This window comes from Cyclospora cayetanensis, unplaced genomic scaffold (genome assembly GCF_002999335.1).
Source record: "Cyclospora cayetanensis isolate NF1_C8 unplaced genomic scaffold, CcayRef3 CcayRef3_contig_50, whole genome shotgun sequence".
In the NCBI taxonomy this organism is placed as follows: domain Eukaryota; phylum Apicomplexa; class Conoidasida; order Eucoccidiorida; family Eimeriidae; genus Cyclospora; species Cyclospora cayetanensis.
Window position 1 is genome coordinate 58,964 of NW_020312481.1, and position 127,360 is coordinate 186,323.

General features: G+C 54.5%; 20 protein-coding genes and 1 non-coding gene across 21 annotated transcripts; 12 read left to right on the plus strand and 9 right to left on the minus strand.

Moving 5' to 3' along the window:
* Positions 1-2,896: 2,896 nt before the first annotated feature.
* LOC34619580 lies at positions 2,897-15,459 on the plus strand. Its single transcript, XM_026334813.1, is given in 12 exon segments — positions 2,897-5,826; positions 6,139-6,408; positions 6,639-7,572; positions 7,764-7,923; positions 7,966-9,006; positions 9,100-10,567; positions 10,569-10,648; positions 10,651-10,852; positions 10,907-13,307; positions 14,320-14,729; positions 15,173-15,214; positions 15,333-15,459. Coding segments are annotated over 12 exon segments (10,065 nt in total).
* A 650-nt stretch (positions 15,460-16,109) lies between these two features.
* LOC113146691 lies at positions 16,110-22,987 on the minus strand. Its single transcript, XM_026334814.1, is given in 9 exon segments — positions 16,110-16,122; positions 16,456-16,571; positions 16,696-17,001; positions 18,601-18,922; positions 19,125-19,660; positions 20,066-20,213; positions 20,490-22,305; positions 22,352-22,783; positions 22,939-22,987. Coding segments are annotated over 9 exon segments (3,738 nt in total).
* Positions 22,988-31,696: 8,709 nt separating this feature from the next.
* On the plus strand, positions 31,697-33,658 carry LOC34619897 (polyglutamine-repeat protein pqn-41). Its single transcript, XM_026334815.1, has 4 exons — positions 31,697-32,941; positions 32,999-33,029; positions 33,096-33,227; positions 33,441-33,658. The coding sequence occupies exons 1-4, from the start codon at positions 31,697-31,699 to the stop codon at positions 33,656-33,658; spliced, it is 1,626 nt and encodes a 541-aa protein (XP_026190600.1).
* A 3,136-nt stretch (positions 33,659-36,794) lies between these two features.
* Positions 36,795-38,592, minus strand: LOC34619899 (serine/threonine-protein kinase PAK 4). The gene is made up of 3 exons (XM_026334817.1): positions 38,315-38,592; positions 38,060-38,166; positions 36,795-37,753 (listed from the first exon to the last, which is right to left on the minus strand). The coding sequence occupies exons 1-3, from the start codon at positions 38,590-38,592 to the stop codon at positions 36,795-36,797; spliced, it is 1,344 nt and encodes a 447-aa protein (XP_026190602.1).
* Positions 38,593-41,188: 2,596 nt separating this feature from the next.
* Positions 41,189-42,222, minus strand: LOC34619901 (low molecular weight protein-tyrosine-phosphatase YfkJ). The gene is made up of 3 exons (XM_026334818.1): positions 41,943-42,222; positions 41,526-41,673; positions 41,189-41,276 (listed from the first exon to the last, which is right to left on the minus strand). Exons 1-3 carry the CDS (start codon positions 42,220-42,222, stop codon positions 41,189-41,191), a joined length of 516 nt encoding a protein of 171 aa, XP_026190603.1.
* A 427-nt stretch (positions 42,223-42,649) lies between these two features.
* LOC34619902 (phenylalanine--tRNA ligase alpha subunit) lies at positions 42,650-47,249 on the plus strand. The gene is made up of 13 exons (XM_026334819.1): positions 42,650-42,964; positions 43,208-43,552; positions 43,720-43,864; positions 44,047-44,162; positions 44,476-44,583; positions 44,895-45,001; positions 45,173-45,266; positions 45,456-45,548; positions 45,723-45,817; positions 45,932-46,003; positions 46,147-46,251; positions 46,742-46,809; positions 47,125-47,249. The coding sequence occupies exons 1-13, from the start codon at positions 42,650-42,652 to the stop codon at positions 47,247-47,249; spliced, it is 1,788 nt and encodes a 595-aa protein (XP_026190604.1).
* Positions 47,250-47,401: 152 nt separating this feature from the next.
* On the minus strand, positions 47,402-48,220 carry LOC34619903 (COP9 signalosome complex subunit 7). Its single transcript, XM_022733177.1, has one exon. It carries the CDS (start codon positions 48,218-48,220, stop codon positions 47,402-47,404), a length of 819 nt encoding a protein of 272 aa, XP_022593244.1.
* Positions 48,221-48,962: 742 nt separating this feature from the next.
* Positions 48,963-53,649, plus strand: LOC34619904 (alcohol dehydrogenase class-3). Its single transcript, XM_026334820.1, has 8 exons — positions 48,963-49,025; positions 49,459-49,542; positions 49,869-50,003; positions 51,289-51,380; positions 52,050-52,234; positions 52,540-52,639; positions 53,206-53,353; positions 53,467-53,649. The coding sequence occupies exons 1-8, from the start codon at positions 48,963-48,965 to the stop codon at positions 53,647-53,649; spliced, it is 990 nt and encodes a 329-aa protein (XP_026190605.1).
* Positions 53,650-54,311: 662 nt separating this feature from the next.
* LOC34619905 lies at positions 54,312-59,591 on the minus strand. The gene is made up of 2 exons (XM_026334821.1): positions 55,649-59,591; positions 54,312-55,336 (listed from the first exon to the last, which is right to left on the minus strand). The coding sequence occupies exons 1-2, from the start codon at positions 59,589-59,591 to the stop codon at positions 54,312-54,314; spliced, it is 4,968 nt and encodes a 1,655-aa protein (XP_026190606.1).
* Positions 59,592-61,916: 2,325 nt separating this feature from the next.
* On the minus strand, positions 61,917-68,759 carry LOC34619906. Its single transcript, XM_026334822.1, has 7 exons — positions 68,574-68,759; positions 65,256-65,312; positions 64,427-65,134; positions 63,863-64,240; positions 63,283-63,533; positions 62,979-63,175; positions 61,917-62,842 (listed from the first exon to the last, which is right to left on the minus strand). The coding sequence occupies exons 1-7, from the start codon at positions 68,757-68,759 to the stop codon at positions 61,917-61,919; spliced, it is 2,703 nt and encodes a 900-aa protein (XP_026190607.1).
* Positions 68,760-73,007: 4,248 nt separating this feature from the next.
* LOC113146695 lies at positions 73,008-73,112 on the minus strand. The gene has a single exon (XR_003297355.1). It is a non-coding gene; the product is annotated as a U6 spliceosomal RNA (small nuclear RNA).
* A 1,429-nt stretch (positions 73,113-74,541) lies between these two features.
* Positions 74,542-76,235, plus strand: LOC34623514 (U3 small nucleolar RNA-associated protein 18 homolog). The gene is made up of 4 exons (XM_026334823.1): positions 74,542-75,182; positions 75,376-75,558; positions 75,712-75,796; positions 76,080-76,235. The coding sequence occupies exons 1-4, from the start codon at positions 74,542-74,544 to the stop codon at positions 76,233-76,235; spliced, it is 1,065 nt and encodes a 354-aa protein (XP_026190608.1).
* A 3,358-nt stretch (positions 76,236-79,593) lies between these two features.
* Positions 79,594-83,138, plus strand: LOC113146692 (histone-lysine N-methyltransferase 2D-like). The gene is given in 7 exon segments (XM_026334824.1): positions 79,594-79,922; positions 80,113-80,191; positions 80,320-80,673; positions 80,857-81,595; positions 81,842-82,472; positions 82,536-82,788; positions 82,962-83,138. Coding segments are annotated over 7 exon segments (2,562 nt in total).
* A 636-nt stretch (positions 83,139-83,774) lies between these two features.
* Positions 83,775-84,618, minus strand: LOC34623516 (40S ribosomal protein S16). Its single transcript, XM_022736635.2, has 3 exons — positions 84,444-84,618; positions 84,092-84,211; positions 83,775-83,920 (listed from the first exon to the last, which is right to left on the minus strand). Exons 1-3 carry the CDS (start codon positions 84,616-84,618, stop codon positions 83,775-83,777), a joined length of 441 nt encoding a protein of 146 aa, XP_022587857.1.
* Positions 84,619-84,642: 24 nt separating this feature from the next.
* On the minus strand, positions 84,643-85,789 carry LOC113146693. The gene is made up of 3 exons (XM_026334825.1): positions 85,714-85,789; positions 85,242-85,635; positions 84,643-84,712 (listed from the first exon to the last, which is right to left on the minus strand). Exons 1-3 carry the CDS (start codon positions 85,787-85,789, stop codon positions 84,643-84,645), a joined length of 540 nt encoding a protein of 179 aa, XP_026190610.1.
* Positions 85,790-86,278: 489 nt separating this feature from the next.
* LOC34623517 (60S ribosomal protein L13) lies at positions 86,279-88,166 on the plus strand. Its single transcript, XM_026334827.1, has 6 exons — positions 86,279-86,421; positions 86,612-86,708; positions 86,885-87,022; positions 87,359-87,487; positions 87,889-87,966; positions 88,107-88,166. Exons 1-6 carry the CDS (start codon positions 86,279-86,281, stop codon positions 88,164-88,166), a joined length of 645 nt encoding a protein of 214 aa, XP_026190612.1.
* Positions 88,167-89,411: 1,245 nt separating this feature from the next.
* LOC113146694 lies at positions 89,412-91,958 on the plus strand. The gene is made up of 4 exons (XM_026334828.1): positions 89,412-90,434; positions 90,488-90,546; positions 91,047-91,128; positions 91,275-91,958. The coding sequence occupies exons 1-4, from the start codon at positions 89,412-89,414 to the stop codon at positions 91,956-91,958; spliced, it is 1,848 nt and encodes a 615-aa protein (XP_026190613.1).
* A 1,709-nt stretch (positions 91,959-93,667) lies between these two features.
* LOC34623518 lies at positions 93,668-96,193 on the plus strand. The gene is made up of 6 exons (XM_026334829.1): positions 93,668-94,177; positions 94,329-94,430; positions 94,568-94,746; positions 94,943-95,003; positions 95,222-95,798; positions 95,916-96,193. The coding sequence occupies exons 1-6, from the start codon at positions 93,668-93,670 to the stop codon at positions 96,191-96,193; spliced, it is 1,707 nt and encodes a 568-aa protein (XP_026190614.1).
* A 2,072-nt stretch (positions 96,194-98,265) lies between these two features.
* Positions 98,266-102,827, plus strand: LOC34623520 (triadin). Its single transcript, XM_026334830.1, has 7 exons — positions 98,266-98,415; positions 98,868-99,026; positions 99,969-100,937; positions 101,046-101,204; positions 101,301-101,354; positions 101,495-101,568; positions 102,026-102,827. The coding sequence occupies exons 1-7, from the start codon at positions 98,266-98,268 to the stop codon at positions 102,825-102,827; spliced, it is 2,367 nt and encodes a 788-aa protein (XP_026190615.1).
* Positions 102,828-105,936: 3,109 nt separating this feature from the next.
* On the plus strand, positions 105,937-108,647 carry LOC34623522. Its single transcript, XM_026334831.1, has 5 exons — positions 105,937-106,034; positions 106,198-106,441; positions 106,616-106,742; positions 106,901-107,934; positions 108,054-108,647. Exons 1-5 carry the CDS (start codon positions 105,937-105,939, stop codon positions 108,645-108,647), a joined length of 2,097 nt encoding a protein of 698 aa, XP_026190616.1.
* Positions 108,648-111,546: 2,899 nt separating this feature from the next.
* Positions 111,547-119,495, plus strand: LOC34623523. The gene is made up of 11 exons (XM_026334832.1): positions 111,547-112,128; positions 112,857-113,106; positions 113,255-114,130; positions 114,302-114,833; positions 114,914-116,237; positions 116,391-116,486; positions 116,566-116,676; positions 116,822-117,943; positions 118,119-118,248; positions 118,716-118,837; positions 118,923-119,495. Exons 1-11 carry the CDS (start codon positions 111,547-111,549, stop codon positions 119,493-119,495), a joined length of 5,718 nt encoding a protein of 1,905 aa, XP_026190617.1.
* Positions 119,496-127,360: the final 7,865 nt, after the last annotated feature.

Sequence of the window (127,360 nt, forward strand, 5' to 3'; positions counted from 1 at the left end):
TATGCGGCAGGTGGAACGCCCATTCGGTACCTTATGATACACTCGTTATCTAAATCCAAGAATTGATGAGAAAATGATTATTCAGGCTCTCTGTGGGTTCTCTACCTCTCGCCTCTATCAGAGAACGCTCTTTTATCGATAATAGAACACACGATGCTATTTATATATCATGTGCTCTTGATGCAGGGTTCATATGGCATTGAGTGCTCAAAGTGCGTTGAGGGAGCAACTAGACGTATCCCAGCTGTGCCTTTTGCCCTAATCTCGGGAACGCTCAGAGGGTGGGCTTTTTTTTTTGAGAAACACGCAGCAAGTTACTGGAAAGTTTGTGTTTGGAATGTGGAATGCAATGTGTCACTGCAGAGGCCTTGGAAGCAGCGTCACACGGCCTGCCACACGGCTCCTCTCTCGTGAGAATTTAGTCTTTTAGGGCTTGAAGCGATAAGGATATATATGCATATATTTGTACGCACATTGGTGGCCCAGCGTAGCACCGTGGGTAGAAGTCATTCCTAGTTCGTGTACGAGTCGGCCTCCACAGCTCGAGAGTGTATCAAGGCCAAGAGAGGTTCACAGGTGCAGGGGCGCTACGTATCATCCAAATAAGAAGTCAGTCACTTTGTTTTGGGAAACTTCCTGGGGGTCTCGCCTACTTAGATGGCAACATCCAGACAGTCGCTGCCGACTTTATGCACATAAGGAGATCGGGCAAAAGGATCGACCAATGAAACTAGGCTGTAATGTGCCTCGGGTGCAGCCTGCCATCAGTCACGTTTCGCCTTGGCAGGTGCCCCGGCCGTTCGCAGGCGTACCCAAGACTCTATTAAGCTCTCATTCTAGCTCGGCATGACCACGGCTTTCCTCTGGAGCCGATCTAGAATACGTAACCTACTTTAAAGCCTAAAAATGAGGGCTATACGCCGATGCAACACAGCACTGCCGGCGGACTTGAGCGACCGACGTTTAGTGCAGTGCTCCATCATACGCCTCTGCAGTGCGGGACGTGACATTTCACATCGCAATCCATAGTAGTGGAAAGCCAATGAGTGCCTTCCAAACGAAATTTTCCCTCCTCTGTATTCGCCGCCCAAAGGGAGTTCTCGACATGAGGGGAAAGGGGAAGCAGGTTGAGTCTAAAGCTGCACTCTTGGTAAAGGACAGTGAGCATTCATAGCTAGTTGCTCGTGACATCTAGAGCACACACATACACATCGATGGTTGTTGTATCAACACATCGATTGCGCATGAATTCTTAGTTTTATATAACTAGCGTGTTGTAGGAAGTTTCGAAGTGGTGCTTGTATGCCACATGTAAATTGTGTAGTATGCACGCCTAGGGAAGCCTCTAGCCCCTCAGGTGGCCCGAAGCCTGTCACGCAAAGGCAGTCAGAATTACTGCCGATTGTGGGTAGGCCAACAACCTCCCTCGAAGGTGTGATTCTCCTTTTTAGAGGCTACGGATTCATGAAGGGCAAAGGCAGTGCTTCCTATTCTAGGGAGTACACTCTGTTCCCAAACTAAGCACAAAAATTGATTATTGGCAATGAAATGTATGCGCCTCCAGGCTGCATATTTCTGTACCTATCATGCTCTCCGAGCCTTCGAAACCAGTTGCACCCTCTATGGTCCCCGTAGAAAGACACTTAACTCCAGACTGAAGATAATCTTCAAGCAGCTACAGGGTGTTTTCCGGAAGAATTTCCGCCTTTTTTCTTCCGTGCCACTCGAAGTTCCAGACATGCGGAGAGAGAGACAGCTAGTTTGCGCGTTGCTGCAACTGCTCTCCTTGCTCACTTCTCACAAGGTCTCGGCAGAAGGACAGAGAGCGACTGCAAAAGCGCATTGAAATTCTTGCGCCCTCTATACGGACTTCGAGGTTTTCTTCATACACAGTTGCCCGACGCACTCTATAGCGTACAGGTGCATACCGTTGATGCATATAGGACTGAAAAAATACAGGAATGAAGAGCGGTTTAAGTGCACTCGGCAGCAAAAACCATACATGCACAACCAAAATAATCATCGGTCAAGTCGTCCTGCTACTCGAACGAATACGCTTAGGGCAGGAGAAGGTATGTTAGTGCAGCTATTCGCCGGCGACATTCAAGGCCGCTGACTGGCTTGCGTGGATGGTAAGCTTAGAGGATTTACGCTGGCCTTTTCACGCAGCTCGCACGACAGCACGATGCAGTGCATTGGAATCTACAGCCAACTAGGCAAAGGCGCTGAACTCCAGCGTTTGCGTGACCTCAAGACACTAGAGGTTCTCCCTCAAGCACAGCAATGAGCCTGCGGGCCCCCTGCGATTAAGCCTCCGAGTGGCACCGTCACCTGTTCGAACCTCCACTGCAGCAAGCAGGGGATATTCGCTGCGCGTTTTCTGTTGTTGCTAAGTCCTGCACGTAGCCCATTGCATCCCTTCGAAACACACATGCATTTGTCGGGGCTGTGGCGGAGCCCCAACAGGCCCTGCATGCACGGCGCCCCCTCCACCAGAGCTTCTACCAGAAAAGGTATGAAGGTGAATTTCGCTAAATCATTGAGCTACAGCATCGCCTGTATGTCGAGCCATACGGGCTCGTCTTCTGTGCTTGTTGCCGAGGGGTTTACCCAGCAGCAGTTGGGGGGTCCAGGGCCAGATCGCTGGTATTAGCCGCTGCGAAAGGTAGAGCAGCACGCGGCGACTGCCGGTGCCTGACTCTCCCTGGGTGCAGCAAATTCTTCGGCGCCTCGAGGTGGTGCTCGCGTAGCGGCGGCAACTTTTCGCTAACAGCGATTTCCTGCTCCCTCGTTGACAGGCAGTCTCTGGGGCGCCTCCCTCCCCTCCCCTGCTGCCTCGGGGGTGTTGCTCCTCGACAGTCCACAGGGACAGAGGCATGCAGCAGTGGTTGCAGCGATGAGTCAGCAGGAGCTGCACGGGCCTGTCCATGCGGGTGTTGCAGCAGGGGCGACTCCCTCCTGTGCAGGACGAGTGGAGGTGTCTGCTGAGCTTCGGAAGTGCCTCGCGTCCTTTCGCCATCTGAAGCAGCTGCTGCTGTCCCCCTCAACGAGTCCGTTGCTGCTGCAGCAGCTGCTGCAGCAGCAAGCGCTGCAACAGCGGATCATCGCCCTCCGTTCTTCTTTTCTCTCTTGCGTTGACAGGGCCCTTCCCCCCTCCGTGTCAGCGGATACATGCAGAGCTCTGCAGCTGCTGCAGCAACAATGGGCAAGGGGCGCTCGCTTGGCGGTTTGGGGAGGCGTTGAACCCGCAGCCGAAGCGGATGGCGACAGCAGTAGTGGCAACAACAGCAGCAGCAGCAGTAGCAGCAGCACAGGCGTCCCGTGCTGTTGCTGCTCAGTGCCTTCAGAAGCCGTTCTCTACGAGTTGTTGTCGGCCTATGTCTTGCGGCACCACAGCGGGCAGCAGCAGCTCTTACTACCCGCCTTCGAGGCCTCCCAGTTACGCGAGACTGTGGATCCTAGCAATCCTCAGGTTCTCAGGGAGCTAAGAGACGTGCTGCAGGATGAGCAGCTCTGCATGTTTTGGTGTCTTCAGTTCATTTGCATGCAAGCTGCACAGAACAGCAGCAGCAGCAGCAGCAGCAGCAGCACGCGGGGGGGGCTGACAGTGCAGCAGGTCTGCAAGGACTTTGCCGCCATGCTCCTGCAGCAGCAGCAGCTGGAGGCGAAGCTGCTTCAGGTGTATACGCAGCTGAACAAGCAGCCGGATCCCTCCACGTGCTATGCACGGCAGCACCTGCAACAGGCCGGCAGCAGTAATTCCAAAAAGAGCGGCCGAAAGGGAGGCGAGGATGCCGAGGCTGCCGCTTTCGAGCTGCACGAGTTGCTGCAACTGAGAGACACGCTACAACTGCAGGAGGCCGTTGTTCTCTGCCTCTCCGCCGCTAGGAGTGCTGCAAGGAATTTGGATGTTTGCAACACGAGCCCAAGCATCAGCACGCCCAACAGGCGCTGGTGCAGCGAGAGTCTTTACGGCACCTGCTCTCTGTTTTACGATGACAGGTTTTGTGGAGCTTTGGCCGCCCGCAGTGGTGAGAGACGGTCCTTGCTGCACAGTCGCCAGCTGCTGCGGCAGGCGCAGCAGCTCGGAGGATCCTGTGCTGTTGCCGCTATTTCCAGCATTCCTCTGCAGCCGCTGCTCGAGAGTTGCGAAGGCCATGGCAGCAGCGCTGCGGCAGCGGACGCTGCTGCTGCAGTGTGTGTCTTCGTCGAAAGCCCTAGCTTCGCCTCGCTGCACAGAGACGTGATGAGCAGCTGCTTGCAGGATATCAAAGAGGCGCTTCAGCGGCAGAAGGACCAGCAGCAGGAGGCGCACAGAGGAGCGTCCTCCCCTGCGGCGTTTCCGCAGGGAGGGGGTGAAGTGTACGCAGACTTTCTGTATAGCTGCTACATCGATCACCCTGCAGCGGCTGTGCTGCTCTTAGCTGCACACGCTGCAGTGCTCGCTGGATACAAGCGCCTGCGAGGCAGCAGCACGGGTGGAAACGGGCTGCAGGATGAGGAAATCGACCTCTTTACATCCAACACTGCCGAGTTCGTGATGCCGCTGCTGCCGCATGCTCTCCAGCAGCTCCTGCTGCAGCACGACCTGCTGCAGCAGCAGAAACAGCAGCAGCAGGATCCGCTGCGGGAGGCGTTCGCTGCCCAGCTGCTGCTTCTCCTGGATGCGTCTTTGATGGCTTATCCGTTGAATCAACTGCAGGGCCTAGAGCTGATGGTGCACTCCGCGTGTGAACTCCTCGCGCAACTGCCGCAGCAGCGAAACAGACTTTTCCATCTCCTGCAGCAGACGTGTCTCCAGCGGCTGCAAACACACGGGAGTCGAGACAGCGGCAGCGGCCTTTTGCGGCTCTTGGGGAGCTATCTGTCGCTGTTTCCATACGGAGGGCATCTTACGCTGCAGTTGCTGGCGGCTCTCATCCCCCAGCCTCAGCAACTGCAGCTGCTGCCGGCAGATGAAGAGACGGACTGCGATGCAGCGGATGTCGGTCCTGCGCTGCAGTTCTTGCTGCTTCTTTCCCAGCCGCTCGCCTCGGTGCTGTTACCCCCCACGGACGGCTTGGTTTTCGCCTCCAGTCCGAGCAGTGCAGAGAAGCCGCAACAAGAGCAGCGCGCGCTTGCCAGCAGCCTTGCAGCCGAAGGAACTGCTTCCTACACTGCTGCTGCACCCATACCTATAGAACCCTGCTTGGCACTGCTTCTCCAGCTGGACGCGCCTCAGGGGCAGCTCCTCAGACGACAGGGATTCGACGCTTCTACCGCGAATGGCGGCGTCAAATGCTGGTCTTTTGTTCCCCCTGATGCGCGAGGACGCGTCGTTTCGGTGCCTCTGTGGCGCTACCTCCAGAGTGCAGCAGCCGCCGAAGTGCTGCTGCTGCAGCAGCTGCGCGCAGATTTCGCCGCAGAGGTCCCTCTGAAGCAGCAGGGAGGTGAGGAGGAGGACGACAACGCCTTCTGGCTAAATAGTGAGCCCTCCCCCCCCCCGCTCCCTCCGGTGCATCGGCAGCAGCAAGCAGAGATTCAGCGCGAGCAGCAGCCGCTGCAACAACAGGCCTTCTGGTCGCTACAGACTGATGGGTGCCGCCTAGAGCTCGCCAGTCTCAAATTCCCAGTAGGGGAAGGCATCCACAGCGTCAGCAACATCGCCTCTACCCCCTGCAGCGACAGCCGAACCTTTTCAGTGTGGTGGGCATTAGAGAGTCGAGGTCGCAGCGGGAATAACCAGGGATGCTTCTCTCTACTTAAGGCGGCATGGCTCCTGCTTGATCTGGGGTTGCAACATCAAGAAAATGAAGAGTGCGGACCGCTTCCAGATCCTGCCTTCAGGTGAGATGAAAGGCCCTTCAAGAGATCCTCTAGGAGGGCGAATATGAGTCGCATGCTGCATGCGGCAGACAACAGATGTGAGCTGTTTTTGCGCTAAACATGCGGCAGACAACACATGTGAGCTGTCGCTGCGCTAAACATGCGGCAGACAACACATGTGAGCTGTTTTTGCGCTACACATGCGGCAGACAACACATGTGAGCTGTCGCTGCGCTACACATGCGGCAGACAACACATGTGAGCTGTTTTTGCGCTAAACATGCGGCAGACAACACATGTGAGCTGTTGCTTATATTCACGGCGTGTCTGCAGAGCCTTTGTTGCTGCCAGCGCTCTTTGGACCCGTGTAGCTGCGTGGCCTTCTGCTGCTCGCATGGCAGCAGAGGCGTTGATCGCAAAGGAAGTGTATGGCTGTTCCTTGGAGGATGCAGCAGCAGCTGCAGCGGATGCGTTGCGTGGAGATTCCTCGGAAACATCATCGCCCTCCTTTCTGCTGATGCCTCGCATGTACAAACTTACCTGCATCGCTGCAAGGCGAAATCAGCTGCGGCTGCTGCTGCCAGAGGCGCTCAGCGCACTGCGGTGAGGCTGATGCTCGAGCCAGCGGCTGCCTCTTCCTTCCCCTCGAGTCCTCTCGATAGGCAGCCGTATCGGCGATTTTTTTCTATGCTTCTGACAGACCACCCAACTGCTACGTTTACTGCCGCGCTGGTGCGGCTGCTTTTGCGAGGCCTTACTCTGGGGATATATGGTGCCTGCTGTGTGTCTGTGTGTCTATGTGTGTCTGTTGTGTCTGTGTCTGTGTGTTACAGGGCGTGTTTGCTGCCATGCTACGTTACGGATGTGGACCGCTGTCTCCTGTTTGTACAGCAGCAGCAGCAGCAGCAGCAGCAGCGGGTCGCGTGCAAGTGCTTGGTAGAGCTGCCAGTGCAGCATCACGAGCTGTTGCTTTCGCCGGAGTTGCTGCATGCAGGCTGGCGTATGTTGCGTTGTTGCTGCGCTGTGAGCGAGCATCAGGGAGGGTGTCTGCCACTGCCCCAGCTGTTGGAGCTCCTTGCTGCGGTAGGCCTAGAAGAGCGACAGCTGCGAACTTTCAGAGTTATGCAGGGAACGCTGCTGTTTTTGATGCAGCTGCTTCTGGTGGTGCCTCCCGTCCTTTGGACAGTCCCCTGGCAGCAGCAGCGCTTGATTGCAGCTGCGGCAGTGGCAGAGGGTCTGGAGCAGCTGCAGCAGAGCAGGCGTCGCCGCAGCAGTTTTGCAAGCGCTGCGGCAGAGGCGGGAGGGGGGGGCCAGCCTGCTGCTGCCGTTTCTTTAGCCCACACGTATCTCTTGCCGCAGGTGCAGCAGCAGCAGCACCAAAGCGATCTTCCGATTGAGCAACTGGAGGCAGCAGCGCAGCAGCAAGGTCGGGCTTTCGCTGCAATCTGTGAATTCACCCTGTGTGGCGTCTTTGCCCGCATGTGTGCGTGGGGCTTTCTGCATGCGGAAGACCGCTGTGAGGTTGCACAGCTCGTGATGCTCGTCTTGCTGCAGCTGCTGCCTTTGCTGCACTGGAGAGCTCAGCCAAGGGAGGCGGGGTCTCTCAAACTCGCGGCAAAGGAGACTGTGGCTCCTTCGCCGTGGGGGCGTAAAGACGGCGCTGGAAGCCTCGAGCACCTCGAATCTACGACAGCCTCGTACGAGCTGCAACGCGACGCTCTTGCTGTGAAGGCGGCTGCGTTGAAGGGTTCTCAAAGACAGCTCGAGGTGGGTTCGTCGTGATCTTTGCTGCTGCGTGTGGGGCCCTGCAAGTCGGGGTTGGGCCGTGGCTGCTGCTGCTGTGTGTTTGCGGGAAAAGTAAAGCCACATGTTGTCGTGCTTCTTTCTTTCCAAAGGGTCTCTTTTCCCTCTAGCGAGCGAACTTTAGGCCCCCCCCCGCTTGTGCCTTTATGACGCAGCTTTTGGAGGCGCTGCTGACGTCTTTGGCAGCGGCGAACGTCCCCGAGTCGCTAGCCGCAGTTCTGCGCTGCAACATCGTGGCTATGAGAGGCAGAGGAGCCGTGCAGTCCGCTGTTCCCTGGGAAAGTAGCGGTAAGGGAGGTAGGGGTAGGGGCGGTAGTGGTGGTGATGCAGGCGGCAGCCGTGGCATCGGCGACACAGGCGTCAGTTCCAGTCCCAGCAGCAGCCGTGCAACGAGTGATGGACAAATTCTACTCAGTTTTTCCTCTCCAGTCCTGCGATTCTACGGATCTCTGGACGTTGCAACCTTTGCTGCAACGTCGCGGCTGTCGGCTGCCGCTGCCGCTCTCCTAGCGACACCTCCGCTGCAGCAACTGCCGCAGCTCTGCTCTTTCGCGGAGAGTCCAGGCTTTTTCTATAAGCTCCAGCATTCGCAGCGAGATGAGGAGGGCGAGGCTCAGCAGCAGCAGCAGCAGCTCGCCTTTTGCGAATTTCCAATTTCGCTCTTGCCGGATGCCGTCTTCTTGGACCCTTACACCACGGCAGGCCGCTGGACGGGGCAGTGGAGCAAGTCTCTCCTGCATCAGCAGCTGCCTTTCGCTGCAGCTGCTGCTACAGCAGGAGGTGCAGCAGCGGCTGCAGCCGCTGCTGCATCCTCCGGTGCAGCGGCGGTAGCTCCCTGCAGGGAAATCTCGCAGTGCGTAATTCTTGGGGCTTTCGAGGCGCTGCATCACCTGCTGCTGGCTGCATGCAGTCCGAATGCAGCTTTGCGTCTGCAGCGGTTAGCTGCTGAGTTACTGCGGCTCTCCTTACAGCAGCCCCCACAGCCGCAGTGCCAGAGTCTTGTGTCACCTTCAGCTGCGGATGGCCTCCCTGTACATCCCCACGATCTCCTCGCATGGCAGCAACAGCAGCACTTTGCCTTCCTTCTCGCGTCCAGCGGCGAAGACGCCAACACAGCTGATGAGGGTGGCAGTAGCGTGAGTGCAGCTTCTTCTGCGAAGACGGGAAGAGCCGTCCAGCCGCCTCCTCCAGACAGGCTGCTATACCCAGCCACCTTCCCTCAGTGCGTCTTGGCATTCACGGACTCGCGCGTCAAAGTTACAGCAGTCTCGGTGCTCAACCTGTTGTGCGTCCTGTGGAAGCAGCAACAGCAACACCTGCAGCAACAGCAGCAACACCTGCAGCAGCTTCAGCAGCAACAGCAACAGCAGCAACACCCGCAGCACCTGCAGCTGCTTCGTCTGCCTGAGAGCTCCTGTGTGCCATACGATCCAAACCAGAGCTTGCTGCAGCTTTTGCCGCCGTGCGAAAACATGGACAGCACCAACGGAGGCGGAGGCAGGGGTAGAAGCTGCACGGGCAGTGGCAAGAGCAGTGCTGTCTTCTGCCTAGCTGCTGCCCTCGCATTCGAGCCAGATGACTTGCAAGCTCTGCTTCAAGAAACACAGAAAATGCAAACGCCATGCGGCGTGGCGAGGCCTAACGGCAGCACCCGCCGTTGGTTGCGGACGCTGTACACAGACCGCTTTGTTGAGCGCCTACTGCGGCATTTATATGCGAAGGAGCAGCAGCTGCTCGAGTTCAGGCTGCTGCTACTGCAGTTGCTACTCCTCGCCCTCGACAGTCAGCAGCAGCTGCTGCTCACCGGCGAGGAGTCCGCGTTTGCAGCAACTGTGCAGTTTTCGCAACAGGTGCTGCTTGACGTGCTGCAACAGCAGCAGCAAAAACAACAACAGCAAAGCCAACAGCCAGAGCAGAAGTCTGCAGGCATTTTGCTGGGGGAACTCAAAGTCTTGCGGCTAGCTCTGCTGCTGCTGCAGCAGACGATCTGCGTTCACAGGCCTCGTGACGGACTGCAGCAGTTGCTGCAGCAAAGCAGCAAAGCGGCACTCACACCCCTCCGCAGCACCAGCAGCGGGGTATCAGGGGGCTGCCTGGAGGCTACGCCGCTCTGTCCAGGTGGATGGGTGCTCTTGTTGCAGATCGCGCAACTTTTGCTGCAGCAATGGGAACACATTGGATGGGGATACGGCGCAGAGTGGCTAGCTGCAGCGGCAGAGCATGCAAAAGACAGCAGTCCGCAGCACTCGCTGCAGCCGGAGAACCTTGAGGGGATGTATTCGTGGAATGGAGAATGGGGGCAGCCTCCACAGCAGCAACTCGGGGGGCAGGCGCTGTACCAGCGGCGCATGCAGCCGCTGAATTCAACTGTTGCCTCTGCAAGCAGGCTGCTCTCTGCCGCTGCTGTTGACCTCCCGCTGTATGCAAACGCTAGTGGCAGCAGCAGCGCTAATAACAGCAGCAGCGGAGCCAGCACCAGTAACACAAACAGTGGCAGCGGTAGCAGATCCAGCGATCAGCATCAGCAGCAGCATGAAGACATGGAGGATTACGACGCATGCACTCCACTGCTTGCAGCAGTCGAGATATGTGGGGCCTTAGCATCCATCTGCAGCATTGCTGCAACGCAGTTGCGTCACCTCCCGGTGGCATTGCGCAGCAGCAGCAGTGGCGGCAACAAGAGCAGCAGCAGCGGGGGGGGTCCCCCCCACAGCGACATCGCTGCGTATGCGCCGTTTTTCGCATGCTTGGAGTTTCTTGCCTTCGATCAAGAACTGCTCAGTGCGCTGTTTCCATTGCAATCGTTACAGCCTTCGCAGCAGCAGGAGAGGGGGTTGGCAGCCGCCAATCCTGGTGTCGTGCCGCTGCGCTCTGCAATGGACTGTTGGATGGAATTACTTCGGGCAGCACCTCCGGTGTATTTCGAGTTCGACGGCTGTGCGGCTTTGCTCGCTGCACATCGCCGCGTGCAGAAACAGCAACAGCAGCAGCAACAGCAGCAGCAACAGCAGCAGTTGCCTGCTCTTCACGAAGAAAGAGTCCTTGCAGTTCTGCCGCAAGATACAGAAAGGGCAAGCCTCTGCCTCGCCGGTACGGGTCAGTACGGTGCCTCGTTTTGCGTCGAAGGCAGACTGCTTCTCTTCCTCTCCCTGCATTGCAGCCTGCAGCGCCATCGGCTGCTGCAACAGCACCCTCAGCTTCCACACGCGTCGCTGTTGAAGGACCAGAAGCAGCAGCAGCAACAGCAGCACAGAACGGGCAGCAATGAGGCAGCAGTCCTCCTTGAGGGAGGAGACAGACTGAAGCAGCAGGCGCTATTTCAGTCCGTCTTCGCGCCGTGGATACTTGCTGGGCTAGCTGCCCGAGTGTCGGTGGGAGCGTCTCTTGCTGAGTCGCAGCAGCAGCTACTGCAGCGGTATACGGCGTTGTTTCTTGCGTGCCGAGATGCAGCTGTCTATCCGCTGTACATTCCTAGGCCTATTGTTGGCAGCAGTAAAGCTGCAGAGAGCCTCGCAACCTGCGAACAAGCGCCTTTCGCTCCTATGCTGCTGCCAGTCCTCTCAGTCCTTGCGACAGCTGCCTGCTACAGACAGGATCTCCTCTACCGCCGTGGCTTCTTTGAGGCTGCCGCATTCGCTGCTATCCAACTTTTGACTGCCAATTGGTGCACGGACCTTCGAGCGAGCAAGAAGCTCTCCCCGTCGAGCGGCAGCAGTTCTACAGACGATCCCACCAGCAGTACTGCCTCCACAGCAACCGCGCAGCAGCACCAGCAGCAGGGGGCTTCTCTTGCTCTGGAAATGCTACTCGGCTCCGGAGGAGTGACGTGCTTGGCGCACACGGTGCAGCCCGCACTGCTAGCGCCTCCCCAGCAGCAGCAGCAGCAGCAGCAGCAGCAATCGCTTCAGGCAGGTGCTGCTCTGCAGCAACCCCTTTTCGACGGCGCTGTCTTCATTCCCTCCACAGACGTGCTGCAGTGCCTCACCAGCCTCAGTGCCGCCGGAGCGGAGAAAGAGAAGCTCCGGCCGGAGGGAGTCTTATACGCTGCACTGCAGGGTGTACTGGCAGTCATAGACTTAGTGCAGCACGCGCTTGGCACAGGAGGGGCCGAGCCGCAGCAGGTGATGCAGCAGGTGCTGGTGGAAGGGCTGTCTTTGCGGCAGCTCGATCCTCCAGAACTTTTGAGCATCTGCAATGCAGCCATAGACTTCTTTGCCGTTGCATCGAGCGTTTGGCCACACTTCTCGCTGCAGCAGAGACAGCAGCAGGTGGGGTTGCAGGGAGCAGTTGGACCGAAGAAGAAACAACAGCGCTGCGACACAGAGGAGCTTCTGTGGTTCCACTGGCGCAACGGCGTCGGCGAGCTGCTGTGCAGCGTGCTGCACAGTGCATGGAGAAGCAGCAGCCTCCAGCCGCATGCAACGGCAGCAGCAGGAGACGCAACGGGGTGTACAGGGCATGCCATGTCAGCCTCCTGCGTGCCAGCGGAAGAACACCTGCGGAAAGTTTCCCTAGCGCAACAGCGCCTGTGTCCAATGCTCATCTCTGCTGCCAGCAACTTGCTGCTGCATGCGGAAGCGGCGGCTCTGCTGCTGCAGCGGCAGAAGGCGCTAGCGCCAGAAGGACTGCTGTTGCAGCAGCAGACGCAGATGCAGCAGCAGCAGCAGATGCAGCAGCAGATGCACGGGCTGTCACAACGACCAACCATGCTGATGCCTCCTCCCTTTCCTGGAGGGCCTTTAGGAGGCCTCCCTTCTGAGGCATCTTCACTGGATTCTGCAGCGGCAGCACAGACTCATTGTTCTCTTGATGCGTGGGAAGGCGCTCAGCAGCACGTGTCTGCGACTGTGGCGGCAGCTCTCACGGCTCTGCTGCAGCGGTGTGCAGCGGAGGCTTCAGGTCAGTACCTCTATCGCATGTCTGAGAGCACTGGAGGCGCAGCAGCAGCAGCAGCTGCTGCTGCTGCTGCTGCGCCACCCCTCGCCTTCTTGCTGCAGGGGGCAGAGGGCTTCACAGCAAGTGCGCCCCCAGGAACGCGTGCAGAAGCAGCCCGATGCAGCGTCATCGCCGGAGGGATCCTCTTCTTGTCTCATCTGCTCAATAGCGGCTGCCATTTGCCGTGGAATGGATTTTCCTCAGCAGCAGGACCCCACTCCCACCCTCAAGAGACAGCAGTCGTCGCTGCCGCTGCCGCTGCCTCGAAAGGAGCAGTTTTGCCGCTTGCGGAGGTGCTGCTGCTCGAGGGATTCTTCCAGCGTCTCCTGTTGCAGCAGCCGCTGCTCTCTCTTGTGGCGCTCGATGGCAACGGAGCCTCGGGGGGGCCCCCAAGCTCCGCTTCTACACGGCCACCTTACGACGCTGCATGCGCTGCAGCAGCAACAGCAGCAGCAGAAGGCGCCGCTCACCCAACGCTGATGCGGCGCTCCCCAGTGCATCTCACCTACTGTCGCGTCCTCCAGCTGCTGCAGCAAGTGCTCGAGCACCTGCAGCAGCAGCAACAACATTGCCAGCAGCGAGAAGTGCCTCAGGAAACTGTTCGGTCTGCTTTAGGGATTCTCCGCTTGCTAACTCCTAGGCTGCGCTCTTTATGCAAGCACCCTCTGCAAGGAGTTTCTCTGGCCATCGCTGAGGAGGCACTGCTCTACGTAGGCATCATGCGACGGCTGCCTGCGTGGCAGCAGACGCCAGAGGACTTGCGGGTGAGCCTCTTCCTCGTCCTTAAGTGGGCTGCTGGCGGTTTTGAAGCTGCGGCGCATGCAAGGCTGCCACACAAGTATGCAGCTTAACGGCTGTGCAATGTGGCCCTGCTCGAACACCTCGCACCTGGAACTCATTGAATCTATACATGTGTATATATATGAGGGTGTATATAGATATATGTGTGTGCTTGTGTACAAGTATATACATATGTATGTATATATACATACATATATATATATATACACCATGCGGCGTTCATGCAGATAGGCGCGGCCACCACAGCCACCTATATATATATATACACGTATGTAGCTTATGTGTACAGATATTTATACATACGCATATTTATCTATGTAAATGTATGTACCTTATGAGTACAGACATATATATATGTATATATCTACATTGGGGTGATTGTTGTGGGTGCCCCTGTTTGCGTGGGTGTCGCAGGATGTTGTGGGGTCGTGGTTAACGGCTGGTCGCCTCTTGCTGCAGAGGAGCTGCAGAGCCTTAGAGGGGGCTTTATTGGCGAGTGCGCCTTTGCTCAGGCCGTGTAGCTTGCTGGAGTGTTGCAGCGCACAGCAGCAGCAGGGAACATTGGAAGCGATGCTGGAGCAGCAGCAGCAAAGCTGCAGCCGTTGCAGCTATGGCCGGCGGATTCAAGGAGATGGGCGTAGCTGTGTCTGCTGCAGCTGCTGCAGCAGAGTCAGCAGTGCCGCGGCTGCGAGCGGCTGCTCTGGACTGCCGTCTGTTTTGCAACAGGTGTGCTACGCAGAGACAGAGGGATCGATCACGTAGTTGCAGCACTCCCAAGCGGCAACAGACGCTGACGGAAGGAAAGCCCCAAATATTCATAGATAGACAAATAGATATCGAGGCAGCGCGACGACGGCCCTATGGGCATGCAGCAGCAAAACGCAGCCGTTCGAAGTGGGGGCTTTCTGTGTCTCTGGCTGCCGCATTTTTGCATGCGTCTTGTGTCATGCGTCTTGTGTGTGTGGTGTACTGCAGCGCGGATTGCTGCTGTTACTGCAGATTGTAAATGGCGTTGTTTCTGCCATACAGACGCTGCAACTTGTACTTCCGGTGTCTCACCAGCTGCCTCCGCCCCCCGGTCTGCAGTTGCCGCTGCAGCGGAGTGGCGGCTGCGGCGGGAGCTGCGTTCCTCTGCCGATTGGTGTTTCCCGGGAGCTGTACATACAGCTGCTGAGTGCTGATCCTGCGGTGGGGCTGGATGCCGCGCGGCGGGTGCTACAGCAGCAGCAGCAGCAGCAGCCGACGTCATCGTCTCTCATGCTGCAGTCGGCAGTGAGTGGAGGGGAGAGCGCTGCCTCACCAGCAGGAGGAGGTGCTGCAGCGGGAGACAGCTTTTCCTGGATGCCACCGGTGTCTGTCCGCCTTGGACTCTTGGGGGGCCCCCTGCTGGGAGCTGGGGGCCCCTCGAAAGAAGGCAGGCTGCTGCTGCAGGGCGTCTCTGGCAAGTGTTTCGAAGCTACTGAGGACGATACAGCCTCCACAGAGCTGTCTGCAGACTGGGTGCGTGCACTCTTCCTCCTTCTTCCCCCGCCTTAGGCTTGCCATCAGCAAGCAGTAGCAGAAAACGCAGAACCGTGGAGCAGCCGCTTCTTGACTTTGAGATATATATATATATATATAGAGATATAGATATATATATATATATATAGATAGATAGATAGACAGATAGACAGATAGATAGATAGGTAGAGAAAGCCCCTCTGCTGGCAGGCCGAAGCGACTAGGGCGCTTTTGCGCGCATGGCATGCAGCGCAAGAGAAATATACGCATTTTAGGAAATTCTCTTTCTCCGAACGCATGTCTTCTCCCTATGGGGGATGTATCGCAGGCCCTGTCTTGCTGTGTTTGCTGCTGCTGCCGGCGATGCACAGTTTGGGTGTCTGCTGCAGGCTGTGACCACTGCAGCCTCCGTCCTGCAGCGTGCGAGAGAATTAGGGCCTCAACTGGAGACAAAAATTTGCTGCGTATGGCAACCCCTCTTTCTGCAGGAGACGCGGCGAGACCAGCAGCGACGCAGAAATCCTCGCACTTTCAGCGACTGCCGACCCTTTCAAAGTCTTGTGCCTGCGGCACGGTGTGAGTGTCTGTGAGTGTTTGTGTGCAAATTCTCTTTGATGCAGGTGCTGACAGCCGGTGGACAGCGGTTGCTGCCGCTGTCTCTCTTGCTGCAGCCGGAGGGGCAGCCCCTTTTGCTGCGCGAGGAGTCCGCACCACAGCCAGAGTTAACTCCCAGAAGAAGCAGTGGAGCGTAAGGCGTTGGGCGTAGACCACTAGCTTTTCCTTTCTTCCCGGCAGCTGCTGCGCCTTCTGAGTCTGATGCCAAGGAGGAGCGTGCAACGTGTGGTCGTCCAATGTTGTCTGTATATGCAGCTGCCCCCAGATATGCTTGCGTTCATTATTGTGTTGCCGCAGAGGTGCACCGTCATCCGCAGTTTCCATCGCTGGACTCTCCTATTCGCAAGGAGCGGCAACAAATGTTTTTCTCAGACAGCGGGTCTGTCTGCTGCTGCTGCTTTTATTGTTGCTGATGCTGCTGCTTCTATTGTTGCTGATGCTGCTGCTTTTATTGTTGCTGCTGCTGCTGCTTTTGTTGTTACTGATGCTGCTGCTCTTGTTGTTGCTGATGCTGCTGCTTTTGTTGTTACTGATGCTGCTGCTCTTGTTGTTGCTGATGCTGCTGCTTTTGTTGTTGCTGATGCTGCTGCTTTTGTTGTTGCTGATGCTGCTGCTCTTGTTGTTGCTGATGCTGCTTTTGTTGCCTATGGTTAGTTCGCGTAGCTAAGCCGGGGAGCATAAAAAAGCCACAGGGGAGATATGGGGACTCTCTCTCTCTCTCTCTCTCCTTGAGGAAATTATATATATACTGCCGAGTTCGCTGTTTGTTTGACTGCAGGGAGTAAGCGCATCCTTACGCCGGCGCACACCGGCAGCAGCAGTTGCTTACGGAAGGCTGCGGCAGCGGCAAGCACCTTGCTGTTGCTGTTTCTGCAGCAGCAGCAGCAGCTGCACCAGCAGGGAGACAGCAGTTGAAGCGGCGTCTCCTGCAGCCTCCGCTGCAGCTGGCCACGCGCCTCACCTGTCTTTCAGTGGCGTATATACTTCCACACGAGCCGTTGCGGAAGTTGGCTCGGAGAGGTGCTGCTGCGAGCACGAGCTGAGTGGGGTTCTTCCCCCTCTGATGTCTCTTGAGGGAGTTCACCAGCTGCTGGATATGGCGCTGCAGCGGACTGCAACGCTGGGGGCGTCCATAGTTAACAGGTATATATATATGTATATATATATATGTATATATGGCTCCTTAGCAGCAAAGCAGGACCAACCCTTTCGTCCTTTGTATGTAGCTGGTTGCACCGCTTTGTATGTATCTGGTTGCACCGCTTTGTATGTAGCTGGCTGCACCGCTTTGTATGTATCTGGCTGCACCGCTTTGTATATATCTGGTTGCACCGCTTCATATGTAGCTGGCTGCACCGCTTTGTATGTATCTGGTTGCACCGCTTTGTATGTATCTGGCTGCACCGCTTTGTATGTATCTGGCTGCACCGCTTTGTATATATCTGGTTGCACCGCTTTGTATGTATCTGGCTGCACCGCTTTGTATGTATCTGGCTGCACCGCTTTGTATGTATCTGGCTGCACCGCTTTGTATGTATCTGGCTGCACCGCTTTGAACAGAGCTAGCTGGGGTTAACACATGCCGCAGCAGCAGCAGCGGCAAACGCTTGCGATCTGGACTTGAACTGTGTGAGCGGTGTGCTGTTTCAGCCTTGTGGCGGGGAACATGTTGAGGGCACACGAGGAGGCTAGCTCCCAGTTTGTGATGTTGCTGACACGCTTAGCGCGCCAGCAGCAGCAGCAGCATCACCGGCAGCAGCTGCAGCAGCATCGAAGACCTCCACTCAGCAGCATAGGTCCCCCCTCCGTCGTTGTGCTGCAGCAGTCTCCCGGCAGGGGCGGCAGCGGCTTGTCAAAGGCTGCAGCAGAATCCAACCCTCACAGCTACTTACAGCCGCATCCCCAAGAGCGACGCAGGTCAAGTGCAGGAGCAGCAGCCAGCGCACTGTCAGCAAATGGACAGACAGCAACAGAATCGGAGGGAAAGAATGCCGCTTTCTTCGCGGCACTGCTAGAGTTCACCCGGAGACGTCTTGCGGCGCATGAGCGGCTGGCTCAGCGGCTAGGCCTCCACATACCCCTGCTGCTCGCTGTACCCTATACAGATGCTTGAAGGAGTTGTTGTACTGCGGCTGCTGCCGCTCTGTCTGTACACCTCAGGCAGCAAGGGGACTTGCTCTTGTTTGGCCAGGATGCGGCCTAAAAAGGCTAGCAGCAGGACACCCTCCCTCCTCCCCCTTTCCCCTCCGTGTTGACTGCCTCTTCCAGCAGCAGCAGCTGCTGCTGGAAGCTGCTGCTTCTGCGAGCCTCGCTGGGTGGGAATGCGCGCGTGGGTGCCGGGTTTAGCGAATGGCATATATGCACATCTCTCCATTCTTGGCGAAAGAGGACTATCTGAACGGTCGTCCAGGAAGGCCTTTGTCTCACCTTCGCGCTGGCAAGGCTCTTACGTTCTATCTATGTCCAGCGAGTGCACCCTACAGGCACGGAGTCTTAGCGCGACTGGCTGCACGTTGACTTTGACTGCGCGCAAGTGCCTGGTAGACCGCTTGCGAGACTGGATTCTAGCGACAGAGCCTTTTTTGTGTAGAAACGGTTGTCCTCGATGCTGTGACAGGCACCCGGAGTGCGCTGCATAGGGGCCTCTAAGTAAGCTTGAAGGGAAGGGGGTGGCAGCACCAATACGCCAACGTCGGGAGGGGCAGGCCTCTCCTTAGGGAAGTCACATTAAATTAGCGTCTACCCTCTAGGACTGCCGCTTGCCAGTCACACCCACCCCCTTCAACTGCCTGCCAGGCCTCAAGTTCTATTTCACCGTCCATACAGTTGGGCTGCCGTGCCCTGCGGACTGACTGCCTTTGACTGTGGCGCTTTTCTGGGGGCGTGTTGCCTCTCTACCTGACAGTTTCTGCCATCGTTCTCTCCCTCTCTCTCATCTCTGTCTCCGCCAACCTAACTTGTGTGTTCTCCCCCTCAAGATTACCCAAACTGCCGTATCGCCCTCCTCCGCGTTTGAACGGCCATGCCCCCTTGTCTGGCATCTGCAATTGGCAATACTTCCGACAACTCCCACTGCCCCGCCCGCCATCTGCCTTCGGCGGCAGCAAATTAACGTAACCATTTAGGCTAGTCTCTAGCTACGGTGCGCAAAGTGTCTCTTGCTGGCATGGGGGCCTTGCCCACACGCGCAGGGAGAGCGAGCACCCTTCCCTCCCCGCTGCGTCCAGCAGCCCGCCAAGGTGCTACCCCCATGATGTAACAATGCAGAGGCAAAGGAAAGGCCTGCCGCAAGCTCCCTGTTACAGCAGCAGCCATGATAGTCGAAAGAGAAGATGGTGTATGGGCTAATTAGGAAGTCGGAATTCTGCCAGAGCCGTTGCCGCTACTGCTGCTGACTGACCTGGCAGTTGGGTCGGCCCATCGCAGGGGGTCGTGTAGGAGGTAGTAGGGGAACCAGCCATTCCTAATAAAGCACCAGAGCATGGTCGCAACATGCATGTCATGAGCGTGCAGCAGCTATAGCTAGAGCAAGAGCAAGAGCAAGAGCAAGAGCAGCACTCAACTTCGCCAACTCATCACCCGCATGAGAGAGTGCAGCAGATGCAAGCGGAAGAGTCATACAGCAGTGGCGTGAGGAATAATTGCAGCTACAGATGTAGTTTTACCTTTGGGGGTCCCCGCGAATGCTGCCAAAAACCCATCCATCTTTCTGGTGGATCAACACCTCCACACTCTCTCCTCTATGGCAGCGAAGCAGCGCAGGATGCGCAAGACTGGCAGCAACATTCGCCGTCGCAGGTTCACTACTGCCACTGCCACACGGACTATCCCTCCTGTTTTCATGGCAGCAGCCCTCTCCAGAGGCAACCCCATATATCGATGCGCCGCCGTAGCAGACCAACTGCTGCGGCTGCTGCTGTTGCTCCTGCTGCAGTCTTGGGGGCATGCTGGAATGGCAATAGTCTCGATCCTGTTGCTGAAGCTGTTGCAGTTGCTGCTGCGTGTCCTCAACTAACTCGCCTCCCCAGCACCAGCGCAGCTCACAGACCTGCACTTCCGACGGGATAACGTGCAGGATGGCGCACAGTGGCTGCCCCTGCTGCCTTTGCTGCTGCTGCAGCAGCAGCAGCTGCTGCTGCTGCGGCGGCGTGTATCGCCAGCAGTAACACCCGTCCGTGCGAGGGGGGAGGGGTTGTTGTTGGGGCTGTTGTTGGTGTTGTTGTTGGTGCTGTTGTTGCCCACCTGGTAGAGCCGCGACACTTCTCCTAGGGACAAGATCCGACTGCTCTGAACCAGCGATGGCATACCGCCGTGCAGCCGTGGGAATGAAGTGCTGCTGCTGCTGCTGAAGAGCAGTCGGCTCCCCCCCTCGAGCAGCAGCGGCAGAAGCATCCACAACATATCCCGGCAGGCTCTGTGTTGTTGCTGCAGCGGCCTCTGCTGCTGCCTGTGAGATGTTGCGTGCGGAGGCGTACCAGGGGCTTGCATCCCGGAGAGACGGCAAGAAAGGCGCACTGGGAGGGGTGGTATTGTGACTGTTGTTGGTGCTGCTGGTTTGCTCGTAGAGAGCCCACGCTTCCTCCCGTGGCTGCTGGAAGTACTGTTGCTGCTGTGGCTCAGACTGTTGCTGCTGCCGCTGGAAAGAAAGCGCGGCAAGCTGCCTGTTCCCCACTCCTAAAATGCATGCAGCGATATCTGGAAGCCCCAGGACGCCTGTCCGTGGGCTAGCAGCCTCGTCGTTGTCTCTCTCCTGCCTGCTGGAAGTGCATGCGACAGCAGGCATGGCAGCTGCAGGGAGAAACACCGCATCGGGGATGCTGCCTTGCAGGGGATCTGGAAAGGAAGATCCAACAGACGCGGCTGTCATCGCCGTAGCGGGGGAATTCCCGAATCGCGGCTGCCTCTGTTGTTGCTGCTGCGTTTGTTGCTGCTGTGTTTGCTGCTGCGTTTGCTGCTGTTGTTGCTGTGTTTGCTGCTGCTGTTGCTGCGTTTGCTGGAGGAGCTGCAAGTGCTGTTGGTGCTGGAGAAACTGCTGCTCGTGCTGTTGTTGTGCTGTAGACGCGAAGGGCCATACACCTGGAGGCGCGCCTGTCCTCGAGGTGTTCAAGGATCCTTCCAAGGATGGCATACAGAGCGCCTCGTCTCGAGGACGAGACGATCCCCACACTGCTCCAGCGGCTGAATCTGCAGCATTCGCGACGAAGAAATTGTGCCTTCCATTTGCATCTGCTGCCGAGGAGACAGATGCAGTGAACACCCCTCCCCCTCCCGCTCCCCCTCCTCCTATGAGGAAGAGGGGGGGCGCGTCTGCAGGACTGCTGCTGACGCTACTGCTGCCATCCCCCCCACTGCCGAGTGCTCCCCCCACTTGATATGCACTGTGACGCCTATTGGGAGAAGCGAGCTGGCCACTGCTGCTGTTCATGCTGCTCGTGTTGTTGCTGTTGCCGTTGCTGCTGCTGCTGCTGTTCATGCTGCTGTTGTTGTTGCTGTTGTTACTGTTGCTGTTGTTACTGTTGCTGTTGTTGCTGTTGCTGTTGTTGCTGCCAGAAGGACCAATTGGAACGCGATATCCAGGACACAACCAGCTGCCGTTGTTGCTAACTGCAGCAGTGCAGGTACTGCCGAAAGAGAATACACGGCGATTTCTTGACGCCATGTCGGGGGCTGTTGAGGCTGCTGCGTCTGCTTGTGCTACTGCCGACGCTGCAGAAGAGGGAGAAAGAACACCAGTTTCTTCCGCAGCGTAGGAAGAAGCTTGCTGTTGTTGTTGTTGCTGTTGCTGTTGCTGTTGCTGTTGCTGCTGCTGTTGTTGCTGAAGGAAGGCAACAGCAGCGCTAGAGCCGCCATACGCCTGCTGTCTGTCCTCTCGCTTGGCTCCTCCCCTGCCCTGATGCAAGGAGGCATCGCTTCTGCCGTTGCTGTTGCTGTTGCTGTTAGTATTGCTGCTCACAGGTTTCAGTGGTGCACTGTCCAAGGGATAATCCTTCCCTTCTAGACTTGCGCAAACTTCTGCAGCAGCAGAAGCAGAAGCAGCAACTGCAGCGGGCACCGATGCGGTTGCAGATTCTCTCGAAGCGCTGCTAGGCGAAGAAGTGGCGGTGCTGCAGCGTGAGACGGGGGGCATTTTGGAGCTCTCCTGTTGCTGTTGCTGTTGCTGCTGTTGTTGCAGCTGTTGCAGCTCTGCACTGCAAGATGATAAACCCGGTGCCGCTGAGATGGCAGAAGCTGCTTTCCGGAGGTCACTTGCTGCAACGCGTGCGAAAGGCTCGCATACAGCGGCAATGTTGCTGCCGTCGAAGGTTGTTCCCAGGGTTTGCTGCTGATGCTCGGGGGGCTGCTGTTGCTGCTGCTCGCGCGGGTGGTGCTGGTGGTGGGGTTGCTGCTGCTGTGCCTGCTCGACGGACGACGCAGCGAAGCAGGCATCTGCGGCTCTGCAAGAACGCAGACCAGCGACGGATGCAGAGGGAGACGCAGCTTTTCGCACATCAGCTGCAACGACGCGATCAAAGGGGGCAGCAAGCTGCAGCAGAAGCTGCTGCTGATGGAGAACGCCACAGCTGAGTCCGCTGCTGCTGCTTCTGCTGCCTGGACTGCTGCTGCCCGTCTCGCTTGTCAGACTGTCGATACTGCGTCGGCGTCCATTGAAGCTGCAGGGATCATCGGCACACGTGCTGCTATCGCTGAGACGGCAGCTGCTGCTGCCACAGGTGGCCCCTGCTCCTCCCTGATGCTGCTGCTGCTGCAACAACGCCGCATGCAGCCGCCTGTCAAGAGGATCTCGATACACCCCCAGGCAGCTACCTAGCCACGGATGCGCAGCAGCTGCAGCGTCGGGACCACTTGCTGAAGGAAGCGACGGCCTTGCGCTCTTGCTGTTGCTGCTGTCTGCGATTTTTGCAACGAGCTGCTTGGGCTGCTGCTGCTGCACCTGCTGCTGCACCTGCTGGACCTGCTCTTGGAGCTGCTGAGCATTGCGGGTAGCCGCATCCTCCTTCGCATCCGAAAGAAACCCCTCCCCTTGAGCATCCTGCATGCAGCATACAGCGGCAGTCCCACACCCAACGACGCATCAGAAACGATGACGCGACGCCACGACCTTTCGGAAGCCTGCAAACGACGCATACTGCGGCGGCACGATAGTCAGCACGAAAGTGTCCTCGCAAATTTTGTAACCTCTGCTGCTGCTTCTCCTGCTCCTCCTCCGGTCTGGAGTGTATATACTGCCCTTCGTCAGGTGTGATACGAACCTCTGAGGTCGAATATGCGCCTGCACAGGCTACCGTCTCTTTGGCAGAAGTCTTGCCACCCCCAAGAGTCCAAACTGCGGAAAGCGAATAGCGCACGAAGCGGCGGTGAGCGCATGCAGAGCTGCTTCTGCCACGGCAGCTGCAACAGACAGCACACATGCCATGAATCCTGCAGCCACCAGCAAAGCGAAACTGGTCTTTTCCCCGCCCAGAGGGCTAGAGACTCTACCTGAGAGGCGCTGTTTAAGGCCTTGAAGCTGCTGCAAAGTCTCCTGCATGGATGCGTCGGGGGCAGGAGACGGTGCGGTAGGTGCTGCGGTGCCTGCTGCAGTGTCTGCCGCAGCAGGACGACCTAGTGGATCGCACACAGACCAAAAACATCTGACACGAGATCCGGCGTTAAAACACGCAATACAGCGCAATACTGATGACACGGGCACTGCCGAAACAGGGAGTATGCAAAACGCACAACAGCATCCTATGGGAGGCTGGAAGTCTCCTGTCGCAGATATCTGTTGCCGCTGAAGAGTGGATATGACGCAGGAGGAGGAAGGGAGGGAGAAGAGGGAGGAAGATGAAAGGAAAGAAGAGGAGAAGAAGGAGAAGGAGAGGAAGAGGAAATGGAGAAGGAAGACGAGAAGGAAGAAGAGAAGGAAGAGGAAATGGAGAAGGGACACAAATAGAAAAGGGCCGTTCCATGAAAGCTTACTCATAAGATTTGATTCGTCCCGCCTTAGTTCTGCCTGCGTATGTTGTTGTTGCTGCTGCTGCATATCGTGTTGTTGGTCTTGTTGCGAGTCGTTGTGATGCGGCATCCCCTCTTTCTCTTGTTGCTGGTGGATGCCAGGATGCGGCATAGGCGAATGGGCGTTTTTTTCGTATGAAGAGACGCAGCAGCGGATATCTCGCTGCACTAGTGTGTTCAACTGCCCTTGAAGGTGCTCGCCCATTGTGACAGCAATGCGTTTGCCGACGATGGGGGGATCCCGTAAGGCGTCTGGGGGCAGCTGCTGCTGCAGCCGGTGGGGGCAGCTGCTGCTGCAGCCACTGGAGAAAAGGAGTTGAGGGTGAGGCGCTGCGGCAGCGCAACGCCTCTGCGACGTCTCCTAAATGCTGCCCTTCCTCTGAAGCGGCGGCAACGGCCACCGTCTAGAGGAGGGAAGGCGGATGGAGCAGCGGCGCAGAGTGCGTGCCGGGTATTTGCAGGCGTTCTCTTCTGCCGGGAGTCTTAGAGACCGCTTCAACTGACTGCTCAACTGCCTAGGCGGGCAGTGTGTGGCGTTCCTCACTGCAGCCAGCGGGAAGACGGCGCCTCCTTGCGTGGGAGGGAGAGACCGACGCAGCGGCAGCCGTGTATTGGCTGGACTGTAATCCTGCAAAATTGCTGCTGCTGCCACTCCAACAGGTCTGAAATTGTTGTTGCCGAAGTTGATACACTGCGCTGACTACGGGGCGATAGAATGAAAGTGATCCGATACGCGGCGCTCGGCTCCTGCTGCGGCGGCTGCTGTTGCCGCCGTTGCTTTAGCAGCCCCGTACAGATGGTATGTAGGTATCACTGCAATAACGAAATTCGGGTGTAAGAAGACAGGAAAAACGGCTTTGCTGTCCGTGGAGATGCTCGTGCGGCGGTTGCTCCGGCAGCAGCGGCAGCAGCAGCAGCTGCTGCTGCTGCCGCTGCTGCCGCTCTGCTGCTGCTACATTCAATACCACACCGCCTCCCGAGAAGCCAAGCACGGACGTGAAAGACGAGACGTCTTTATTCATGTGAGTTCGTAATGCCTCTAAATGCAAGATACCAAGTAGAATTGATCCGGCAGCTCGTCATGAGCTCGTGTAGGAGCAACAACAACGACCACACATAAGGTAGCAGCAGCAATAAAGGGAACGCTCGGTGACCGTGAAGGGATGTACAGTCTCCCCCACATTAGGAGTCCCGTTCTAGTGTTTCACGCCTCCTTATCCTGCGTCTTTATTTCAGGAAACCCCCATAGGTGTCTATGAGCCGTTTTGGGTTGCCTCTAATAACACTCCTGGTTCCGCGGCACGGTGGCACTTGGTTACAACTTTACATGTGTACATATACATAGTGGAGGGAGTCGTCTAAAACCGCTGCAACAGAGGCGCTGGCGATTCGCCCAACTTCAAGCCTAATGCCACGCCACCACTGCTGTCTACTGTATACGTAGCATCCAGTAACCCCTCTAAGGGGGGCAAATATGCTCGATGCGAAGCAGTGGTGACACTAGCAGCCACAGAGAAAGCACCAAATTGCTGCACAACACAAAAGTAGCAAGAACGGCTGCGGTCTCTGCTTGCGTTGGTGCTGCTGCGGACTTAGTTGCCTCTTCGTATTCTGAAGAGCCTCGATTCTTCCGTAGAGCGGTCTGGGGCAACATACCAGCGGGCATCCGCCGGCTGTTGAGCTAGGTAAATCTTTCTCAAGTAGCGACACTTGCTAAACGAGTTTGTCACGAGGCCAATCCAGGCTTAGCTGTCACTTAATACCATGACGCAGCTGGCGACAGCCAGCAGCGGTGAGTGGCCTGAGCCTCATGCCCCAGCGACAGCACCAGCACGGTGCACACGCTTCGGCGCCTGCAGTACTGTTTCCCCTGCAACAACAGGAATGCAGCAACAGGAGGAGACGAAGCAGCGTGATCATTATTCTGGGCTGTAACTCGCAGCTGACTTAGAATAAAGACACATCTTCAGAGGGCCCAGAAAGATGGTGTACCTCCTTCTAAGGGGGTATCTCCATGTCAATTATGCTTTTGGGGCCCCCTCGGGTCCCTTTACAGAACGGTTCGTTCTCCTGTCTCTCATGCATGCTGCTTTGAGAAGCTGCGGTAATCCGTAGCTAGCAGCAGGAATATACAAGGTTTTTCACCAGCGCAGAGCCACTCTGCAAGCTCCCGCGCTGCCACTCCTGCAGCTGGCCCTGGTGTAAGGAACCCCAACAGAAAGAGACAGAAGGAGGTCTCGACGACACTTTCTTTTATCCTGCAGCACGTGGTAGTAAGACCGAAGCGCCCAAGGGTAGCGGAAGCGGCGAGGGTCTGAAGTATTTCAGGCATGCCCATGCTTGCGTTCCGCAGGCCCATCTTGTGTAGACCCTTGGACGCTTGCAAAGCTCCTGAGAAAAGGATCCCAGGAGGCTTTGACAAGGCGTGTTACGAGGGCCTTACTTTTCTCCCCAGGGGCGGGCCTGCGTCTCTGGATGCTGCTCTCGAAGCCCCTGCGGAAGACCAAGCAAATGCAGCAGGCATTACGGACACACCGGCAACAGCAGCTTCAAAGGCTACGGCACCAGGAGGAAATTCCTGGGATTTATGTTTCGGAGCCCTGTGGGGCCTCGCGTCTTCAGCGCGACGGGATGAAGGGTGGAGGAGGTATTTGAGGCAGCGAACGCCGAAGGGCCAGCAGAGGGCTGAGAGACGAATATATCTCACGCATTGCGGCAGAATGCGAGGGGTTCGTGGAGGAGCCTACCGCACGCGCAAGCCCCTTGCCGAGCCCAGGCAGCGCCAGGAGACAGCTGGCAAAAACGGTAAAACACCTGAAATATTGTCGTTTGCGCTCAGATGAACCTGAGGCCCCTCCAGAGCACCAGAATCTCCATCAGGGATGGCGATCCCCAAGGTCCTACTTCACCGGTGTTTTTGGAAGTTGTAGATGGAGGCCTCGTAGGGCGAGAAGCATCAGTGGCAGCAGCGGCTGCACAATGCGGAGACAGTGTCCACATTCGTGCTAGGAGCACATTTCTCGAGGGCCCCTCGCATCCAGTACTTTTAGGGTTACAGGACCGAGCTCTCGGGATCCCCTCGAAAAAGGCCCCGGAGGAGGCATCCAACTCTTAACTGCTTCTCACACACATTGAAAAAAATGCATTCTGGCTGTACGGCCAAAGGTGTGGAAGACTAGACTGTGTCTTCCTGCGCCGGTCAGCTCCCCGTTTTTCCTACTGCGCAATATGTACCAGCGCCTACGCCTGTTGTTTTCCCCCTTATGATGGCGCATTCTATCCGGCCTTTCCCTACACGGTACCTCCTTGGTATAGGTATGCCTGCTGCAAGTACACCCCCTTCTGAAGGCGAAGAGCAGCATCTGTGTGACAAGAGGCAACTCTCCGCCCAAAGACAAGGTACCTCTGCAAACGCATCGTTGATGGAATTGATGATTAGCCGCTTGAATGCCTCGGAAGCTCTTCGCGAAGTATAAAAGTCAGCCCCGTGTTTCTCTCCTGCCCAGCAGTATGCCACAGCGCTTACAGCGTCTTTCTCCCCGTTATGATGACATTTCTATGTAATCCTTTCCATACATGATGCCTTTTCTGCGCTTCGTACCAGCAGCAACATCTAACTAGACCAGAAGCCACTTACATGCTTAGAAACTTGTAACTGACTCCTTCTCTCTTTGCGGTGGCAGCAACAGCAGCAGCACATCTGCGAACGGCAGGCACTACACGAGATCGATAGCTTGGTCGCAGCAGCCCCTACTGTGCAAACGCATCAAGCACAAGCAGAGCGCTTTCCTGACCACGGCAGCGGCTGCGCTACAGCGGTTGCCCTTAAACGCATCAGTACGAGGACCCCAGTGCTCGCCGCCTTGTACGGCAGAGGCAGAAGCCTTTTCGGCAAACTTTCCAATTAAAGCTCGAGTATCTCCAGAAGCATCAGGAGATCCAACAGCGGCAGTTCCTGTAGCAGGTCCAGCAGCAGCAAAAAAAAAGCAGCATGGAGAGGCACCGAACGAACAAGAGTGGAGAGCTGTAACGTGTAGGTTACTCCACGTGGCCTTCTGAATCCGTGGGTGCGGGCTGCAGCCACAGCACACCGCTGCACTATACCAACGGAAACTTCTTGACTTAGCCGCTACAGTGACGATGAGGCAATCCTACAGGAGCTTATATGGCATTCCCAGCAGCACAGCAAACAGTGGCAGCCGCACTGAGTACTAGAGCAGTAAACGGCGAAAGCTGCGTAGGCCTTCTCTATTCTATGTTTGCGGCTTTTCGCGAAATTGACAAGCGCTTGCATGAAGAAGTAGGGCACTATGTGCCATGGCTTTCAAAGTGTCATACTGTCTGCAAGTCCTACTTGCTTCTGACTGCTTCAGAACGAATCAAAACAACATCATGACCACAGCCTTTCAGGGCCTCCTACCAAAGGTGCATCATTGATCTTCAAGAATGGGGAGCCAATGCGTTTTTGGGAGCGCGAACCCTGTACAGAGTTTCACTTAGGGCCCTAGAGCTTCCTCTTTTGTAATCCACGCCCTTGCGCTTAGTTTTTAAAAAAACCTTGTCTAATTCAGGAACTCGTAGCACGCAGATTAGCTGCAGCAGTAATGCACGCGATGGTGCAGTGTCTTCAAGGGTTCCTGCTGCAAGCAGAGGGATACATGACACTCTGTGCGAGTTGCAACTCCTTGCCCACAAAAACAAGCTATTGTTACGGGTTTTTGTGGGAGGCCGTGTAGGTGAAGGGGAGGGTAAATGCAAGGGGCGCAGCAGCAGGGGTTCTGCCTCAGACTGGGTAAGTCGGGGCCCTCAACGTCATTTCACTCCCCGAGACAGCCCTCTGCAACAGCGCGCCTCTAGGTCCTCTCACTGCGATGCTGTGCGTGCTTCTGTTCTTGATGCAGGAGAAGGTGTTGGTGGCGTGCTCTCCCATTCGATGCTGTACCGCTTAGAGGGCCCCCGAGGCTCCTAGAGTGCGAAAAGGGTGTATGAATTGGGGTGTGACATAATTTAGGCGCAGGTCTTGGATTAGCACTGGAAGCATTGTGGGGAACTGGATCTTATAATATAAGCTTGTGTTTTGAGGGATCAGCCTTTCGTATGCAGCAGCCATCACACTGATGCAGTAACAGTTTCACTGGTTGTATCAAAGCGTGCCGCCTGCTGGAGAGGATAGCTCCGATTTTCGCGCCTGTGTGAGGTATTTATGAAGTATTAGCTGTTCCTTTATGGTTTCATTTTATTGTAGAATACTCGTTTGCAACGGCATCATTAGTACTAACCTAGCACCAACAGGGGCATCCGCGGACGAATAAGGAAAGGCGTCCACGCAGATGCACTAGCACTTCGCTCGTCCTAGGCAGTCCCTAAAAGTTCCTGGAGGCAGTTTCTTGTTGCTGGCAGCCCACCCACGTCCAGTGTCTCTCGAATCCCCTTGAGTGCTGGCTGCTGCATCATCAAACCCACCCCGGCGACAACGCAAGAAACTGTATTAAACACGTGCAAAACAGCTAGAGGAACCGCTGCCAAAATCCCCTTTTGGGAGAGACTCATTAATAGCTTCGTGCAACTGCTGCGGCTTTGAGGCCTCTGAGGCAGTCGCATCTGCTCTCTTTCGCCTCCGCTGCGCCAAAGTGGCTCCTTGTGATGCCGGGTGTAGCGGCGTAAGCACCGCTCGAACACATTTACCCACAGTAGATTTCGTCTCCTAAGAATCATCAACAGCTTGACACACTGGAATATCTGTTAAAATATCGAATATATTGCAGAGCAATGATTGCTCGATACTAGTCTTGTGTGCGTGCGCGCTACACGTAGGCGCAACTAGCTGTAAATGTTCGGTGTGAACGGAGGATGCAACTACGCGCATCCTGTCTAACCCTTCCGCCGTATGTCGGGAACTCTGGAGGGGCGCAGGCAGGGGAAGCCAGAGGTCCTTTCGGAAACTAACTTTTTGTGAAGTTGGTAGAATCTGGAGTTATCACACTCTCTGCGGAGACCTAGTATACATCGGTACTTCAGAGGTCTTGAGGATAAGCCTGCCACTACCCTATGTGATACTAATTCACTTGCTGTGTCGATGTAAATTAGTGTTTTCTTTCTCCGTCGGCTTCGCCTCTTTTTGCCTCCCCTTGTCCCTGACTCGGTTTCGCTGCTTTGCGTGGCAGCGTTTCCTAAGCTGCAAGCAGGCACGCCAAGGAGCATTTTTATAGGATGCGGTCAAGCTGCATTGGGAATTTCGGACAAATCCAAGGTTTCGCATAACGATGGTAAATTCGATACACTGAATGTCACTACGAGTGCAGCATTAGAGCCGCCGTGTGCTACCTCACGGCGGATCAGTGCAACCTCGCTGCAGCATGTCCTAAGGCACGCTAGAAGCATATCTAGTCGGTGTTATGATCTGAACTAGCGGAGGGACTGTCCGGTCTGCTGTTGGTTCTCTTGGTTTACAACATCCACACGGCCCTTCAATTTCGGCAGTGCTATTAGGCCCTTGCATTCCTGATGTATAAAAAGAGATTCCCACCCGATCCTTCTGCGGAGATGCTCGTAGCCCCCATCCTGTCCACTTCCTCAGCCAAGATCCCTCCTCCCTCCCCCGCCATTCCCCACTGCCGCCTGCTTCCATCTATAACCTTGCGTTCAAAATGGAACTCGTCGTAACCATTGAGGAAATACTTCGACCGTGAGATTCAGGCTTAAAAGTGCAAATTGTGCATTTAAAAGGTTAGGGCTTTATGTGAATTGGCTCGTGCGGCAGTAGGCCATTGGTTTGCTACGGCTACCAGGGCAGTCGTGCTCTGTCTGTGGTTTTGTGGGTAGCCGGGAAAGGAGAGAGGAATTCAAAGTGGCAATCTTCCATTCAGGTGCTAAGAAATTGCACACTCTCTTGCAAAACACTGGGAATAAGTAGACCCCCTACGCTTCTCAGGCAAGGCTCCTTGCCGGGTAACTCGGCTCCTACAGCGCACGCTTTTTTGACCATGGTTTCTGCTGCCTGCTGTCGAGGACCTTGAGCGGTTGTGTTGGGGTTTCAATCCACAAATAGCGATGGATACAGTAATGCAAATACATTACACATAACATTTTCAAGCTTTTTTCCCCGAGAAGGGCCCCTTGGGCCCCCTACTTGCCGTTGGCTGTCGCGGTGCACCGCATCCGAGTGCTCTGGCTAGGCTTAACTAGGGAGTGGAAAGATGGGCTTAAGTGCACACTCTGATGCTTTTATGGCTTGTTTTGCGTTTCCAGCGTTATTTGAAAGCAAGTAGAGAGAAAAGCAGGAAGAACAAGTGAAAAGAAACGGTACAGCCCTAGGGCTCTGCACCTCGAGGCGCGCCACTTGGCTAGGGCCCGCTGGCGACGGTCGGCTTGCAGCAAGAGCAGGAAGAACTACTCTCCTATTCCTGGTCGATAAGTCTGCCTACCTTTTTCACTTTGGCCTCTCGACAAGGCCATCCTCCTGATGACTTCGGGCTCCGAGGGGCTCCTCATATTAGCTCTTCCCCGTAGCCTCCTTCCCTGATCGAACCTAAGGAAGGCTTTCAGTGGCTAGGGACTTCTGTTTCCTTCTCAGAGCACCTCTAGCAACGCTCAGCCCTCCTTGAGCATCAAAGGCTCCTGGAGCTGTGCTCCTGCTTAGCTTCTCAATAGCAAGGCACCCCAAGCTCTCTGCATGAGGGAGAGAGAGGCATAACCCCGCGCAGTTCCGGCGTGAGGCAGCCACGGAAGCCAAGCCTCCTTTTTAATTTTAGGCCTGCCAACTGCACCAAGGATACACTCCCAGCAGTTCGCGGAATTGATCGTACCGGGGCTTCAGAGCTATGTCCACTGATGCCGGAGGCGCTGCATGTTGCCACCTCGAAGACATTGACTGCGCAAGCAGTGCTTTTATGGGGAGAGCCTCCAATCATCTAGTGCCACGCTACTATCTCATTCAGTGGAGAGACAAAGCTACATCGCCCTGAGATCCGCATTTTGGAGAGTTCCCGCCAGACTCCGCTGCCAAGTAGCGCTTCTTGCAGTGCCGGCAGCGAAAGCAACGTTAGCGGCAGCAACAACACATGCACGCGGAGAGGAGCAATGGGCCTCTTCTCCCTGTCCTCCTTCAACCCTCTTTCCATCCGCATCCGCTTAAAGCCCTGAGGGTTCATTTACCTGTTCTAGGGGTCCCCTCTCTCTCCCCGAGGGCCCCCGTGGCGACGATTAGGGGGCGAACACGGTAGCCTAAGGGGGTCAACTGGCCATGGCGAGTCAGGATCAGCCGCTGCAGTTTCCCTACCCGTTCACTCACCCCCCTCGGTCCCTCCCTGGTCCCCCCCCCGGGAGGCCTCGTGAAGTTGACGAGCCTGAGAAACCACGAATAGGCCCCCATGTGCTTGAGTGGCTTTTGCGCGCCAAAGCCGAATTAAGGGCTCTTCCTGAGGCTGACGGAGAAGGGACCCCCCCTCAAGGGGGCCTCCATGCCGACGAAAGGGGGAAGCATTATGGAAGATCGCGAAAAAACGAGGGCCAAGGCTTAGAGTATTGCCATGATGATGACGCCAAAGGCCCTCCAGTCTGCAAGAACCCTCGTTCTGGCAGGGGCAGCTCCCATAACGGAAGCTGCAAAGAGCAACGGAAGCATTTTTCGTGTGGCGGAGGAGAGCTTGGAGAACACGTCGTTGGATCTCTGCTACACCTTGACGTCACCCTGAATGCCCCTGGAGAAACCCCTTTGGCACCAGGTCCTTCCGACACTACTAAGGAGTGCAGAGAGGGTGACGTCGGGCTTCTGGAGGAGGCCATGTTAGATGAGTTAGGATTTTTCCCAGTGTCAAGTTTTGAATGGTCCGATAGGGACGATGATGGAGTGCCTGTATTCCTATCGGGAGAGGGCAGTGGCTTCCTGGACAAGAGGCAGCCGAGCGGCGAAACAGACCAAACAAGCAGCGAGAAGCGGCCCCTACAGATTCCCATTTCGGAAAGAAACCTTCCTTCAGGGTCCGGCCAGAACATCGCACAAGTTGAGGACGGAAGTGCCTCAGCAGGAGCAGCAGACAGTGGTGGTGGTATGGGGGGTGGTGCACCTGCTGTTGCCTCTGTTGCGATTGGCTCGGCCTCATCTGCGGGGAGGCAGAGGCCTCCAACTGTAGTGTCAGCGAGCTCCCCAGGTGCTGCAGAGACTCCCCTTTGGCCTTGTGCTGGCTGCGCATCGGAGGTATCTTCAGCACTTCACGAGACGAGCCCTCTGATATCCCTCCCACAGGCAAACACATGCCTGCCCTTGCCAGGAGAGCGGTCAACTCCAGCGTCTCCGCACGGATGCGGGGGCCCCGCTCCCCATTTTTCTCCTCTGGCCTATCAGGTGTCTCCTAGGGGTCACTCAGGGGCCCCCAAGGGGCCTCCTGTCAAGGCCGCGGATCTTCCACTCTCTCCAGGACCACAAGGAAGGCCGTACCGACCAGCCAACAGCAAGCTAAAGGGCCAGAGGGCTGCTGCTGCCGCCTCTGCCGCGCACCAGATGCAGCAGGACGAAAAGCAATCCCAGCACTGGCTTCATAGCAAGGACAGCGAAGCGGCGGAGGTGTGGGAAGGGAGTGATAGTCTTCGGGGGGGTGGAGCATCAACAGCTGAAGCGCCAGTGATGGCAGCAGTGCCTGCAGCAGAAGCATCAGCAGCTTTACTACCGGCTCCCCAGGAGTCATTTGCAGCGCGAGTTAGACGAGCGGCCCTGCAAAAGCAACAGCAGCAGCAGCAACAACAACAACATATACAATTCCAGCACCAGCATCAGAGCCTGCAGCACACGCATCAGCTACTGCAACAGCAGGTAGAGGGACAGAGGCTTCATTCTTCTCCTGCAAACCCTTGTGCGCCGTACACTACCCACGCACAAGACCTACTGCTGCACCAGCAACAGCAGCAGCAGTTCGCCTTTCGGCAGCATCAGCACTTTATTATGCAGCAGATGCCCGCTCTGGGATGTCCCCACACCCAACTTATAGGAGGGCAAGTATCGCAACAGCAACTGCACCAGCAGAACTGCTCCTTCCAGGTTAACTCGTCTGCCTACATGCAGCAGCAGCTGCTGCTTCGAGGAAACTTCTCATCCGAAATTCAGGAACAGCTCGACGGCCCGCTGTGCTTCACTGCGCTATCTCCTACGAGACCCAGAGTAAAGCACCGCCCGTGCTCTCTAGGTGACTGGCTCGGTCCAGGATGCTGATCACCAAGCAGTGCTGGCTAGACGAAGTTCGCTTCGTAGCTGGCTGTTTGGTGGCTCGGTGGCCTTTCCTGTTCAGGCGACAGACGCTCCCTTAGGACCAGGCAGCTCAGCGTCCTGGGGGCCGAGGCAAGGAGTATGCATGATACAACTCTCTGCGCAGATATACCGCACTTTGTGAACACTATGCAGGCAAGCTAGTCTGAAGCCACGTCGCAAAATGCAGCTTTGCAGGCTGAGGCCTCCGGGCTCGATGTTCCCAGCCCATTTGTGCGCCTCTGTTAGTGCCTCTTTCCATCTCTGTTGGCATACAACCCCCTCTAGCAGTCTATCTGTCTCGGTTTTCTTCTGTTTGGCCTTTTTCTGCGTGGCGGTGTAACCTCAAAAATGTCCTTTGTGTCGCTCTCCCGTATCGCAGTGCTCTCTTTGCAGTGCAAAGCATGCCGCCGCACTGTATGCTATATAGGCTAGGCCTAATACACTTGTAATGCATCGCTGAGGTGGCGGACGGCATGAAGCCGCCGCCCCCTGCCGGCACTTAAACAGTGATGCCTGCGAACAAATGTCAACTTCTCTGGCTAACAAAAGTATGAAGACGAGCTGCTGCTACGAAAAGAGGGCAGAGAGATCATAGGAGGGACATGAGCTAACAGAAGATAGAGGCCATACTCTCCTGCGCACAGCTCCTTGGAAGCAAAGGTGGCTTGAAAAGAAGAAATACATTAGAATACTTTCAACAGAGCGGCGAAAACAGACAGCGTGGGGCAAGAAACGGTAGGTGTGATGATGGGCGCACTCAGAGAGAAGGGTTTGTGAATAGAGGGATGACACGGCCGGGCTACAAGCAGATGGCACACGCACACACGCATACATGCATACATACACACATACACGCACATACATACATACACACATACACACATATATACATACACACTCATTCATTTACTTAAAGACGCACAGACGGCAAGCAGTGTGTTAGAGGGCGGGCAGACGTGAACAAACACGTGCTCGGAGAGATATACCAGAGGCTAAAGTTCGAGTAGGAGGGCCGGGATAGTCACGAGAAAGAAGGATGAGACACCGAGTGGTAGCTAAAAGTCGGTGAAGGACGCTGCAGATGCCGTGCGGAATGCGCGATAAGATGGGGGAAGACAGAACGTGGCCGAGGTGCACGGCAGGCCAGACCGGTAGAACGAATACGGGAGGCCAGAGACTGGCGACATGAAGGAGAGATACTGACTGGGCTTCAAGGGGGCATCATTGAGTACGAATAGGAAACAGAAAAGGGTCAAAGGATACCCTGTTTAAGGACTGTCTGTGCCTGGGTCCAAGAGGCAACTGCTAGACCCAAGGCCAAAAGATAAGCCCTCCTCTTACGCAGCAAGAAGTCGATAAAGGGCCTTGAGCCTCTTGGGGCCTCTTGCTATTAGAGCCTTTGGCACCCCGCTGTGCCCTCCCAGCCCGTGCCTCCGTCCGCCTAGACGCCTAAAACCACCCCACCCACATGAGCCTGTTTCCCCTAGTGCCCTCCTGTTGTCCCTATGCCAAGACAGCCACTCTTCGCCCGAAGCGGGAAAACACAGTCTGCTCCCACGCCAAAAGACGCGCCAGCCGAAACCAGTAGTGAGCTTTCTGACCGTTCTGCTAAGAAATTTCCTGAATCGGGCTTTTCCTGCCTGAAAATCCTTGTGCCTCACCCGAGAGTGTCGAAAGGAGATGCGGGACGGGGGGAGGCGGGGAGGAGGCGCTACAGGGGCGCAGTAGCCGGTTATCCCCACACAGCATAGACCTGAAGCCCTTCTTTTTATCTTCTCACCCCTCCCTTCTGTCTGCTCTCGCCGCTAAAACCTCGCCCTGTCTGCCCATCGATGCCTCCTCGCTGCATTCCCCACCACCTACCCTACGCTTTGCATCGGCATCTGAGACAATCCCAGATGGGTCCTGCCCCCTCTGCCCTCTGTCAGCCGGCGGAGAGACCTTCAGCCCCTTGCGCATCTATATATCTGTGTCGCTCTTTCTGCCTCTAAAGACCAAGGCAAAACGAACTCCCTGTAATGAGGCGCTCAGGGCCTACAGCACCTTGGACTTGCTCCTTTCTGTGTCCACAGTATCTTGCGCTTGCTCCTCAATGTATGCCTTACACGGTATATATACCTTGTGTCGTCAAAAAAACGTCATCTTGTTGATTTGCCATTTTCAGCCAGCCCGAGGCTCAAAAGGTGCAGACATTGGTCCACGCACCGTCAATTCCACTGCCGTTTTCTCGGCAGGTAATGCTATCTGACACGCGTGCCACCCTCTCCCTATCCCTTCTTCCCACCCTGTAGAATTCACCTGCTGCCTCGATCCCGTCAATTGCAAATCTCAGATAGTGCCTCTCTAGAAGGTCCTCAAAAATTACGGTGCCGGCTATCTTCACACCCGTAGCCTTTGTTACACGGCACGACACACATAGCAGCTCGGCAAGCAACTTGCTTGGCATACAACACCCTGCTATCTCAATTAAAAGCACCTAGGGGACGCTGCTGCCGTCATAGAATATTTATTTAGATAGCCAAAAGGCAAGGGTCATTCTGTGGTCAATTAGCTATCTACTTTCGGCTGGTTCGCTAAGGCCAGCCAGCAAACAGACATCGCCGCAGGTATAACACAGTCCAGGCTGCTACATTAGCCGCATTTTCAGGCTGATCGATGCTACTGGTACTACATTGACTGTTTCGCCCCGATATCTGGATTTAGCGTACATGCGTTGATGCCTCTTCTTGGCGCTTTGGCTAAGATGCCTCTTTCTCATCTTTTTCCGGCACTTCTGCATGCCCTTGCTCGCCTTGAGGTTCTTCCTGCTCTTGCGAAGCTGCCAAAACATGTTTTCCTCGGGAGTCCGTGTGGTTTTCCGCGGCAAGCTTCGTCTGCACCCTTCGCGTTTGCTCTACGCCGTGGTTGGTCGGCCTGCCGTTGCTTTATTGCTGACCCTGCAGCTGTTCGAGGTCCTGCGTCATCTGCTGCTCCTCCGACAGATGCTTAGAATATCTGTTCCCTGCGCTTCGACTGTGGCGCCTCTGCTGCTTCGCTGCCTTTCCGGCGTGATTTCCTCTCGCTTGTAGGTGCTCCTGTACGTTTTTCAGACAATCGCGAATCAGTCCATCAAGCGTTTCGCAAGCGGGCAGGGTGGCGGCCCCTCTCCCCTTCCAATCTTTTCCCAGTCGATCCCTTGGAAGTAAACGTCTGCCAAAACCTCGTCTAGCGTTATACGTTTCTCAATGTCGTCTTGCACCATTTTCACAATAAGTCGAACAAAGGCTTTCTGGTTGGGAACATCCTGGTACATTCGCACGTGCGACAGCAGCCTGGCGAAAGCCACACCTAGAGCGTAGACGTCTGTCTTAATGCTAAACGGCACATACGAGCTATCAATGCTTAGCTCTGGGGCCGTGAAGCCTCGCGTGTGCGTGGCTTCTTCTTGCGGGCAAGGGAGGGAAATTGGCCACAGCATCTCAAAGTCCGCCAGCTGAATGTGCCCTGTTTCAGAGACAAAGTAATTGGGGGGCTTTATATCCCGATGAAGAAAGCCTAATGCGTGCAGCCTCGACAAGGAGTAGGCCATCTCCGCCGCGGCGTGCTGGACGTCCATGCTCTTTGGAGCATCCCTGTAATACTGTGATAGGTCACAGCACGCCCTCGGCAGAACCAAGTAAATATTCCCTGTGCGCGGAGATCTAAACGCAGTCAAAATCGAGAAGAAGAGAGGATGGTTTCTCGGAATGTGCCACTGCATAACGTATGCCTCCCATATCGCCTGCTCCCTGCCATATTCCGGACGGTAGCTTCGGCCCTTGAGCGCAAAACCTTTTTTCCTCTCGCTGGGTCCAAGTTTTAAAAAGTCAGCTAATGCCTGCGAAGGCTTCTTCACGATACTCAGAAACGTACGCCTCCGCGTTCCCTCCTTCAAAGCACCTCCTGGAATCACCACGGGAGCTCCCGGGGGACCGACTGCACGACCCTCTAACCCGTCAGCGACCAGGCGAAACTCCGGAAAGACATTCTCATCCACGCGAGGCATTCGCATCATATACCACGTCCACGACCACGGCTTGTCTGAAAAACCAGCGGCCGTTATTATACATATATACACATAATAACACAATGCCCCTACATGCCCTCCATCTGGTCACGGCCTCCGCATCACCCCACCCCACATATGAAGAAGCGAGAGAGATAGAGAGAGAGCGAGAAAAAAAAGTGGAAAAGGCACCATCGCCTCAAAGGCTCTCTACGCGTGCAGGCCCCGCTCTACACTGCTACTTGACAGCCATGACATGTATGCATCTTGCAATCGGGAGCTATTCGCAGAAAGCAGAGGCAGCGCAACATTTCAATCCTAAAGGGCGTCCCACAGCTCACTCTTTAGGGCGTTTTCCAAAGCCTTAAAAGCCCAACGAATGGAGCTTAAATGCTCGCGCGCAAAAGCCCCCCCCGCCAGCAACATGGCCCCTGCTCCCGCGACGGCCCTGAGGAACGTAAACACAACAAAGAGACACATGAGCAGGAATGCACGCGCGGGGTAGCCAGGAGCACAGCCTGACTTAAAAGGATGCCTTCAGTTGAGTTCGAAAAAGAACCTACAGGAGGCGGCGAGGGGCCCCTTGGTTGTTTGGCTGAAGGCCCCCTGCGAGAAGCTCCAACTCCTCTTCTGTTGCACCGGCAGTCTCTGCCTCAGAAAAAAGATCCGCTAAAGCGCTTTCTGCCCCGATGTTCGCCGCATCCACGGAAGCAGTAAGGGCCTCAGGCTGTAGAGCACCTTCTACGGCAGTGCCCGTTTTATCAAACTCCGCGAGAGGGGGGGCCGTACTCGCCACAACCTCAAAATCGGAAATGGCAGGGCAAATGAGAACGCAAAATAAGGCCGCAGTAGCGGCCTCCCAACCCCGCTTCATGGCTGCTGCTGCGGTGACACGCGCGCGAAGTGCAACCTGTTGCCGCCACTGGAAGGTTTGGCGAGTATTTGTGTTGACGAAATATCCGCGTGGCCTGGATATGCATATGCCTGTGGCCCCCCACTAGCCAGCAGTAAGCCCTAGAGACGAGAGAAAGATGCATGCAGGGATTACTGCTTACAGGCTGCGCACAGCCTCAGCGGCCTCAACGAATGCGCTTGCCGCGTCATCCACTCAAGACTGGGGGCCGAGAGAGGGGTCGCCTACTACATAAAGCAGCACAGGATAGAGGAACGCAATACAGTACAGCTACCTACGAGCCACCTGCCGGCTTAGGTCCTAAGATCGTGTTGCTACTCCATGTAGAGGGGGAGCGAAGGAGACGAGGCATCACGCGTGGACTCAGCTAAACACAGACGGCTTGCACAGAAGAGGGTCAGGAACGACAGAACATGCAACCCTCAACTGTTACGCATCCCTACGTCCCTGCTTGCCGTACTTTTCCTCATGCGGCCGCGCCCAAGAAAATGTCGCTTTTAACGCACGAGCGAGTGTTGCGGCTTTTGTAGAGAACAAATCACGCCGCCGTAATTAGAGCGAATGGAAGCAACAGGAAAAATCCATCAACCCGCTGAAACAAGGGGAAAACGTGGAAGGCGGCAGTGGTTCTAGCACAACGAGCCAAGGCTTCGCAGCAGCTGTAGTGCGGGCCACATATACGGCAGCCCTTTGCAGGACGGCACTCCGTGTCTAGAGACAGATTACCTGCTATGCATTTCGTTTTTTTCGGTTGAATGGTTGATTGCGGATACATTTTGAGTTGCTAAGACGAACGCGCTACATTTGTTTTTTCGAGAACCGCGGATTCGGGGCTGCTTCGTTTCCCACATCTGTATTCTACTCGCGTTCGATTTAACCGAAAGCTGCTGCACCATGCTGCGTCTCTCCAGGGCTCTCAGGCTACATGTCAAGGTCCCTGAATTTACCAGGGACAGATTCTTCCGAAGAGTCAGTCTCCCACGGGGGAGCGTCGGGTAGGGGGGCAGAGACAGAGGGGGAAGGTACCCGCGGTATGCCATTTGTCGAGCAGGAGAGACACGGGGGAGATGCTGCCACAGGGCTATTCATTGAGGATCGAATGCTCCATCGGGAGTGTGGGAGGAGATCTGAATGCCACAGCTGTGCGTATGCATGTCGGCGCGGTGCCCGCGGCATGAAAAGGCCTACGTGTGGTTGCTGAGCGGAGAGAAGAGGGAAGATCGGTTTTTTTACTCAGGCAGCTGCGTTCGTGTTTGCTGCAGCCTAACATGTTGGAGGCCGATAGAGCAAGGCTCTACTATTGGAACCTGTTTAGCATCGCGGCTACTGCGGTTCCCATATGGTATATGATGCATGTAAGTCAGCAGCTTCGCACTTAGGGCAAGTTAATAGGAAGTTGTTGGTGGAGGGCAGTATACTGCTACGTGCAGGGGTCTGTTTTTTTTCACGGCATTTTGGCCTGCCGAAGGCCGTGCGGCGTTTGCGCCTGCAGGTAAATTACCGCTTCTGCGAAGAATCAGTGTTGCTCTCGGAATCTCTGGGTGCTTCCCGCTCGGGGAAAACAGACCTGGCGCTCTACTACCCACACAAGCTGCAGCAGCACTAAATTAGTGGAGTACAGGGAAGAAAACAGAGGAAGAAGGGAGGCGTAGGAGAAGCGGTAGGACAAGGTGGGAAACGTCCCGAGGGGTGACACACACCTTTCGGGAATGTCGCCCTCCCCGCTCACCACCGCTTGGCGAAAAAGGACTTTGTAGTCTGCTTCTCTGACGTGCTCTCTGGCTTTGTGCATCTCTAAGTAGTGAATGGTAGTGTCTCCTGATGGACGCACATATCCGGCAGCTGCCAAGGATCTGCACGTGTACTTTCCTATTCAAACCTCGTGTTGCGGCGATATCTAGGCCGCTGGCCGCGGTGACAGTTTGCAGAGGCATGCTTTATAGAAGGCTTTAGTTTCGGGAACTGCTAAGGAGCCTTCGGTGTCTTCACGATCCCCCCTGTTTTTCGCGCCGAGACTTCTCGGGCCTCCTTTCCTGAAAAAAACTGTCAGGACGCTGCCCCTGGGTGAAAAGCCTCTAACCTGCTCCGCCTTTCGGCTGAGTATTGAAGAGCCAAGAAAGGCAAGTGCATGCTCTTAGCGTAGAAGCCTATGTGGGGTAACTTCTCGGGCTCAGGGGTGGCTTACGTCGAGCGAGCTGGATCTAGGGCGTAAGACACAGCGCGTTTTGGTGTCAAACATTGGTTTACGGCAGAAGAAGGGTGTGGCACTACGCCAAGAAGGGTAGTGATGGGAATGGCAGGAGAGAAGCGGCTGCGTTGCCCACAGTGGGAACCTAAACGGACAACCGCCTTTCAGAGCGGCGGGTTAAGCTGTATAAGCAAGAAGGGGTGGAAGCAGAAAGGAAGAAGCGAGGTGTCAGTCGGTGGAGGGAGACCCCAACGGCTACTAGCGAGCAGCGGGAGGTTGTACAGATTAGTTGTAAATTACCCTCCACGCAGGATGTCCGTTCGTGCCTCTATTCTCCGGATACCTGGAAGCCTCCAGCGCCTGTCTCACTCAGGCGGAAATGCCCTCCTTCTCGATCAGACCCTCAATTCCTTTTTCTATTAAGTCAAAAACTCCTAGATGCCCCCCTTCGTAGTACCTGCAGCCATAGAGTTTTCGCCTTTTCACACCATTTTTCCGCTGGAATCTCATCACAGGGCCCAAGGGGTTGGGGGAAAATATAATACTCTTGGCCGTGCTGCCCTTGCAGCTCGCACTAGAACGGATTCTTTCCTCTCCTTTGAGACGTTTGCAACTCGCATGCCTAACCCGCCCTCTTTTTCAAGTTAAGGCCTGGCATCGAGCAGGAGGGTCTTTAGCATTTAGGGTTTCTCAAATGAAAGCTTACGGGTCGGGAACTTCTTCGGTGCCACACTGCGGGGCATAGTCCCTAATAAGAAGCTTGAGCTTGTGCTTCTGCTGTGGGGGGCACATGGACGAGAGGTTTCGAAGATTCGATCTGTCCATCGCCACTATGAGGTCAAATGTCTCGAAGTCTGCGCCCGCCCAAGACAGACCGCCAAGGACCCTGAGGAGCTTTGCGAGTGCGAATTGGCCTTGTTGCGTGTTCTCAGTTGGCGGTGTCAGGGAGGAGCGCTAAAAAGAGGCAGGCGAGGGAGATGGTTTACCCCAGATAGGTGCTTGCAAGGCGGCATTGAGGCATGCATACAGCGGGCTACGTAGGCCTCCTGCCCCCCCCCAAAACTAGCAGACACATCCAAACGGCCTGTTAAAGCCGAAACGCTGGCACTCAGCTCTAACTTACCAGATTTTCTGACCTGTCTGGCTCGGTGAGGCGTCAAGTCGATCCCTCTTTTCCTTGCGGCGGCAATCATCTCCCTCATTGCAGGGTCTCCCTCGGTATGACCTCCAGTGGCAGCAGAGGCCACATAGAGGGGCCCCTGGGAGCCACCGGGAGCTTTGGGAAGATTCAGCTTCGCCCTGAAGATGTACTCGGCTGTAGGGGAGCGGTTGACGTTCCCCAGACATACGAACAAAACGGAGCGCACCATGATGCGCAAATCCTCGGCAGAAAAACCCTGCATCAAGACTTAAATCCGAAAAGCAAAGATTAGATCCCCTTTAAAAGAGGAAGAGGGAATAGGAGCTGCATAATAGGGCCTCATGGGAAAGGACCCACGGGGGGCCGGGGAGGGGGGGCCCACAACGAATGCATTTTACATATCCTTACGAGCTAAACCCTCGTGCGAGCAGCTAAGCCTTCGATTCCCCCAAACCTTAAGCCCTACATTTCGGGTTCTAGGCCACCTTTGCCCTCTACCTTCTCGTTCCTCTTTGCAAGGGGTTCCCATCGGAGTGGGCTGCTGAAGCGCGTCGAAAATAGCTTGACGGCTCTAGCTTCCCGCATTGACCCGCCCTTCCCCCTTTCCCCCGAAAGGTCTTTGGTATTTCCTTCAGCTCAGTGCTAGCTCCCCGAATCCTGCTGAAATCTGGGCTTTTTCCGTTGCCAGGATGTCGGACGAAGGGAGTCTGCTCTCCCTCCTGCGCGAGCTGGAGCCCCTTTTCGCTGCTGGGGGGACCCCCAATACCTTGGAACTTACGAGGGCTCATCCCGAGTGGGGTTCCCATGAGAGGGTCCTAGGCCTGTGCAAGTCGCTTCAAGCACGGGAGTACATCCAGCTGACGCAAAGAGAGAAGACAGTGTGGCTCCTCACGCCCGAGGGGGAGAGTTATGCCGAAAAAGGCATGCCTGAGACCAACCTCCTGCGATGGATGCAGCTAAACCCGCAAGTATGCTCCGAAAGCTCCAGTCTCGAACCGTCGGGGGCAGAGAAGCAGCATATGTGTCCATGAGGCGGGGAATACACATAGGACTGACACTCCCTGTTACAGGCAAAGAGAGCTCTCGCAAAACCTTAGCCATGTACAGAATATCAGTATTCCTAGATGTACAAGCAAGCACGCAGCCGCACTGGCTGCAAGCGAAGGAATTATCATGAGGGCCAGGCCTCCTTTCGGCGTATAGGGCTTGTCTGTTACCGCCGTTCGCTGCGTGATGCTCCGATGCAGGAAGGGGGATATGAGCTGGATGCACTCAAACGCAGTTTCGGGGCTGAAACAGATGTTGCCCTGGCGAATGCAATGAAACTCGGATGGTGCAAATTCGACAAGCAAACCAAGAGGGTGCAGCCACAGCAGAACGACTCTCCCCAGGCAGCGCCTCAGGGAATGCCCGAAGCCATTGACAAGGGCCAGAGCATCTTGAAAGCCATCAGAGAGTGGCGCGAAAAGGATCAAGAAACCGTGGAAGATACGGAAGAGCTGCTGCTGGATGCACTGCGCACCATCGAGCCCGCAAAACAACCGGACAAACTCTTGCAGGTTGGGTGTTTTTTTGTAGCCTTCTCTGCGAATGTACTCTCGAGTGTTCTCCTGCCGTCACGATGCTTAATGCAAGATATCTGGACAAGTGGACTGTTGCTCTTCTTCCTGCATCCGGGAAGGCATCGATACCTCCGCAGGGTTGACTGTCGCTTGGGCTTCACGGCGTGATTGTGATGGCGTGTGTTGCCTGGCAATAGGAGCTGAAGAAGCGGAAGCTCGTCGAAACAAAGAGGCTGAAATTCTTCGCCCTTGCGAAGGCAGCGAATTTCAAAACGGAGCTCCAGAAGCCTCTGGCAGATTTGACAGCGAAGTGCATCGCCAGCGATCAGTGGAAGCAACAAGGTGGGTAAACTTAGTTTTTAGGGGTTGTTTAGAGAAGAGTTCCGTGCGCGAAAGTCTACAGGGTAGGGAATGGGGGCACGGGCGTTGATGAGACTCTGCAGGTCTAGCTTTCACGATTTGTTGCCTCCTATGTGGTGTATGCACACTGCTTGGCTTGTTTGAGCGGTGTTGCGCATCCGAAGAGTTGAAGCCATACAACTTCTTCGCCTGCGGCACCAAACTGCGGCGAGGCGCCCCACACCCGCTCATGTTGGTGCAGAAGCAGTTCAAGCATGTCCTTACGGCCATGGGCTTCCAGGTATGGCCTTGGCGTTTGTAGGGTGTTGAGATTTAAGGTTTGGCATGATGCTGCTAAAGAGCTGGGTTTGCCTGGAGTCACTTTTAGCATTGGAGGAAGCTAATGACATGCCGTGCTGATTTGAGGAGTTTATTTGCGCGCGTGCGTGTGTGGGGGGGTCTCGCATTTATCTCTGCGTGGCCCGCATGCGGATGTGCGTGTCGCTTGCTGATAACATTTTTTGGGAACTAAGACCAGCTTGGTGCCGACTCGCGTTCGGACTTCGGCTTACTACCCTTTGAGAGTGTGTTCATGGGTTTGGTGGGTCCTTCAGGAAATGGACACCAATCAGTTCGTGGAGAATTCCTTCTGGTGCTTCGACGCCCTCTACATGCCTCAGCAGCACCCCGCAAGAGACGCGCAAGATACATTCTTCATCAAGGTCTATCTCGGGTTTAGCGAGGAGCGGGGTGGTGCCTGCAGTGTTCAGGGCTGTAGCCGTGATGTACAGAGGTTTCGTGAGGGTCACTCCCAAAAGTTATTGGATGTGCAGCAGCGATCAGTCCGAGAGGGATGTGCTTAGAGCATTTATTTGAAAAGATCAGAGCCTATTGAGCCTTTCAAGGTCCTTCTGTCTCTGCACCCGAGATGGTCTGTGTTTATTAGGGGGAGTCCACAGCGCGCCTCGAGGGACGTGGGTGGTGTGTGATGTGTTGCTTTCCGTGTGTGCCCTTTGCATCACTGCATCTGCAGAGCCCCGAGCGCAGCCATCCCTCGATGCTGCCTGAGCAAGTAGTCTCGGATGTGCGCGTCATGCACGAACAAGGCGGATGCGGCTCCACAGGATGGAAGTATACTTGGTGAGGCATTGCTCTCTTGAGGTACAGGGTGTCTCTGTAGACTGTCCGTCTGCGCGGACATAGTGGACAGCAGGCGAGGGGCGAAGAGAAGTTCGCATACCCCATACGAGGACTTTCCTCCCCGTAACGCCGTCTGCTGATGTGGCGGGGGGGGGGATGGGGTGGCTTCAGGTCTTTGGATGAAGCCACCAAAAACATTATGCGAACTCACACCACTGCCGTCTCTGCTCGAATGTTGCACCAGATGGCTAAGGAGTACAAGCAGGCAAGCACCCTCATTACCGTTGCATTCGCTCCTGGCGAGGCGATGACAGTGCGGATGATGATGCGGATGATACCACAGCAACGTCACATAGATCTCAACAGACAGGCGCTGACTGTGGCTCTCAAGGAACCTCACCCTTTTGCTGCTAGGTCTTGCACAAAAATGTGGAGTTTCGGGTTTGTGCTGCAGACGGGCGTGTTCACACCTCGGAAGCTTTTTTCGATTGACCGAGTGTTTCGCAATGAATCTCTCGACGCAACACACCTGGCGGAGTTTCACCAGGTACAGTTCAGGGGTTGAGAGACGCATAACGCGCGAGCAGGCCCCATGGAATACAGAGGAAGAAAAAGCAGCACCCTGGGGGTGGCCAGCCGGCAGCCATTACGGGGGACGAATGTGTCGAATGGAAGAAGATTTGGTGGCAGCCAAAGGGTCTGGATTCGGCTGTTTTCTCAGGTGGAGGGAGTTGTTGCGGGTTACGGCCTTTCTCTGGGGCACCTCATGGGCGTAATGCGCACGTTCTACACGGCTATCGGCATCGAGGAACTACGGTCAGAGAAGAAGCTCTCGAGGCCTGTATCACGCTTTCAGATTTTCGAATTATCATACACACATGCTGCAAGTCTATTCCAAGTAATTAAGGGCTTTTCAATTGTGTGCTGCAGATTCAAGCCAACATTCAATCCCTATACGGAGCCGTCCATGGAGATATTTGGCTTTCATACAGGCCTTCGCCGGTGAGGCCTTCGCTCGTGAATTTGGGGGCTGTAGACACAGTTTGTCTGTTTATGCTCGGTGCTGTAGGGGCCACATGCTTCGGGGCGGCTTCTTGTTTAAGGCTTCTAGGGCTTCATTGCATGGTGACTGCTGGACGTGACAGGTGGATCGAGGTTGGCAACAGCGGAATGTTCCGTCCGGAGATGCTCCGGCCCCTAGGCCTCCCGGAGGATGTTGTTGTAATTGCATGGGGGCTCTCTCTCGAGCGGTAAGGAGCACACCTATCGCAGATGTTTTGTAGACAGAAGTAGCGGCAACGAGGCAGGCAGCCCAGCGAGGACATGTTCGGGGGGTGATGGGGTAGGGGGAGGGAAAGCGAGCGAAATGTGCGGAACAAACAAGCAAGCAAGCCAGGGTCAACTGAAGCGAAGTGTAGGGGGCAGCGTAGGCTGGAGACAAAGAACGGCTGGCCCACCTATAGGCACATAGGCAACAGAGCGTTGGAGGAGACTGCAGATGGAATCTTGCTTCCTTTTATTCTCTCGTTCTCTTCGCTTTTCCCATCTGGTGCCTGCTCTTTCTTGAACCTTTTCTCCACACAAAGTGTGGGAGTTCTGCTCTATTTTTGCGTGCTCGGTCGATGCCCCTCTCCTTGGCTGCGTGTGTCTCTATATTGCTCTGTTTGCCTGCTGCCTATAGCCATCTCGTTCCAATGTTGCCTGCCATCAAGTCACTTCCTCTGGATGCTTTTTGTTCAGGCCTACAATGATCAAATATGGCCTCAGCAATATCCGAGAGCTCTTCGGGCACAAGGCCCTTTTAGGGGGTGTCTAGAACAAGCCCCTTAGAAGCAGTGCCGTTCGAAGTGCTCTAAGGGGAGCTTCTGATGATTGTCAATAAAAGGGTCTTGAGTGTGGCAGCCATCAGTTTCGTGTTGCTGGGGGGCCTTCAACGCGAGTCTGGGAGAAGGGCCTATTGGGCACCGTACAAGTGTGCAGGGGGAGCAGAACCCCCTGCGACGCCAGTCTTCCCCGAAAAGGATGTGTGGTGTCATCGCGGCGATTTGTTGGTATGGAATTTTTGCCTCAAAGAGATTCCTGATTGCTGGCTCTGTTGCTTTTTGTTATTGATGGTGCTCTAGGATTTAGGGATGCCGCTCAGGGCTCGGGTAGGGGATTATCAAAGTGCAACGCTACAGAAGACGGTATACTAAATAGATCGGTGTCCTTGAACGCTGCTAAAGGTGGTCTGCAAGCAACATTTTAAAGGGGCCCCTTAGTTAGGGGTCCTGGTGGCTGCTGCAACAGCAAGCACGCATCTAGCCAGCAAGGCCCTCCAGGGAGCACTGGGGACGATGGGGTGAGCCCCTTCGCAAAGCAGTCGCTTTAGCAGAGGCATTGGCAACAAGCGATGGGGCCTCATGACCCTGCCTTTCCGAGGTGGTCTATAGCGTGGTGTTCTATAGCGTCTTTGGCGGTACGCAGATGGCAGATAATTTCGGAGAGGCGTCCGCTAAAGTCCTTTAAAAGGCCAATCATTGCTGGGATGTCTCTTTCTGTGGGGTCTCTGTTAAGGGCTCCACAGGAGTCGAGACACCCCAACTCGCCGTCTATGCGGCCATGGACCAAACCCAGACGCATGCAAGTCAACACTAATTCCTCAACCTCAAGCTCTGTTAGCCACGCTTTTGTTGCTGCTGGGGTGCTGCTCCACCTGTCAAGCACTTCGCATCGACCTTCTATTTCGAGGTCAACCTGGGAACACTCGGCAGAGGCCCCTGCAGGTTCGCAGCATCCAGGTGCTGCGAGCGCCTCCTGAATCTCGGAAAAGGCGAGGTGGGGGGAGACAGACGCTAAGGATGCCACCGTGAGCAGCCTAAGCTTGAACAGTATTGCTGGCGGTATAGGGGCCCCCAGAAGAGCTTCTCGACGCTCCACGAGATCTCGTACGGTCCCTGAGGCCATCAGTCGAAGCAAGAAGAGGGCTCGGGGGCCCCCCTCTAGGACACCCCCTTCTGCTGCGACCTCCTCGTTTCTGGAGGCCCCCAATTGCTGCACATTTTCCAGCTCCAGAAGTTCCCCAAATACGAAAACTTCGGGGTGCACTAGGGCTTCTTCAATGATTTGCATCAAGCTAGCCCCTTTCGCCTGGCGCGCGCGGGCAACAAGCGAGTCCAGGTGCCTCCTGCATGGCCCCCAGAGGGCCCCCATGGAGGCATCTGTGAAATCCTCGCACATGCAGGGTGTCGATACAGACAAACAGAAACAAATGAAGGGAGGGCCCGTGGACACGTGAACAGACTCTCCACAGGGAGGGGCCCCCCAAGATTCAGAACCTTGGTCCTCCGGCCGGGAAGTCTGGAGGTCAAAGAATCACAAATACACCTCCAAGCATAGCAGTAAAGGTGTGAATATGTATACGCCTATGCATATGCAAATATGTCCTAGGCAGGAGCCATCAGGACCCACACACAGGCAGATAGGGGGGCCCCCAGCTACCGTCTCCTTGATTCAGGGGGCCCCTCAGCAGTCTATTCCTGAACTTCTAAGGGCCCGTTTTCTCGCCTGATGAATGTCCGCTTTGTAACGGGTCTGTAATCGGATGTCTTATGAACAACTAAGAAAAATAAATGCGTGAGAGTGAGAAAGTCATTGAACGAGCACTGTCGTTCCTTGCCGGTACAGCACTGACACCCGAACCCGGAAGATCGCAGCCGCAGCTCTCAAGTCACTCGGTGTGCATCGCCTCGGTTATACCCTGAAAATATTTCTTCTAAGCCAAATCAAGCCTTAAAACGACCAGTAGGCAGCTTTAAGGAGAACACAAGATTCAAGTTCCTTCGTTTTCCACGCGCACCCGCTTTCGTCCCGCTAGCCGCTTGCGTTCCCCGGCTGCGGATCCTGTTCACCGGGGAGTCTATTCTTGCTCTTCCACACATTATTTTTACTTGCCGATTGCCTTTTCCTTCAATTCTCGAAGATGCATGCGCAAGACATAACATGCATGGCAGCGGTTGCGTTCGCCCCGAACGAGCCTCTTAAGGTGACCCACTGAAGATACACCTGCGGCACCACGTCTCCCGGAGGTCCCTCCTCCGAGAAGGGACTCCCTACAGGCCAGTTTGAGTGAACGAGGCGGGCGGAGGCTATGAGCCCTCCGTATGTGGTGCCTGGGCATCTCAGGGCGGTGCTAGAGGAGGCAGCAAAGCAGTGCAGAGCTACCTGCAAGAGTTCCCTGCATGCAGACACCTTTGGGAGTCCCAAAGCATAGTGAAGCAGCACATGCAGATACATTTAGCGTGCTAGAACACGCATGTCTGCGCTTTTTGCTACGCCAGCAGTCCTGTGCTTCCCTGGTGGGGGGTCGTCCAGAGAAGGGGGTCAGCAGACCTAAGCCGTTCTCTAGGCCGTATGGCAGCAAACGCCTCCTCTGCCGCCATCCCGCAGGAGCGTTCGAAATGCGCTTGTGTATGCAGCTCTGCACGGTGGTGGTTGCGCCTCCCAAGGCGGGAGAAGTTCGCGTGCGTGTTTGCTACGCTGCACCCTGCCACACGGATGAGGCAAGGCCCGAAATTTATCCGCTTATCTGGCCCCTCTTTCCTTGTGGTTTTCTACGCCTTAGCCGTATTTTTCTTAGGAGCGCCTTGCCCTTCCTGCAGCGCCTCATGCTTTTCTCGCTCTTTGGCGGGCAGCTCTCGCCTCCTCTTTAGGGCTCACGAGGCCGCCTTGGGCTCTGCAAGCAAATTCGGAAGCCACCCTGTTGGCTGCTCGCACACCAAGAGGACGTAGAAGCCTCGAGCGCGTCAGCCAGCCTTGCATGCACTCGGGCTGCTGCTGCTGCTGCTATGCAGAAAAACTCGCTCTCTTGTGCTTTTGGACTGCACAGTATACCCGGAGTGGGAAAGACATAGAGGGCCGCTTTCCCTGCATTCTTGGTCACGAGGCATCTGGCATTGTTGAGGCTGTCGGCGAAGGCGTGGAAACGTGCAGCGTTGGCGATCATGTTATTCTTTGTTACCAAGTTCGTGAGACATCTATCCGAAGCGTTCAGGGACTAAGCAATGCGGGAGCAGCACTTCCCTGTCTAAAACGCTCTTGCGCAGTGAGTTTCTCGTCAAAGTGCCCTCCCAGTTCACCTTTTCGCATGCGCGAGTGCGGGGCTGCATGCCGGGATGCCTCAGGCTGAGTGCTTCGCTTCTGACCGCGAAAAAAAGAGCTGCGTGACTTGCGAAGGATTCTCCAAGCGAAAGACCAATCTTTGCGGAAAGATACGCGCCTTCACTGGGCGAGGTGTCATGAAAGCTGACGGAGGAACACGCTTTAGGCTTCTCGACAATACGCCTCTCTTCCATTTTATGGGCCTTTCTGCGTAGGTCCTCCCCCCCGAAACATCCCCAAAAGGCAGCCAGAGAGAGAGCCAAAAAAGGAATTCCACTTACCACCGCCACATTTTCTGGCTCGCTGCCTTCTTCATCCTTTTTTCGCCTCCACTTGGCTAGGTCCCTCCCTCCTGCCCCCCTTTGCTTGTTCCTCTTCCTGCATCTGCCATGGTGCTTGCTCGTCTGTCTGAGCCCCCCTTGCCTGTCCAATTTAGCCGCCATCGTGCGAAAAACGCCTCTATGCACAAGCTACCCTCGGCTGCCGCTGCTCTTAAGGCTCCGTATGTTCCTCAGATTTTCCCAATTCACTGTAGTTCACCAGGAGGCGGTAGCTCCAATCTCGCCTGCGGAGCCTTTGGACACGGTGAACTGCAGATAGGCAACGTGATGCGGCTGGCGATTTGTCTGTCTGGCTAGCTGACTAGCTGGCTAACTTGCTAGTTGGCTGGCAGCTCAAAGGCTGCCGCCGTAGGAGACGCTGGCTCCCTGAAAGGGAGAGCGAACGCAGGCGTTGTCATCCTGTCTCTCTCTCTTTCCTTCTGTATGTATACATGTATCCATATATATATATGTATACATATATGTATAAACATATATATGTATGCATATATACACATATATTTGCGTACCCATATACGTATATACACATAGATATGTATACATGTATGCACATATATTTGTATACGTGGGGAGATTAGGGGGCTTGCGGGGGAAGGCTAAACGCGGATATAAACCACTGCAGAGCGCCACATGTTGGGTCGTCTGTTGTCTCTTTGAGGCCCGCACAAGACAGCCTGCAGGTGCCGGCGTTTCTCTCTCTGCGCGCATGTTTTTCCTTGCTGCTTCTATTACATCTCTAACTGTGAAGGTGAACGGAACCTCCTCCTTTCCTCTGCAGCCTTTTCGGTGGCTTGCGCTTTTCTGCAGGTCTGCCTTTTGGGCTGTGGAGTCGCAACAGGCCTTGGCGCGGTCTGGAATACAGCAAAGGTTCAGAAAGGAGACACTGTGGCCGTCTTTGGGTAGGCTTCATGTCTGCCGTATCTGCGCCTCTTGCCTCGTTGCTTGCCGTCGCACTTCCCATAATCACCTTCCCAAACACCTCCCCGCCATCGTATGACTCCCTACCCGCCCGCGTATATATTTTTTCGTCTGCTTCCCCGCAATAATCCTCCGTATCTCTTCATGTATGCCCTCAATCCCTTTAGGGCACGCTGGCTGGCCTCCTCACTCGGCCTGTCTATCCATTTGTCGCTTCCCTCCTCCCGCAAAGCCCCCTATTTTCAAATGCTTTGTGCACGCCTTTATTACATGCATTTTTTAACATCGCGTGCGCTGTCTTAGTGCCTCTTGTGCTGCCGCTTTGTTTGGATCGGGCTGTCTGTGGGCTGCACCGCCTTGTCCACTGGGGTCTCCATGCCACTTGCTCTCCTGGTGCTTTTGCCACTCGATTGCGCGTGTCATGTATACGAGCCTATTGACGCGTATTGATGTCTACATAAGTTTGTTTATGTGTGTGTGTATCTGTGTGTCTGTATGTGTATATACATATATATGTGTGTATATATGTGTGTGTATGTGTGCATGTGCATAATGCGAGAACCCATACATGTTCTCCCGCGTGCATTTACGTAGGCTGATGACTTTAACTTTGCACCTAGCCTTAATCACTGTCTGCGCATGCTACTCAGTGCAGGCGCGGTTGGCTTATCGTGCATAGAGGGCAGCCGTATTGCCGAAGCCTCCCGCATAATTGCTGTTGATCGCAACCGACAGCGGGCTTTGCAGGCCTTCCAATTTGGTGCTACCGACTTCCTCTGCCCCTTGGACTTCCCAGAGCAGTCTCTTCAAGACGTCATCTTACAAAAGTTTGACGGTGCTTATTCCTTCCCAGGCGCGCGGGATTAAGTGCATCCTCTTTTACAGAGGAGCGCTGGGGTATTGAGTTGTCAAGTGGGAATTCTGAGTTGTAGAGCACAGAGTTTCGTGCGTTCGACAGTTGTGTTGTGCTGCATGCGCCTCTAGGCGGGACTGCAACGCTCTGTTGACTGCTTTCTATGAGGTTGTGGGCTACGCTACCCAAGGCCAGCGCCACATATGTATATATATATATAGATACATATATATACATATATATATACATACGTGTGTGTGTGTGTGCGGTTTCGAATTCTTGCACAGGAGGCGTCGACTTTTCTTTCGAGTGTACTGGAAGCGTGTCTGTAATGCGATCTGCCTTTGAATGCACGAAGAAGGGCTGGGGAGTCTCTGTCGTCCTTGGGTAGGCAACTCGCGGCTTCGAAAGCCACGTCCTGCACACTCTCTAACGCTTTGCCTCTTTTTTTTCACATCAGCTTCTCTGGTTAGTGCATTGCTGTGTGGAGTTCTCTCGACTTCCGACCCTCTGCAACACACAGTCTCTACAGGTCAAGGCTATCTGAGCTCCTTCCCTGTCTGCCTTCTTGTTGTTTGCTTCCGACAAATGGAAATGGGGTGAAGGCGAGCACAGGAAATTGTGTGGGGTGGCCTTCACGGCTCTTTTTTCCTTCCTTTATGTGTTCTCTGTATCTGTCTCTCTCTCTCTGTCTGTCTTTCCCTCTCTGTCTCTCTCTGTCTCTGTCTCTCCCTCTCTCTATCTTTCCCCCTCTGTCTCTCTCTGTCTGTATCTGTCTCTCTCTGTCTGTCTTTCCCTCTCTGTCTCTCTCTGTCTGTATCTGTCTCTCCCTCTCTCTATCTTCCCCCCTCTGTCTCTCTCTGTCTGTCTTTCCCTCTCTGTCTCTCTCTGTCTGTGTCTCTTCCTCCCTGTTCTTTTATGTGTGTCGTGAGTCCGCATTCCGCTGTATGCAGCGTAGCAGGACAGGGCGAAGAGCTGTCAACGAGGCCTTTCAACCTTATCGTTGGACGGCAGTGGAGAGGGGCTGCCTACGGCGGCTGGCAAAGCCGCACTGATATGTCCAAACTTGTCGAGCTTCATAGGTCCAAGCAAATTGAGTCAGCCATATACCCTCTATTGCTTTCACCAATTTTTTGCTTGCACTGACTCGATGGTAGAGAGAGGCTTCTCGGCAAACCCACAAGCATGCCCCTTGTGTTCGGTAAAGGTTTCAGGGGCAATCGAGCGCAGGACCCTTGCATTCATCGCCTCCTCCTACGACCGTGCACACTGTCAGCGAGTTGCCTGCTTCGCTGTACAAAACGTCTATCACGTGTGTGGTTCTCATGCACTTGGGGTGTGTATATGCACAGCCTGAATCGCTACGTGACGCATCGACTGACTTTGGAGAGAATTGAGGAGGCCTTCGACATCCTCCGCAACGGTAGCTGCATCCGCTGTGTGCTCAGTATGCACGAGGGAACCGCAACTTGAAGACGCAAACGTTCCCAGTCGTCCTTTTTCTCTTTCTTTCTTTCTCTCTTTCTCTCTTTCTTTGCATTCTTGGTATCTGTCTGTACTATTTGTGCGTCTGTATCTGTCTGTCCCTCTCTTAATGCACCCGTTCGCTTCTGCCGGCAGGCGCGCGCCTACTCTGTGAGCTGACCCCAGTTCCCCAATTTATCTCTGGTACCTCCAGCGACTAGCCTCCTAAATTGCGCTTTCCATTGTTACCGCAGCAGCTGTGCGTACTGCTGATCCTGCCTGTAGCAGGAAATCTCGCCGCTACTGCTGTTGCTCTAGAGCACGTAGGCACTGACAGCTAGCTCTAAAAGCAGGCCTCTGGCTCTAAACTCAAAATTAAATACTGGTCAAATAGGGTCAGAAAGCTCTTTTCTGTCCCCTGAGAAGCTAAAGCACTCTCCGCGTCTTTTTACTACTGCTGCTACCGGTGCTTCCAGCACTGCTGCTGCCACTACTGCTAAATGCTGCTACTGATGCTGTTAAGGCCTTAGCATCCCCCCCACAGAACCTGAACCTCTGCTGCCGCAGCGGAGGTAGCGGCATCCCAAGAAGTCTCCTAGAAATGGAGATCTTCATACGGAGTCCTGGGGAGGAGCGTCCCTCGAGACCCTCCACCTGTGTAGCTCAATCGATGGGGGCTGCGCCATCGTGATGCCAGTCTCTCGCCAGCCTCTCGCTTTGCTTCTGAAACCTCGGGGTCCTTTCTGACGTCTTCCGGGAGGCCTTCTAAGGGGCATTCTGTGGGCATGTGAGGCAAGGGAGGAAAAGGCTTGACCAATACGGCCCGTTGCACTTTTGGGCTACTCTGATAATCGTCCGCATCCTCCTGCAGCGGCTGCTCGTGCTCGGAATGGTCCACCTCCTCGGTCATATCCTGCCGCTTTGGCTGGTTGTCTTGAGGTACTTGGGGAGACGCTATGTGCTGTGGGGAAGTGATATCAGCCGCAGGGGGCTCTTCTGGGTGATTTAGACCGGGAACTGCCGCATAGTGGGACTCCACGATTTCATCCTTGGGGTCCACGTGTCCCATCAGGAGGTCCATATCCTCCCCCTGACTATGCATGAGGACCACGTCAGTGTGAGGGGACCCGTCCGTCATGGGAATAGGGGCCCCACCCTCAGTCCCCGTATTGTCCCTACTAAGTCCTAAGCGGTTCCCGCCAGCTGAGAGCGCCTTTTCAAATTGTAACTCGCAATGATTGCCAATCGCTGACCTGTCTAAGTCTTTTTTTGTGAGCACTGCGTCCCGATGTGGTAGAGGCTCCTCGTGTCCAAAATGTAAGGGCTCGATGGGCCTCCATGTGGAAGGCCCTCGGTGACTCCACTGATGGGAAATTTGGTGCCCTGCGTCTGGTTGCTGCATAACTTCAATGCTGTTTCTGAGAATGCCGATGGTCTCTTCAGCTACCGCTGCCCCTACCTCTTTAATAAGGGTGCCTAGGCCAGAAGCAAGGCGGGCACCCGCCACCCTGAGGGCCTTTCCAGTTAGTAGCAAGGCCTCTCCCACTGGGCCACGTGGAGGGGAAGGGACAGGGAGGCACATGTCAGCCGTTGGGTCGGTTAGATAACCTTTCAATGCGCCTAGAGGCAAAAACGCTGGGAGCTCCGAGGCAGTGAAGACCGGTGGGGAGGTACCTAAGGGACATAAGTAATCTGCCGCATCCCCCGTCTGCTGCACCAGCGGGGGCTGCGGCTGCTGCGCAAGTTGCGCCTGTGGCCGAACAACGTATGGCTGCTGCAACACCATGGAGGTCATGTGTTGTCCTAGGCACTGTGGCTGCAACTGCTGCTCAAAGAGGCGGTGCTGCTGCGGCGGCTGCTGCAGTGGCTTCTGCTGTGGCAGGCGGGGAGAGAGCAAGTGCTGTATTCGCTCCTCTGTAGTGGACAAAGGGCGAATGAGTAGGGGCTTCTGGGGTATTTGTAGCCGTACAGCAGTAGGCGATACGGCGACTGGTTGTGCCTGGGAGGCTGCAACATGAGGTCGTGGAGTCAGAGGGGATACTTCGTTGCTGAGGAGACCCCCTTGTCTCTTTTTGCCTCCAAATATGCGCGATGCACCCCCCAAAAACAGTTTCTTCTTGCAGGAGCCTTGATTGCCGTACTGTAGGGCCCCGACCTGCGGCTGTGCTGGTGATTGGTTTGCTGTTGTAGCTGTTTTTGACACTAGACGACTTTTTTTGGTGTTTTTCTTGAAAGGGCCCTCGGAATCTCCGCAGCAAAGAAAGGGCCCTACAGGCACCACTTCGTGCAGCTGCTGCACAGAAGTGGACCTCAACATACGGCTTCCAAGCGGTCTCCCAAATCCAGATGCTGTCACAGGCGCTGCAACCCAAGCCTCTACGGATCTCCGCCGCACGCTAGCCTCCTCTCGGGCTTCCCTGCGATAAACACTTCTCTGAAGGGGGGCTATTGGACTGCGGAGCGCTTCAGCTGTCATCTGCTGGGGGACTACCGGCATCTGCATAGCGCCAGATATCCCCAGCTGCTCCTCGCTGTGTATTCGCAGCTCCCTCTGCTGATGCCGAGTGGGTGCCGGATATTCCCTAAAAGTTTGAAGTGACTCTGTCAGCGGGAGAGTCCCCGTAAGACTCGAGGGCACCAGGTTTCCGTAGGAAGTTCTAGCCTTTGCAAGCGTCGGGGCAGTGTTGCATTGGGTGTACATACACTCGGCAGCGTGGTTTTTGAGGATCACGAGCGGCTCTGTGGCCCTAGAGGTCTGCTGATTATCTCCTACTGGCACGTCGAATTGAGTAGACACCGAAGAGGGGGAATCTGCGGACACAGTCATCGAGGGGCTTTGTGGCAGCTGCATGTGTGAGGAGTTTGAGTGGGGGGCCCCAGCACCACCTGGTGGGAACATCGCGGCTGCCCTGAAGGGGCTTTCTGGGCGAACCATCTGTAAGGTGAGCCTCTCAGGACTACCGCAGTTGTTAGCCTCGCTGCTAGAGAGGGCTTCTAGTTTCTGCCGCTGAAAGAGGGAACCCTCGTTCTTTGCGGGGGTCCAAGTCGCACGGTTCTCTTCCTGGAGGGTCTCCCCAGCACCGGTGGCTGCCATATGAGAAAACGGATAGCCAAGACTGTACGACAGAGACGTGTCTGTAGCGGTCAATACATTTTCGGGATCTTCAGTCCCCGTGAATGACTCCTGAGCCATCATCTCCCGAGAGGTCGTCTGGTTGTGTTTTCCAACGAGAGAGATGGCGGGGCGCTCGCTACCGGGGATAGCCGCCATATAGTTTGTCCCTGTAGGCGCTGCAGAATGGAGACCTCCAGGAACACCCTTGGGCATGGCTTGACTGCCGTCAACGCGCATATCGTAGCAGGGAACTGCCGAGGCGTGCCCCGCAAGCTGTGCCGATTGTCGCTCAAGCTGCCGCTGCTCATGTTCCTGAAGTTGACACGCGTTCTTTCCGGAAGGAGGTAATGTATCCGGCGAAGAAAAACTAGCAGACGCTTCCAAGTCAGGGGTCATCGTAGGCCTCTTCTGTTTCGCCACGCGCAACGGGAAGTGAGGTAGAGGGGTCTGAAGAGGGGCCGTCTGTGGGGCCTCCAGCGGTGCTACAGTGAGCGCTTTAGGGGCCTCTTGTGGGTGTGAGGGCTTCTGAAGAAGCTCCTTCTTCGTTTCAGGGATCTTCTCAAAAGCGTTCTGATTTTCAGAGACCCCTGTGTCCTCTTTCTCCATTGCGTACTCGTTAAGGGCCTCCGATGCACCAGGAACAGGGAAGTACTCTCCCGCTTCATCTGCTGCCTCAGGGCTTCCACGACTTTTCTCGCAAGGGCTGTCGCTGGCCGCCTCTTCTTTGGTATCCATAGTTACTACTTCAACCTCATCAGGCGTCTCCTCCAAGTTTCCCTGGGAGGCCGCTCGACGGCTGTCTCCGTAAGCGTCTCCCTCAAGAGGGGCCCAACCACCGCCTTTTTGTTTCCCCGGCAGATGTGGAGTACCTGGATGCGTGTGTCCTCCATCATGATCGAACATTTCCTTCTCAGGAAGCTGCCAGCTAAAGGGCTGCTGGCAGGGAGGTTCCCCTCTAGTGTATGGCCGGCTAAAGCTGTCTCTATTCAGAGGGCCTCCAATGTCGAGGAGAAGGGGTGACTGGCGGGGCCTCCTCATAGGATCCTGTGGGATAGGTGCCCTCCTCAGAAGAGCTTGATTATCGTGTCTGCCAGGTGTGCGAGGGGTGAAAGAGAGCAAAGGCGCATCGTCGCCTCCGTTGGGGGTAATCTCTTGACCCTCTTCTTCATAGACCGCAGCTAAGCAGCAGTGAGCCTCTTGCTCTCTCTCCAGAGAGGCCCCCATGGGGGTCTCTCTGGGAGATTTCCCCACAAGGCCCTCAGTACAAGCCTCTAGCGGGCTCTCTACAGCGTCCGCGTTGCAGGCTTCTACCTTTGGCCAGAGTAGATCAGAACGAAGTCCAGCCGGAGCGTGTTTGGTGCCGCCTTGGATATCTTGTGGAGGCACATTTTGAGACCCCACGAAAGAGCTTCTATCTGACGCTTCACCGGGAGACCCCGCGTGGCCCCCTGTATGGCGCGAAGGTTGAGGGAGTGGAAGAAAGGTTTCGCAGGGTTCTGTGTCTCGAGGCGTCCTGGGGCTTACGGCGGGAACATCTGGGGGGCCTCTCGGGAATTCTGGTTGTTTTTGCTGCGCGCAGGTGTTGACAAAAGCCGCTTCTCCGTATCGCAAACCCTGCGGCTGATGTGTGGAGCTGAAACTAAGGCGCCCGACGGGTTCTGGTCGGTCCAATAGGGGGCCCCCCCTGGGAGGCCTCTTGAACGCCCCCTCGGGTCTGGGTAGCTCCCTTCGTGCCACCGGCTCTCTAATACGTTCTTTATTGATCCTTAGAGACTGCGGAGTCTCCTCGGCAATCCCAAGGTCCTTCCGTCTGCGCTCCTGCTGGATCCTTAAAAAGAAACGATGAGCTTCCAAGCTGCTGGTGGGGGGGCCCCTGTACTCCGGGCGTGCAGGGCTTACTGTCTCACGCACGAGTGACCCCCAGCTAGGATACACCAGCGTTTCTTCCCCCTCTGCGGGGAAGGCCCCCAGGACCTCGTCGAGCCTCACAGGAGGGGTCTCCTGGATGCCTTCTTCCCGGTATGTCTCTGGCAGATCGTGCGACACAACACTGCTAGAGGTGTCCAGCGGGCATGCCGAGCCAACGTGAGGCAGATGCCCCTCGCTGCTGCAGTCTAGCACGTCAAAGGCATTGTCGGAAAAGGATGGCATGCGAAACGGCCCCTTTGAGGGGCCCGAGGCTTCGGAGTTCGGGGGCCCTTCTTCGGTTGCCTGGCTGCTCGTATCCTGCGAGGTTTCCTCGTCATCTCCGTCCGCCTCGCTTGTCTCGGCAGCCGGATCAGTCACCAGAAACACAGGCGTTTCACTTCCGCTGTTGTAGGGTCCACTGGGACAGCCCTCACTGCTGCTTAAGCCACTGGCGCAGTCATGTGGTATGGGTTCCTCGAGTGTAGAGGACATGCTTGTGAGGGAAGGAGGGGCTTGCGGGCCTATTGCTAAGGATACAGTGCATGCCTCTCTCTGTGCTGTGGGTGCTGCGCTATTGGTGGCGACATGGCTGTTCGTGCTGTTGCTGCTGCAGTCATCGATTGCTGCCGACTGGTGAGAGCACTGCCCATTCGAAAGCTGCAGTACGGGGAGGTACTCTGATGAACCATCTTCACTTTTGTCTTCGTCTGAAGAACAGGGAGCTGTGGAGAAGGCGAGGGGCTCTTCCGTATCTCCTTCAGCAACATGAAGGGCCAATGGCGTGGTGCAACAGTTGGCTGCGGGGTACAAGGGCGCGGCAGGAGGCCTTTCCACGTCGTTCTCGGTTTCCATCCTTTGAAATAAGAAGTTTCAGCGCTAAAGACTAGTGCATTGGGGAGAGGTCAAAGAGTGCCCGAATACTAAGTTGCGCCTTCAGCTCGCCATCCCTGAGGCTCGCTGCGTGTGTCGGCGGCAGTTGTGGTGTCTACTGAGCCGGTGTTGGTAGGCTCTTTCCGGCTTTGGCTCACTTAGTGCACCGAATCACAGCCAAGAACTTGAAAAGCGTTACCAAACATGTGCAAAGAATTGTCACTAGAAGCAGAGAGAGCGCAGCGAGCCACGCAAACAGCCATGAGTGCTGTGGCGTCTCCGCTCCCCCGGTGGCAGTTGCAGGGAGCCCCCCTGTAGATTTGATATGCTTAGCAAGGTGGTTAAATGCTGATTTATGAAGGCAAAAGCACATAGAAGGGGATATAAAAAGGGAGTAGCTGAATGAGTTCTCCCAGTAGCGGCGGCACTTCGGGGTTCTGTCGATAGTGCTCGCAGTTTCCCCAAACCGTCCAAAGGGTGAAAGAGGTTGAAGCTACTTCTCGAAAAGACTCAAGTCTCTTGGCAAAAATATAGAGACAATCAATTGACACTTGTGTCCATCAAGGCCTAGGCTTCAAGGGTTCCAGGTTTTCTGCATAGGCTTCCTCCAACGAGCTTTGACGGTCTGCATTATATGCCTCCTTTCGCTCTCTCTGTCTCTCTTCTTCAACAAGAAAAACCTATACTGATTCCCTGCGGGCTAATTAGGCGCTCGACTTCGCAAGCCAAATCAAGCAGTCAAGTACAGCACCTCGCCACAGGAGGCCTGTGTAGCAGCACACACAAATTCAGGCGCAGTCAGCAATTAAAACCGACCTTAGACAAGGGCATAGAGGGCCTGAGAACTAGCGATGCATCTAAGACATTTCGAGTGCCTCCAAGTTGTTTGCTCTGCACCTTGAGCATCCTCCAGGAGGGCGAGTGATTGTAAGTAGCTTCTAACATTCCCCACTGTGTGGAAGAGCAGCCAAACAACACTAGCACGCGGATTCGCTAAAATTCTTACTTATCTCCGTTATCTACGGCTTAAAAGGGTTTAAAAGGGTGAAATGGCCGATAAAGGGGGTTTCTAGGATATTTAATCGCTGAGTATCATGGTTTGTGTCTTCGCACGTTGATGGATGCGTGCTTTCTTAAAGCTGCTGCATATTCGCTTTAACGCAGTGTGCCCCTTCCTGAAGGCGACAAGAAACCCACATTCTGGCCTCGCTGTTGTGCCCCTGCAAGGATGCGGCAGAGAGAAATGGGCTTTTGTTTTCCTGAAGCCCTTCAAATGTAGAAAACTGCTTGACGGGGGACCGCCGCTACGTTCAAGAGAGGGTAGCATAGGCGTGGCTCTTAACAAGCCGTACAGGGGGGCCAATACAGGGCCTTCGTTTGATCCTTGGAAGAAGCAGATTGGTACAAACACGGAAAACTGTATGCGTCAGAGACAAGGGGAGCATACAATGGAATCGGGAAGTCAATAGAATGAGAGATACAGGGATTGCGCCCGCCATAGAAGTGCTGACCGAGGAAGGCCTGCTATCTCGTGTTCAATGAACTGCCTCTTAGGCGTATCTGAGATTAAAAGCGGCCCACCCTACGCCTTTCTGGACCCTTGCCCCCTACATGGACACGAGACTGCGTGTATCTGCCTGTCTCTTCTCCATGTGCACTGTCTCCTGTTAAGTTCGAAAGAGTAGCTTTCACTCATAGCTTTGCAAAGCGCCTGCTCTTCCCTGCCCTCAAAAAAAAATGACTAAAATCGCTCTGCAATCTCCCCCATAATTGGAGTTGGCCATGAGGCAGGGTGGGCGTGATGTTTAGCTGGCTTTATGGCTCGTCGTTGCATGCTGGCCCCTTAAAATGTAGCCACTTCGTGTCAACCCGCATGCGAACCATGCAGCTCCTGCAGTCGGTGCGGATACTGTTGCCTCTGCTAAATATTATTCACTGACCCTCAAGGTCCCGCTCGGCTTGCGCGAATAGAAGAAGGGCCTTTTTCTTTCTCTCTCTTTCTCTGTTACTCTACGCTGGTCTTGCACGCATGATATCTAGAAGGCTTAGCTGCTCAGTATGCTACGGTGCGCTGCGCTCCCGCGCTGGCGCACTCCCCAGGACCCCTCGGTGAATCTCTACAGGAACCCGAGTCAAAAGAAAACAACCTCGTGGGAGGGGATGCTGCCTGCCTGGAATACCGCAGACGGACGCATCTCAATACCCTAAAGCCCCCCATTCTCACCTCCCTCGCAGGTGCACATCGACTTACGACTACAAGATATGTGGAAAGGCTCTCTCAGGGGTCGGGGTAGGGTAAAGGGCTAGCTAGCGTTTCTGTTTCTTCCCTAAGAAGCGATCCAGCTTCAGTTGTCCACCACTCTGTGCGGGAAGGGGCCTTCTTTGGCTACTGCTAAAGCGAGGTGGCTGGTGCTGTGAGTACATTCCTGAGGGTGCAGCTGCATTCGGTTGCGTTGCTATGTAGGGGGACCTCAACGAGGTTGGGTGCCTGTCCTTTCCGTTCATGGGATGTGCCCTTTGCTGGGGTGTGCATTCACCGAAATCCTCGGATACGTCTATCACCTCCAAGACTTCGACCTCTTCCTCCGATCGGGCTCCCTCCGACAACTGCGAGGAAACAGAGATGCACCGCTCTTCTTGCGACAAAGGGGTTTCTAGATCCGCCTCCAAGGCGGTATTCCCCAGTATTGGACACTCAGCGGGAGCATCTTGGTCCTCAAGGAGCTTGACAGTTTCCTTGCCAGCTCGAGAAGATCCCCCAAATTTTCGCGCTGACTTGGCGCTACGTATTGGGGAGGTGAGAGGAGGCCTTGAGGGCCCCTGACCTTCAGGGGTCTCCTGCGAGGCAGCGATTGCGATGTCTGTAGCGTCTCCGGCAGTGGCAAAAGTCAAAGTACCTTCCAGCCCCTCTGCAGTGCCTTCCGACTGCCCCCTAAGGCCCTCGCGTTTCGGCTGCTTGTCGAAGAATTCCACAATACCCCTCTCTGTCCCTTGGACGCCCGCTTTCCGCTCTACAAAATCTCCAAGAGCCAGGGCAACTCTTAGACATGGCTGTAACGGAACCCCTCGCTGCTGCTGCTCTTGTTGCAGGCGAGTCAGCTGCTGCATTCCCAGCTGCCATATCTGCTGCACGTCGGGAGGCCCCTTACAAGGGCCCCCCGCAGAGGCATAGGGAATCTGGCAGGACCGCGTAAACCGCTGGTTCGCAGGATTCCCCGAGCAGAAATGGAGAGCTGCGCCGCAAGCATCCCAAACAACAAACTCCAAGTCCGCAGATCAATGGACAGCCTTAACTAACCCCTCATCGTGAGCAGCCTCTGAACTACAGCAAAGCCCCCACAGTCAGGCCCCTAGCGGCGCGACGCTTACTGATGGTCTTGGGAATTCTCGCATACAGTCTAAAGTCTAGGTCTGCTCTCTCACAGAGCTCTCTGCTGAGGGTGTGCAGCCACTGAGGGAGCTGAGGCCCCCCTGGAGGGACGCCAGGAGGCGGTAGCGACTTGAAGGCCAGCATGGATTTTACTCTAATGTTGCTCTGCACGCTGTCGCTCCCCTCAGGACAGCCGCTGAGGCACAAATACCGGTATTCAAAGACACCCCTCATGCAAAGCCTCGAAGCCACACGCCGAGCCCCTGTTTTGCGTGCCAAGGCCTAAAGCGGGGGGCCCCTCACCGTACAAGGTTGTAGAGGAATTCTGCTTCCTCAGTGCCAAGCTTTTGTTGAAGGACACCGAAAGGAAGCCGCTGTATGCATCCCGCGAAGGTATACTGGGGGAGTCTCGAAGACACGCAGAGGCCCCTCTTGCCACCCATGCCAGGAAGCTTCCTTAAGGGGAATCCCGAGAGGAAGGAGGCTACAGCAAAGGACGGGACGATTACCTGCTGATCGGGCTTAAAATGAGAGGAAGCTACTTTGGCAACAAACTGCAAGGACACCCACGCATAGATGAGACACACAGAGAAGGCAGAACCTGATGGCGCCAGGGGCATGTGGCAGAACGCTGAAAAAAACAGAAACGGGATTCGAATCGATCGGACCGAGGGCCGCAGACATACATAAAGTGGCAGGGGGGAGCACCCTAAGAAAACAGCAGGTAAGAAGACCAGGGTGGAGCGCTCCTAGCATAAAGCAACGCGAATTAGGAGGCGAAGACACGGTACTACATGGTGAACTGTGGATTTCAAGAAAGAGGCGGCATGCGATCTGGAAGATCGAAGGGTCGGGGGGAGGGAAGGAAGACGCGCAAACAGACCTTGTTGTGTCCTACGGCTCCACTCATCGTGAGTTGCAGTCTCTCGAGCACCTGCCGACGTAGAAATGCCAACACCACTGCCCCCAAAACCAGCCACAAGCTGGGCACAGTCCACTCCTCGTCACGCAATACTTCGCAGTACGTCTCCCCGAAAAAGGGGCCCCCCTGCGGTGTTGTTCCCACAGGGCCCTCCGCAGGGGAGCTCTCGAGAGGCGTTGTTAACGACGCCAGAGAGGCCGCATGCTGGCCTGTGTGTCCTCGGATGGGAAATTCGGGGGCCCCCTCGGGGGGAGGGAGCATAGAAGGGGCCTCCGAGCTCCTTGAGCGGGGGGGACTCGAGGGAGGCCCTAGGGCCCCCCCCTCATGGGGAATCTCTGGCTGCACCCTCGAATTCGATGCTTTTAACTCCACATAAGCACTGCGGGGGGGAGAAGCTGTTGAGCTGCAAGAAAGGTCGCCTGAATGCTGTTGCTGCTGCTGTTGTTGCTGTTGCTGTTGCTGCTGCTGTTGCTGTTGCTGTTGCTGTTGCTGTTGCTGCTGCTGCTGCTGTTGCTGCTGCTGTTGCTGCTGCTGCTGCTGTTGCTGCTGCTGCGCCTGTTGTGGATCGTCCTGTGTGTCGGGGGCCTTTTGGGGGGGCCCCCTGCGTGCTGCCCCCGCGATCCTTGCGTATACCTGGGGGTCACTTAGTCCAAAGCGCCTTAAGAGTTGGCGACGGAGGGTCGGAAGAAGGCGCCGTTGCTCCTCCAAGGGGGGCAAGACGGAGGTGTCCCTCAAGGCTGCACACACAACGGAGGGGGTTTTTACGTGGAGCTTGTGGGGGCCCCCGTCTTCGGTATCGGGGGGCCTCCTCTGAAGAGAGTTTAGAGGGAGCTCCTGGTGTGAAAGCAGCGTGGGAGCGACGACAGATGAAGCACCACAAAAGGCGCTCGCAGGCGTTGCCGCAGGCTGCTGCTGCTGCCCCTCCGAAGAAGGCCTGCTGTCGGGAGAGGCATCGGGAGGCAATGATGGATCACGGGGACAGAGAGGGGGCCCTGTCTCGGCTGCATTGTTGCGTGCTTCTGGGAGCTCCACCACGTTCGCAAGCACGGGATCCTGGAGAGCCTTCTCTGCGGGTTGGCAAGGGACCTCTCCGTCCTCTGCCTCCGAGAGCGGTGGGTTGTCCTTTATGAGCGTGTGGAGGAGGAAGGCAGCATGAAGCGTGAGATCGGCATAGACCTCATCCACTGAAGCTTTCTCGACGGTTTGGCAGTGGTCCAGTAGCAATGCCAGCACCTAAGCCGCACAAACCATGAGTCCTAGAGCGTTGCCTGCAGCTTGCCGAAGCCCCACAAGCGACCCGCCTCATAGACTCTCAATTCGCAAAAGCGAACACCGCAATATCTCAGCCTCCTACCTCCGCAGATGCATCGCGGTACCTCTGCAGCGTAACTTTGTCCGTCTTCCAGTTCGGCTGCAATCACCAGGTCCCACAAAAAAAGGGTTTGGGGCTTTGCGTTGAACTTGCAGCCTGCCGTTTCTGGATTGCAGCAGCCGTAGATCCTGGAGGCGCCTTTGAAGAGCTAGGGCATTTATTACGTTTGGCAGGGAACGCCTGCCTTTAAATACCAAAAATCATCATAGGGTTGTGTCTCCTGACCTGCAGGGGGGCCTCCCGGCTCCTAGACGAGAGTGTCTGTACGTGCACCAGCCGAATAGACGGACAGAGGGCCTTCACAGCCTCCACACGTTGACCCCGCTTCACTCCACAAGCACGAGCTGCGTAATTTACGGCAATTACACTCTCCCACTGCAGCATAACGGCAGAAGAACGCGGCAGCAGCAGGATCTCGGACGGCGTGCAGGAGAGGCTGCTCGGGGAGGCCCTCACGACCCCACAATGCAGACGCGCAAGCGTTCTACAAGGCACAGAGAGAGGCCCTGCTGGTGCGTGGCGAAGAAAGCAACGCCCCTATGTGGAGCAATACTGGTCTTAAGGACTGAAATTCCAAGCAGAGGGACATCCTCCCTCTGCTGTGGGGAGAGGCTGTGTAAGCACGATGGAACCACTCCAAGGCGCAAACGCATGGATCGTTGAAAAGGCAAGCTTTTTGACTTAGAGAATAGGAAGGTTTGGGGGACGCTGACCTGTTGCACGGCAAGGGGTTGCTCTCGGGGTATCCCGAGGCGGCGATGTTCGACTTGGCAGTAAAAGCAGTCCTGCGCAATGCAAGCAGCAGCCTGCTCACACCCAGTCAGCTAGCCTGGCTAACTGAGCATGCATGTGGCTAGCCAGACATCTATGCAGGAAAGGTGATTCAACTCGGCTTAGGGGCTGCGGGAAGTGGTGATGTACGAGATCAATGTGACAAAACACTGGCACGCAGTTCCGCGGCACCATCCCTCCCCTAGTATTCCCAGGGGCGAGGGTCTACGGTTCAGAAAGCTGCGTATTGGGGTGCACTGCCGTCACGAGTAAAAGGCCGTGTCTGCTCGTCTTGCGCATTTCGATGAAAAGGGGAACAATGAATGGAAGCTGCCGCACATGAATTTTCGTTCAAAGTGCAAAAAGGTTCATTATTCCATTCATGATTCGTGAAGGTTACTACTGCTTCATGCTGGGGGGGGCCCCGTGTGTGTGTGCGCGTGGAGGGGGCCCCCCCCTCCCGCCCTCGGCCCCCAACCAGGAGGGGTCGGTAGGGGGCCCTCTCTAATAGCACCACACACACCGCAGTGGTACGGCCAGCCTTCCTTGATGCTTTCTCCCGCGATATTTCTCCGCTAGTCATTGCGTGTCTAGACAGCTGAGGTTAGGGGGCTGGGAGGAGGGCTGCTACGATCGTCCTTCTGTGTACGTGCGTCTTTGGCTGTGTGTCCTTCTACGCGCTTATGTGGCTCACGCCGCTGACTGTTTCTCACCGTTATAGGCTTTATTAGGGCTGGGGCCCCGAGCCTTTGGTACCCCGGCGCCTAGGCGCTGTGGCACGCACGGCGCCTAGGCGCTGTGGCACGCATCCTTCTCCTTAGCCCCCCCAATGGTGGGGGGGCCCTTCCTCTTTCCTTCCAGATGCTGCGTTCCGTAGTTCTTCCGGGGTTTGTTGCCGCATTACCCCAGGATGCCGCCGGGAGCTTGGAGCGGAGAGGAGCTAGGGGCTTCCCTGCGGTCCTTGGGCCTCCCCGTCCGCACATCCTGGGTGAGCTGCTGGCTGCAGGAGAGAGTTGCCTCTGGCAGGATCTGCGCAGCTACGAAAGAAGCGGCACAAGCGGCACTGTCTGAAGCATTTCTCCTCTCTGATATGCGAGAGACTGCAGAGCCTCAGGTCCCCGCGTCCCTCTCGTCGTGGCACAAACAGCCCCTCGCTGGCATATTTGTACTGCAGCTGATCGCAGCAGTTAATATCAACGAGCCCCACAAAAGCCGCCTAAAAGTTGGCCCGAGCAAGCACAGGTGCTTAAAGCTCGCCCTTACAGACGGACACGTTGTCGTGGCAGCTCTCGAATATAGCAGAATCGACCGCCTGAAGGAAGGCACACTGGGGAAGGGCGCCAAGTTTCTCGTCTACGGACAGCCAGAAGTACGCAGAGGCATCATTTTCCTGCAAGAAAACAACCTTCAAGTCCTCTGGGGGGGCCTCCCACCCCCCAAGGAGGAGGTCACGGAAGACGTCTCTGGCCACGCAGGAAGATGCGTCCAGGTGGGCAACAAAGCCGCCTTTCCTGAAAACACACTGCGATGCAAGGGCGAACGGCACAAGCCGCAAAGTTCATGCATTTATATACATCTATATATATATATATATGCGGACACATGCATGTATATGTACACGCGACTCCACGGCTGTCTTGTGAAACCTTGCAGCGTTTCGCCGCGGGCCTGCACACACACCGTCCCACCAACGGCCTTGCCGCTGAGATGCCGTCTCTGCGCTTTTGTGCGGTGCGTTCCGCAGGAGCTCCAACACGCACAGAGGACTCCTGAATCACGCGCGGCTCAGGGGGCTTCTGCAACCGCCTCCTGCGTTGGGGCCCCTAGAACCCCCCCTTGGGGACCGCCTGCTACGGCATCCCCCTCGAGGGGCCCTAAAACCTCCGGACAAAAACCACCACCAGAGGAAGAGGGAGCAATATCCACACGACTAGGACGTGTAACGGCAAATCAAGTGTCTTTCTCTACAGGACAGAGTTCTGCGTACTCACGGCCTTCGCAAACACTCCCACTCCCCCCCGTTAGCCCCCAGGGGCCCCCTGCGGGCTCAAGTGGTTTCGTAGAGGAGGACGCGTCTTCCCTTCTGCTGGATTTGGATGACATAGCGGATGCTTTCGAGCAGGACGTGCCACAACTTCCACCAAACCGCCATACCTGCGGGCCCCTGGGTGTCTCGCAGGGGCCCCCCAATGCACATGCGGCTCCGCAATTGCCTTCGCTCCAGAGGCCCTTTGAGGCACTTCCACCCGCGGGCGACGGAGATCCCGTGCACAGTCCGCCTCAGCAGCTCGGTCCCCTGCAAGGCCGCACTCTAAATGGGCGATCTCAGGGCCCCCCTCAAGGGCCCCCCCTCCAGGGGCCCCCAGAAGCGCGGATCTTTGGGGACCCCCAAGGGTTCTGCCAGCATCTTAGCATTCCTTCGCACCCTGCATCCGAAAAGTGTTCAGGCGCGTGTACTTCTGAGAGTTACCTGCCCATCTCAGCAAACGATAAAGGGTCTCCGAGGGGCCCTGTGGACTTGGAGGGTACAGCGGCGCCGCCTCCCCAACTGGAAGTGCGTCTAGGAAAAGAGGGGGCGCTCTCCCCATTTTGGCTGTTTGGAGCGGTGTTGGATGCTCGGGAGGGAAAGGCTGAAGAAGCGGAATGGGAACTGCTGGTGACGGATGGGTTGCGCGTGTTTCCTGCAGTCACTGGGGCGGCAACGGGGCAAAGCATGATGCAAGAGGTTGTGCAAACCTCCTTGTTTTCGCATATTCCAGCTGTCAGTCAGCTTAGGAATGTCCAGGGGTACTTCCTGCTTGGGATTCAGGGATCGGCTGCAGAGACACACAGGGTTCGTGTTCTGTCATTTCGACTGAGCGCACCAAGTGGCGAGGTGACGGAAAAACTGAAGTACTTGCATTCTGTGATAGCTACAGGGAGATGATGACACGCAGAACGTACAAGGATTTGGGCAACAGACAGCCGATGTGGCTTGGCAGGCCCGTGAGTATGTGGCGCTCACCTGCCGCTCGTTTGGTTTTGAGCTAGTCCGCACAGATTCAGGCATTGATCAGCGTAAAGAGAACAGTTGATAGGTTTTTTGTCTCATATAGAAACGTCCAAGAACTAAGTATTTGCGCTGACGTGACAGTACCATGCATGCTCAAAGTTTCTTCTTGGAGCTCCTTTTGTCTTTTTTTCGGGCATTAAGGGAACAGAGCCCGCCCTACGTCTGCCTCTCCCCCACGGAATAAACACAATTCCTGTCTTTGCTCTCTCCATTATTTTAAGGCTTTCTCTTGTGACAGCTAGACCTTTATCCTCCACTATCCTCCCTATATTCTCCTTCCCTTCCTCAGCCGAAAGTCCTGCATGTCGCCTACATGCGACGCACTCAAACATTTTGTAGCATTTCATGCGGCGCTTGCGCTCTTATTAGTCAGATGGGCGTTCTTATATGTCTAGAACACGTGCCCCTGCACACTGCCGGCTTCTACAAAGTCATTTCTACAGCCTTCAATATGTTTACATTGCTTTTACTCATTAGTAGGCTCTCAACGAGCAAACGCCAGAGCAGAAGGCCCGAATATATTTGTTTTGCATGACCACAAGGAACCTGACGACAAGAAAATGGAGACCACGTTGCCCGAAAGAGACACAGTGCGAATTTCCCTTGCTTTTGTTGCTTGTTTGACTTTTTCTATATAAAGTGCTTACGGAGACGTGACTACAGAGAACAGCCAAGTGAAAAAAGTGCTGCTCGTGAATGGACTGAAATTCAAGGATGCGGTAATAATACACTGCTTTTGAGGTTTCTCTTTCTCGAAATGTTAGTTATGCTTCCCTTAGGGCTCAACTGTCTAAAATCTTGCGGCGCAGTTGCCTCTATCAAACCGCTGTAGAAGATGGCCTTGGAGGTTAGTTGCTACAAGCAACACAGGAACAATCCAGCAACTTACCGGCCAAATAAGAATAGAAGGAAGTTTGGAGCCCCCTATTAGAGAACTGGACGGGCTAGTTGTGTCTAACAGCAACATTAGGATACTGAGTGAGGAGGAGCACCAGCCACACCAAGCATCTGGCTGGTTGTCACAGTGCCTCCAGCTTCGAAAAAGTCAAATCACGGAACAGTATCTAAGGCTTCACTTAGGGACAGAAGATCAAGATGACTGGCCAACTATCTGTACGTATTCATTGATACATGCTATTAATAACTTGCTTAAAAGATCATGAACGAAGACTCACGCTGGGATAAGAAACTATCCGACAGTTTGTAAGAATATTTTTCTACTGAAGCAGTACTTAAGTTTCCTAGTGTGCTTTTCTGATCTTTACGCTATTAATTTCTTAAAGAGCCTCTGTGCACTGAAAGGCGCTGAACTCGATTGAGCATAACCGCACCGTTCTATCAGACTGTTTTTGCATTTGTGCGTTCTTGTGCTTTGCCCACATATGTGCCGATGTGCATCCCACCTGAAGGAGTCGAACTTTTGAGGGCTTTCTAATAGCCGGTTTATATGCCATTTTTGCATCTTGCTAATCCGACAAGCTTTCTGTCCATGTTCCGCTGTACTCACTCCTGTCCGTTTCATATCCTATATTTGATAGCATTGCATTCTTTGGTTTACAGAAACCGCGCAGCAGAGGGAAAGAGACTTGCAGCTGCATAAGATCACAAGTCTTGGTAATGGAATTGCGGCGGCATGGATTATGTTGTGGCCTTTCCCTGCTCGTGCTTATCTCAGTGTTTGGCAGCTTCCAGTGCATATAAAGGCCCCAGAAGCCTTTGTGCGAGGCACACTACTAATGTGAATCGGAATGGGGAAACGGTAGGCTTTTATTGTCCTACTGGTGTGCCTGGACGGAAACGGCAAAACACACTGGGCAGCACTACATGTCGGGTTATATTGTTTCTAAGAAGTTAAAATGGTGTGGTTCGAATGCCGAGCATAGCGATTGTTCTACGCGCCTGCTGAGCTTGGTATACAAGATTGGCTTTAGGCCTTGTAGCCACATATATCTCCAAATGCGCGCAATTGAAAGGCTGTATTTGCATCTGCTGGATACAGAAGGTGCTTTGTCGTTCGCTGAGGTAAAGCATTCCCCTACTGTTCACATAACAAACATGAACGAGGCAAACGTTTACTTTTGGACAAATCGATGCAACAGATGGAGAGCGAGTGACCACCATCGTAAATTGGCTATATGGCATCAAACTGCGTATACCAGAAACTCTAGGCTGCTTCCAAGTTTTTCTCATCAGGCCTCTGCAGGTCATGAATCTGTATCTAGTTACCAGCTTTTGTTCTTCGTTATTGGCATCTATTTAATCCACAAGGACTTTATGCTGTTCGTTCTCCACAGGCAAGTGGCTGCAAGCGAAAAAGCAAGTCGAACAAATAGCGTGTTCTCGCCATCTTCCGCCGTTTCGTCAAGCTTCGAGCACCAAATCACGCTACTGCACACAAAAACATCCGATGGCATTCTTAGGATGAGATTGTTTCTCTGATAACTCTTTCCCCTCATCAAGTATGTTTAGTCGCGGACCAATGTGCAGAAGTGGCGTAACATGTAAATGAAATGAAACGTCTGCACATGCCAAACAGTACGAACGCAGAGAAACTGTAATATATGGATGACTGCATTGGAAGTTTTGAACTTGCCTTATCAGTTGGTTCCATCCAAACACACAATGAATAAACGTTAAATATCCTCTGTGCACGCGAGGACCCTTCTACCGAAGGAAAGAACCAAAAAGTTTAGTGAATGAGACTATTGATGGTTGACCACATGCATACAGCGGTAGAGACCGTAAAAACAGGGAACATTGGAGACCTTAAATTTGCAGCTGCCAAATGTAGCAAGCAAAATAATAGTTTTTTGACACTTTCTACTGCACTTCTTACCTTCAACAAGAATTAATGAAAATCCGACTAATCGAGTTGTCTACTAGTATATCTTTGTATCAAGTAAAGACTACTGTACAGTAGGAAAAGACGCAGTCTTGTGTGTGTGTGCATTGGGTGCTGAGCGCAACCAGCTGTGAACGCTTGGAGTGTTTAGAAGGTTCGCATAGCTGCAGCCAAGCTGGCCTTCTTCTCTAGTGTCGGGAACTCTGAGGGGAGCTGGCACGGAAAGGCGGATGTGCAATCTGCACAGCACTCCGTAATTTCTGTTGAGTCTGTATCTAGTCAGTAATTAGTGCCTCCCGATGGAGACTTCAGATGAAGCGCTACACCATGCTATTGGCTGGTGCCCGTCGGGTTGCCCATGCACGCGCATGCTCAAGGGCGTCGATGGAGACTTCAGATGAAGCGCTACACCATGCTATTGGCTGGTGCCCGTCGGGTTGCCCATGCACGCGCATGCTCAAGGGCGCTCTCAGTGAATGAGTGGTTTCCTCAATGACGAAACGCAGCTAAAGAAGTCCTAACTTCCTTAGCGACGTTCGCTTCTAGACGTTTACTTGGCGCCGTTCAACGGGGGCGCCGCTGCCCCCACTGCTCTATTGCAGCAGACTGGCTTTGCCTTTGCCCACACATTGGCATTAACACGCGAGTCCAGATGCATTTTTGTAAATAGGTAATGCTCACTTGTCTGTCGGTCATCGTAAAATCACGCTTCTCTACAGCGTATCTATGGCTGGGCCTACAGAACAGTTTTCCGCGTGTATTTGCAATTGCTGTATAGTTTTCTCTCCCTGGCTGTGCTTGCAGGCACACTTACATGGACGCGTCTCGTTTTTAAAAATCCAAATGGCCCTTGCCTCATGCAATGCGCATCGCTTACTCAAGAGCTAAGCAGAAGCCCAAAGCCTATTTCCTCACACAGAGTGCTACTAGTGCGCCGCCGCAGATTGCAAGCGCCGCTATTCGTGTAACGCTCGCGTCAAAGAGCACGGGGATGGTGTGTGTGCGAGCACGCGTCGGCCCTCGGTTCACCCTGAGCCTTTGGGCTAGCGCAGCTAATCTCCGTGAACCGGGAAGCGTGGTATGCTTCTCGATTTGTACATGGCATCCATGCACAGGGGCCCTGCTACTCTTCCCGGCATTGTTCCGATTTTGACAGCGGACACTTCAGAAGGTCGTCCGGTTAGCCCATACTGCAGATATGGGAATTTACGATATGTTGCGCGCGACGTATCTATTTTGCCCTTCTCAACAGCCTGCACAGCTTCTCTGAGCTCCTATGTATGGGTGTCATACGAACAGCGACGCTGTTGCTTAGCCAAAATGCACTACTAGCGACACTCCCCAAGAGAAGCCTTACACGTAAAGTTGCACCAATTTACAGTCAAGTTCGGAAAGACCATGAGGAACACTGAACTGTCACTCCTTAAACTACAAGGGGTGGTCTGACACCCTCAGATAGCACAACAAGCGCTCCTTTGCTGGAGGAGCCGGCTGAATGCAGAAAGCCATTCTATTGCCCAGAGGAGGGATCCCTTTTTCTTCCCCCCCGTTCACAAAACACGTAGGGGCTCTTATATCCCTCTCTCGGCGGCACGAAGACTTCGTGTCCACCACGTACGCGGCGGCTTACGCAGCGTTTTGAAAGGACCCCTTGGTTATCGCCTAACTGCAAAAGGCTGCCCGCGCCTGAAAAGCATTCGCTACACAGGTCGCTCAGTTGACCAGCTAGCTAACTAGCCCGCTGGAATGTGTGTGTTGGACGCATCCTTTTTACAATGGTTACCCTCCTTTGCTGCTGCAACTTCTTTGTGTCTTTCTTGCATCGCCTGAAGCGCGGGCTGGACTGTGTAAACGCCTCCTGCAATGCCCACGGCAATGGCGATGATGGCCTCTAGGCCCCGAATGGCAGGACGGCGCATGCTTGTCAAAATGCGTCTCCTAGAACACGTACCCTATCCTCTGGGGCCCTATGTATGTGCATCGAGAGAAGAAGGCAGGCGATTTCCAAGGCATGAACTTAGACGCCGATGTAACAACCGCCGTGGGGTGTGGCATGAATCAGGGCCACTACTCTGGCAGAAGCGACACCAACGACAGCTCAGTGCCTCAGTCCGCAATGCAACAAGCTTCGTCAGTCTGCCACCTCATCCACGTGTCACACCCTCCCTTTGATTTTGCCCTGAAGCCCTAGGGGCTGTGGCGGCTCCTGCTGCTGCTGCCAGGGCTGCAGGTGAAGATTCTGTAGCTGTTGTAGTTGCACGTACTCCGTAGAGGCGATCTATGACTTAGCCTGAAGATTTTTGCGCAGCTTTCTTCCTTGAAGATTCGCACGAGAGGCTGGGGCCCCATTTGGGGGCTGTGGGGCTGTCACTGCGTAAATGCAATCTGAGCAAGGCAGGGAGGGAAAAGTTAAAGATTTTAGTTTGAAAGTTGGCAATAGGAAGTCCTTACGTCTGCGAAAGTCTTGGAGTCTGCGCGCTGCTTTGCCCGCTTCCTCCGTTCCTGCCGTCCGCCGAGAAGGCGAATCGTTTCAAATTTTGTTGTGCCCGACTTCTTTCGAAACACCAAACCCCAAAAGCCTTTCACCGAGGCTAACTGAGCAGATGGGGGCGAAGGCGAAGGCCCAGCGGCCGAAGAAGAGAAAGGGGGCCCCCCGTGAGCAAGTCGATGAGGCCCCTCACCCACGCCTGCGGAGGAAAGAGACGAAGAGCCGTGAGGCGGAAGCCGACTGGGAAGGTTCTCCACCAGCAGAGGATACAAAGGATAAGCAGCGAAGGGAGGAGCTTGTGGCTCTGGAGATGCTCCTCTTTGGAACGCCAACAGCCCCCGAGGAAGACACCCAGCTTCGTGAGGCTGCAGCACCTGCGGACCCCGAGGCGTCCACGGGTAAGGAGGCTTCTGATAGCCAGCGAAAGCGAAAGAGGAGGGAAGGACGCGGCGACTGCCGCAGCGCTGGCGCAGCAGAAGCAACAGCCTCAGCAGAAGCGGCAGCCTCAGCAGAAGCAGCAGAAGCAGTAGCAGCGGCAGAAGCACGAGACGCTGGGGTGGCTGCATGGGTCGATCCGCACGATGCGAAGCTGCGCATCGATATTGATGCGGATCCAAAGCTGCGCAAGCTGAAGATGAGAAAGGCAGAAAAGTACCTCTCAGGCGAGGAATATCAGAGGCGGCTTCAAGCCTTGCATCACAAGCTCATCGGCAAGGGGCAAGGCCTTGATTGGATTCAACAGGCCAGGCTGCGGAAGCAGCAGTCGAGAGTCGAGGGGCAAGTGTAACCGTGAAAAAAGCCCTTAAAGCAGGCTCAGGTCAAGGGGATATTGAGAAAAGGGTGTTGTATTCGGCCGTGGTGTGGTGCAAGGAAGGAAGGGGAGTTTGAACCACAGCAGCGCACGTCTCCCTGCTAAGGGCTTAGGGAGGATTCGTGTGTTTCCTTGCAGGGATGAAGGAGAGCTCACAGGCTTTCGCCACACGGGGCAGGAGGCCGCACTGGCCAGTGGAGAGAGGCTGGTGGTAGCGTCTGACAGGAGAAGGCTCGGTAGGAAGCAGAGGGCTGTCTCGCTTCCCCCCACGCGGATCACGATGCGGAGGCTTGAGGATGCGAATAAGCAAGACGTTAGCCTGTACGCCAGATCCCACATCCTCTAGCCCGTAAACTCTGGTCAGGGAGTGTGTGGAGGCTAAGGCGTTCGCACTGTGTAGTCAGCGGAAGCGCTGCTACAAACAGCCCTGGACAGCCGCAAAGAAGCATGTTGCTTTTTTTCCTTTTTTCACAGGTGCCCTGTGTCTGCCCTTGAGTTTCATCCGACGTCAAACATTCTGCTGACTGCTGGACGGGACAAAAGCCTGCGCCTTTTCCTGGTAAAATAACATGGCGTGGCACGACCTGCGCATCTGCGTCTCTGTGTCTGTCTCTCTCTGTGTGTGTGTGTCTATGTGCATCTGTAAAAACGGCACGCGCCTCTGTTCCCTAGCTTCCCGTATTCGTGAAGATTTCCTCCATCGCCATGCACTGGGCTGTCTGTCCTGAGTGTCTGTCTTTCCCCTGTGCTGCTTCGCCAGTGCGATGTTTATGTTTCCCCATTTAAAAGCGCTAAATACTTTTTTGCGAGCGTGGTGTCGTGGGTGGGCTTGTGTGCTGCAGGTGGATGGTAACAAGAACTGTCGCTTAGAATGCGTGCATGTCAAGGGGTTTCCAATAGTATCCGCGTCCTTCTCCGTCTACAATGGTGGAAGAACAGTCATGCTTCTCAGTAACGCTTGCAAGGCCATTGCGGAATACGACCTGGAGCAAGGGTAGGCAGCCACCCTGTTGCTGTTGCTTGTGATGTTGGATGTGTGGGTGCTTGCATCCTTTCGACGCAGTTTCGTGCGTTTCTGCCGTGTTGCAAGGAGGTAGTATCCCTCTGCCACCTCTTTAACAAGCGGTCGTGATCGCTGACTCACAGTTGCTTCGTCTGGCTGCATGTTGCTTATGCAGGCAACTTTACCAGGTGCCGGGTATAGGGGGCCGGCGGGAGGAGCGCTGCTATCATCAACTGTGCATGTCCCCCCTTGCCAGCTCTTGCCCGGCTTCTCCCGTTGTGAATACTTTCGCCGTAGCTAATGCCACATCTCAGTGAGAGACGCCTGCCGTTGCTGCTGCTGGTGCTGCTGCTGACCATTGAAAGAGGCTCTCCTCTGTCGATAGGGCAGGCAGTGTACTGCAGACACCGAAGGGGAAGCCGTCGAGTCATGTACACCGCGCTTTCGGCTTCTACATCACTGAAAGATGCTGATGCCGCTGCTGCATGCGTTCAGCATCCGCCATTGGATGCAGCAGTGTGGCGCGTGAATTAGCAGCACCCATGCATGTGCGGGGTTCCGTTTCTTTCAGGAGTGTCCTCCTGTGCGACGCGAATACAAAGAGGCTGCTTGAAGTCTTTCAAATGAATGCTCCTGTGGTTGTAAGCAGCAGCCCTGCCATCTATTAGAGTAGCCTCTCGCAGAGAATGCATATTGGGCTCGATGCGTCATTTTAGGGCCTGCATATATATTATATATGCAAACACACACTACGTATCGGTCTGTGCGCGCTTTTGCAGGGCATGGCATATCACCCCCACCGTCCAACGTCTCTGTTGACCGCTGATGCGGATGCAGCCGTGAGGCGATGATGCCTTTGCCTCCACATGTTTGGCTTTTAGAGAACTACTTCTATCGCGCTGCACTCGAAGCAGAAATACCTTGCAGGCTTTTTGCCTGCTGTTGCTGCGGCTCTTCAGGTGTACGAGTGGGAGTTGCGTACTGGTCGATGCCTCGGCAAGCTACAAGATCCGGCTTATGTGGGCCTCACTTCCTTTGCAGTCTCCCCGCAGCCGCACGAAGCATATTCGTACAATAGGCCTTCTTCTATCCTCGCACTGGGTGAGTTGTATCGCTGAAAGCATCAGCGCGAAGTGAGCCGAACGAGCGGCATGCGAGGCGCTGAGCGAACTGGGAAGCACAGATGTGTATCCACATGCTTACTTTTAAAACCGTGCCTTTCCTTGATTCTAGCTGCTGTCATGCTTCTTTTGAAACCATGCCTGTTTTTCATTCTAGCGACTGTCATGCTTCTTTTGAAGCCATGCCTTTCCTTGATTCTAGCTGCTGTCATGCTTACTTTAAAAACTGCCTTTCCTTCATTCTAGCTGCTGTCATGCTTACATTTAAAACCATGCCTTCACTTCATTCTAGCTGCCCTCATGTTTTTTTCTGAAACCTTGTAGCTGCTGTCCTCGTGCCCGTCACTTTTGCTAGTGATCCGGTTGCCTCTTCTGCGACGCTGTCTCTTCAGGAAGCCGCAGCGGCTATACCGATTTATTTACAGTTCCCAAGGAAGGTTCACCGTCGGGGCCTGCGTTCAAGGTGCCGCCTTCCCCGTTCATCCCCCTTTCCCCTCCCTTGCCCGCTCATACTCCTAGAGGGCTGTGCAGCGATCTAGCTACACAGCATGTTTGCGGGAAAGACGTTTTGTGCAGACAACGCGGTCCGCGTCTATAGGGGTTGCCTGTCGGATTGGCTGTACCCACCTATTTTTTGAGCCGTGTATACTTCATCAATTTCGCTTGCCAACTAGCCCGTGACGCTTGTTGACATCTTCCGTGGACAGAGCTAAACGCCGAGCTGCCCGTGTACCTGCGTGGCTAGCTGTGTAGCATGCGAATCAGGTGTATTGGATACGTTTGTTCAGGCCTTGGGAAATCTGACGACCGCCGTTTCCACATTACGTTTTCACCCATCCAATGAGGTCCTCTGTGCCGCATCCAAGTGGAAGAAGGACTCTCTGAAGCTTGTACGCTTGCTCAACGCCACTGGGGAGCTTTGGGGGCAGGGGGGGATGCAGGGCGTCTGTGGCCTGATGCACAGGCCAGCCACCGTTCACAATTCAAGTCTCTGCATGTTTGATTGGTTTGTGGTTTTACGGAGAAACGCGAGACAGATTACTTGTGCATCGTAACAGCCCTTGTGTTCTTGTTGACCCCCATGGAGTGCACCTCAATACATTGGTGCCTGCGATCGTGTGTCTGTACAGATCCATCTGCCCTCCGGGACCGTCTTTCAGAACTGGCCGACAACAGAGTCACCTCTGCATTACGTTACCTCTGCTGCCTTCAGGTGTGTATATATATCTATATATCTATGTATATATATGTATGTATGCATATATGTGTGTGTGCGTGTATGCGTGCGTGTATGATCTTCCTTTCGGCTCTTTCTCTACGGTTCATCACTTGGTGCCTGCGCTTGTCTTCCTTTATGTACTGTTTCTTTGCTGGGCCTTGTAGGTGTACTTTCAGCGTAGGCCCCTTCATTTCGTTCAATGCTACTTCGTCCTCTTGGGCTGCGCCCTCCTCTGTCTCCACTTTTGCTTTCCGATGCGGCGCTTGCTTCTCAGTTTATTCACAACGTTCCTGTGGCGCCCTTTAGCCTTTTTTTGTTTTGTTGTGTCTCTGTGTCTTCTTGCTGGTGCAGTACCCGACGTGGTCTCTTTGCCGTTGGTAATGCCACGGGCCGCGTCCTTCTTTATCAAATGCGGCACTTTGCTTAGCGAAAAATGCCAGAAGAGAGAGGCAGGAGGAACGAGGGATTAAGAATGGTGGCAACATGGAGGCACGGGGTGTCCTTATTGCTGGTGCGTGCATGACCCCAAAGTTTTCATGGGTGCCCTCTGGGCGTTCATCTTTGAGGAACGTTTGTAGCTACACTTGTGTGCATCTAGCTAACCACAGCCCTGTGTTCTGTGCTTGAGGTTTGGTGGCTGCTCCTCACTAGTCTGGCGTGGTTTCCCTCGAGACCGCTAGCTTTTGCGTAGTGTAGACCCCTCATAGGGTGAGGTGTGCAAACGGGGAACTCAGCAGAAACACGCCTAGTAGCCCGTACTTTAGTCACCCAAAGACGCGCTGAACGCACAGCAACATATGTTGCAGCAGGTGCACCCTAAAGCACCTTCACGACCCCTCAAAACTCCTACCCCTGCTTAAGGCAGCACTACGTCAGGGTCCCCCGGCCAAGTGTGAGGGCACGCTGCAATAGCTCGTCCGTTGAAGTAGCCTTGCCTTCGCTTTTCGCATATACAATGTGGGTGAGAACGGGGGGAGGGTGGCTTCCCAAGTATTAACTCGCGAACCATTCCAATGGCGCGAGAGGACGTCGCACGGGGGTGCAGGCCCTTGAGCGCTGAAAATCGCTGGCGAAGAAACTGTCGCGCCAATGCTTACTTCAAAGAGCAAGTAGAGCAGCCACAACGCGTGAAGGAACGCAGATTAGGGCGTGCGTGGGGTGGCGCACTTGGCTGTCGGGAGGGTGTCGAGTTGCGGCAGGGTTTACATATACCGGCCCTTCGGTACAGCAGGTCTCAGGATTCTACGCTCAAAAGTCAGCGTCGCAGTGACTGTGTTCCATCAAAGGAAAAAAGAGATGGGGATCTGTTGGACATGATCAGGAGGGGCAAGCAATCTTGGTGGTAGCTCTTTTGGGGGCCCCACGGCGAAGGGCCCTTCTGGTGCAGCAGCGTCGTCACCTGCACCCACCGCATCTGCAAAGGGGAGCTCTGGAGGCCTCCATCCCCGCAGTCAGTTGCTTTCCTGGCGCTTTTCTCCTCCCCTCCTAGGCCACCCAGGATGCTCCCACGCTTTTTCAGGGGGTACCCCTAGGCAGGGCCCCAGGGGGCCCCCTGGACTCTGTTCCCCCTCCTCGTCAGAAGCAGCGTTCAGGGGTCTCGATCATCTGCTGGTTCCACAAAAAGGGCCCTCCAGATGATCGAGGAGCCTTTAAAGGTGGGTTGCCGTTCTGGCACCCCCGCTGCAAGCAACGCTTCTATCCCGAGACTCATTTCGGATATTCCGCGGTCTTGCTTAAAGCCCTCGCCGAGACGCGATCCCCTTACTCCTCCCCCCAATCTCGACGGCTCTCCTTTTCTTCCCAGTTCTCCTACCGAGCCACTCCCAGGGGGCCCCTACCCTGGAGGCCCCCCCCCCCTACCGCCTGTCGAGTTCGTGGGATCCGTCTTTGAGGGCGACGCGGGCAGCAATGCACATGCACTGTTTGCAAAAATGCACCCCTCTGGTGAACCCTTAGGCACCCTCTCCGGGAGGCCCCTCCTCTTTACACCCTTGTCATTTATTGCTGCCGCTCTGCCCGAGATCTTCACGGACGTTGAGTTCGTTGCTGCACACCTGGGAGTAGATCCAGCAGGAACCGTAGCCGCTGCAACGGTTGCAGCAGCTACGGGCTCAGCAGTTGCAACGGCAACAACAGCGGCAAATGCCTATGGCAGCACCAGCAACAGGCTCCCCTCCCCCAATTTGAAGGAAGAATTAGCCAGGGGCGAAGGGCCTTCCCCAAAGTCTGCAGTTATAAAGCGCTGCCTCTTGAAAGGGGAGTTGCCTCTGGGAAAGCGCCGGCGACCTCCTGGGAACGTTACAAAATCTTTGCAGCAGCATGAGCAGTCGATTCAGCGGCTGCAAGCGACCCCTGGGGGATGCCCCTCGAGCTCCAGCCTGCCTGATAAAGGCACTTCTACCCAGCATGCGTTCACAGGAGCTCCTGTGCATCGACTTCTGCTGCTGCGGTTTGCCGCTACACTTCGCGCCAGCGGTGGCACCAGAGTCACCTGGGATGAGGTTTTTCGACCCGTTCCCGTAGAACTGCCGCCACAGGGGGCCCCCCGCGGAGGCCTCGGCTCGGTGGCTCGTGGGCCCATAGGTCGTCATGCTAGTCCATTGCTTCTGCAGCAAAAGCAGCAGCAAAAGCAACAACAACAGCAACAGCAGCAAAAGCAGCAGCAACAACCACCACAACAACCACCACAACAACAACCACAACAGCAAAAGCAGCAGCCACAACAGCAACAACAACCACAGCAACAACAACAGCAAAAGCAGCAGCAGCAACAACAGCAACAGCAGCAACAACCACAACAGCAACAGCAACCAAAGTCTCGGTGTGTATTCGTGGGCATATGCGGGGTGTTGCTGCTGAGCGCACTGGAGACTCCAAATCGCCCACCAGTATGCCTCCCGGCCTTCCCGCCGTGCAAGTCTGAGGTTTATGCGCAGCTCTACAGCTCCCACAGCAGCAATCCAAAGCTGTCTGACCTTCTGCCGGCACCGCTGAGGGAGGCTGCTGCTCTTGTTGGCGCGAATTTGCTGCAGTTCTCGGCAGCAGCAAAGGCAGCAGCAGACGTATCTGCGAAAGGCGTAGTAGTATCCGGAGAGGTTGTTTCAAAGCCGATGGCGTTAGCAGAGAGGGGGGCCTCTGAAGCTTCCGCTGTCTCCGGTGTCCGCAAATGCGGAGGCGGGCAGGGGCCCCCTACCGTAGGGGGCCCCTGCCCTTCGTTGCGGGTGTTGGGCGTACAAAGCAGAAAGGAGCGGCGCGTTGCAGTGGATGCTGCGCGGAACCTCCGCCGGCTGCTTCAGCAATTGCAGCAATTGCAGCAGCCTCAGCAGCAGCGGCAAGGGCAAGAGCGAGCTGGACTCCTGGCGGCTTTTGAGCCGCACTGGGAGGAGGGCTTTGCATGCAGCAGTGAGGGGAGGCCCCACAAGCTACGAATTGAAGACAGCAGCAGTAGCAGCCTCAGCAGCAGTAGCAGCCTCAGCAGCAGCAGCGAGGGGGAGGCGGAGCAGGAAGTACAGGAGCATCAGATGAAGACATCAAAGAATCTTCCCCCCCCCGCCTCTCTGGCTGCTGAGCGCCCAGATGCGATGGTTCCTAGGCAGACCGCAGTGTCTAGCAAGGCTGCAGTCCCTCCAGCAGAGCTTGCAGATAATGCAAACATCGAGGTAGTAGCATGCCCGTCGGGAGTCACCCAAGAGGATCCTTCGACGAAAGACGCACCAGGGGCCCCTGGGATGCCAGTGCCTCTGCCGCTTTCCTTGGAAGATCCGTGGGCTGCCTTTGAAGCCTCAAAGGAGGCCATTGAGGCCATGGCTGCACACTGCAGGCTGACACGTCCAAGTACGCCGCACTCTTCTCAGCAATAAACACACCTCCAAACATCAATTAGGTCCTTGATGTAGCTAGATCAACTCTGAGACCAGTGGATGCCTCGCAGGCCCCCTCCCGGATTTTCGCGCAGTGGCGCTTGCGCATTTGCGTGGTGCTGTGTGCTCTATACTCCGGGTGCAGCATCAGCAACAAGCGGCAGCAATGCGAGGGCCGACAACAAAGCGGGTTGGGAACTTCTTAGGACCTTCAGAGATGAGGGCGAGGCGATACAGTTCATTCAGGCCTTTGGTTTCAGGTATGTTTTGTGGCTTCTCCCCCCTTTCAGTCTTTGCGACTGCGCCTATCCACTCCCTTGTGTTGCCTTCTTGGACCCCCCCTTGCATGCGCAACACCCCCGCCGCCGCGTCCTGCTGCCCTCTGTCCCCCCTGCGCAGACCGCTAAGAACTGGACGAATCACCGGCTACAAAGTTCGGATCTTCAGCTGCCGACTGCATCTCCGGTGCGCTGCACGCATGCGGCTGCTCTCTCCTGTCAGAGGGGGGGCGGCCCTCAGAGCAGAACGAAACAGCAAACCCCACCAGCACACCCGCAGACCCAACACTAGGGACTCCCGGCCTACGAGCTAGCGAACACGAAATTACTAATACACGAATGGCTCGCCAGCTAGCCACCCAGCCGGCTGCCAAAGCGCAGCCTGCACCACTCTCTATTCCGTACAAGGCTGCGGTCTGAGGCTGGCAGAGGCTCTTACATGGCCCATGGGGTTTGGAGAGACAGCGCCCCGCACCGTGCGGGTGGGTACCCACCCAGTCGAGCAGCTCGTTACACAGCCATCCCACATGCCTCCTCTTCTAGGCTCTCCGCCTTTCACTTTACGTACATACGCAGCATGCCCTGTAGGACCAACCTCCCTTTTTCGGGCATGTTTGCTTTCTCTGCCTCCTCTCCCAGTCGCATTGGCGCGCAAGACGCGGCGGGCAAGCTGGCAGCTGCAGCTTTCAGTAGCTAGGCAGTATTGCGTAGCGGCTAACCCCACGAACACACCCACCGACCCTGAAGGGGGTCTTCCCAGCCAACGGCTATAAGCACACGAACAGCTCGCTCTCAACTAGCTAACCAGCAGCGTTGGCTGCGGGGTCACCTAAGCACACCCAACTACCATATGTATGCCCGTCAGGAAGGGAAAAAGGGGGTACAGGGGGCGTTTTCAGAGAGGAAAATAGCTCCATGCGAAGAATGTTCACCCTGCGCCCCCGTGAGGCGCGAGTCTCTTGAAACGGCGGCCTGCGGCTGCCCCTCTTGCGCTCAGAGCACAAGCGACAGCCGCTAAGACCACGTATGGGTAGCTTGGTGCCACCAGTGTGCTGCTTAACGGTAGGATTTCTGGTATCTTGCACGCGCACCAGGTCCACCAAACTTCTTTGGCTCGCAGCGGCGGGGATCCGCAACAACAAGGGATCTGTCACAAGCGACCAAGCTGTCGCGGATCTCTTTCTTGGTAGCCTCATCGACATCTGCGAACAAACCCCGTATCCCACTTGCTCCCGCTGTGGCTCTAAACTCTATACACACCCCACAGCGCCCTCTGACAGATCTTCGCCCTGCGAGGCGGCAGCTGCAGCCGCGTGTGTCAGGATTTGGCCTCAAAGACCCCGACAGAGGGACCAATTGCCTCGCCAGCTCACACTTTTGGTTGTATGCGACAACGCCCTTCGCGATAGCCTGCCTGATGGCATACACTTGCGAGACAAAACCACCCCCGCGAACTCGCACGCGGATGTCAATGCCCTGGAATCTTTCCTTGCCTGCGCGAGAAAATCGCAAAACATCAAACGTCAAAAAGCAACGTCGTAGCCAATCCCCAGGCGCTGGAGAAGAAGACGTCACCACATTCATACACACATCCTGCCTGCCTCGGCCTGGAAGCGCGTTAGTGCCGCTGTGGAAGCGATTATGCCTCCTTCCCGAGGGGTTCGCCCTTGCAGACCCCAACGCGTATTTCAGTGTGCTTGTGGCTGCATGCGTGTGCAGGCGTACCGAGAACGAGGATAGACTCGCAAGCCTTGACCCTCAACGCCTCAGGCTTGAGGAGATTCAAGGGAGCGCCATTGACTTTGATGATACCCCTGCCTTCCGTGCAGAGGGCAACGGCGACTGCCGTCTTCTTACGGCCAAAAGTCTGCACCCTCTTGGTCCTCCGGGCGTCCGCCATTTTCGCTGAGACAACAACGCACGCTCAAAGGACGCGTACTGCCAGCAGGGGCTGAAAGTCGCCACTCGGCAGACGGGGGCTGTACCTATTACACCTGCGAGAGCAGAGGCACGCCATCGGCGGAGACCTCGAGAGCCCCCTCGGCGCCTATTAGCGGGACCTTTCAAGCACACGTTTGCTCGGCAGCCTCCCGGTACGCAAGACTGCAGAAGGTTAGGCGCCTCTGCAATCAATGGACAGCTGCGATGCATGTTCTGCGTATGCCGTGAAGCAGCACCAGCAGCCCCTCTACTGGCGCCGCCCCCGCCCTCCCCTCGTCCCCCGAGCGAATGGTGCCAAACCGGAGCTACATGGAGCAAATGAAAGCTGCATCAACATGCCGCTACGAAATGAATGGGCCTAACATGCAAAAAACGCGAAGAATGAGACAGTGCGGGGCGCCGCTGCGGCAGCCGCCGGTTCCACGGCAGCAGTAACACGCTGCTGTCGCAGCGAGAATCACCTGTTATTGTGGAAAGGCAGGAGGAGCAAGGACGCAAAGGACAAAGAGAGAAGATTTAGTGGTATTTGACGCCTTTGGAAATCCCAAGGTCTGCCTCGGCAGCAGCTGCTGCTGCTGCTGCAGGGCTGCTGCAGTGGCTGCTCGCAGTGCCGCCATGCCCTTGTGGGGAACTCCCAGTGCAGCAGCGGCAGCCGCAACAAAGGCTGCCGCTGCATGCCTAGAGAGGCAAGGAGAAGGCCACTCGCTTTCCTTTGGGTTTCGCCGAATTTCTGTGGCCGTTTTCTTTCGGTTTGCCACTACACCTTCGAGGTAAATGGTTGCTGCTACTGCTGCTGCTGCTGCTGCCGCTGCAATAGTCTCGTGGTTGTTTTGAGGGGCCGCAGAAGAAGCAGCAAGAGCGACACCAGCAATTGACATCCGTTTTCTGTTCTCACCACGCAAGGTTCCTAGGCTCGCTGCGCTCTGTGTCTCTGCTTCTGCTTGCCTCTCCTCGTTTTTTCGTGGTGTGGGGTGGGCTGTGGACCCCTTCGCCACGGGGCCGCATGGCCGATTTTCGTCTGAAGACGTTTATGTGCTCCTGAAAGCGGTTCAACACTTTAAAGCCGCTGCAATTAAGCTGTAGTCCTTCGTATCGGAATCCACAGGTCCTCTGCGCGGTGGTTGCTTCATTCACTCTGTGTATGGCTGGCGTGCTCCCATCCTCCCTCCCATGTGGCGTGGTCATGCATGGCATGCGCGATACATTGGGCCCCTCTGTGTGTGGCTCTAGACGGCAGCCTCTGCAGCGGTTGAGGGAATGAGGCGCGCTTCAACTAATATGAGTGCTGTGCTTGGCTAGTAGTCGCCTCCGCCTGGTTATTCGTCTTGCTCCCTGTTCCTCTTCCTCTCTCTCCGAACTTTTCCTCGCGGGATCTGCCGTCCTTCTGTACAACGGCTAGATCTTCCTTCCCGCGTTGCTTGACAGTTTTTTTTCATTTTTGCTACCAGTGGCTCTCTCTGTGCGCTTTCGGGGTCGCAACTGTGCACCCGTGATGATGTTACCGGGTGTCACTATCTCGCACTCCACGCTGCTGCAGACTTGCATGCGATTCGCAGTCGTGCATCCGCAGTCCGTAATATGCCTTTCTCTCTTTTTTGCGCGCTCCTCAGGCAGAGAAAATGGTGAGTCGCTCGGCGCAACTGCCAAACACCCATCTCCGCAAGGAGTGGCAGCGGTACGTTCGCACCTGGTTTAACCAGCCTGCGAGAAAGCAGAAGAGGCGTCTGGCGAGACAGCAAAAGGCCGCCAAGAATGGCATCCGGTGAGTTCATGAGAGTGGCTGCAAGGCCGCTGGCAGCTGCCTCGGAGCGTCTCGTCCTGGCTGTCATTTTGGAGTGAAGGGAATCTTACTGCGATCGTCTAGTTGCATCCCTCACAGTCTTAGGTCCTCCTCGAGCTCCTTCGCACAAGAGTTGGTGTGTGGCGAAACTCTGCGAGCCGCTTTGCTGCAGGCCTGTCGGTCTGCTGCGGCCCGTGGTGCACTGCCCGACACAGAAGTACAACATGAAGGTTCGAGAGGGCAGAGGCTTCACCCTCGAAGAGCTGCAGGCAAGCTCCTCCCGCCAGTGGTGTCTCTCGCCTGTTTGGCGCGCTGTGTCGGTGTCTGGCAAGGCATGCTGCAGCTCGTCTTCGCCGGTGCTCTGCGGTTTGTGCGCGCTTCGAAGCCTCAAAAAGCTCTCCAGCATATCGCACCGCTTTTCCTGCGCTTCTGCCTCGAATCTCAGGCCGTCAACATCTCTCGGCGTGTCGCTTTGTCTATGGGCATCGCCGTGGATCATCGCAGACGCAATAAATCCCAGGAGTCCGTGATTGCAAATATCAACAGACTGAAACTCTACTTGAGCAAGCTTGTCCTCTTCCAGGTACAAAAGAAACCCACCCGATATCCAAACCCCCTTTCTTGGCTTTCGCCTTCCTCTCGGCTTCTAGGTTCAGAAATTAGCTGTTGGCGTCTCAAAGTAGATGTGTTGTCTAAATCCGAGCAGCCTTTGCCCTCGATACTACCCGGGCACCCCTTCTTTACAGTCGTTTTTCACTCTCCCTCGCTCTACGCCTTATGTCGTGAGGTGCTTGAACGGCATCGGCGGCTGTAGCCTGCGCTGCGACTCCAAGACCAGCTGCCGCTGAGGGTCTCATTCTCAACGCGCTGGCTGCAAGTTACGTCCGTGCTCGTGCTTTTCCTCTGCTGTCTTGTACAGCGTGGATCGAAGGCCAAGAAGGGTTGCGCCGGCGTACCTGCCGACACCCCGAAGTCGCAGATCCAGAACGTCAAACAGACGGCAATGGCCACTGCTCTTCCCATCGAGCAGCCTCACAGGAAGATCCGCGTAGGTTTTCCTTCGTGAAATGATGTGTATAAAAACACGGTCCGAGTTGTGTGCATCCAGAGGTGTTTTGTCCCTAGAATCCGCCTTTTCTGTGCCCTAGGGGAACTGTCAATACACCGCAGTTTTGAAGTGTAGAGGCAGTTGTGGAGCAGGAAGGGGGGCAGGAACGGAGGGCGGGAAAGGGTGAAAGAGGGCGCATGATGATCTCAAACCAAAACTGCAGCCTTTTGAGGCGATGGTGTCAGTTGAAATCTGCAATGCTGACGAGCCCGTGTATAGCCCTGGCCCGCACTCCTGCCCTCCAATCAAGTAACACCTCATCGACAATACTGGGATTGTGTGGCCAAAGGTGTGCTCGAGCTGCAATTTGAGAGCTGAATATGATAGGCATGTGTGTGCAGGCCCGTGTGATCACCGAGGAGGAGAAGAAGTTCCTTGCGTATGCCACGCTGAGGAGGCAACTCAGAAACGCCAAGACTGTAGGGCTGTACTCACTAGGCGGATAGATGTGAAGGGTCACGAGATGTGCACTTTAGTGTTTTCGTGATGCATGGTTTTGAAGGCTTTTTGGAGCCAAGGGGTCATAGGGCACTCTCGGTTATCTTGGCCTTTTTTGCAGGTCGGCAAGCAGGCGAAGAGGCTCGCAGAGAAGGCAGCGGCGGAGGCCGCGAAGAAATAAGCGCCTGCATGTCCATGGCTCTACCTGGGCAGCAACTTCACCAAAACATCACCCGCTGTAGGGAGCCCCTTCTTCGCCGTTCGTGGGTTGGATGGGGCAACAACGGGTCTCCAGCCGTCTACCTGGCGGAAAGAAACTCATGAACGTCTCTACAGTTCTTTGCTTTGTTAAGAGCCTTCAGGTTTCCCTAGTTTTAGGTACATACGGGCGTCTCCGGGGTTGGGTGGTCGAGAGTAGAGGAGTCCATAGTAGAGGCGGGCCGCTCTGGGGTGCTAGGTCTATTCTTAGGGGCTTTAGAGACTAGAGGAGCAGCCCTGGGGGAGTAACAGCGAATCATCCCCGAGGCAGTAAAAGTGAATCATCCCCGAGGCAGTAAAAGTGAATCATCCCCCAAGGCAGTAGCTGCGAAGCAGCACCACTGGACCCGCGCTGCGCCTCGAAACGATGCTTCGCCTGGGGATGTCGCATATGGCGTAATTATGCAGAGCCCTGGCAAGCACCTCGGGCACGGCGAGGCGCAACTGCACTGCTATGCTCACCAAAGCAGCCTCTAAATTGTGGAAGTAGAGGGGTGTAATCTGCACCATCCCACGCCTAGGGGTCTAGAATATTCTGTTTGGATATCCGGTGCTATACATACACCACCATCTCAGGCACCACTACCCATAAAAGCACGTGCTTGCTTAGTCTCTCTGATCGCTACACGTGCTTTTACCTTGTGGCTTTTTCGTTTCCGAATGCATGGAAAGTGTACGGGTTGTGGCAGAGAATGCCAATATCTCCTGCATCCCGGACCGCCGACCGGAGCCCTAAGGCCATGAGGTCCTCTGAGGGGCCCCTTCGCGTCCGCCGGTGCAGTTCTACTGCTTGGGGTTGGTTTATTTCAATGCAACTTTATTTTGAATGGCTTTTGTCTCCCGATAGGCGATCTTTTGCCCTCTCGCTGCTGCATTATGTACCCCGGTTGCTAAGAAGCCCGGGGGCGCGAGGCCCTTGTTCGCAGTCGGCGGCCCCTGCTCGGCCAAAACAGCGAGGGAAATCTTCTAAACGCAATTGATATAGACGTTTAAACCTGACTGTTTTTGCAGTCTTCCTACTGTCTCGTCTTGAGACCTCCTCTGTCGGCTTCGTATCCGTATAAGTTTCTATCCAGGCCCGTGGACGCGCCCATAGAACCAGGCCCTTGAACACGCGCATCAGTTCCTTCCCAATTTCTCTGCATCCAGAAGCCCCCATGCCCCCGCAATGGCCTTCGATGCGAACCCACTCGTCTGCCTGCCTCAGGGCATTCCGTATACCCCCTATGCGCCTGCAGGAGTGGGTGTCTCGGTCCCTCTGCCCCTTCCGCCCTCCCCAACTGTCCTCCATCAGGCAGTCGATCCCAAGCTGACGACACGTCGAGGGCCCCCTGGGGCCCCTGGTACCCTTCAGAAGCCCCGCTCGCCGGTTCGGGCCACTTCCGTCGTAGCCGAGTACATCCGACGGAACCTTTGCGATCCGCATACGCCACGAGGCCTCCGAGCAGCGGCCCCTACAGGCGATATTTCCAGATTCGCCACACCAGGAACAGCCTCCCGATCCACTACCCCTTTGCCATCGAGTTTGAAAGCTCGACCGGCTACTGCCTATGCAGCTCAGCGGCAGCATCGGCTCCACCCACGCCCGTTGCAGCGGACGTCTCTCACTGCTGCTTCTCGGACGGCTGCTAGCGGCTTTTCCCCCAAGCGCGGCGCAGACGATTCGGCTAAGAAGACCCCCCGGACGTCCACTGGAAGGGCCTCTGCCCCCGATGCCCCCGTCGTGAAGGCCCTCACGGAGGCCCTCACGAGAAACCAACACGAGCTAGAGAAGTTGAACGCAAGCTTGCGGGAGAAGCTGTCAGTTCGGGAGAGGCCAGTGTGTGGACGCCAGAAAGGAGGGGCCTCCCAAGGGGAGACAAAGCCTCGACGTCCCTCCCCCGCAACTCGACGGGCCCGCAGTGAAGAGACTCCTGGCAGCCGAGCTGCAGCCCATGGACTCCGTGTCACGAGTGTTCGGTGGATGCCTGGGGCGGCGTTGAGCTCCGGCGCGAAGAGTCTCGCAAAGCCAAAGAGCAGTGCTTCTTTGAGGACCACCCCCAAGGGGGCCTTTCCCCGCTTGCTGGGAAGCGAAGAAATAACAGAAGCAGAGAGGGCCCGGTTTTTGCTGGCGTTGGAGGAAGTAGAGCGAGAATTCGGAGAACGGATAGAAGACTGCGCCTCAGTCCTGCCGTCAGAGCTCTCGCGAGGGGTATGGCCGATTTCACGCAGTATATCTTTCCTCGGCAAGGCGCAATACTGTAGCTTATCAGACTTGCGAGGGACGTGTGGCAGAGGGCGGAATCAGGTCTGAAAGCTGTGCAGTGCCTCGCAACGGCATGGTGCAGCTTGATAGTCTCTGTCCTCCCCCGCCTTCCCTTCCCTTGTGTAAACACCTTTACAATGACGTGCAGCGCTGGCATTAGCCTAACAAGGCCCTGAAGGGGCTTCCGGGGGTTTGCTGTGATGTCTCTGGCGTTAGTTTCTTTTCTTGTTATCTATGAAACTTGCAGGTCTTTAAGGCGCGTTCTATCAATGAGAAGCTCCTGCAGTTTCGGGAGGCACTGAATAAGCTCACAAAACAGGCAATGTGAGAGCTTCCGCCTTCCCTGCCTCCTCCCCTCATTAGTGCCCTCCCTAAAAATATCCATCCGCAGTACACTGACAGGGCACCCTTGACCTTTACGTCGTGTCAATCCTGAAGCAGCCACTCGAAATCCTTTCTGAGCACACAGGGCCTCCAAACACCGTGCCTGCATGCCTAGGCGATGTAGCTGTGTCCATGGAATAATTCCGCTGTGGCTTCTGGCTCTGCAACTCGCAGGATGATGAAGCTTTCACCGAAGGAGCGGGATGAATTGCGGCAGTTCAAGGCACACAAGAAGAGAGAGGCTCATCTACAGGCTGTGAGTAATATGTAAACCTAGGCACTTCCCCTGTAAGACGGAAGCTAGATGGCATATATCGCGGGCAGCGAGAATACTCCCCTACAAAGTTGGGTACATAGATACGGCTGAAAAATTTGCTTGCTGGCCTCGTGGTTTGTTCTTAGGCGCTTACCGAGGCGCGAGCCAACGTGGAGGCCTCGAGGGATCATGTTTCTCGGCTAAGGCGCTTGCTACTGCCGTTGCAGCACAGCGTTGCCGCGTACGCGTCTATTCAACGGGCAAACGTTGTTGCACAGGGGACCCCTTACGTTCCGTATTCCCCCGCAGTACCAGCGATTGGAGCGAGCGTGGATGCTTTGTACAAGGGCGAGCCTCGTGGAGTACAGTTATTCGACGCTCCCGAGAATGAAGGGGGCCCCCTAAACCCTTCCCTCTCTGACCCGTACAGCCCAAGGCCCTCTCCACGATCTGCAGGGCCCCAGGGAGGGACGTTCGTTGGGCCTTCAACAGGTCGGAGGCCAATTGGGGGGCCCCCAGCAGACTATGAAAGGCGTTCCCGTGATAGGCCTGAGACGTTCGCTAGGCCCTCTGTTTCGCCTCAGTCCCTTTCGAGAGCCGCCGACAAGTATGAGGAACCCCCTGAGCAGCATTGGGCTGACTCTTTAGCGACCTTTCCCCATGATAGGTCTCCGAGCTCCCCCAGCTTCAATCGTAACGGCAATGCATGCGGCAAGGGTCCAGTAGATGAGCTATGCCTCCCTGAACGGGGTGAGAGAAGTAAGGATCCCTCCGCATTTGCTTCTCCACGGGGTGATGGCAGCAGCCTTGCTGCGTCAGGTGAGCTCTGAACTTCTTAATACTCCAGCATTAAAGTCTATGAGGGATTATCTCTGGCTCCTGCATCCATTAGCCCATGCTTTTTTGGAATTGCTCACCCCCTCAGAAACCTAGGGCAAAGCAAGACTTCAAAGCCCTCACTATTCGTTGGCTTGTTCTCAGAGGAACAGATTTTCAAAGGAAGAAAAGACGCAGTGAATTGGGCCACAGAGTTCTTGAGAAACCAGTGAGGGACTGAAATGCCTCCTCATCCAGTAAAATGTGTCTCCTTTGATTTTTGGACGTGTAGATGCGTAATTTGTTCGGGCGGATTGTTTCCTTGTTTTTATGTCGCAGTTATGAGGGATGTGGTCTAGATTTTGGCGCTGTGCCTTCGAGGCCCTCAGAGCTCGGGACACCTTGAGAGCAGTCTGAGACCCCTTGGGAGAATACTTTTTGCACCGGCATGATTAGCAGTCCTAACATCTGTTGCTGCCAATGACCTTCAGGATTCAGACACTATTCAAGGCCTTTAGGAAGAATAATAAGTGGTGGTGGCCTTGGGATGAAAGTTTGCGTGATGGGGCCCGCTGCTCTGCGGTGTCGAGTTACATTCCTTGTCTGCCTGTCCGCTTACAACGTAAATGCAACTAAGACGCATTTTTAGCCCTAAATGGCACTGATCAGCATGGATCGCCAGTTCCTGTTTTTGGATTTACTGCTACTCTGTCGGCTTGCTCGTAGTACGGGTATAAAAGTACTCCGCAGCCAGACTAAATTTCGTGACCATTTCTCCCTGACACTCTTCTTCACTAGGCTCGTAGAGTAGTAGACCTAGATACTCAGCCTTGAAAGCTTCCCTCATCGGTAAATGACCCTAAAGCGGGTATTGCCCCGGCTGCCCGTCTTTCCCAGAGCCCCGATGAGAAAACTCGACGGCCCCCCTCGTCCGTGTAGGGTCTAATGCATGCCAAAATAGGCGAAAACTGATTCGAGATTTGGCTCTTTGTCATTTAAAACCCCACATGGACTCCAGTTCCCTCCTCCGCGCCCCCGCTCAGTTTCCTCTGCAACAAGCGACCGGGCCCCGACGAGTAATACCCAGTGGTCCGGTAGACTCCAGGAACTTCGCCTAGGGGAGTGGTGGCATCAGGGTTCCTGCTTCATGGGATTGGAGTGGGCCCGCTCAAACACTTTTTCTGCGAGGATTCTGCGAGTAGGGTGTGTCATGTGTGTCGTAAACACGGAAGAAAAATCAGCAGAGGACCTGTTGTGAAAAACTGTGCGTGGCGCGTCAAGGAGACTAGCACCAGTGGGCAGGCCGTCCTTTTGAGAGTTGGTGAGCCCTTTCTTCGCCATCGCTGCTATGTGCCTGTATATTACGGCACTTTAAAGGATTTGATACTTTGTAAAAGCTCTACTTATGCGTTGGCTCGGGAGATACGGGCAGTTCAAGTGTCTAGTGCCCCCATCTAGTGTGGCCCCTCGTCGCGAACCGCTCTGCGCCCCCGCGTTGCTTTCGGCTTCTTTTAAAGCACATCGCGCAAGGCGGAGTCTCATAGATTTGATTTTAGCTCAGTCGCACGCCTATAGCTCCAGAAAGAGCTGCAGCCACAGGAGCATTTGCATGTGCGGGAGGACTAGCTGCAGCTGCAGCATGATATGTCCCTGCTGCGAAACTCGCACCAGAAGTGGAAGGAGCAGGAGCAGCAGCAGCTTAAGACTTAGCGGCAACAGCTAGATGTGGCTGTTTCCTCTAGCTGCGGCCCGCCGCGCTCGCCGCTCCGAGTTGCAGAAGACACAGGCAAACGGTGCCACTTCTGCCGCTTTTCTGGGTGTTTCTGCTCCCTCTGTGTCTTGTCCTAGGACTGTAGCCTCAGTAGGAGGCGCATCGGGAGGGCATGGCGGCGTAGTATGGCCATTGGGCGTCCCTGTATGCCCCTTTGTGGCTGGCAACAGTCCTGCAGTGGCTTCGGCGACTGCAGAGATCTACGCCTTCCTATCCACACTTCCACTGGATGTTAACAGCAGCACACTTGGCCCCGGACTGGTTGTTACGAAAACACCGGGGCGGCTATTTGTTGGCACCTTGGCGCATGCCCTGGACGAGACTCTTCTGCAATCCCTCAGCATCGGCATCGTCCTTACTGCAGCTTGGCCCTTTGGCTCGTGGCCTTGCAGGCAGAGGGAGCTCTACAAAAAGCTGGGAATCTTACATTATGTGCATCCTCTTTTGGACGATCCATCTCAGGTTCGTCACCGCGCAAGCGTGTTTCCGCCCGAGGGGTGTAGCGGTGTTCGGAAAGAGGTTATCCTGCTTCACCCGTAGAGGGCACACCAGGGAGAAAAGGGGCATTAGAAAGCTCACACTGACGAGGCTTGTATGAGGTGGGCCTGTGGAGGGGGCTGAGGGAGGAGGCATTTCCTCCTGGGGGTCGAAGGGCTTACTGAGAGAACGCTGGGCTCTTCGCTTTTTTGAACATGCTCGCGAGAAACAATGGCCCGTGGTGTAGCACCCATTTTTCCCACTATTCGGGGTACTCGCTTCTCTTGCATCTTCTTAAGCGGGCTGGCGTTGCTATGGCGGTGCGGGAACCTGTGCCTCTCCTGAGCGTATCTATACGTCTATCTGTGTTCATAGATGTTGGGGATTTCCGTGTCTGCGCGTCTGCATGCGGGAGGCATCTGCCCGCGCGGACTCTTGGATCTAAATCGACCGTCCCTAAGCGGTTTGTGGATTTTCGCTTTTCTTGTTCCTTTGCTGCAGCTTCTTCGTTTTGATAATTTATCCCTTGGTTCCGTCAGGGAAGCCCTCATGAGGTGTGTGTGGCAGCAGGTCGTCATTCCGAGAACATGGCTACAGGCTCATGGCACTGATTGTTGGGGCCTTTGATGCCTTCTTTCTTATGCCGCTGTCACCCCTAAACGATGGTTGCTTTGCTGCTGGGTCTGAGACTCCCGGTTTTACGGCCATAGCCCCCCTGCTTCTCTTCTGCCCTTTCGTGCTTGTGCGTAGAGGCACCAACGTCTTTATCCACTGCGAAAAAGGGATATCCCGTTCCGTCGCGGTTTGCATGGTAAGCACGAGCCGAAAGAAGCTGCGTTTTCTTCCTTTCTTGCACTCGCTCACTCACGGTGCTCGATTTTGGGGCCTTCTATCCCCCTTCTTCCCCCGCCCTTTTCCTCGCCCCCATCGTGCCGAGATTATTCTTGTGAAGTCCTTCTCTTTAACTTTCGGAAGGCCTGCCCAGCGAGAGCTTCCCGCTGACGTTTTCCTTCTCTTGGTTGCCTTCAGGCCTATTTGATTATGTATGAGGGTCACTCTTTCCGGTCATCTTATCTCACCATTCGTCGTTACAGACCCATTGCGAGGCCTAACATCGGCTTCATTCACCAGCTCTTGGATCTGGAGGCTCAGATTGGATCTTCCGAAAGCATGCTTCATGATCGGCATCGCCGCCCCTCTCAGGGCGGAGCTCCTGCCCTGACTAATGAGCAGCGAGAAGCAGCCCTCTTTGGCAAATCGGAAAAAGGTGAAACAGGGGCTTCCCCAAGCAACAACTCCCCAGATCGCGTTCCTCCTCATGGCCAAAATCCCGCCTACAGCAAAGCTCATTCCAGGCAGGCAGCGGCCGCTGCTGGTCGTTCGGGCGTAGCTGTGGATCCAATGCCCCAAGCAATTGAGCGTACCGCCGTGCAGCGGACCGTTCAGGGAGTCATGGTGCTCTGCCACAATGCAAGCACCACTGGAGGCAGCACGCTGTCCGGGCAAGTCGTTGTTCCTACTGCTAGAGGCACACTCATGGAGGATGAGTGGCGGCATCTAGCCGCAGTGGGGTCCCATGCGCTCTCCGAACCCCTTGCCTTTAGCGGTACGGCGTACCAATAGTGTATAATTTAAAGGGGTTCTGGCCGGCGTGCTTGAGCCCCCTTCTCGCCTGCAGACTCTCTGTATTCTGCAGCAGCCTAAAGACAATTGGTCTTTGCAGCAGAAGCAGCAGCAACATCATCTGCTGCTGCTCCACCAACCGCGGTAACAAAGGGGTTGCTACCGAAACGCCCATGTTGGGGCAGCCACAGCTGCCGTCGCTTTCGTCGCTGTTTTTCCTGTGCTGCAGCAACAACAGCGATGGTTCCTGTCTCTGTACTTCCTCAAATTCAGGGTATGAGACAGTATGGCAACACCGCCTTTGGCCTACCCACTGGAGCCCTACGTTATACTAGTCGATTGGAGTGCCCTGGCACTGCCGGTGACCCTGTATGTTAGGGTCTTGGGTTCGTGAAAAGATCTTTTCGGAGCCCTGTAGCGGGCAGCTCTCTAAACGGGGTCTCCTCAGATCACGAGGTGCTGCTTCCGGTGCAGCACTGCAGGCCCTCTGAAGCCTGCGCGGCTCTCACGCCCTCGCCACTGCTGCAGGAGAGGGCAGCCAAGCGTTTATACTCAACAATTCGCTGTCACCGTTCCTGTGAGTGTAGACATTCGGGCACGGGTTTTTACGCGCCATGTTCACGAGGCGACGCTACAGCAGCAGTTGAGCATCAAGGAGTCTCCTAGAAAGATGCGGGCTGCTACCCTCTCGCAATGAGGCCCGATGTGGCCGTCCTCTTAAAAGTACAGTTCTCTAACAGCTTTCCCGCAAATCTCATAGGGCCCCCACGAAGTTCAAAAGGGCCCTGTCGGGACTGCATATGGGGGGCCTCGTGATGCCCGCATACTAAGTCTGCAGTGGATCGGGGCAAGGGGCTTGTTGTAGACGGGGCGCATGTACACGAGAGGCTCTTGGGGGTTTCTTAATCCTGCTTTTTCTGTAGCTTCTTGCAAGCGTGGATTACAGTGAGCAAGGGGGCGTTGCGTGTCAGCACCCGGCGGGTGGCTTTCAGTGGGCTTCTTATCCATCACGGTTTTGTTTTCGTGCCGTTAAAGTTTAAGGATAAGGACCTAGCAAGGGCCCTTGGCCAATATGAGGATTCGCAGATAAAGCAGGCGGCGCCTTTACCCTTGTGTGTTTCCTTGTTGGCACGGGGGGTCCAGGCAGCAATATATATGATAGACGAAAGAACGCACAGAAACCCAGTGATATTTACTCCAATCGCGGGAATTGCTCGCTTTTGGAATTCCTTGTATATTTCGCTGTGCGTGGACCTCTCTCATAGCGTTTCATCTGACGGGCCGTCATACGTTGACAACTCCTACCTGAGCTGTATTAACTAGAGAATGGGTCGTTTCATGGTCTGGCGTTTCTCTTATTTTGCTTGGTGCCAGCGATGCTAAGTACATACTACAACGATGAACGAGGGTGCCTGTGCGATATTTTGGCTGAGTGCACCTGGGTGTGGGTGCTCGAGCCGTTTAGGGGCGGCAGCAACGCGCATCCAGTCTGCCCCTCTCCCACATGCCGGAACCCTGTAGGACGAGGCCAAGTTAACGAAGGAACTCGTTGTTACTGGCAATGATAATTTTCATTATGCTTTGGTAGGGCTTGGGGGCCAGGGAAAATTTCGCGGATACTCCCTGAGAGGAACGCTTATTTTATGCATAGTCCCTCCCTTGTACTGATCTGCGGCGACGTCTCTATGGTGGCCTACATTTAGCGTGGCTATGTTTACTACGGCATAATACTGGCTTCTCAGGAGTTTTTCGGTGCGAGGTCTGCAACAAGTCGTACTCCGGTGAGTATCAAAGGGACTGTAGAGGTCAAGGATTAAAGAAAGAGAATCATACGTGTTTGGCACATAAAAGCTTAGATCGAACGTGCATGGAAGCATAAGCTACGCATGTTTACTCGGCTTGTAAAGAGTCTTGCCGTCTCGTGGGTGAGGCGAGGAACCTCGTTATTAGCTCCACCGCAGTAGAGGCATGCAAGGTAGTTGACGGCACTTACTGAGCCAGTTGGTACATTCTGATTGCAGCCAAAGCAGCTACACTTTTCCCTCGTCCATAAAAAGTTGTGAGCAAGGTGTATGCGCTTGCCTGCACGCGTGTAATGTACTGGTGATATGGCGGTTCCTCGTCTGTAGTCTCCTCAGGGCCTGCGTAGCTTTAACCCCCTATTACCCTTTCAGCAGTGGAAAGGCAGCGAATTCAGATTAATGAGCACTGCACTCGTAACCCAGATGCCTTAGCTCCTCTTTGGCTAAGTGCTGCGCTGTAAATACACGCTGCCCTTTGCTTACGCTGCCATTGCTCGGCCGAATGAACCTTTGCTGCTACCGACAGGTTCTACTGGGGTCCGGACTTATGAATAGCTTAGTATCCAGTGGCCAACATGCAAAAGGTCTTTCCGCCAGGAACAAGCATCTAAACTAAGAAGCACGTCACCTCACTCAAACTAGCGCTGCATGTACTCTGCTAGTGGGGTTGGTATTACTGACGGCCTGGCTTCTATAAGCCATTTGGATATTCTATACTGTGCTGTCTCTGTAGACACTCAGTATGTAGCCTTGGGAGAGAGACGCGGGCCAGGGGTAATGCCAACCGAAGCAGAGCCGGCAGCCTGTAGCCCTTGGTTCTCTACTTGTTGCTCACTCGGTATTCTAGGGCTTAGCAGCTAGTTGAAATGATACCAAAGTATAGTTGCGTATTATTCCTTACCCAAAAAGACCTAGAGCCAGGCAGCTCACCCCTTCTTTAATTAGCGGTGCCGACACGCCTCCAATGACGCCCGAGCCTTGCAGCACTTGGTAGCAATCTGCGTCATCCCGAAATACTGTTGGAGGGTTCAAGCCCACAGACCGTGTTTTCAGGCTAGAAGGAGCCAAAAGTGGGGCAAAACCATTTTGCACTTACCACTATCAAGGGGGTTTCACATCCTGTTTCCGCCTCCAGCCGCACGTCATCTCGGTAGCCTAAGCACCAACCCTATCAGATCCTACTCTAGGGCCCTCATCCAAGCCCGCCTTCTTCATCTCTCCTCTTTTAGCTCTTTTATGCTTATTCATAGATTCATAGAGAGAGAGGAAGCCCTGAATCCCACCACTCCATCACCCCCGTAGGCTCGCTGCCTTTACCGGGGACCACGCTCGGCGAACCGACCATTGAGACTTTTGAGCTCTTGAGTGCCCTCTCCTCAAGTCTAGACTCCGAGACTTCCCCATCCATGGTACGCCTCGTGCCTCCGGCCTGAAGCTGCCGCTGCATTTGCCAACGCGAGCCCAGCAAGGAATCCTCTCCCAGAAAAGCAGAAGAAGCAAAGACTCGACGCTGCACTGGCAGCTCCCCATGGCAGCTGAGCTGCCCCTTCAACCTGTAACTGAGGGAATGGGGAGTGGCTTCGTCTCGTCTCCTTTTATCTCCTCTAAATCCACAAGCCCTCCTAAAGATGTCGTAAGATATGCACGCACAAGGGCCACGCTGGCACTCTGCATCGCCCACAGCCCCTCTCACTTGTTTTCTTGGAGTTTTGGGAGTTTTTAGCGCGTCAAGAGGCCTTTCAGGCTTCCCTCTTTCCCGCACACCCGAATGTGCCGGCTCTCGGCTCCCTCCTGGGTTCGACTCTGCCCCTCTCTACCTCTTGTTCGCGTGCCTTCTACCTCCGCCTGAGCCGTTTTCGCTTGCCACCACGTCACCAGCTCAGTTTTTTCCTTTCCTGTTACTTATAACTGCGTCCGCCCTTGCGGCGCCTGACTTCCTGCGGCCTCTGCCTCTACTACGGCGTAGTGGTTGTAGCGCCTTATCATGCTGCCCCCTTTGTTTTCTGTTGTGCCTTCGTCTTAGCTGCTTGGGCAAGAAGTCGGCGGCGAAACCTCCTGAGAAGAAGGTATGCCTTTCTTGGTAATCCTAAATGTTCCCAGAGAGCTTTGCTGAGGGTCGTATAGCCGTTTCTTAGGTTTCGCTTGCGGCCATCTTCCCTCAGGAAACATCCCCTTCGAAGGGAGGGCTCTCTGCCGAGGTGAGTAGTAAAGGGCCTGTCGAGTGTCTGTTTGCCTCCAGCTTGCCCATAGTTTTAGCCTTATCTTGCCGTGCAGTGTAAACGGGAGGCTTTGGCAAACGGGGGGCTTCGTATGCGGCAAACACAGAGACATGCGGCTGCTTTGCGCCACAGGGTCTTCGCAAAGACAGCGGCACGGCCGATGCTCCTGGAGATGATATTGAGTGCCTAAGGAAGGAATTAGCCGAGCTGAAAAGGGAAAGGCAAGTTCTCCAGTCGAAGATGGAGGAAGCCCAAAGGAAGGCAGCAGATGCCGAGGAACAGCTCTGTCGGCTTCCTAGTAAGGTCCGGAAGGCTCTTAAATCCTCCAAAACAACCGAATTCTCTGAGTCCTTATTCGACTCGATCGTACCGGAGAGAGAGGTAAGCAAGGAGGAGGCAAGACAGGCGTCAGGCATTGCAGCCCGATCTACTGGGCCCTCTCGTCAAGCCACGCGGACCGTGGCCCCTTCGAAGTCAACGTCAATGCCTCGAGCCAAATCGAAAAGATTTACCCAGTCGTTTGCGGACCCTACTCCGTTCATGCAACTGTCGCAGGAAGAAGCACCCACGGAGATGGCCAAAGAAGAGGCCCCAGAGGCGGACGAGGGGCCTCCCCTGCGTGCACGGGCCCTACCACCGAAGGACGGAGGACAACAGGATGAGAAGAAAAGCGAAGTTAGCAGAGTTTCAGGTAGAGAGGAAGAGCAAGCGGAGGTAGAGACAGAAGCTCCCGCGCCAAGGAGCGAGTCATTTCCCGCAGAGCCAGAGCCGAAACACGAGACGGAAGTACAGGCGGCAGCAGCAGCAGCAGCAGAGGAAGAGAGCAAGCGGCTATCAAGGCCTCCCTCTCGTGAACGTTCCCTTCGGTGGCTGAGGAAGCGGCTTAGCCACACTGCCTCTTTAAACGAAGAGCCAGAACAGCGGTCGCAGCCTCTGCTCGCCAGTAACATTCTTTCTTCGAAGGACTGTGTCAAGTGCGACGCTCTAAGTCAGGAGAAGAAAACACTGCAGGTCCAACTGGAGAGAGCCAAGTCCCGCTGTGGCCATCTGGAGGCAGAAGCTCAGGAGGCCCTTGAGAAGCGACGTGCCCTTATCGAGAAAGTGAGAAGGCAATCTGCCCCCAGATAGCGCATTCAGCATGCTCATGCAGCTTACATCCTGTAAGCCTACGCATGACGCCTACTGCTCTGTGAGTTTGCTGCAGGTTAGACTTGTGGTACAGAGGACCGCGCTACGGATGGACCAACTCCAGGCCAAGTACGAGTTAGCAATGAAAGAGGCAAGTGCATACAGATATACGATATACGAAAGGGCATTATGTATGCGCTTGCCGAAGGCGAGACTTGTTCCGAAAGGAAGGGAGCTGAGGCTTTGCTTCGCCGCACAAAGGGCCAGTTGGGAAGCGGCTGCATGATATCGAGAAGTGAAAGGAGGCTCTACTGATGGTCTGTTCTGCCACTTCAGGTAGCAGATGGCAATCGCAAAGCACAGCGTGCGCGGATCTTTTATTATGGGCGCGTAAGCACATTCCGTATGTCTTGTCGTTCCTTACCCCGAAGGTGCTGGCAATAGAAACTTCTGTACCCTTTACTGGTCCTGTTGATGGGATTGTGAGTGTTTAGCGCCAGGGATTGTGCGGATGGTGCTTGCGCTCACAGCGGAAGGGCCTTGAGATGCGCATTGCGGCCCTAGTTGACAAGGTGCACGAGCTGGAGACATCCGAGTCGATACCGTGAGTCCCTCACCATTCAGCTAGGCAAAATTCTGCATGCACTTGTCTTCCTCATGTCCATTATGAGAACCGGCTGGCAGGGGTTCCTATGCAAACTAAAGAAACCCTCAGATGCACATTTTCAGCTGCAATGAAACTATCGATACAGAACCGCACAAGAAGAATGCTTGTGTTGCCCTAACAGTAGAGATTACAGGCTCCCAAGGCGATCCCTGAGATTCGCAACCAGGTGCCTAAAGGACATGTGCCCGCTTCAGCCGCTATTCTTTGTCCATGTCGTTTGACTAAACGCCGAGAATCTAAAAGTGGCAGTACGAAAAGGGCACGAAGTCTCTTCTCTATTAATTGCCTGTTCTACACTGCTGTTTCCTCTGCTTTGTGCCGCCTGCAGTCCCGAGCCCCCTGGCAAAGCCCACACGACGGAGTTGTTTCCTTCATATGTGCTTGATATGGAAAGGGGAGTCTCTTTGGCTGGATTGCCTCATGTCTTTGTAAAGTATCGGGAGAACATTGATAAGCCAGAAGATGATGCATCTAGCGCGCGGCAGACTGTGCTGGTCCCTGCATACTTTTTTGATGAGGAGGCGTTGGTGCGTGCTCGGGAAAAAGCGGAAGGCAATAGGAGGCGACTTTCCGTGGCAAAACCAGCTCAGCTCTTTGATGAGGCAGCAGCTGAGAGGACCGTAGCAAGAAAATCAGCAGCAGCTGCATCGTCGGGAGAACAAAGCAGAGCTGTCCCTTCCAACTTGTTTAATGAGGAGCCAATGCGCAAAGCCAAAAAAAAGGCTGAGAACCTCCGAACGGAGCAGACAACAGCTCTTCCTGCCTCTCTCTCCAAGGAGCCGTCAGAAATTTCTCATAAATCAACCGTGGTTGTTCCTTCAAACTCTTGCGGGGAGAGAGAGTCCGAGAACCCTCTGCAACAACAGGCGACTAGCAGACAGTCCTCTCTCTTTTCACGCCCGCTTCTCGACAGCTGCCCTAGGCAAACTCAGGAGGAACGTCCTCAAGCAGAATTGACCGTGGGGCCCTCAGTGGAAGACGCTGGACATGCGTTCAGGAGGACTGCTCCCGTAGAGATTCCCGAATCAGACAGTGAAGACATCTTTCCAGAAGCACCCCAAATCGAAGGGACCCGTGTCCGTCCCCTCTCAAGGAGTGCTAGCACGCAAATGCAAGACAATTGGACAAGCAGTCTAAAAGGAGGCACGTTACCTAGCAAGAACCGACCAGCAAGCCCACTGATGTGCAGAGAATGAGGACCCTAGGCGTTGCAAAGCCATGTAGATACTAAAGTGAAGGGGCGAGGAGCTCTGTATGAAGCAGCCGTAGGCTGTATGCGCCTATGTGTGGAACGGCACCAGGAAGTGTTAAATAATTTGGGGCGTTCCTTGAGAACTAAGAGAGTGCGCACCGTAGCGTGCTCCCGTGCACGAGAGCTTGGTTCTATGTTCTTAAGGTATCTTTCCATCCCGGCCCTTTTCCCTATCGTATTAGCAAGCTAATGCGCCTTGCCGATTTGCGGTTTGCTCTCAGCTGAAATTTTATCTCCAGCAAAGCCGCTTCAGCCAGCGGAGTCCTTTATAACGGCTCCCTGTTGTGGTCGTTTGACCGTGCAGAGCAATGTGAAACCGTTCCGGCGTTGCGGATGCATGATCTGCCGGCAGTGTCTTCGCACTGCTTCAATGCAGGCCAAAGTCCATATTAACAACTTTGTGGGGACGGATCCCAATACGGGAGCGTATATCTGGAAAGTCAGATGCCCTACCTGCGGCATCGTAGCCCCGGTAACTGCCACGCAGTTGCGCATTCCGTCCATCAAACGGAGTGCGCCCTAGTGACTCTTGATTGCTTTTGAATCCTGAGTCTCCAAGCACTTATAGCTCTGCTTCTGGCCCAGAATACCCCACTAATTCATGGCTAGCCACGAGTTCCCGCCAACTTTTCTGTATCCACAATAAGGACCCCCATGCTGTAGCTGGTGGTGACCAGCTGCGCTAATCCACTTACCTGCGGGCTCCTACCTGGCGTGAACTTCTCACAAACACCCTGGTTATATTTCTAAGCTTGATGCCCTGTTTGATAACATTCTTCAACCTTTATGGCCTGCTCTGGGCCGACCCACCGGGTCCTTTTTCAAAACCTCAAAAAGCACCTTAGAGGCCCCTCAGGATCCGCTTATCTGGCACGCGGATGAAATGGAAAAACCAATGAACAACCCTTTTAGTAGGAATCAAGGAGGACTTACTAGGCAATCCTCACACAATATGCACGAACAATGGCTTAACAGTGAACTAACCTTCCCAGATCGGCTCCCTCGCGGGGAAACATCTCTGCTTCACCGAATGTTGCCAACTTCAACCTCGATAACTGTCTCCGGTATCGGTTTTACGGGCCTTTTCGTGTGATTTCAAAAAGTTGAATTTGAATTAACGAGTTTCATAGAGACGTACTTGCACGCAAAACCTGGGACCCCTGATGAGGCTGAACAGTCAATGAAATATGCAAGCCATCCTCACAAGAACGAAATAGTGCAGAATACCCCGAACTTTGTAAAGTGTGTTGGTCTTTGAGTTACTGCAGTGATTTTCATACTGCAGATGCCGTGATTAGTGACGTAAAGCTGTGTTCTGTTCACATGTGAATCGTTGTATAGGATGTATGTGTGCTGATCATGGCGACATGGTATGCGCGATATCTAATCTTTATTCTGGAGCTTAGGCCTTAACGTTAACACCCCATGATTGACAGCAAGCTGCCCCAGTGGTGCTTCCTTTAGCGTACAATCCCCCACTTCTACGAGCCACGGTGACCAACCAAGCGAGCACCACAGTAGAGTGGAGGGTAGTCCGGAGGCATGTGAGGTGGTTACAGTTACTATACTCTGAGTTGCTTTGTGAAGGAATGTGTACAATTCCCTCTGGAGCGAACCGGCCACCTTCAGGTTTTCGTGGGACCGAAGGTTGCAGGAAACGAAGGCTAGACAATCAAACCGCTTAAACAAGCTCCATCACCACTGATGATACATTTTCGGGCATCGAAATTTACCGTAGTGCAGCAGTTCTGCCAGACCCTTTAGTTTCTGTAAAAGATACAGGGAAGCCTCATCCATAAGCTTCGTGATATAAGGGATAGAGAGATGATTACAAGCGGCTCTCGCCGATATTATCAATAAAGTATGTCTCATGCTACTCAACATACGCACTTGAACCTCCTATTGGTATTCAGCATTTTGTGGGAGGATAACCCTGCTGAGGTGCGGCATGCAGCGCCTAGCTCTCCGTGGCCCGCGGCTCACCGTCTAGCGAGTCCACAAGGTTTTGCCACTCGATTATGCAGCAGACAAGGGGAAAGTGAATGTGTCTTTGGTCTAGAAAGGCGTGAAACTGGTTTTCTAATTTCATTGACGTGCTGAGTCTCCTTAAGTACGCCTTTGCTTGGGAGCTCCCCTCTTCCTAGATGCCTGGCTAGCCTAGTCCACATACACCTAAACTCATATCAACACGTGGGGTGGCGGTTTTGGTCGTGTTGGACAGCAGTACCCAATCAAACCTTAAGTAATACGGTACGAACATCTCATATTGAACCGAAGGGCATATTGAAGGACTCCGTTTCTCACGTGGACAACCGCACTCTGGGCATCGAGACCAATGGGTGGCTAGTGAAGACATATCGCCACAGCAAGAATATGAGATAATGATTTTGGGTCTGTTTTCGTTAACTCTGCGACTGTAAATCAGTTAGGTGGATTGTCATCAGAGCGGCTCAGTATACGTGAATAATTCCAGCGGTCCCTCATCCTCACTCTCCACTGTGGCCCTCTGGTTGCCCCGTATCCACCTCGGCTCCCACTCCAACGCAAGCTGGTCTCAACGCTAAGCAGGCCTGCCATCAACCGCTCTGTCCTCTGTTTTTCAATAGTGATCAAAGTCGAGTGGATCCACTTGCTTTTTATGCCCTTCATATCGTCCTGCCCCTCCCCCCTCCCGCTTCGTCTTTTCCATAATACCAAAAGCCTCCAACTCTCAGTCGAAAGGGCGTGACTCGCCTTATCCGATTCCAATATGCTTATTTTCTGGGTTATTGTACATTGACCCCGCATAGTCGGCATAAATTCACTACTGTAGTATTCTTATAGGTCTCTTCAGTCAGCCCTCGAGCCTCCACTCTGTCCACGTTAAGCAGTTCCCACACAAGGGCAATCTGCACGAGTAGAAAATCATCTGCACAAGGCATAGCAAGTAATTCCAGAAGCTTTTTGAACCTGCTCTTGCCCGTAGTATTGAGTTCTCGTCTGTCCTCTTGCATCTTCCGGGGTACCTGCAAGCCTTCCACAATCTTATACCCTCTCTTTGCAGCTTCAACACCATGGCGTGCGCATCGCTCCTAACAGACGACAATATACTCCGATTCAGGACTAAGGCATGTCTTCGCCTTCTCCAGGGTTCCTGCAGTTTTGGAGACGAGTGAGTGGGATAGGGTGAATACGAACCTGCAGTCTCTTGTGCTTTTTCTGCAGTTTTTGAGTACACGTAGAATAGCCACCAGAATGACAGCAATAAAAGTAAAGGAATGCAATGCTATGCTGTACTGATAGCTGGTGCTCCATATTTGTCTTTTCTGTCACAGCCGATGCCAGTATTCTCACAGCCCAGTCTGGACACGCCGCTCTCCCTATTATGCCTCCCCTAGTAGCCGTCGAGAAAGGTCCGAAGAGACGGAAAGGGAGCCACTACTGCGGTATCTTCCGGTGCCCTGTGAGAACCTCCAACTGGAGAACGGAAAGGTTGTGAAGGTCAAATGCCCCAGAGGAATCAGCTGCCCATTTTCTCACTCCACAGAAGAGATTGCATACCACCCTCTAATCTACAAGGTGTGCACATCTTGTTTCAACACGCTCATGACCAGGATCTAGAGCTGCGAAGTTTTTTAAAAATACGAGTGTAGAGTGGTCATAGGGAACCAGTAACCCATACTGTCTGCCTGACCGGCGGAGCGTGTGCTTGATCCCGACAATGTCTTGCTCCATGGATGTCGCTGTGTTCAGACTGAACCCTGCAAAGCCTTTGCGCAGCGTTCCTGCCGAGTCTACTACTGCTGGAAGAGCCATGGGGAGAAGGAGCGGCGCCACCACCCGCGATACGCATCTTTAGGGGTCGCGAAAGGTCTTGATGGTAAGATGCTGATAACACATGTGTAGTTTATAGGGAGCGGGGTGGCGGGGTACCAAAATGCCAGCGGGGAAAACCTGAAAATGTCTTTAATGCGGGGGCATGCTTTTTATTTTTTTTATTTTTTTGCTTGGATGTGTCGTGCGGGTGGCCTTGTGTAGCGCCACTGAACTATCCAGGGGTCAGCCTTGTGGAGCTGATGCCGAACAAAAACGGCCGCCGCCGCCGCCAGAGATTGACATTAGCGAATTCTACGATGACTGCCTTGGAAACAAGTGGCAGCAGAGGCTCTACTGCGTCCGCAGAGAATGGGAGTCATGAAAAGGTTGATCTGTTGCTCAAAGACCTTGTTCAGCACCTTGCGGATTCCTCGCCTGGATACGACAGCTCCCTACCCAGAGACGCTCTTTGGGAGCTCGGAGGCAATCATCCGGTCAAACCAATTTTACCACACTCCGCGGAAGATGCCAAGGGAAATTGGCCACCTCTCAGGAGCCTATTGCATGTCCTTGAAGGCAGGATAAATGCCCAGTGCTGCGCTGAGGACGACGGAGCCGCGCTCAGTTTCCCCCCTCACCCAGTACACAGCCTGAAGCAGCATGCCAATCAGACAGGAAAGAAACCTCAGAGCTGCGTTTTGAGCCACAACACGCCTTTGGATAGTTCCACGGATCATATGCAAATGAGGAGGCCTGCAGTCTACACAGAAAATTACGAGGCTTTGGGCTGGGCTTTGCCGAATTTAAAACACCAACTCGACGGGAATCCCGTAGCTTCGTGGGATATAAAGGCTCGAATAGAAGGCCTGTCTAATTTAACTGGATCCTTTGCGGCTCCTGCCAACTTCTCACAGCTTGTACGTTCCCAGCATCTCGGTATTCAGGCTCCTATGCATGCAGGCCTTTATAGATGGTGCAGTGGCCTGGGGCCAAAGGACGGTGTGCCTTTTGACGGCGCGTATAAAGACCATCGCCGAAAGTCAATGCCCCTAAGGTATGCACGCAATGAAATGTGGACGAACAAAGGGTGCATACCCTTATGTACTAAAGACTCCGAGGTTCTCTCTTGTTCGAAGTCTTTTGGGAGGAGCCTTTGCAGCTCTCAGAGCAGCAGCGGTGGGGGCATGTGTCCTTGCAGATGCGTCCAGTCATCTCCGGCCGCCAGCCCTGATATGAAGCAGAGGCTATGCAAACTTGTAAGATGCCTTCTATACGCTAGCCTTCATTTCTTCCCTAATGAAAGACTCGTTTCAGAAGCACATAGCACCTTAGCAATGAGTTATGCCTTGAGGTTTGGTGTCTCGTGCAGGAACAGGAGAGTCTTGAGGAACTGAAAGTTGGAACTGTAGAGCACGAGGACAGTCCCTGTACGCGCCTTACTGGCGGTGATTGTGGCAGCCTGGCGTCCACCTGTTTTTCTCTGGAGTTTTCTCCAACAGGTAGCAACTGGTCATGTTCGAAATGTGACATGGAACACTCTATTGGTCCTGTATACAAGGGAGACGAGGAGGTTCATCTGGAGCAGATCCAAATGGACAACGAACCCAGCAGTTCGTGGGGAAGAACCTGCCGGTCGGAGAAAATTGTGGAATATTTGCCTGAAATGGAGGCCAGAGAAGAGGAAACAGTGCCTTTGAAGGACATGCATGGCCCTTCTCAGGAACTAGGATCTCACGACGAGGCTGAAGTGAATAAGAAGCTTATGTCATGCGTTGTTTCGTTGCTCAAAATGATTCAGGAGAAAGAAAGTATTGACGTGAAAGTCGGGGGGCAGCGGAGGGGCGAATGCATGAGCACCAATGCAGAGTGTGGTGTACGTGAATCCCCGCAGCCCGCAGATGATACCACAATTGCTTCAGGTAGTCAGAATATGGCGGCCTCATGGAATATGGCGAGGCTTGTCGCCTAAAAGGATTATACTGTATTGAAGGTGCTTTCAGCATTAGTACAGCAGACAAATGGCTACAGTGCTTCCTGTGGAAAAATGCTTATAAGCGAATGCTGATCGATGATCGATGATTGTTTAGTACCCTGCCAGCTGCAGGGATGTCCGAAGCCAGGTGCAACAGAACAGATCACTAAGTTGATCCCAGCGATGCTGCATATGCTTTCTAGCCTTTCGTTGGTAGGGATTTGCGTCCCAAAGAATGTGAAGATCCCCTTTTCCCGTGTTTTATTCTGGGAATACCGGGAAGATATCAGGCCCCTTAGGAGAATGGTGGGAGGCCGCTTCGTTCATAAACGAATCCAGCCTACTGCCTGGAATATGAAGGAGCACCGAGTTTGGTTTCGCCTGCGAGAAGCTTTCTTCGATCCGGCACTTCATTATTTTGCTCACTGTCATTCGTGGTCCCGCGGCCCTCGTATGAAGATCTCAACATGCATTTTAAGCTACTAGTCAATCTGATGGACGGATTGAGGGTTAGAGATCTCTTATATAATCTTTTTGACCGAAGATGCGTACGCCGTTGGGTTTGGTTCTAGGACTCAAAGTGACAGTTTGCCGTCCTCCCCTCGCTTCATTTTTGCCCCGGCACCTCTCAGAGAAAAATCTGGAAAATTCATTGCCATGTCGAACCCCTTCTTGGGCTGGGTGCTGTGTCTTGGATAAACAAGGAGAGTTTGGCGTGAGGGTATTATGCTACATCTAGTAGTATTAGCCTCGACCTGGTCTCTGCAAAAGGAATGCTCAGGAATGCTTGAATGCGGGAAAGTCATTTGAGCGTTTGAGGGCTGCGATGCGAGTTTGGACTTTTGGGAGCTCCGCCAAGTCACTCTTCACCAACCATTCTGGTCATTTTTCTTCAAGAATGACAGGTTGCGCCGGAATTAAATAAGGCAGAAAACAAAAAGCAGCAGATTCGCTGAAATGACCACGGAGCTGGTCACCGGGGATAATTTATAGGAATTTAACAGCGTTTGCTTCTTCCAGTACTACTACAGAGCGAGTATGGGGGCGAGTCTGCTGCCTGCTCACTGTGAAGGAGCAAAAACCATGAGGCGCCCCCAAATTGGAATCAGCTTGAAGGTTTGGTGTCCAGAGTCCGACTGCATAGCGACTGGGAAACATGTCAAGTTTGTGAAGTGACTTTTCCAGAAATGTTTGCCTCTATTTTGCATAATGCAGCATTCTTGATTTGTTGGTCCCCATTGGTCATCCAGGTGTATTGAAGCAGTTCATTGCCAAATTTTGACTCAGACTGGAAGGAGGGCCGGGATCGCATGTTTCACTTATTATTAGATCAGAAGCTTCAACAAGAAATAGGTTCTGTCTTCCGCAGCGAGTCGTCGCGTTGGCTTTGCACGGCTGGAAGCAGGCGGTCTCTACGTCCTCTTTGAAGTACAGCCGAAGTCTGGAACTGAAATTCATCCTATATGAGGCTTTAAGAGGGGGTTTTCATTTCCCCAGTTCATTATTGCCAGCTCAAACCGAGCGATACATTATAAACATGAGGATACAGGTACGGTCTCTTGGCATATTGCCAATGGACAAATCTCAGGCAAAGACCAGGAGGATCAGGCACTATTCGTCGACTCGATGGGTGACTTCTGGCGCATTTGCACTACTGCATTGCCATATCATAACTCTATACCGTTATTTTTTCATGTGATGTAGTGTGCTCAAACACTTTAAGGAACGCATCGAACAGCCTTTTCCTCTGTTTGCTTTGCCGGGTAACATTGCCAGAGTGTAGGACAGCCGCCAAGTGTGCATATCTCTGCTTGTGAGCTCAAGGTCATGGATCTGTTTAAACCTTCAGGGAGTAATAACTTGTGGTTTCTGCGCACGTATTGGTGTTCATACCCTTTTTTCGCTAGCTCTAGCTACTTCCAAGCTTCAGGAATGCCATGCAAGTTCTCTGTACTAGAATGCTGCTCACGAGTTTGAAAGAGAGGAAAATCACTGCCATTCCTATCCATGTCATACGATTAGCATACAGAAACAAACCCAGCCTCTTTACCTTGGCAGTCGGAGCTCACTATGCATACGATTAGCATACAGAAACAAACCCAGCCTCCTTACCTTGGCAGCCGGAGCTCATTAGCCTTATTGGGATATCGGCCGTACTATTGATATTTAGCAACCCGAAATTGCAACCTCTAGTGTCTGAGTACTTAAGCAACAATGAGAAGCTAGACCTCAGCGATCGCCATTAGAACAGCTACCGTCGCGGGAAAAACTTCCCTACGGTAGGTGACCTTCCAGGAAAGCGATGGCTCGCAGAATACTGAGCTAAGAACTCACTACGTTAGGCTACATGGCATCGGGAGAATAATTAATAGCGGGTGGGCCAGAATGTTTTGCTGCATCCTCAAATTCCGAGTTTACTGATTTCTAGAAGAATTGGCGAGCATTCTCACTGTAGCCTAATGCGGCTCAGCCCCGATGCGGGGGTACACTAGGCAAAAGCACAAATAAATGAGTATATTATGAGATTTTTGGAATTTATCTTTTTTATGATTTTTGACTTTGCCTGCCTTCCCCTGTTTATACCGGTTTCAGTTGCTCACTGTACGCGTTTCGGTGCCTCCTGTTCGTGGGGCCTTCACGCCCTCGATTCCATTGTTAGTTTTGTGGCTTGCTTGATCATGTAGCATGCATTAATTTTAACAGAGTAAGAGTGACTTTCGCGCAGTAGTATAAGATTTGGTCACGTTGGGGGTAGCAAGACCCATGAAGTAGCCCAGCATGAACATTTTGGGGGTCTTCATTGGGCTGAATTGCGCTCTCAGGAACGAGAAGCGCCATGTGAGGTTCGATTATATTCATGCTTCCCTATGGGATTGATCAGTCGCATTGTATCAAAATGGTAAAAGAGGATCATCAGGTCTCCTCTTCCTCAGGAAAATCCCCTGTGTCAGTTCTTCTGCCCCATAAGAACGACGAGTCGCTCGCCGCAGTACAAGCTGCCATCGAAAAAACAACTCGCAAGCTTGAATTAGAAAAAAGGAAGCTCCAGGATCTAGCTGATGCCTCAGACAGAGCGCAGGCCGAATATGATGACAAAAGGGTTCGATATTCTTTCAATAAGGCGGACGCACTGAAAGACTTCGAAAAGGCAGAGCAGCACGTGCGAATGCTAGAAAACAGAGTTGCACAAGCAGCGTCCAAACACAACATGGTCATATCAGCGGTATCGGATATCCGTACCACAATCGATAAACACAGAAAAGATAGGCTCTCCTTAGAACAAGTTCACAGGTATCTTGCGAAGGAACTTGAACAGAAGGAAAAGGAACTTCGTACACTTAAGGTCAAACTGGAGACGGCACAAAAAGAGGAGCAAACTGCCTTGACCTGGAAAGCGCAACTGATACAAACGAATGAAAAGGAAAGACAAGAGTACAGACGTGTGGCTGCGGCAAAAGAAAGGGATCTGAGGGAACATGTGTGTCTGCACCTCTAAACGAGCACACACTTAGTTCATCTTAAATGCAATCGCTGACAAGTTTCAACTTAGTGAATAACCTGAGGTTCGCCTAACAACGACTGTATATGGGAACTAAAGGAGTAGCAGTAAAATGAAGCGTTTTCATAGGTTTATGGGCGTTGGGATGTTGAAATGAATTATGACTATGTCCACCGCTTTTTGTAAATAAAGACGATTTGGAACCAGTGATGTGTGGAACTCACGCTGTTATCAACGGTACTTTTCTTAGGTTGATATGATTCTAGACAGTCCAGGATAGGTGCTTGCTGGATCCTGTGCATTAAGTTGCCACCCTTGTAGTATCAAGACACTGCTTTCCGACCAACTATGTGGATGTACTATTGGTGCCTTGCAGTGTACAAATTTTACACCTTCAGCATCGGGGCGATGGGCTGAATACCGCTACCTTAACCTCGCTAGACAATGATTAATTAGCGCTATATGAATTGCTGGTATTTTTTCCGTTGATTCCATACTTATTATCTAATAAACAAATAAATATACGGCAGAGCGAAATAGGCAAAACGCTTGTAAAACCCAAATCGAGACGAGCCATGGAAGGAGCGTGCAAACTGAAACTATATACGAAGTGTTTTCCAGGTCATATCATTCTAGGTTACCTCGACCTCAGTGGCTTTACGACCATCCATCGTGGTTTTCCGTTGTTGCTGTGTTACATACTGCAGGATCGATTGCTGAAAGAACTGGAGGAAAAGTCCGCGAAAGATGATCAATACATCCACGCACAAATAAAAAACAATGCCTTTTCGGTGTCCGGAGGGGAAAGGCTGACGGATCCCGAGACCCTCATGAAACATATTCTGAAAACAACTCTGTTGAATACAATGCAAAGATATGCAATACGACAGCATAGAAAGCAAATGGATTTATTTGAACGAGCTATGAAGAGTATCAAGGAGTCAACTGGTATATCTGGTAAGACATTCAAGAGATCAAATAGAAAAAAAGTCTGCCAAGCGCAGAGTTTTGCACGTTGTACCCCGTATTTCTATCATTTCGTTTTGCTTGATTGTTGATGCTGATGCAAAGTGTGTTCCTCTCGGAATGGCTTTTTGGTTTGCAGACGCTGATGAGATTGTTCGCATTTTCACGCTGCTAGAAGAAAGGAACTACAGTGCCATTACATACGTCAACACATTAAACCAAGAACTCAAAGAAATGGAACACAGAAAGAAAGCGATCCTCGACAAAATTCGAGAGCACATAGAGAACGGTGGACAAGCAGACAAAATTGCACAGGATCTGCTGAAGGACGTGACAGATCAAATTGGCAGCATCACTAAGCAAGCGGAGGTGACGACAAAACAAGCCTTGACACAATCCCAAGGACTAGAGAACGGAAGGGTGCATTTGGAAGAGTGTGTGCGTTTTATTGAGCGTAATTGGCGCCCAGAAACTCACGGGAAGCAGATAGCAAATGCACTTCTTGAGCCGTCACTTTTAGGCATGCTGCAATACGTCGAAAATTTCGTCAGCGCCATACTCGCTGAGGTATGCCCTAGCACTGCCCTTACAGCGGGCCAGAAAAAGCTTGCCTTTCTTGTGCCAGCATTTTCCCCTCTTCTAGATAGCAGCAAAGAACGCGATTCTACTCTATGTCCATTCTGTAGAGGAACGCCTGAGTCATGGGGTGGTGGCATGCAGCGTCTGAGCCCCAGTTCTATGCTGAATCCCGAAAACCTCCGCACAGTGACAGGGGCAGACAGAGAGCCAGAAAGTGTTGATGGATGTGAATGGCCCCTTACGGATCTTGAACTACGCACAAGAACCGCTCGCTCGTTCTTGATGAAACGAAAACTAGAGCAAGAGAGCAGTGAAGGACAAGCGCATCTCGGAAATGTGCAGTGTGCCCGTACAGCAGAGATTTGGGGGATTGCCACAGTTGCTGGTTGGTCTACAGTTCAGCCAGCAAGTGCTGGGCTCTCTATCGCTTGCATGTGTAGCCTTATGTGCAGCTACTCTCTTCCGGTTGCGCGGTATTAGACTGCATGTCGCAGCACTACCTGCGGATACTCCGGCTAGGGAACGATAGACCGATAGAGTACGGGAACAATGAATTCATGCGGGGGAGCGGGTTGCCCGAGTTTTGCATCTGTGCTGCACCCTGCAGGCCCTGTCCCGAGCTTTAACTCCAGCGCTGACATAGGAGATTTATCTCTTCGATTGAGCACGGAGGCAGTCTTGCTTCCTGAAATGCACACTGGGTTCCACAGAGAGCCAGGGCACACCCCCAAAACAGGCGTCATCGCCAGCGTCTTGGCTACAGGCAATTCAGAGGAACAAGAATTGTCTCTCTCGTGCAAAAACAGAGCAGCCACTATCATGACATGTGATAGATCATCCCACAGCGAAGACTGTAGTCTTAGGCGGGGGCCCTATAGCCAAAGGATACGTTCGCGTTTCTCCGCTCTTGGAAATACAACACCACGCACACAGAGAGGGCACGCCTCCAGCGCTTCTCCAAGTTCAGCCGCTTCGGCAGCAGATGCCTCTCATGAACGAGGAGGTCTCGCGATGCACAAACCGGTCAGAAAAAGGGTTAAGCAACCTTACAGATTACGCTCATTTCAGCTCTCCAGCAGTCCTGCCTTGATGAATGTCGCGAACTGGCCTCTAGATGGTCAACCTCACACAGAGGTGCGGTACAGGCAGTTTCCACTTTTGTATCACTTGCTCCCAATTTGCGCAAGTGTTAATTTACCCTCTCTATGGTAAGCTCTAGCTCGTACTTCTCAACTGAGAACTCCCTTTGGTTTGGTGTCCTGTTTCAGGTTGGGACGGATAAGCTTCAAGCAGGTAAATCTCTCTCTACTTCCGAAGCCTCAGCTACAGCGCATGCCCCAGAGGTCCCTTTGACAAGCAGCTCAGAGGGTGCGAGGGACTGTCTACATGAAGAATACAAAAAAACAAAGGTTGCAGGCTTTTTACATCACCAGCAGACACCTGAGAAGCCACAGGAAGGTACCGTCACTGTAGAGCGGGAGAGGAATGCTGCGCGCGAATCCAAAGGAGACACCAAGGAGTCCAGCGGTAGCTGGACGCTAGAGCGCCCACCAGCAGCCCCTGAAGAGGTAGATATGGTCATTCAATCTAGTGATGGCACCGCTGCTTCACTGAAGGCTGAGCACCCTTCGCACGAAGTGCTAATTCCTCCTTCGGCAGCAGAAGCACCAAAGGAAGAAGAGCTTGCTCTAGCAGAGGCACCAGCATGTGTCCCATTCGCGAGAAAAATAAACAAATGCTCTTTTCAAGTGATGTTAGAGACACCGGAGGTTGACGCATCATCCGTAGGCACTTGCTTGACAGTGTCTCCCTCAACTGAAGGAATCGCTCTCACGGAGTCCCCTGATAAAGAAAGTGTGCTGCAAAATTCTTTAATCACTTCAATTAGCAAAGAATCTTGTTGCGAAGCTGGTGAGGAGGCGACATATTCTGTGGCTACGGGCGTTGAATCGTCTCAAACTCTCAAAGGAGGCACAAAGGAGACCCCCCCCCTCAGCAGGCATGGCTCCACTGTGGATAGTTCACCAGAAGAGCCAGCAAAGAAAGAATGTTTTATCAAAAACAGTCCCGCGGTGTCCTTGGACTTGCTACCACTCCTGAAGAGTCCAGAAGAAGAGAGCAGTCCTGTCGGACGCAAGGATGGGCGTGCTTCTCCTGCTGTAAGCCATGTGGCTTACATTCCTGCCGCAGACGCTGTTGGTGTAGAGGTGAAAGGGGACCATGAGATGTTTGAAGAGGCTGCACACTCTGCAAGTGACACTGGTGTTGCTCCTCATGATGGCATGAGCAAAGAAGCGGAGGTGGCAGTCGAGGCTGAAACCTTTTTCGTGAATGCTGACGCCACTTTCGGGGGAGCCTCTGAAGCGCAGAATTCTGCACAGCCTGCATGGACACCAGGCGGCCTGACCGAAGGACGCAGAAACAAATATTCTGAAACAGCTCATCCCAGGCGCAGCCGGGTCAGTTTCTGTGACGGGCTGGTTCCTGGGGAGGTCGAGGACCCTCCCACAGAAGTGAGTGCGGCGTTTAGAAGGGCTTCCCTGGTAAGTCGCAAGGTAATTCAAGAGGCTCTTTCTTCAACATCCTAGGGCTCTGATGTTCTTCAACTTTATGGCTATCTAGAAAAATTGGACTGTGGGCAGGCGGAGCGGCAAGAAACCGCCATGAAGGCGCGGTGGTTGCTGATGGCGAAGGAGAACGGAGGGCAAAGGGACGAAGCAGACAGCCAATGGGTGGCAGCTGAAGCCGATTCAACAACTGGAAAAGAGACTCCTCAGAGTCTTTCCCGAGAGGTGTGCTTACACACCTAAACAAGAACAAGATCGATTTTCAAAAGTGAACACCCAGCGGAGAACTGAAGAGAGCCGATAGGGATTTGCTTGTTGTGTCAACGCCCCTGTAGCAGACGCTGCGTCAAGTGCTGCAATGGGCGTGGAAGCAGCAAAAGCTATACCCTCAGAGATAGAGTGCCCCTCCACCACGGCCCGCAGTTGAAGGGGCCCGTGACCTGTGTGTGCGGCTTTCAGCGCTGGCACGCGACGCAAGGCAGAGGAGTGTGAAGGGACATACAACTAGAAACACTTAAAGCTGACTTTTGTTACTCCTGCTGTCTGCTTGGGTGCTGTAGGACCTGGGCGGCAACCAGCAGTCAGACGTACAAGATGAATTACCAGAAAGTGATGTTTTCGAAAGGCCTCCTGGATTAGCAAAGGAATTGAGATATCAGCCGACACCGCATCTCTTTGAAGCATCAACGCAGGCATTGTCTCGGGAGAGCTTACAATTAACAGGGGTAGGAGTCCAGGAAGTAAACAACACTACAGTTCAGCGTGTAGAGTCTCCTAGGCAGTTGACCAAAATCTGCGAGGGCAGAAACTATGAAGCTCTACACGACAACCCCAGGTTTTCGATAGCGCTGTCCAGCAGCTCTACAGGGACTGCCCAATTGGACCTGGGGAAAGATGAGTACGGAGGGCGGGCAGCAGCTGCTGCCACCGCTATTGTGGCGGCTGTGGTTGCTACTGGCGTGTCCACTGTGTCGTCGCTACGCACATCTTACCGGACCCCTGGAACTTTAGCTGCCGCTGCAATTTTGGCGGCTGCAGCTGCTGCAACAGGGTCGCGGCAGATCTCTTCCTGTGTCTGCACAAGCGCTGGAGAAGAAGCCCCAGTACCCAGCCTCATACAAGCCGACTCACACCCTGAACACCCTGAGATACTGCCTTTGGAACATGTGAATGGATGGCGAAAAGCTGAATTGCCTGAATCGCAGGTAACAGAAGGGCATATCACTGTTACCAGCAAGAGTCCTTCACCAGCCCACAGCTGCGGTTCCCTCCGGTCTCCACGAAAAGAAAGAAGTGCAGCAGGAGCAGGCGAGGAGGCATCTCAACTTTGCAGCGAAAGAGGGCAAGACTCGGTGGTCTTCGAAGGAGAGAGCTTTTATGGGAATACGGCAGCGCCCCCTGAAGAAGCGGAGGACGGAGGTGGGTTTCCCATGCTACCTGCTCAGCCAACGAGCTCACAAGGAGACATGGGGGAAAGCTTGTTTCTTTTGCTGAAACACGGTCCTCTAGATCCTGAAGGAACAGAAGAGAATGAACGTGACTACGGAGAGAGCCCAGGATCAGAAGTTGAAGAAGAAGCGCAGCAGCCAGGATGCACTAGGGCAGCTCCGCTGGCCTTTGGACATTCCAGTGATTCGCTGGGAGTGACGGCCATTCAACGTACATCTGGAATAGCCAATGAGGTAAAGCGAGTTTACTCAGACAAGAAACGGCCGCAATAATTCACAGGACCAGAGCATGAGGCTTTGTCTATGACCCCTCCCTTACCGCCAAATATCTAAACAGTGCAACTAAGAAGCCGCCAAGAATTCAGCAGTGGACATCCTGCGCCTGTGTAAGCGCCTCTTTGCGCCTTAGAGCCCTCTTGCCGCAAACGTTGAAGTTGTTGATTTGGATATGGACTCGTCAGGAGAGTTTGGAGAGGGCAGCGCTGGGGGAGCCAACGCACATGAGTGTGGCAACAGCGGCACTCAAGGCGAGGCACATGGTACAGGCACCTGCCACTTCTTGCTCTGCTCTTTCTGATATAACTCCGCTCACCACACTGTTAGCTGGTAGCCGGCATGGGAATAGCGGACGAGCCTTAGGAGTTTAGGGCAATCCACAGCCAGCCATCTACGAAAATGTTTTTGCTCCGTTTGTGCATCCCGTGTGTATTGCGAGCTGCACCATTGAATTAAAGGCTGACACATTCCGGTTGCGAGGTCTGACTTTACGGCATATTTTTCTACTCCAATAGGTCTCGTGCTTTGAAATTTTCAGGGAGCAGAGCGGCAAGGCTGCTCCCGTCCGGAGATGGTGGCTTCCGTACCATACACCTAAAAGATGTTGTGGGTTCAAGGCAATGTTCCTGCAGTGTATAGGGGAACCCATTTCCCCTTCGAAAAGGGCCCCTCTTAGTCGGAGGCCTTTCCCACGGGCATGCAATGTGGAGGTCGTCATCTGGGGGCGAAGAGCCGGCCAAATTGCAAAAATGCAGTGCCGACGCTGATGCCACCATGGCGATTGCTGTTTTAGATGCAGTAAATCCGTGGCAGCTTGAACTTAGCACGCGATTATTTATCTGTGGTAGTCCGGTCCAGGAAAGCAGTTTCTTCCGCTCGTTCTGTGGCATTTGTGTGGGCGCACGCTGTACAGATTATTCGGTGCCAGGACCACAAGTTGCTCTCTAAGCAGGAGCAGCAGCAACCGGAGGCAGAACGAGGGGAAGGGGTGGCAATACGGACGGATAAAGAAGACGAGGCGCCCTCACGAGATGCACACCAAGAAGGACATAAAGAAGCAGAAGAAACCACAGGACCATCAAACGAAGAGGGAGCAAAAGATAATCAGCCTAATCAGGCCTATGAAGAAGACTTAGTAGCTGCACCCAAAGCAACAGAGAATACTGTGGTTCAACATGGAGGGACAGCCGACACACATTCACGGGGCACAAAGGTAAACGGCGACCCCAGTATGCCTGATACCCAAGATGACGCAACGGTGTCAGCGAATTGCCAAGTGTATGGAAACCATGGGGCCGAGCGGGTTGAGCAAGCGGGGATGGCTGCTGCTATAGAGAAGCACACACATGAAAAAACAGAGAAGCAAGGTTCCCTTGCTCAACCAGAGAAAGCCTTAAGCTGTGAAGGCAACGAAGCGGGCCCTGAAGCCTCAGAAGGTAGTTCTCCTGCTGGAAGTAGAGCGTCATTGGGATTTAAATATATTCATTGTACTCTTCTAGCCATGAGTTAAAGGAGGCCCCAATCAGAAGCTCTCTCAGCTGATCTACTGGGTTGTAACTTTGCTGTATCTGTATGTGTACAAGCAGCACCAGGGCTATATAATGACCAGACAACTCAAGGCACAAGTGCGCGAAGAACCCAGCCTACACCCTGCTGAGCTCTTGGGCTTTGAATACACAAAATAATACCGATTGGGAGTCACATCCATCAGTACACCTTTCCCCGTCACATGTAGCTTATGGGCACTAGCGAGGAGCAATCGTGTGAGCCTGTTGCTGCTGTAATTTCGCCTAATTCATCAGCAAAGTCTTGTTGTGGCGGTGATCCTTTAAGTCTTGCTGCTGACCCGAAGACGCTTTGCAGGGAAGTACTGTGCGCCTCCGCAGAGCGCTTCCGGGGTACTACGGCCTCTCCAGAGGGGTGTCAGTACGACTCTCCGCTAGCTGTCAGCGATGAAGAAAGAAGCCTCTTCGAGCGACTGACGCCGTTCCCTGGGGTCCTCACACAAGCGAATGGAGAGGCGACTGCTTTCGGAGGAGAGAAGGATCAGCCATTCCCAGAGCACGAACGGTCCCAAGGGGCCCCTGTGGACTGGAGTACAGAAGAAGTGCGGCCTGCTGCAAATATAGGGGATCCAATTTGTGAATTTGATCCCAGGATCCCGATGCCCGCGGAGTCACGGGAATCAGCAGCAGAAGAGGAGCAATACGCAGTAGAGAAGAAAAGAGCCGAACGGCAGCAGCATATATCAGCAGGCGAGCAACCATCCGCACCATGGGGAGGAGATGCAGGGCAGCATGCACCAGAAGAGGCAGCAACAGTCAAGGAGGACCAAGCATCATTACAAGACCACAAATCAATCAAGGAGGCTGTTGCAGGCAGGCGCAACTTTGGAGAACATACCGCACAGTCTGCATTCCTGTCCGGTGAGGTGACAGCGGGCCAGGCCCTGCTTGCCAGGAAGCACGATGCAGCAGTAGAGGGTCTCTGCACTCCGGAGCATTCTGTCGTTGGGGCTTTAGGTAGCCTCCCTGCCTCATCAGCTCAGGCATATGCCATAGCAGAGGCACAGCCGAAGGCCCTGCCAGGGCTTCGCCACTCCCGTGAAGAGCTGGCCTCAGGGTCGGTAAGCCTAGAATTGCTGGAGGGGTCAGAAACCTACGAGGCAAGTGGCAGGGAGCACCAAGGTGGCTTCAGTCGGAGCCAGGAGATTTGTGAAGCATTCCAAGCAGACGCCTCCAAGGCTTTCCTCCTAGAGGGCATGGAGCAGCAAAAAGAGGGCCTTCTGGGTGCTCCTATCCCGAAAGACTCTCCATATCCTCCCTCCCTTCCAGGGCAGCTGCCATGTGAAGGCGCGTTCCTCCTTAAGGATACAGATAAGATTCAGGGAGAAGATGAAAGTGGATCCTCTCCACCTAATTGCCAGGAGGGCTTACTTGTCTCTAAAAAATCGCTCCTCCCGCATCCCTGCGCACAAGTGCCCCCGGAAGTGCAGCAATCTGTGGAAACCTGCTGCCCTCCTGAACCCCATGGAGGCCCTAATATGGAGCATTGCAGGAATGAGGACAATGATGAGGGCCCTCAGATACTGAGGGAAGATTTTCTGAGCAGGATGCCAGGGAGCTCTCTTCCACTGACTCCAGCAGCGCGTCGCTTTGAAGACAACCTCCAAGAAGGGCTACCTGGTGCAGGGCAATGGACTAACCCAGAAACGGGCAGCCGCTCCCTTGAGATCCCAAATTATACAGATGTAGTGGCAACCGATGCCCATCGGAGGGCTCCAAAAGAAATTACACAGGAGGCATCTACTGATAGCCGTTGTGCACCTCAAGACAAGAGTATCCAAAAGGCGCCTGACACGTTGCTAGCTGGCCTTGCCCCCTGCCAAGAGACTCCTGAAAAAGACCATGTGCTATCTCTACCAGACGGAGTAAAAGATGACAGAGAAGAATGGGGGGAAACAGGGCAGCAGCTGGCAACTGGCAACGAAGAAGGCGGCACTAAAGGGTTGGCGGCGGATGATAAAAATGAAGTAGATAATTGTCAAGAGACTCCCAACTCGCCGTCCTATCCCTGTAAAAGGCAGCCCGTTCAGGCGCTTCCAGTTATCTCGAGAGCATCCTCTTTCCCCACAGGCTTGCCCAGCTTCAGGGACCGGTGCATGGCAGAGAACCGCACCTCACTGCAACGGAGAGCCAACAGCTTCTGTGAGTCTCCTAGGTTGGCCCTAGAAGGAGGATGCCCCTCAGCCTCAGAAGCACTGCAAGGCCTTGCACTGTTTCTTCATATACGCAGCAATTCGCCATCTTCTGCGCCTCTGATAAAAGTCGGAAAAGGGCTCCACGAGTGCGCCGCGGCGCAATCGGAGGCCTCAAATGGAGAGAATGATCATGCCCTGGCAGTCGAAACCCCTCGCAAGGCCCCCCTACACACAAGAGCACCGGAGGCTTCTGGTCCGAAAGCCAATGAAGTAGGGGGGGTCTCCGAGAAAACCATGGCCATGCACTTGCCACGGGCCCCAGTATCTGCTGTTTTGACGCACATACCTCAGGGAGGCAGCTTTATGCCCTGTCAAGTCAATGAGTGCCACAATGAATCCAACCTAGCGGAAGCTCCTGCTGAAAACTTCATGCTGCAGGACAGAGGACGCCCTCAGAAGACGCCGGAAGAAAGGGCCGCTGACTCTTCAGAGGAGTACCAGGAGTTTTGTCTTGTGAGTGGGGGTGGCCAAGAGGCGTATTGCGTGAATACAGGGGATGCACCACCGTCCGAAGAAGTGCGAACCCTCCTCGATTTGGCGGAAGCAGCTGGGTGCAGCTCGGCCGCCGGCGATGCTACGAATTTCCTCGCAGAGGCATGCACAGAGTGCTCCAATGCATGTATGGACAGAGCGGAGGGGGAGGCTGCAGAAGCAACAGCAGTAAATGCAATGCCTAGCATAAATGTCGAACAATCAACAGGAGAAGCGAAAGGTACAGCTGTAGGTGCACTAGAGGACACAGCAGAATGTCTGGTGGGGCCTCAAGGAGAGAACAAGGAGGCATCAATGGTCGTTGCAGTCTCCCCCTTTGATTCCGCCTCAGCCGCGCAAGAACCCATTGGGGGCCGTATAGCCAATGAGACGGCAGTTGATGTTGCCCTTTCTACGGAGCGCAAAGGGCCTGATGAGACAAAGCCCTCTGACATCGACGCCCTGGGACAAGGTGTGTCTATTCCAGTGCCCCTTCCCAGAAATTCTAGCGCTATGGCCCCTCTGCACAGCGCTGTATCGACGGAACAGCCTCCACTAGGGCCATCGCGAAATGCAGAAGGAAGACAGGAGCCACCAAGTCCCCTCGACCACTCTAAAGGTACCGAGGGCTCCCTGGCAGGCAAATGTGTAGCGGATGTTGGTACCTCAGAACTGAAACCTTTCCATGTTGAGGCAATCCAAGTCGGGCAGCGGCAAGAAAACGCCATAGGGAGCTCCGCTGCATCTGTTGCCTCCACAGACGGGGCATTTGCGAAAGGCCTCCTCGGTGCCGTCACGGCCATAGTGGAATGCAATACTCCAGAGGGGCGATCCTTTGATTCGCTTCGAGAGTGCAGCGTAGGAAGCGGACAGGAGGCATTTAAATCTCTGAAGGGCTTGGAGCCCCGGAAGCCAAATCCCCACAAAAAAATTGAGGACTACCCTTCTCAGCAAGCGTCATCAGACCTTAGCTGCGCTTCACTTCCGACAATGGTAGCTGGTACCTCTTCTCCAAGGAAAAGTGACTCCTTGCACCCCACCGAGCTCTTTGAAGAGCCGCTGCTGGAAAAGGGGCTTTGCATGAAAGGAACTCCCGGACTCCCCCGGCATAGCGGAGAATTCACGCAAACAGACGGGCCCTCTGAGGCCACAGCCGAGAAGCGCTTTTCTAATCGGCAGCTAGAGTTTCCTCCTGACGAGTTGAGAGTCGCCCATGCAGATGCTCTTAGAACGGGTGCAAGAGACCTTGCCCATGTGTCTCCCAAGGAATATCCACCCCTCCAAGGGAATCCAGGACGTGAAAGCAGCACGCCTGTATCTGAGTCTCTTGTGCCGCAAACGCCTACCTGCCACGAGAAAAAGTGTATCGGGCCGGAAGCCCAGAGCTCCCACAACGATGCCCATGGGGAAGGCCACCAAATGGAGAGCCCCCACTGTTCTCTGCTCCTTGGAGAAAGTCTAGGAAACCTAATGCCTTTGCTACTGCAGGAATCAGACACCCTTAGAGGGTCTCCGAGCTGCCAGCCCTCTCTGAATCCCCCATTGCCAACGGACCATCAGCAACCCCAAGTAGCTGTGGGGCCCCATCAGTCTGGAAGGCCCCTGGGGTCTCTTAGCTCCCAAAGCTCACCCAATCCCAAGGGGCCGCTGGCCACAGGAAACCCAAAAGACTCCCTGGCAGGTGTAGAATTGCAGCAAGGCATATCCGCAAAGGCCTTCGCAAATACAAAATTTTCTCTCACGTCGCTGCCCTCTGAAGGACCCCATGGAACAGACATAGCCGAGCAGAAAAGCCAACAGGGGGCCGAGCCGAGGCCCCTGACGCCAGAGGCCTCTCTAAATTCCGAGCTTTTCAGGGATCCGCCTGCAGATTCACCCATGGAGGGGCCTGTGGTGCCTCACGCCTCAGTGCTGTCCCAAGGCTCTCAGGAGTGTTTATGTCCTCGGAGCTTCCAAGGGCCCCAAGATCCTGCGGGCTTACAGGGTTCCCAAAGCGATAAGGAGGCGTCAAAGCTCACGCGGCATCCTGAGGAAAAGGATATATCAAATGCCCAAGTGCCCGGGGGCCTCGAGAGTCCTTGTAGCCCTCGAGACCACATGGGACCTCTGAAGTTCGTGGACTCTTTGGAGAGCTGCAATTTCCAGGGGTCCTTGCGGAACGAAGAGGCCGCCCTTCGCGTCCTAGAAAGCCCGCCCAGTCCCATGGACTCTAAAGAGGCCCCCTACACTCTAAACATACGCGAGCCCCTCATGGTGGAACACCCTGAAGAAAGTAAGAACACTCAAGTGCCTGCAGACCTCCACGAGGCTACAGGCCACCGTGCGGCGCCACCGAATAAGCTGAGCAGTAAAGATTCCACATTACTCGCAGAGCCTCAGCCTTCGGTAGATGCAGTAGAAGCATTCGATGTGTCGGCCCTTCACGGCTGCAGCAATTCTTCCGCTGAGGCTGACGGCAAGCCTGGTGGAGGGGCCTCGGATCCGGTGGGGAGCCCAGACTTCCCTCCTCCTGAGGACCCCATGAGTGAGGTGCAGGATACACGAAGCTGTGGAGTCCGTACGAAGACAGCTGACATGTTTTCTGGATCAGTTCAGTGCCTTAAGCCATGGAGCACCTCTTCATATGCTTCGAAGGTCTCAGAGCTACCTGAATTTCAGATCGCTCCCCAACGCTTCTCTTTAGGGGGCCCCGAAGAACCAGATGAGGGCACTTGCCTTTCTGTGAACCTAAAGATGGCATTTTCTTTTCCCCAAAGGGCGAGGCCACTTGCTGCAAGCCCAGTGCGCTCTGTGTCTCTGGGAGTTCTACCTGCTGCAACCGATAAGGCGGGCCTGGGGGCCCTTGACGCCGGGCAAAGTCATGAAATGGTGAGGCCTCGTGAATTTCCGGAGCAACAATTACGCACAGCCGGAAGCTTCTCACAGGCCAACAAAGCAGAACACAAGGAGGCCCTAAAGGCCCCAGAGTCCATAATGGCCGAAGACCTAGCAGAGACAGGCGAAGAGAAGGGGCCTTCCATTGTCTTGACAGGTCATTGTGCCTCAGCAGAAGCAGCAGTTGCTGCTGTGAAGCCAGAATGCGATACGGAGACTAATTTCAGAGAGCCGCATATGGTTGCCCCGAATGACTCGAGTTTCGGAAAGAGCAAATGGCGCATGCCTTTTGCCTCGGGGGGTGGCTTGCGTCAGCCAGTGCCTTCTGGAGGGCTCTCTGAGGCTCTTGAACTCCTTTCTGCAAAGCGCAGCAGCAGGAGCACAACTGAAGATTGCGGAGCAGCACAAGGGGAGCCACAAGGATATATCTTGAACAACTTGCTCGTTAAGCATGCACCCATATCTGCCCCCATACCGGCATTAAGGCCCCTTAGCAATGTTTTAACTGTACCGGCATTGTCCTGCAAGAGCAAAAACGCCACATCGCCCTTTCAGAAGCTTCCCGCAGGGTCAGTTGGGGACGTGCCTGAAGGAGTTCTGACAAGAGCAGCACCAGCAGATATTCGGGACAGTGAGGGGGCCTTAGAGATAAGCCCTCCAGCTCAGTGTCCATTAACTGATGACTGTGACCCCAAGAACCTTCAGGTCCTCTGTAGGGAGCGTGTGGTGTATGGGATCCCAACCCGCCCCCAGAGGATGCCATCACCAGCAATGATTAGGGCCTCGAGGCCCCCGTCAACAGTCCAAGCAAGGCCCCCAGAGAATTCTGCTCTCCTAGTGCGTGCTCAGGCCCCCCAAGCGCAGCCAATTATTAAAGATCCCCTGTATGGCTCGCCGCTCTCCTTGCCTGCCCCTATCGGACCTCAGAATCCCAGTGAAGAGAGGCGCGCTTTCCCAGCACAAACGGGCCACACGCTTCAGTTGAACCAGCTGCCTGCAGGTTCTGCCTTATTTGAGGGTCCCTCGATCAGCGCAAGCAACTACGAATCCACCCAAGGAACTCAGCAGCCCCTTAAGGAGCCCTCTGCGAGACCTCCATTAACGCAGCCCAGGCCCCTCACCCTATGTAAAGAATCCTCAGCGGGCTTCAATGCCTGCTCAGGGTCGACCAGACCCTCAGCCCGAGCATCCAGCACTTTGCCTGCTAGGCATTTGCCTATGCAGATTTGGGGTAGGCCAAGGGCATGCGGAGGAACAGAGCACAGCAACGTCCCACCTTTTGCGCCACCTTCCCTTCACCACGCAGGTGCTTCAGTAGCATGGAGAGCCCCTGTCACTTATGCACAGAGGGCTGAGCTAGTGCAACGGAGGAACCCTGGGGAGGGCAGCAGGACAGAGGCAGACAGTGGCTGGGAAACAAATAAGGAGGACCAAATAGGAGGTATGCCGCCAGTTTTTTCAGGGCAGAGGCCAGTAACAAGGCCGCAGCCTTCGGATTCGCTCTTCAGCCCCTCACCGGTGGTCCTGTCATCGCATTCTTCACCGCCTCCTGCAACGTCACTTTCGGCCTTGCGTGGCGCTTTTCCGGTTGCATGGAAACCCCTAGAAGCTGCAGCGCAAAGACCGCAAGCCATGAGGCAGTACACTTCCGTATCAGCAATGAGCCCTGCACAGAGGCCCCTGTCTAGTGTTCCTGCTTCCAGCGCTGCTGAGATCTGTACTAGGTCCTCCTCCGCCAGCGCTTCTACAGGCGATATCTCTGTACCTCCCTGCCTCCCATCGGACCGAGATTCTCGGGTCCCGTGGAGGCCATCATGGCCTCAGTACGCCCCCTCAAATCCACAAAGCCACTCGGCAGCAAATGCGTGTAACGCACAGCAGCACCAACAGCAGCAGACTGGCGTCTCGCCCCAAGTCTTAACGACAACAGGCACAATCCCCCCGGGATCCCTGACAACCATCGCACCCCCCCACAATGCTCCTTCAATGCCTTATGCCCCGCCACGACGGAGTCCAAGGCCTCCAGGAATGAGGAGTAGCAGACCCTTTCCCATGCCCTTATCCCGAACACCCAGTACCACCCTTGCACATAAGCCCGTAGGAGGTGTGGAGCAACCACTCCCTGCTCATGCGGTCTCCCGGCCAGTGAGGCCCTTCCCTGGGCACCCCAGGAAGCCTTCTATGCCGAATTCTGAAGCCCCTAGCGTGGTGTGCCAGGGCCCTGCCGAGGCCCTGCACTCTTCTCCGCCTTCCGCGATGCCGATAAGGCC

Coding starts and splice junctions, on each gene's coding strand:
- LOC34619897 (XM_026334815.1), top strand. CDS start 31,697: ATGGCGAGTCAGGATCAGCCGCTGCAGTTTCCCTACCCGTTCACTCAC. Junction 32,942..32,998: donor GGGCTGCTGCTGCCGCCTCT/GCCGCGCACCAG, acceptor CTTCATAGCAAG/GACAGCGAAGCGGCGGAGGT. Junction 33,228..33,440: donor ATTCCAGCACCAGCATCAGA/GCCTGCAGCACA, acceptor AACTTATAGGAG/GGCAAGTATCGCAACAGCAA.
- LOC34619899 (XM_026334817.1), bottom strand. CDS start 38,592: ATGAAGCGGGGTTGGGAGGCCGCTACTGCGGCCTTATTTTGCGTTCTC. Junction 38,167..38,314: donor CTTCTCGCAGGGGGCCTTCA/GCCAAACAACCA, acceptor TACGTTCCTCAG/GGCCGTCGCGGGAGCAGGGG. Junction 37,754..38,059: donor TTTGGAAAACGCCCTAAAGA/GTGAGCTGTGGG, acceptor CTGGTTTTTCAG/ACAAGCCGTGGTCGTGGACG.
- LOC34619901 (XM_026334818.1), bottom strand. CDS start 42,222: ATGCAGGGTTTTTCTGCCGAGGATTTGCGCATCATGGTGCGCTCCGTT. Junction 41,674..41,942: donor CAGACAGGTCAGAAAATCTG/GTAAGTTAGAGC, acceptor GGGCGGGCGCAG/ACTTCGAGACATTTGACCTC. Junction 41,277..41,525: donor ACCGAAGAAGTTCCCGACCC/GTAAGCTTTCAT, acceptor CTATGGCTGCAG/GTACTACGAAGGGGGGCATC.
- LOC34619902 (XM_026334819.1), top strand. CDS start 42,650: ATGTCGGACGAAGGGAGTCTGCTCTCCCTCCTGCGCGAGCTGGAGCCC. Junction 42,965..43,207: donor CCAGTCTCGAACCGTCGGGG/GCAGAGAAGCAG, acceptor GCTCCGATGCAG/GAAGGGGGATATGAGCTGGA. Junction 44,584..44,894: donor AAGATACATTCTTCATCAAG/GTCTATCTCGGG, acceptor CTGCATCTGCAG/AGCCCCGAGCGCAGCCATCC.
- LOC34619903 (XM_022733177.1), bottom strand. CDS start 48,220: ATGTGCGAGGATTTCACAGATGCCTCCATGGGGGCCCTCTGGGGGCCA.
- LOC34619904 (XM_026334820.1), top strand. CDS start 48,963: ATGCATGCGCAAGACATAACATGCATGGCAGCGGTTGCGTTCGCCCCG. Junction 52,235..52,539: donor CATCTTACAAAAGTTTGACG/GTGCTTATTCCT, acceptor ATTCTTGCACAG/GAGGCGTCGACTTTTCTTTC. Junction 52,640..53,205: donor GGAGTCTCTGTCGTCCTTGG/GTAGGCAACTCG, acceptor CGCTGTATGCAG/CGTAGCAGGACAGGGCGAAG.
- LOC34619905 (XM_026334821.1), bottom strand. CDS start 59,591: ATGGAAACCGAGAACGACGTGGAAAGGCCTCCTGCCGCGCCCTTGTAC. Junction 55,337..55,648: donor CCAGAAGCCCCTACTCATTC/GCCCTTTGTCCA, acceptor TTTTGCCTCTAG/GCGCATTGAAAGGTTATCTA.
- LOC34619906 (XM_026334822.1), bottom strand. CDS start 68,759: ATGCTTTGCCCCGTTGCCGCCCCAGTGACTGCAGGAAACACGCGCAAC. Junction 65,135..65,255: donor ACCGCGATGCATCTGCGGAG/GTAGGAGGCTGA, acceptor TGTGCGGCTTAG/GTGCTGGCATTGCTACTGGA. Junction 63,176..63,282: donor TTCCTCTACAACCTTGTACG/GTGAGGGGCCCC, acceptor TTTGTGCCTCAG/CGGCTGTCCTGAGGGGAGCG.
- LOC34623514 (XM_026334823.1), top strand. CDS start 74,542: ATGGGGGCGAAGGCGAAGGCCCAGCGGCCGAAGAAGAGAAAGGGGGCC. Junction 75,183..75,375: donor CAACAGGCCAGGCTGCGGAA/GCAGCAGTCGAG, acceptor GTTTCCTTGCAG/GGATGAAGGAGAGCTCACAG. Junction 75,559..75,711: donor AATAAGCAAGACGTTAGCCT/GTACGCCAGATC, acceptor CTTTTTTCACAG/GTGCCCTGTGTCTGCCCTTG.
- LOC34623516 (XM_022736635.2), bottom strand. CDS start 84,618: ATGGCGGACGCCCGGAGGACCAAGAGGGTGCAGACTTTTGGCCGTAAG. Junction 84,212..84,443: donor CGAGTCTATCCTCGTTCTCG/GTACGCCTGCAC, acceptor TTTCTCGCGCAG/GCAAGGAAAGATTCCAGGGC. Junction 83,921..84,091: donor TGTCGCATACAACCAAAAGT/GTGAGCTGGCGA, acceptor GTTTGTTCGCAG/ATGTCGATGAGGCTACCAAG.
- LOC113146693 (XM_026334825.1), bottom strand. CDS start 85,789: ATGAAGCAACCACCGCGCAGAGGACCTGTGGATTCCGATACGAAGGAC. Junction 85,636..85,713: donor AATTGCAGCGGCTTTAAAGT/GTTGAACCGCTT, acceptor AGGGGTCCACAG/CCCACCCCACACCACGAAAA. Junction 84,713..85,241: donor GCAGCCACTGCAGCAGCCCT/GCAGCAGCAGCA, acceptor CTGCTCTCGCAG/GTGTAATAGGTACAGCCCCC.
- LOC34623517 (XM_026334827.1), top strand. CDS start 86,279: ATGGTGAGTCGCTCGGCGCAACTGCCAAACACCCATCTCCGCAAGGAG. Junction 86,709..86,884: donor TCACCCTCGAAGAGCTGCAG/GCAAGCTCCTCC, acceptor CTCGAATCTCAG/GCCGTCAACATCTCTCGGCG. Junction 87,488..87,888: donor AGCCTCACAGGAAGATCCGC/GTAGGTTTTCCT, acceptor ATGTGTGTGCAG/GCCCGTGTGATCACCGAGGA.
- LOC113146694 (XM_026334828.1), top strand. CDS start 89,412: ATGGCCTTCGATGCGAACCCACTCGTCTGCCTGCCTCAGGGCATTCCG. Junction 90,547..91,046: donor TCAGGTCTGAAAGCTGTGCA/GTGCCTCGCAAC, acceptor TGCAACTCGCAG/GATGATGAAGCTTTCACCGA. Junction 91,129..91,274: donor GAGAGGCTCATCTACAGGCT/GTGAGTAATATG, acceptor GTTTGTTCTTAG/GCGCTTACCGAGGCGCGAGC.
- LOC34623518 (XM_026334829.1), top strand. CDS start 93,668: ATGTGGCTGTTTCCTCTAGCTGCGGCCCGCCGCGCTCGCCGCTCCGAG. Junction 94,178..94,328: donor TTTTGGACGATCCATCTCAG/GTTCGTCACCGC, acceptor GGGCCTGTGGAG/GGGGCTGAGGGAGGAGGCAT. Junction 95,004..95,221: donor GTTCCGTCGCGGTTTGCATG/GTAAGCACGAGC, acceptor GGTTGCCTTCAG/GCCTATTTGATTATGTATGA.
- LOC34623520 (XM_026334830.1), top strand. CDS start 98,266: ATGTACTCTGCTAGTGGGGTTGGTATTACTGACGGCCTGGCTTCTATA. Junction 100,938..101,045: donor GACGTGCCCTTATCGAGAAA/GTGAGAAGGCAA, acceptor GCTGCAGGTTAG/ACTTGTGGTACAGAGGACCG. Junction 101,355..101,494: donor GGATCTTTTATTATGGGCGC/GTAAGCACATTC, acceptor TTGCGCTCACAG/CGGAAGGGCCTTGAGATGCG.
- LOC34623522 (XM_026334831.1), top strand. CDS start 105,937: ATGGCGTGCGCATCGCTCCTAACAGACGACAATATACTCCGATTCAGG. Junction 106,035..106,197: donor TCCTGCAGTTTTGGAGACGA/GTGAGTGGGATA, acceptor TTTCTGTCACAG/CCGATGCCAGTATTCTCACA. Junction 106,743..106,900: donor GGTCGCGAAAGGTCTTGATG/GTAAGATGCTGA, acceptor GGCCTTGTGTAG/CGCCACTGAACTATCCAGGG.
- LOC34623523 (XM_026334832.1), top strand. CDS start 111,547: ATGGTAAAAGAGGATCATCAGGTCTCCTCTTCCTCAGGAAAATCCCCT. Junction 113,107..113,254: donor GGAGTCAACTGGTATATCTG/GTAAGACATTCA, acceptor TTTGGTTTGCAG/ACGCTGATGAGATTGTTCGC. Junction 118,838..118,922: donor TATTTATCTGTGGTAGTCCG/GTCCAGGAAAGC, acceptor CAGGACCACAAG/TTGCTCTCTAAGCAGGAGCA.